Below are 142,369 nucleotides of genomic sequence, written 5' to 3' on the forward strand. Positions count from 1 at the left end.
GAGCAAGAGCTGGGCAACAAACAGCAATTCTTGCAGGTGCAATTTGCCTTGGGGAAGGGGAACTGGTGCAGGGTATGGAATGGAATTGCACCCTTCTAGTCCCAGTCCAAATTGCATCCTCCCAACATACACACCAGCTGCTTAATCTTGTGCACCCACAACATGGGCCTGATCCAAACTGGGCTCTGCATAATTTCCTTTACAAGTAGATCAATATATTGGAAGACTAGAGTTGAACATTCATGCTGGTTTTTATTTGATTTTACTTGGTTTAATATTTGTATCCCACTTTTTCAACAACAAATGTTGAGCTCAAAGCAGCACACAATAGTTACAATAGCATTAAAAATCAACAACTAACACTGTGATCACTGCAATAACAAACAAAGCAGGATATAAATAAAGCAAACAACAGCAACAAAGTAATCAAAACTTTTTAAATCAACAATGCTATAGTAATTCAAAATACCAGAAAGAGTTGCTGCGCACCAGCCCTATGGTAGCTTAGTTGTTTGCACCATGAAGTTATGTGAAGCAATTATAATCTCAAACTTCCCAGTGCATTTTCGCATCACTTCCCTTACTGCAAAAAACCCAAAACAAAACCAAAAACCTTTTAATAATAATAATAATAATAATAATAATAATAATTTATTATTTATACCCCGCCCATGTGGCCGGGCCTCCCCAGCCACTCTGGGCGGCTTCCAACAGAAATATTAAAATACAATAATTTATTAAACCATAAAAGCTTCCCTAAATAGATGTCCCTAAATAGATGTCCTCTAAAAGTTTGGTAGTTGTTTTTCTCTTTGACATCTGGTGGGATTGATTGTACAAGGGTACAAAATCCACTTTCATTGTGCAACCTGAATCTGACCATGCACAACTGAATTCTACTCATAAAGTACTCATAGTCTGGAAGCAGCCAGTCACATGGATCTCCCAGGTAACATGTAAGCACATCCTATGTTCATTCTTTCTTCCCTTTGACTCTCTCATTTCTGCCTTCCCTCTGTTGTCTCCTCCACTGTCAAAATTTCAGTTGTAGAGATTTATACAGAATTGATGACTAGGTGGTACATTCCATATAAACTGCCAAAGATAACAGGTAACCATATAATTCTCTGGGCTGGAAATGTGGTCATGGCATAGTGGGGCTTCCTATTACATGTGGTTATCATGCCAAGCTAACAACAAAGCTTTAGGGTTGCTTCCCCCTCACAAATAAATTGTCTGACTAGATCGGATTTAAAATCAGACTTGCTGGGGTTGGTGATATCAAAACCTTGGGAGAGCCTGTGGCATTTCCAGTTCTAAATAGACTGGGTGAGAAAAGCCTTTGACTGAGACCCTTGACAGCTGCTGCAAGTCAGTGTGGACTGAGCTATTGAGCTTGATAAAGCAGTTTCTTATGCTTCCTGTATTACCGTGTTTCCCCTTTTTTAAGACACCGTCTTATAACTTTTTCCCCTCAAAAAACCACACGGTGGCTTATTTTCAGGGGGTGTCTTTTTTTCTTTCTTTTTTTTAAAGTGCCGGTACAACTGGGTCCCACTGGCTCAGGATGCTCGGCGCTCTCTTCCACGTGCATTATCAGCACCACACTCTAGCCAACTGAGCTATCCAGGTTTTACAACATAATCCTGTAACATAATGCACAACATGATGTACATAACATCCATTAAATGAAACAAGAAAATAAGGTGATTATTTAAATACAATACATAATACACAGCAAGCAATGGCAGCAATTGAAACTGGGATTTTTTTTTAAAAAAAATATTCTTTTGTCATGCTACGTGTGTCCTCTACCATTATTGCTGTCAACCAGGCTGGCAGCAGCTCTCCAGGATTTCAAACTTGGGGGTACCTGGCGGTTAAACCTGGGATCCTTATGCATTCTCTCCCTTTCCCCTCCTACCCATCCTGAGTCAAGGGCTCTCCTTCCTTGGAGGCTTTTAAGCAGAGGCTGGATGGCCACCTGCCATGTATGACCTAGCTGAGATTTTTGCATTGTAGGGGGTTGGACTAGATGACCCCCGAGGGTCCCTTCTAACTCTACAATTCTACCGACTCAACAAAGGGCATAATTATCACCATCACCAAACTGGTCCAAGCAACTAAGGAGAACGTCTTGCATACACCCCTGTCCTTTTGATTGGCAGCTAAGCTTCGCCTGGCCGGCTTCCGAGTTGCAGCACCTGATTCTGCAAAGCTCGCCGCGCCGATGGGAGGACGCCCGCCTGCCTGCCGCGCAAGAAGTTAGGCAGAGCCGCACAAGCTGCACAAACTCTGCAAAGAGGCGGGGGCGGGGGCAGTCCTGCCGAACGGGTTGAGTAACCCCGCCGGCGGGATACGGAGATGGCGTAAGGGAGCTGCCCGCTTCTGAGACGGCCTTTCGAGAGCCTCACTTGGGCGGCAGAGAGGCGCTCCAGGGCCGGCGGCTCTCCTCGGGGACGGGAAGAGCCGCATTTCCTGAGGGGAGCAGCCTGCGGGCTGGGCTCTGGGGAGGGGTGGGAAGGTGCTTGGCCCCTGCTGCCCCCTCAGCTGTGAGGTAAACCTGCAACGAGCCCACACTTTTCTCTCCGCAAGCAACGAGCCCCTCTCTCTTTCCTCCTGACGCTCGTGCCCTTGGTGCTCCGTGCGGCGCTGCTTCGCGCTTTGTCAGCGCTGCAGCCGCCGCCGCTTCCGGACGCTGACCCGACCTGGCAGGCTTCTTCCTCCTGCCGCGGCCGGCATTGCAGGAGCTGGGTTCTGCTAGCTTGTGCCCTCGGTGCTCCGTGCGGCACTGCTGCACGCTTTATCGGCATTGCTGCCGCCGCTTCCGGGCCGCCGCCGCTTCCGGGCACCGACCCGACCCGGCAGGCTTCCTCCTCCTCTTACAGCCAGCGTGCTGGGTCCCGCTAGCTGGTTGGGGCGCTCAGTGGTCTTGCTCCGCACATCGCGGAAGTATGGCTTATTTTCGGGGTATGTCTTACATTTCTCAAATGATTAAAAACCCTGCCATGGCTTACTTTTTGACTACGTATTAAAAAAGGGGAAACACGGTAGAACCGGTGGTGTGGTGTGGTTAGAGCAGGTATGGGGCACTTGCGATCCTCCAGGTGTTTAAGGCTGCTGGATTTCAACTCCCATCAGTCCTAGCCAGCATGGCCATTGGTCAGGGGTGATCGGATCGGAGTTGCAGCTGCATTCAGACAACATCTGGACAGCCATAGGCTCCCTATCCCTGTGCAAGAATGACCACATCTGCACTATGCATTTAATGCAGTATCACACCACTGTAAACACTTGTGATTTCCCCCAAAGAATCCTAGAACTCTACTGTATTTTGTTAAGGGTGCTAAAAATAGATAGGGAGACCTCTTTTCCCCTCACAGAGCTGCAATTCCCAGAGTTCCCTGGGAAGGGGCTTTGACTGATACAGTAAATCACTTTGGTAGAGGGAGGAAGGAAGCACTTTCCATAGTGCAGAGCAGGAGCAAAAATGTGTGCTTTTGGGGTTACTTCCTGTAATATTATATCAGTGTTCCCTAACTTGGGTCTCCAGCTGTTTTGGACTACAATTCCCATCACCCCTGACCACTGGTCCTACTAGCTAAGGATGATGGGAGTTGTAGTCCAAAAACAGCTGGAGCCCCAAGTTTGGGAAACACTGGACTATGTAGAGTCTGGTGCCATGATTAAAATTCCCCAGTTGATACGAGTCAGGAGTTCCCAAACTGTGGTCTGTGGACTGCCAGTGGTCTGCTAGCTTCCATCAGGTGGCTGTGACATGTCTATATTAAATATTCATATTGGTTTTTAATTGTACTTTAACTGCTTTTAAAAATATTATATCTTATTGTATTGCAGTTTGAATTCTATGGAATGCAAATTGTACTACAATGAAATACAAGATAAGAAACAAAAGAAGCAATAAAAGTATTGTTTAAAACCATATACAGTAGTATTTAGCACAGCACACCGCAAGTGCTACTACAGGCAGAAAAGTTGCTGAAGTGGCCAAAGACCCTCAGCAATTTTCAAGCAGTCTGTTAAGAAATAGATGGGAAGCCACTGGTGTAAACGAGCTTATTATTTACTGTTATAACGGTCAGTGCATTTTAAGTTCTTTGGAATTTTCAGACCTCAGACAGAGAGGCTGTGGCAGGAGAGGGTGTGGACCTTAGGAATGAAGGAGACAACCTCCCCCCCCCCTTTAACAGTTCTCTCAACTTGCCAGATTGCTGCTTTGTTCCAAAGCACACGCGGGGTGGCTTTTGTAAAAGAGAAAATGGAGCTTGCTGAACTACTCCAGCAGGAACGTCAAACTCTCCAATAATTCAGTTTCCTGGTCCAGAGTTTTACAGCAACAAGGATTTACTTGCAGCTAAATCTGGAGTAGCCTCCAAATATGTTGCAAACAGCTCCCCACCACTACCACCTTCAGCTATAACCAGCTGTAACAAGCAGAACATCCTCCCCATGCGGTAATGTGGCCATAAAACACACACATGACCCCCCCCCTTTTTTCAGAGGCTGCATTTCAGGAATCCAGGACCAAGGGTCACAAAAAGCTTCCCGAGCATACAGCAAAGAAGTCAAAGAGAAGGTAAGAGGCCACAATTCACTAAGGGAACTTCTCCTCATTGGTATGGATGGAAGCACATGGCACCACAGAATGTTGGGGAAGGGCTGTAGCTCAGCGGTAGAGCATTTGCTATGCATGCAGAAGGTCCCAGGTTCAATCACCAGCATCTGCAGGTAGGGCTGGGAATGTCCTCCACCTGACACCCAACAGCCACTGCCTGGCAGTGCAGATGCAGCAATGGGCTAATCTGGTATAAGACAGCTTCCTATGACAAAGCCAGAAATTGTTCTTCCCTGCTTTGTCCTGTCTCCACCTGTCTGGCTGCTCTGGCCAAGCCTCCACACAACCTGTTTTTCCTTCCTTCTTGCCATATTTCCTGACCCATGCCGCTGAATTTCAGCGGCACTATCTGTGGTTTCAAGCTGCTACATAGACTCGGGCGGTCAGAAAAGGTTGAGCAACCTTGCAGAGCAGCCATCATTTTATCACTCTTTTTTACTCAAACCTTGAATCAGCTTTGGTGGCCCAACCTCAGTTCCGGGTGCTGTAGGAAGGAGCAAGTGCTTTTGTAAAGCCAGGAGTCCCGGACTCTTCCTTGAGAAATGTGGAATAGCAGAACACCTCCTATAAGCAGAGTATTCTCTCTCTTGCTATTCCTGGTCCTAGCCTCTTTCTCTAGCAACACCAACAAAAGGGCTCTCATGGGAGTAACCCTCACTTTCACAGCTTCCAAGTCTGGAGGTGGCATTTTTAGGCAAGGCTGAAATTACCCAATGAACTGGTGATTCGCCTAAACCAAAAAAAGATTAAGAAATGTTTGAGTTAAACGTGGCTCCTGGGTCTGAGAAGGCTGAAATCTACTGACCCCTGAGAAGCCCAAGGCTCCTTTCCCATGTTTTGCATTTCCATCGCAAAAAGCAGGTTGTGGGAAATAGGTTGTGGGAAAGGGACGGCTTACTCACGTGTCGAACGTCACATGGTATGACGGCACACATGTGCATTTGGCATACCTACAAGGGAAGCCTCAGCCGAATTAGTTACGCGGCTACAGAATATTGCACTCGTGACTGTCAACCGCCCCCACCCCACCAAACATTCGTTACCACAGCGGGCAAAGTCGCCTTTAACTATGCTCCCGCAAGAGCTTTACAGACGTGCGCAGCGTTATGACATAAAGTGGGGACACAGAGAATAGAGATAGGTGTACTGTACCTAGTTCCGTGGCTAGGGAACACATTCATTTTTCTTGTCGGTCCTAACTGTGGAAGAAGCCGCGGCTCGAGTATTACTACGTCTCCACTTCAGACGTTCAGTGAGGCTGGACGAACGGGGGTGACGAAGGGGGCATACTGCAAAAAAACTTATCCTCGACGGCACCAAATCACTGACGATTTATACATGCGGGTTGCCCGCACGCTACTGCCTACAAGGAAGCGCTTTCCTTTCCAGGTAAACGACACGTGTGTAATGTGTGAAGCGGCTGTGCCTGGCCTAGAGGGAAGGATTGGGGGCTGATTTGGCTTGCATTTCCCTCCAGGAGACGGCAAGGAGGAGGAGTCCGCCGCCTAAGGGCGTGAGCGTGGCGTTTGTGTGTGTTTTCCTAAACGGCCGCTTCTGACCCCGGTAGAAACCGGACTCCGGAGCGGCTCAGGCACACGCGTTTCTCTCCTTGCGGAAAGGCCGTCTTGGTTGCGAATCTGACCGACGTGTAGTCAGGGAAGAGGGTGGAGGGTATCTGGGTGAGCACGCAGCGAGGGAGGGCGGCAAACCAAAGACCGGGAAGTGACTCCCTTTCTTTTCTTTGCATAATTTTTTTGGCTGTGGCTGTTTTCTCTAAGCACCCGCCGCCGCCAATGCCAATATGCTCCGCGAAGCTGGTAGGGGACGCGCGCTTTGCTTCTGCAAAGTAGGCCAGGCAGGCTCTGCTGCGGCCGCTCCGCTCGCCTTTGCCGCAAGTAAACCCTCCCCCGGCACCACCCGCCCTGCAAGGTGGGGAGGCGGCGGGCCTTGTGAGTGTCGGAGCCGAAGAAACACATAGCGAGGGGCTGGCATTAGCAGATCGAGCGGTCGCAGGGAGGGAAGAAGGGAGGTTCTGCAACTAACTACTCCATCCTCCGGGTCTGGTTGCAAAAAAGCTGCGTGTTTATTTCACTTTTCTTTTTCTCCGCCAGAATCTGCATTCCTCTCTGCGCCCCTCGGATTCATTGTGTAGCACGCGAGAGAAAGCGGAGGCGGGATGTCGTTGCTCAGGGGCTATTCTTTCCACACGTGACGCTAAGAACCGCGTGGCCGTGCTTCTCCCTTGGTTATTTGTTTTTTTGATCAGTGCTTGCCAGGGGCAGGGCGCTGGCGTACATTTAAAAGAAGAAAGCAGGGACATTTAAATGCGCGGTAAAACAATGATCCATATCGCTGGTGTATTCCCGTGCAGCATGTATGATGGTTAGAGGAACAGGATAGGACCTGGGAGACCAGAGATCAACTACTCCACTCAGCCGTGAAGCTCACTAGGTACCATCCGCCTCACAGGGTTGTTGTGAGGGTAAACTGAGGATGGAGAGAACCACCTCCAGCTCCTTGAAGGAAAGGTGGGATATAAATGTAATTACTGTATAAATAAAATAAAATATGTATTGTCAAAAAAAGAGAAGCATGTGGGGGTCCCACACCTATCAGGAATTTTCTGGGGATGCTTAGTGAACTAAATAGTCAGTGTGCACACTGGAGGAGGGGTTCCTAAACTGTGGTCTAAGGACCACCATTGGTCCTCAAGCCGCATTCAGGTGGCCCGTGGCATTTCCACATTAAATGCTCATATTGATTTCTAATTGCATCTTTGTGGCTTTTTTATTTCTTATATTGTACTTTTTCCTTTTTGAATTTGAATTCTATGGAATGCGGATCATAATGCAAAAAAAAAGCAAGCAATAAAAATACAATCGAAAACCATGCAGCATCTTAGCATGGCACATTACAATTGTGACAGCAGGCAGGAAAAAAAATCATCAAGACTTATCAGAGATTTTCAAGTGGTTCATGGAAAGGGAAGACAGGGAACCAATACCGTTGGAGCATTTGGGGAAGACTTCTGATTCACGCATGTATGTGTGCCCATTGCACATTGGTTGCTGTGCCTTCACATGTATAATTTGTGGGATTGTCTGTAGGAGGTGGTGTTGGCTACTGGTTTCGACCTCCAGGTGTGGATGTACTCCAGCTCCCCTTCACCCCTGATTGTTGGCCCTGTTGACTTGGTGTGATGGGTCCAGTAACACCTGAACTGTAGCATAGTAACATTCCTGACAAATGGCCACCTAGCCTTCACCAAGGGGCCCCATTTCCTTCCGAGACAAGCTGTTCCACAGCCTCCTAATGCAGGGATGGGGAAGCTGAGGCCCAGGGGCCAAATGTGTCCGTTCCTGGTCTTTCTGGCCCTTGGGACTCTTCCAAGGCCGCACACCTTCTCCAGTGACACTCATTAGTACACTCCATTTTATTCCTTAGGTCAGGGGTCCCCAAACTAAGGCCCGGGGCCCGGATGCGGCCCAATCGTCTTCTCAATCCGGCCCACGGATGGTCTGGGAATCAGCACGTTTTTACATGAGTAGAATGTGTCCTTTTAATTAAAATGCATCTCTGGGTTATTTGTGAGGCATAGGAATTCGTTCATATATTTTTTTCAAAATATAGTCCGGCCTCCCACAAGGTCTGAGGGACAGTGGACCGGCCCCCTGCTGAAAAAGTTTGCTGACCCCTGCCTTAGGTAGTTTCAAGGGCTGGAATGTGTTTTTGAACCCTGATAATATATGTGCTTAGATGAAGGACTACTGCAGAAAGGCATAATTTTGTATACATGCTCTGCCTGCTTTTTCCTATGGTCCCACCCACCACTGTCATGTCGTCCTTGGAGGTTTGCCCAGAAGGGAATGCAGCTCTCAGTACTATGCTGATGTTGAGCTAAAATGTGCAAGAAGCTAAGCAGGGTCAGGCCTGGTTAGTACTTGGATGGGGACTGCCTGGGAATACTGGGTGCTGTAGGCTTTCTAAGGGAGTCTTTGGTGCGAAGGGTCAGTGCATCTGGCTGTTGGCCAGAAGTTTGTTGGTTTGAGCCAACAAGGCAACTAGGGGCAGGATTTCTGCATTGCAGGGGTTTTGGATTAGATGACCCTTGTGGTCTCTTCCATCACTATGATTCTATGAATCCCTATGAGTTTCCACCCATTGTTTCTAGTCCCATCCTCTGCTGCAATTGAAACCAAATCCTGCTCCATTTCCCACATGACGGTACCTCTTTCAACCATTCCTTATAGGGTTTGGCTTCCAGACTACCTTACCATCCTAGCTGCCTTCCTGTTGACAAATGCTCCCATCCTTAAAATGTGTTGACCAGAAGTGGATGCAATACTCCCACCTGCAGTCTGACGAGCACAGACTTAATTCATGAAGCCTCTGCCTACAAGTGCTTTACCCTCTTCTAAGTTACTTTCCAGTGAATGGAAGAGCAGAGAATCTCATTTCCCGCTCACCCTCTGCCTTTCTCCTGCCCGGAATATCCACTGTTGTAGTGCAATAATGATGGACAGCAGGCCAGTGATGTGCATCAGGTAGAACATCTCTCCTTGCAGGTGACGTAAAAAGTGCCATTTTTTTAATAAACTGTGCTTTTCATGAAAACACAGCAAGATAGTTTACAAATTTACAACACAGCTTACAAGTTATAGGAAAAGCATCAGTAAAACTAGTTAGGAAGAGTAAATTAATGTTTATTAACAGACTGACCTATGCCTATTAAGTGAAATTTGGTTAGCTGCAATCCTAACTGAGTTAGATTTTGCATATCTTTTCATTCATATATATATATATATATATATATATATATATATATATATATATAATGAAAGTTGAAAGACCGATACACAAATATACTATCTTTTTATTTAAGTTTTTGATACAGAAAACTGGTATGGTTAAAGAAAAGGAATAAATTTACAGAGTAGTGCTGTGCAATGGACATTGCAAATATAACCCTGATCTGTATACAGAAAAGTTACTGAAATTAAGCAGGGGACTAGAAATGATTTGGTATAACATTAGACCTTAAAGCAGGGTCCTCTAAACTTTTTAAACAGGGGGCTGGTTCACTGTCCCTCAGACACTGTCGGGGGCCGGACTATAGTTTTTAAAAAATATGAAAAAAATATGTGCACACTGCACATATTTTGTTTGTAGTGCACAGAAAACAGGAAAAAACAATACAATATTTAAAATGAAGACCTATTTCAATCAACATAAACTTAGAAGTATTTCAATGGGAAGTATGGGCCTGCTTTTGGCTAATGAGATGGTTAATATCGCTAATGCTCATCCCTACAACCCAGCCTACACATGGATCTCCCTCACCCCCATGGCCCAGTCTACATGCAGGCCTTCCATGCCCCCATCCCCACAACCCAGCCTATAGATGTGTCTGCCCGAACACACCCATCCCCACAACCCAGCTTATACAAGTCTCCCTAACCCCCTTCCCCACGACCCGGCCCGCACCCATGTCTCCTTAACCCCCATCCACACACACCCAGCTTGCATACCTGTCCTCCAGTCCCAAATCCCCACACACCAGTTTGCCTGCGTGTCTCCCTACTCCTGATCCCCATGGTACAGGCTGCCCGTGTGTCACCCGTCCCCACGACTCCTGACTCACTGCGGGGGCAGCTGCAGGGCTGGCCCTCCCCTCCTCTGGAAGGCGCCATTGACGAAGACACCCATGTTCACATCCATGGCAACCCTGCGGTGAGTTGCGCCCGATAGTCACCGTTGCCTGGCACATCGCGAACTCCACATCCCAGCCCTGCAGGCGCGCCAGAGCCGATGGCATGGCCAGGAGAGAGGCAGGCGCCCTGGGAGGTAGCGGCGAGAGTGCGGTGCACTGCAGCACCAGGAAGGCCCTTGCACTGGGCTCGTGCTCGCCTGCAGCTGCAGCCATCTTCCCAGCGCAGCGGGCGGCTGAGTGAGTCTGAGGCAGGCAGGCAGGCAGGGCCAGCCTCCGACTACGCACCGCCGTCCTCCGGGCCAGGGAGGTGGGGGGGGGAGAGGCCTGAGCTGCCCAGGCAGCGCACTCGCAGGTGGGCGAGGAGGCCATGAGCGGGAGACGGGGCGCAAGGGGTCTCGGGTGCGCAGGGCACCTCTCTCCTCCACAATCCCCTCCCTCCCTAACTGCCTCCTATTCTTCCAAAGAAATGACAACTCATCTTCCTCTGCCGACCCCGGGTGGGCCGGATTCATGACCCTGGTGGGCTAGATCCAGCCCGCGGCCTGTAGTTTGAAGACCCCTACCTTAAATAATGTTGTGCATAGCAGGCTTGAGAAACACCCTGCAGTTAGATTGCATGTTCAGTAAATGGATGCCAGGTGGTCGAGAAATAGTGTTTAGTTAGGACTCATTTAACTTGCCTATTTAGTTTTGTTATAGAGAACTAGATTCCAGATCCTGTTCCAGCGTTGTGCTAGTTCCAATCTGGCCACCTCCACTAGATGTGGAATCGAGTCCTTACACGTGGCATTAAACACCAACCCACCTTCATGCAGGGCACTCGGTTCTTTAAAAATGGAACACCTGCACATCCAAAGTCACATTCCAGTTCTTCACATATGATGCTAAATAAACACAGAGGTTCAGGGCTTCTTCTTCTGTTTTTTAACCAAGGCTCAACTCTGGTTATTTGTCTCCAATAGCAAGTTCTGAGACCTCTCATTCTAGAAACCAGGCAACTTAAGACGGGGGGAGCTGAGGGGAGCTGCTTCACATGTTCCCTCTTATCTACTTGGAACATACCCCTTTGTATTAAATATGGTGCATTTGGTGTGAATTGGATCACATGGGAAGTACATGAAAGGCCCATTTTGGTCCAGCATTCTGTACTCACAGTGGCCAGCCAGATGCCTACGGTAATGGGAAACCAGCCAGAAGGAACTGAGCTCCATAGCAGCCTTCCAAGCTTACAGATCCCAGCACCTGGTGTTCAGAGGCATAATGCCTCTAAACACTGGGAAAGGGCATATTCACACAGAGGTGTGCATTTTCCATTTGGGAAAAGTGGTAGCTCACTGGCAGAGTATATGCTTTGCATGCAGAAGGTCCCAAGTTCAATTGCATTGCAGATCTTGCCCCCTTCCGGTGTTATAGTTCTCTCAATTCAAAATATTTGCATGTGATAGTCGTCAATCCAATTGTGTGGAGGAAAGTGTGAACCTGCAGCCCGCTAGTTCATGTAACATTCATTCTGTGCCTGCTGCAATTATCTGTCCCCAGTGGAGAGGGGCTCATAATCTGTGCTTGACCTGGTCTTGAGCTGAACTGGGGGGGGGGAGAGAAATGCACCCTTATAGTATTTTTAGAAATAGAAGAAGAAATGAGGGAGGGAAATCCTACTACTGAGTGTTTGCAAAATGCACTCCCCTCTCCATTTCATAACCACGGTTCCACCTCCTTCCAAATCAGGAGGTTTGAGAAGAGGTGGGTTTCCAGTTGAGAAACATCGTCATCCGCACAGGCTTGAAATGCAGCAGCACTCTTAGGCTATGTACACATTGCCGTTTACTCTGGCTCCCACCACTGGTTTCTGAAACCAAGTGCACATGATGTTTGCCACAATCCATCTGCATCCTGTAGCTTCTTGAGAAATATTGCTGTTTGATACATTTCAAAAAGCCATTATACATGCATAAATGGCAGTGCATGTGCAGTTGACAGCTTCATTGAATAGGAGCTTGGAGGTTTGGGATAACAAACCAGGTAATATGTGTGTGGGGGCGGGGAGCAGGTAATGGTGTGTACAGCAACATAAAATGCAGCTTGAAACACAGTGTGTGTATGTGTGGGGAAATTACCTTCCTGTATTTTAAGCTGCTAATGTGTACATGTCATTAGATACCAGGCCTGGGATGTGACCCATCATGTTGCTAGGTGCACCCTGCATCATTCCTGGCCATGGGCCATGCTTGCTGGGGGTGGGGTGGGAACTGGGAGTTCAGCAACACTTGGAGAGTCACAACTTCTTCACTCTTCTAAGCTGATCGATCCAGATGTTTGGTTCAAAACCTCGGTCCTTTTTAAACATGATCACCTTCCTTACGCTTTCCAAAATGCCGCAACTACACGCCTGCATAACTCACTGAAATTTAAGTCAGCATCAAAATAAAACATAAACATCTGTCTGAAAGCCTGTGTTGGTTATTAAAAGCTCATGTTCTGCCATAATAAAGGTTTCTAAATTCAACAGCCCTTATAGGAGACAATATGCATGTCATTTGGGGTGTCCTGGAACTTATTGCAGAGAAGCTGAATCTGTCTTGCATCTGTCTTTTAAGAGGAAGATATAAGACAAACCCTTTTGCCTGAAGTAACTTTTGCAGAAAGGCAGTTTGAGGAACTGAGGCAAAGTGGTGGTAAGTAATAAGTTCTACACCTAATAGGCAAAATAAAAACCAACGAATTGCCAGCTCCAGATGGTATCCACCTGAGAGTTCTCTAAGAACTCAAAGGTGAAATTACTGGTCTTCCAAAAAGAATATGCAACTTATCTCTAGTATCATCTTAGATCTGAGGACTAGAAAGTAGCCAATGTACGGTAATACCAATTTTTCAAAAGGGATCCAGGAGGAATTCTGGAAATTATAGGTTAGTTAATGTATTTTGCTAAAGATAAAATAGCACTGTGTACGGAAGAAGAAACCTTGTTGAAGCAGAACAAGCATGGCTTCTGCTAGGGGAAGTCCTGTCTCAACCTATAGAGAGTGTCAACAAGCATACTGATAGAGGTGATGTGATTGATGCAGTGTGTTGGACTTCCAAAAAGCTTTCAGTGAAGTACCTGGAACGGATTAATCCACTTTCCATTACTTTCAATGGGAAAGTTCGCTTCAGGTTAAGTACGGACTTCCAGAACCAATTATACTCATACTTTGGGTTAAGTATGCTTCAGGTTGAGTACTCCGCGGACCTGTCTGGAACAAATTAATCCACTTTCCATTACTTTCAATGGGAAAGTTCGCTTCAGGTTAAGTACGCTTCAGTTTAAGTACTCCATGGACCGTCTGGAACAGATTAATCCACTTTCCATTACTTTCAATGGGAAAGTTCGCTTCAGGTTATGTACAGTACGCTTCAGGTTAAGTACAGACTTCCGGAACCAATTGTGTTTGTAAACCGAGGTACCACTGTATCTCCAAATTGAGCAAATTGAGTTAATAATTGTTGGTTCAAGTTTTTTTTTAAAAAAAAGGTATATAGAAAGCCTAATTCCATGGATACCAAGATCTAAGTCTAAGGTAAGTACTCTTTGATGAGAGAACCCCAGCAGAGATTTAAAATCACAAAAAATGCATCAAAGTAAAGCATGGAGATATGGGCTGTTAGACCTTTAAAATAAGCCCTTCCATGTTCCTTCCAAAGCTTCCCACTTCCCCTAGCATAGACAGACTACTCATTTGGTAAGCTAAAAATGGTTTACTTATACACTCTCCAAAGGTCAGGTTCATGTGCTTTACCACATAGCATTCAGAAAAGGTTGCACAGGCAGTAAAAGTTTAGTTGCAAAGTGGTGAAAGTCCCTAAATCAGGCATCCCCAAACTGCTGCCCTCCAGATGTTTTGGCCTACAACTCCTATGATTCCTAGATAACAGGACCAGTGGTCAGGGAAGTTGGGAATTGTAGTCCAAAACATCTGGAGGGCCAAAGTTTGGGGATGCCTGCCCTAAATTATTGGTATAGGAGCTCAACAGAGGCTTGTAAGGGACATGTGATCTGAGCTGCAGCAGCCAGCTCAGACTTCCTCACACATTGAGCTTCTCTGGTAGAGTCAATGGGAACAATGGTAGTCTACCTAGTTCAGGCATAGGCAAACTCAGCCCTCCAGATGTTTTGGGACTACAACTCCCATCATCCCTGACCCATGGTCCTGTTAGCTAGCGATGATGGGAATTGTAGTCCCAAAACATCTGGAGAGCTGAGTTTGCCTATGCCTGACCTAGTTCCTCCCAAGGTGAGCTAAACCTGACAGGACAGCTTATAATATGGTATTAGCCCCTTCATGCATTAAGTAGAATTTAGCAGGTTTGGTTATATGAGGCTGGTTATCTGACAGAAATGGCTAATGTAGTTCAGGGTAAACAAGTGTAAAGTGCTTCACGTCAGGACAAATAATCTTAATTTCACATATATATGCTCATGGGGTCTTAACTGGTGGTGATTGACCAGGAGGAGCAAGTCTTTTGAGTAGATAGCTCACCGAAAATGTCGACCCAGTTTTCAGCAGCTGTGAAAAAGGCAAATTCAATCCTACAGATCATTTGGGAAAGGAGAATAAAACTGCAGATATAGTATCCTATATAATAATTTGCAAGTTGTCCCTGCGTCCAAGCTGTCCCGTGTGTCCCTGGGTCACTGCGCATGTGCCCCAGCGACACAGGGATTGGACAGCAGAGACTGCACGCGCGCACTCTCTCCCCCCCCTGCCTCCTCCAACCGCCGCTCCTGGCCAGAACGTCAGGGAAGCGAGGGTGGAGGCCGGCGGAGACCTCCTCCTCACAACCCTCCCTGGCCCGTGAGAGGAGCGGCAGGAGGCCACGAAGCAGCGGCGACGAAGTAGGGGTTTGTGTCCCGCGTCCTTCCTGTCGGCGGCTGCGGGAGAGGAAGGAAGGAGGAGAAAGCAGCGCTTTCTCCTCCTTCGTTCCTGTCCTGCCGGCGACAACAAGGACAGGTCCCAGGGTTCGGAGAAGCGCTGCGCAAGCGCTTCTCCGAACCCCAGGATGTCTCCTTGCTGTCGGCGGCTGCGGGAGAGGAACGGAGGAGAAGAAAGCAGCGCTTTCTCCTTCTTCATTCCTGTCCTCCTGCCGCCGACAGTAAGGACAGGTCCCAGGGTTCGGAGAAGCGCTGCGCAAGCGCTTCTCCCAACCCCAGGATGTCTCCTTGCTGTCGGCGGCTGGGAGAGAGGAACGGAGGAGGAGAAAGCAGTGCTTTCTCCTCCTCCGTTCCTGTCCCCCTGCCGCCGACAGTAAGGACAGGTCCCAGGGTTCGGAGAAGCGCTGCGCAAGCGCTTCTCCAAACCCCAGGATGTCTCCTTGCTGTCGGCGGCTGGGAGAGAGGAACGGAGGAGGAGAAAGCAGCGCTTTCTCCTTCTTCATTCCTGTCCTCCTGCCGCCGACAGTAAGGACAGGTCCCAGGGTTCGGAGAAGCGCTGCGCAAGCGCTTCTCCGAACCCCAGGATGTCTCCTTGCTGTCGGCGGCTGGGAGAGAGGAACGGAGGAGGAGAAAGCAGTGCTTTCTCCTCCTCCGTTCCTGTCCCCCTGCCGCCGACAGTAAGGACAGGTCCCAGGGTTCGGAGAAGCGCTGCGCAAGCGCTTCTCCAAACCCCAGGATGTCTCCTTGCTGTCGGCGGCTGGGAGAGAGGAACGGAGGAGGAGAAAGCAGCGCTTTCTCCTCCGTTCCTGTCCCCCTGCCGCCGACAGTAAGGACAGGTCCCAGGGTTCGGAGAAGCGCTGCGCAAGCGCTTCTCCAAACCCCAGGATGTCTCTTTGCTGTCGGCGGCTGGGAGAGAGGAACGGAGGAGGAGAAAGCAGCGCTTTCTCCTCCTCCGTTCCTGTCCCCCTGCCGCCGACAGCAAGGACAGGTCCCAGGGTTCGGAGAAGCGCTGCGCAAGCGCTTCTCTAAACCCCAGGATGTTCTAGCGCCCGTTATTGAACGGGCTGAAATACACTAGTCATTAAATAATTGTCACCTCCTGCAGTCTCCAGAAATCTGTATTCACATGTATACTACCCCCAAGCCTGGGGGTAGTATCCAGCCATCCTAACTAGTAGTGCTCATTGTTACCCTTATCCTTCATGAAAATGTCCAAAGCTGTCCAAGTTGTGGGTTGGGCCACTACTGCATATTGTGGTATTTTAATTATGTGCTCTGTCAAGAAATCCTTCCTTGTTGTCTGTGCTGAATCTCCCAACATTCAGCTTCATTGGGTGGGTCCTAGATTTACGAGAGGGAGGCAAGTTCCTTTCTGTCCACTAACTCAATTCCATGCTGAAATTTATATACCTTTTATCACGTTTCCCCCTTGCCTTTGCTATAAGCTCCTTAATCATTTTCCTTGCACTTTTCCAGCTCTGCGAGATCCTTTACGAAGTGCCGTGACCAGAACTCTCTACAGTATCTCAAGTGCAATCACACCGTAGATTTGTATCAATAAATGGATATTGGTGGCTGTATTGGTGGCCCCTTTCCTAATGATTCCCAGCATGTAGTTTGCTTTTATGTTGCATCTGGTTGTTTTTGTTTGCCATTGTTGGGGCAATGGAGAGTTTAAAACAAAAAAAAAGGAGCAGCAGCAGGTAGGAAGGAAGGGGAAAGTCCTCGTTTGAACAAACATCTCCCAGTGGACTTGATATTGGCAATTCACAGTGGTAACTGCATTCCTAACCAGACATCTTCCCTTCTTCCAAAAATGGGAACTTGAGAGGATGGAAACTATATTTAGCAAGTCTGCCGCATGGCTCCCACAGGAGGCAGTGATGGCCCACCAACTTGGATTAGGCAAATTCATGGAGAAGACTGTTAATGGGTACTAGCCATGATCAGAAACAGAAATGCATCTGAATACCAGTTGCTAGAAGCTGCAGGTGGCGAAAGTGCTATTGTGCTCATGTCCTGCTTGCAAACTTCCCACAGGCATCTGCTTGGACACTATGAGAACAGGATGGTAGGCTAGGTGGGTCACAGGTCTGATCCAGTCGGGCTATTCTTACATTCTCAACATGCATGTTTTTAAATATGCAAATAGCAGCTTCCAGACCATGGGAATTGGAGAGGAGATGGATCCTACCATCCCTTGTGTGGTCCTGCAAAAAAGAAGAAAAAAAGTGTGTATTCCTGAAACTATCTGCACCATGATAAAAGCTTCCATTGGTACAGAGAGCAGCTCACATATCGTGCAACCTATAGCTTCTGGCAGGTGATTTCCATTGGGACCATGGGCATGTGTAGGGTAAATGTTCCTCTCCAAGTCCTAAATGCTACAGGCATTAACTTGGTCATGTGAATCATGTAACTCTGGGCAGCAGACAAGTGTGGACATGCTCTAACATCCTTTTGTGCAGCACCCTTGCTGTGTCCCCAACCTCCCTTGAGTGCAGCAAGAAAGGTCCGTAGGCCTTTTAAAAAAATTCTGTTTTCTTGAACATAGAACATCTCACATTGCGGACTCTGATATACCTTTCCCACTTAACACTGGGCACACTGCACCTTGGGAGTGGGGCTGCCATGCAAAACCCTGCTTTTGCCCCTGGATACAGAGTTTGAGAATTCAGGCAAATACCTGAACACTCCTTATCTCTATAGCAGGCTGTTTATATGTTGCAGCAGGGGAAATGGAAACACGTAGCGTGACAGTGCTGATCTGCAAAATATGCTTTCAGTCTTTAGAGCCAACACAGGAACAATTTGCCATAGAAGTGTCATTTGTAATTATTTGTATTCTGCACTCTCACTCCCATTTCTGCTTACAAGGTGTAGTTGTTTTCTACACACACATGCACACAATAAATGACAGTTTTAATGTGCAAATATTAATAGGAAGCTTTCAGCACAGATTCTTAGATTTACACCTCAGGAAGTCACAACAACAATCCCACACATGATGCAATCAAATGTAGAAGTTTTATTGGAGATAAATACATGTTAATATTTCCCTTGAGCTTGTTGAAGTAGCAGTATATTTATAGTTACAGGTAGGTAGCCGTGTTGGTCTGAGTCGAAGCAAAATAAAAAAATTCCTTCAGTAGCACCTTAAAGACCAACTAAGTTTATATTTTGGTATGAGCTTTCATGTGCATGCACACTTCTGCATGCACACGAAAGCTCATACCAAAATATAAACTTAGTTGGTCTTTAAGGTGCTACTGAAGGAATTTTTTTATTTTAGTATATTTATAGTTTCCCCCCATAGTAGGTTGAGTAGAGTATGTCAATTAATCTTGTAAGAGATGAACAAACCCAACTGCATTATTCTTAAAGTAATTTGCTTATGAAAAAGAGCCAGGATATAAACATATTTTTCAATACAAGCTTGCACTTTTAAACCAAACAACCTTGCCACCAAATTTGTGGCTAATATACCTATGTCTTCACATGGAATAACCTATCCCACCTTCCCTTCTCTCCCTCCAACAAAACACAACTGGCTGAACTTACAGCTAGCTTCTTCAGTTAAGCGGAAGCTAAACACTAGAATAAACTCCAGTTGGCCTCAAAAAGCTAAATGTTGGAAATTTGGTGATGGGTCTGACACTCGCCTCGTGATATACACGCATATGGGCTGTTGAGTTAGCAGGAGAAAATGACATTGAAAATTTGACATTGAGGGAACAACTGGCAAGTTTATTGATTTCTCAAAAAACAAATAAAACTTATTTAAAAAGATAGGGTAGTGACGACGCCATCTGCGCAACGGTCAGACTTACCCTCTCAATTTATTTGCTGATTATATTGCACTGATGATCTCTGATCCAGAATAATCACTGTCAGAGCCCATCAGGGAGATGGAAAGCATATGGTAAAATTCTGGGCTCTCTCTTAACGAGTAGTTGTGTTTTAGTTTGTCCTGTAAATTGTGATACATTCAAAGTGATCACAGGTTTCAAGATCCGTCCACAGCATGAAAAATATCTAGGAATTCTTGGGTAAAACTTTTTTTACCATTACTAAAAAATATTGTTAAAGACAGTAAGTAATAGGCCCAAGTTAAACCTATCATGAATGGTAAGAGCGTCATTGGTAAAAATGATGGTATTACAAAAATTGTTTTCATTTCAGACTATTCCAATTTGTATATTGATGGAAGCTCTTAAAATTATTGGTAAGGTTTGTCCATCAAGGCAAAAGACCTGAGATTGACAGTTTTTTTACCAACGCTTCCAGAAGTATGTAGATGTGGCTCATCTACAAAATGCAATTAGAATGATAATATACAATACAAACCTATGCTCTTCAAAATACTCAGCAAATTAACAATTGGACATGTTCCTGTAAAATGTCAAGATTCCTGCATTGCAGGGGGTTAGACTAGGTCACCCTCGGAGAGCCCTTCAAACTCTACTGTCCCACGATTTTATACAAATAGTTAATTGATTCACTTTCCACTTGGTGGCACAGAAATGGAAGAGACTGGATCATTTACAGAATTCTGTGTGGAAGCAAGATGCACAGACAATTTGCCTTACTGGAAAAACGAACAAGGAGAGTACAAACACTGAACAGCACAGAAGACATGGATGACTTTACTGAAACTTGTCATCCTTTCATCGGGTTTTCAAAATGATAACCCTGATGAATGGCATCCACCTGATTCACTCAATGGACTCTGGCAGAATTTAATAAACTGATTTGTTCCATGGGAATAAACGGAGGGAGGGAGGGATGGGAAACGAAGACATTTGTTGTATGTGTTTCTGTGGTGTATACTGAAAATCAATAAAACTGACTGAAGAAAATAAGAAGACAACAACGCCAGTTAGCCCAAGGAGTCTGGTGTGTATGGCAGAGCCCCTGTAGACTTAGCTCCGCCGAGCCTTCCTCTTGGATGCATGGTGTGGGTGATGATTGTGGGGTGACAACGACAGTGCCAAATCCGGCTTCCTTCCCATGGCTTTTGCATTTTCCGCTTTGCAGAGCAGCTCACTGTCCTCGGCACTGATGGGCCGGATGATGTGGCCAGGCTGGGTGACAATGTGAGGAGCTGTCAGACGCTGAAAAGCACGCTGAGTGTTCCAAGTGGGGCCCATGGGTGCTTGGATGCTGCGTTCAAATTGCTTGCTGTTCTCAAAGGGGAAGGGCAGCTGGTTCACCTGCAGTGTAGTGAAGAAGTAGTTTAATGGCACCCTGAAATTGGAAGGCTAGGAACACACAGCTAAGCAGGCACTTCCTGGGAGTGAGGGGGCACGTGCACAAAGCCTTGGGGAGCTGCTTGCATTTTATTATTTTGTAGTTGCAACCTGCTCTATCAACCTTCAGGCAGATAAAACAATCCTTATAAAAATACCAAAAGAAAATAATTGCTATCAGGTACATAGTACAGGCAGTAACCATTTTCTGCACATCTGGTTGTCGTCTGGCCACCAACATGCGTGCTGCTTTTCGCCCCAGAACGGGGTTATGCGCAACTTCTGACGCGTGCAATAACCCAGAACACAACCCCCATGCAAACAGGGTGTTGCCTGTACATGCCCAATCAAGTAGTGGCACCTCTACTTACAAATAACTCTACTTACGAATTTTTCTACTTACAAATGGAGCTCCGTCTGCCATCTTGGATGCGGTTCAGATAGGATTTTTTCTACTTACGAATTTTTAGATAGGGTTGCTTCGACTTACAAATTTTTTCGACTTACAAATGTGTGTTCGGAATGCATTAAATTTGTAAGTAGAGGTACCACTGTACATAGGAATTTGCCTAATAAAAAGGTTGGACTATTTATCCATCTGTCCCAGAACTGTCTACTTCTCAGCAATCCACACAGACATCTTTACCATCACTTCATCCTTTTAAACTGGCAATGCAGGGGATGGAAGCTGGGACTTTCTGCCTGCAGAGCAAATGCTCTCCTGACTGAGCTATGGTCTTTCCTCAGTTAAATTCAGAGTTTAAGTGGACTCTACCTGCGACCTGGTCACTGGGAGAGGCGCCATTGTGCAAAGGCAGCAATTGTCCACTTTTGCGCATGTGCAAATGGCGATAGCTGCTTCTGCGCATGTGCAAACAGTGGCAAACCTGCTGGTTGCTGCCAGGTTTGCTGCAGACGTTGGGCGAAATGGACGCAAGCGGAGGCGGACGTGAGAAGCGGTTTGATGTAATTATATACAGTACAATGTAATTTCAGGGAGTTGTACTAGACTACCCTTGAGGTCCCTTCCAACTTAATAATAATGATGATGATGATGATGATAATAATAATAATAATAATAATAATAATAATAATAATAATAACAACAACAACAAGTCAATTCTAACATCTTAGAATTCTATGAATCCAAAAACGTTTATACTGCATCTTTTCCCCACATTGTTTCTGCAGGTGAAAGCGTGAACAGCAGCCTCTCAGGCCAGAGCGATAAACTCACCTGATGCACAGCTGCTAAAATATTGCGCTTTTCACTCAGGATAACATTGGGCAGGTGCCTGTCTTTCCTTGGGGGCCCAGCTGCTGGTTTGATAAGGAACCTAGAGGGCAAAAAAGAAAAGGAAGAAGGGAGGTGAAGCAGGTAACAGCTGGCAGTGACAGACCACTAAGCTTCCGCCCTGAACATACCGTCTCTTCTTCATCTTACTCGGCCGTAGTCCTGCGCCTCCCCACTCGCCCCATCCTGGAAGCACCAGATCGATAACTTTCGGTTTGCTGTTCTGCTCTGCCCGACGCTTTTCTTTCATAAAGTCGGCAACGACGTTGTCACTTGCAAAGGCCTCCTGGATCACCTGTCGCTGGTCTTTGCCCATCTCTAGCTGCAAGGGAGAAAAAGATCAGCAGGGAGGTGGACAAGGAGTCTCACAGGATTTCTAGACAATAGGTAACTAACACAGGAAGAGTGACCATGATGCTCAATTGGAAATGCAATTGTTTTACAGAAAGTGCTGTAAGCTTTCTTGAAGGCCCTGCTGGAGCCAAAAGACAGTGTACATTGAACGAAGAGAACAGACAAATGAGTCTCCTCCCCATTTTGCACCCTTAACCAACGAGGAGCAAGATACTGCAGAGTGGCACTCAACTGCATCCAATGAAAGCTCATTCGAAGAGATTGCTGAATTGCTTCTGCTTACAGAGTCTGACTCAGTGCACGGATTTGGAGCAGGAAAGAATTTCTCTGCCCATAGGACTGTCCAGGAACTCTGGTGTTTGGATTTTTAAACATCTTCTTCCCTTTCCCAGCAGCATGTGACTCAGCTCGCTTGCAAGAATTCTCTGGAGCAGTTCGGTCCTCGGAATACATTCCTGTAGTACACAAGCTGTCTGCTTGAGACATGCTGGCATGATTCAAACTAAATGACAAAGCATGCTTTGTCATATTGCAGCCTACCCCAATGTTCCCCCCGCCCCAATACGGATGGACTCCAACCATCACCCCCCCCCAGTAAGCAAAACCAATGCTTACAGATAATGGGAGCCACAGTCAAACACCACCTGGAGGGCTGATGAGGGCTGCATAACAAGAGACTCTTAATCTCAGGGTTGTGGGTTCAAGCCCCATGTTGGGCAAGAGTCCTGTGTTGCAGGGGGTTGGACTAGATTACCCTCATGGTTCCTTCCAACTCTAAATTCCTACGATTCTATTAGTGTCAAGTGTGCTGCTGCTGTCCCTTCCTCTCCCACTTCTTTATGTGAAAGGAGGTTGAAATCACCTGCTTGTAAGCTGTGGGCAGTTCCCTGTTATGTCTGCACTTGTGGAACAGAAATTTGTTTTATCTGCTGCTCATTAAAAAATAAACCAGCATATTGAAGACACATAACCACAGTTCCTCAAGTTCGGACTTAACAGGGAACTGTGATTAATTCAAAAGTGAAATCATAATAATGTCCCTTTGGTTATACAGTGGAACCTCGGTTCCCAAATGCCTCTGCTGTCATACGTTTCAGTTCTTGAACACCGAAAACCTGGAAGTAAATGCTTCCGTTTTTGAACGTTTTTCGGAACCCGAATGTGCAACGCAGCTTCCACGGAGTGGAAGAAGCTCTTGAAACCAATGGGAAGCCGTGCCTCGGTTTTCAAACGTTTTGGAAGCCGAACGGATTTTGTCTTGAGAACCGAGGTACCACAGTAATATTAGTTACTCCTATTTAATGTCTAAGTTTCTCTAGGCATATAATTCATTCTAATGTTAATAGCCTAGTTTTTGGTAATTGCTGTTGATATTTAGGTGCTTTCACCAGGTTATTATTCATTCTTAAATACTCATTAGTATGTATGTGTAAACACACACACACACACACACACACACACACACACACACACACACACAGACACAGTGTGCATTCAAATAAAAACATTTTTTAAAAAGGGATAAAGTAGAAGCTTTCAGCCTCCTCTCATACGTGTGGAGGAGTGCATTAGCCTCAGGTTTCTTCTTCTAACAACAAACCCTAGTTTGCCATTCATTTCTGAACTGGGCCAGCCTGCTCTGAAAAAGCTAATCTGTGATGGCATTGATTGGCTTTCTCATGCAGTGAGACAGTTGGTCCTTTTAGCTCAGTGCTGGCTCTCCAATAACTCTAGGCAAATAGTGCTTCCAGCTCTGCTACCCGAAATCAGTTTTTAGCGAGAAATAAAACAAGGAATGAACCAAAGCTCTTCTACATGTGATGCAAGGGGAACCTGTGGACCTTCTGATGTTATTGGACCACAACTACCCTTAGCATAGTTGGCTATGCTTACTGGAGCTGATGGGTGTTGACTAATGACGCCTGGAGGGCCACAGCCCTGCCCCATCCCTAACAGAAAGCATGCTCTCTACCATTGGTCTCTTCCCTGATGCACTGGGATAAGGCTCCCTGCAGCTGGAAAACAAACATGGCAAGGAGATTAAACCTTCTCCCTGACATACTAGCTTTCTCCCATTGGGGAGCTTTCAAAGATGAATGCTTCCCACACCATTAGCCTGAAGGGGCACAGTGCAAGTAAAGCTTTAGCACTTAGCTCTTCCGGATCCACAGAACCCCTGATTAGCCCCTCCTAATGGTGGTGGTGCTCACCTCATCCTGTACAGCAGAAGGCAAAAACGGACACTGCATGGGACGAACTGGCTGAACCAGCACTGCCTTCAGATCAATCAGAGCCTTGCGCTTGGCTGTCTTCTTGGAGGTCTGGGTCTTGCCACCCTTGGGCTGTAGCGAGGACTCAGCTTCCAGAGGCTGTTGAAGTTCAGCACCGTTGACTTCTGTCATTCCATTTTCCTGTGGGACTTCCTCTGGCTCCATGGCCTCCATATCCTCTAAGGTATGAAGCCTTTCCAGCTTCTCACTCAGGAGCGGCCCCTCCGACACAGGACTTGGAGGGGCTGGTAAAAGCACGTCCGTCAGCATGGGCACTGCTTCCTCATCGTTAAGACCTGCAGCAAGAACACGACACAAATAAACATAGCATCTGAAGGACACTGCTGGATCAGAAATCACTCTAGCCTGCAGGGTGGGAAAACCAAGGCTATCTCTCCGTTGCTGCTCTTTAGCAACTGGTACTCAAGGGTACACTGCCTTGGAATGTGGATGCTCCGTATGGCCATCGTGGTGAATATCAGCAGATCCAAAACTTTCACTAATCAACTTTTTAAAATCCATTCCCCCCAACCCCCGCCAGCCTACCCAGGCATATCATTTTAATACACCCAATTTTATTTCTATTTCTATTTTGAGCTTTAAAATAAATGTTGTCCTGTTTTTGCATTTGTCAGTATTTTTAAAAGAAATATTTCAGTTTGTTCCTTCTAAAACCGTGTGGAGATTTAAGCAGTCAAATAAGTAGGATGCAAACGTTTGTCAACTAGCTAAATAAAATGATTGCTTCTCACAGCAGTCAAAACATACTTTTTTTTCTCCCGAAGAAAACACACGTAGCAAATAAACACAAAAGAATTCTGATTGATAAAAAAATTAGGGATGGGTTTTATTTCAGCAGACAATGCTAAAAGACGTGGTGTAGTGGTGTAGTATTTTACATTAAACCTGCACTTGAATGTTTACATTATGAATGTAACATTTGGTGCAACAAACCAGAAACAGAAGTTGGGGGAAGTCAACAGGGAGGGGGGAAACTAGAAAATGGATGTTAAATGATGATATTGAATAATTGTTATGAGAAAAGAAAATTAATAAAAATTATTTAAAATTATACTTTTGTTGGAGGGGGGGTGTCCCTGAAATTACAGCCTATCATTTTCACTGATGACCCCTTGTATTATACAAGGAATAAAATCACCTTATTTGTTCATTTTCCTAACACCATGTATTGTTTTATGGCCCTGGCCCTGCTAACCTGCAACAAAGCCTTGTAGCGAAGTCTCCTTAGTTGCAGGTGGCCCCTTCTCTTCGTCACTCTCTTCGCTGTCTTCTGGTGCAGCTGGAAGGTCCTCCTTGGGCTCTGCTTGGGGCCATCCCAACATCCAGGGGTTGTCTGGATCCAGCCCAGAAGGCCTCTCATTGACAACACTTGGCACGAGATCCCTCTCTGTGTCAGTGTCGCTGCCACCTTCCTCGCTATCAGATGCTGGGCGTACTTTCTGGGTCAGTTCTTTGTTCCGGGCCAGCTGCTCCTGCATGGCTTGCCTAGCCTAGAATGGCAGGCAGGAAACAGCATTTACTTGCAGACCTTAGGCTTACAAAATCCATTCTTTGCTTCTTCACCAGAACCCCCCAGGTCCATCCAATCCCCAAAGCCAGGTGCAAAAGAGTAGAGCCTTTGAATAGGGTTGCCATTTGTCTGGAATTTCCCGGACATATCTGGAATACTGCAGTTGGAAGCAGTGTCCAGGTGGAAATCGGCAACATGCCTGGGAAAATCTGGACGTATGGTAACTCATGTCAGCAGTGTCGTTTTTGCCTATTTCCCATAAAATAGCTTTAAAAAGTCTCTCTCTCTCACACACACACACACAGCTCAACAACTCTGGCAAAAAAACAACCACCCAAAATCTCAACAACTTTTGTGTCCAGATTTTCACTTTTTGAAATATGACAACTCTACCTTTGAAAGTGGCACCATATGCAAAATTGAGGCTTAGGGGGAGGAGACAGTTTTCTGCTGCAGCCCCAAAGCCAACATGGATACTGGGATGGTTTGCATAGACAAACCTGTTTCCTGTATTATTTCAGATAAGAGCTTGAACGGTCTGGTCCTGGAGGATTCTTTTTGACACAGCTGTTGTTACACAACCAGAAGTCAGAAACCCTTGCTGATCTACTGCAAATTGTCCAACAATCTACCAATAGATTGTAGATTTATCTTTGCCCCTCCCCTGACTTACAGTATCCCGTATTTTCAGCCACAAGGCGACCAGCAAAGCATACACCCCTCTAATAACCACCCAGGAAGCAAGTAAAATATTTAACAACCCAACTTGGAATAATTCACTACTATTTCCTTCCCCTCCCAAGTAAGAATTTCAAACAAGACTCTCCAGAGAAAGTCAATTTCCCAGGAGAAAGGGTATGGATTGCAACTGGCCAGAAAATGATTTGCCATCTGTTTTTGGCTTTGGATGTAAATCCACCCAATGGTGGGAAGGCAAGCGGACAAAAGAAAGGCCTTTTATCACCCACTTGCAAATGTTGTTAAAGGTGCTCTAAAAAGCACTTCTATGGGAATAGCCTGATATTTTCAGCCAACCCGTTTCTGGAAGCTACATTTCAGCTCGATCAAATCTCTCAAGCACCTGCCTTGGTTTAATTACATGTTAAGAGTGGGTTTTGGCTGATAAAGCCTCCTCTCTCCACACATCTCTCACCTCTAGGTTGTACTTTGCCATGAGGACTGTAGATTTGGCCCACTTGCCCTTGTTCTGGTGTTTCAGGCTCATCCTCTCCTGCACAGAGAAATAAGGCAAAATTTGTCACGATGGTAAGAGAGCGCCCTCCACTAGGCAGAGGGGCCTCATCTCGGTACCACAGGAAGAGGGCTGCACCCACCTCAATACGCGCTTTCTCAATTTTAGCTAGCTCTTCTAGAGCTGCCTCAGGGTTACTTTTCTGCAACATCTCGAATTCTTTCAGCACCTTGCGTTTCCTGATCTTCCTAAGCATTCTGTGATACCTTCAGGAAGAGGAAGATAGCAATGTCAGAGGCTTGAATACCCAGGCCAGAGGGAAAGGACACGCAGCTAACCGACATCACTGCCACCTCCTGATTCAAGGGAGGCAATAGAGCTGGTGTGTAGAACCTGTTTGCCCTGGCCATTGGCAATGCTTGTTGAGGCTGATGGGAATTGTAGTTCAGCAACATCTGGAGGGCCAGAGCCTGCAGCAGAGAGTCAGTGAAGTGGTTAGAGAAGGGACAAGAAAACTGTGACTCTAAATGTTGCTGGCCTCCCCTCAACTTCAGCCAGTACAACCAATGGCCAAGGATGATAGGGGTTGGAATCCAGAAACTTATTGAGGGCTACTTGTTTGGAGTACTAGCCTAGGACCAGAAAGGCTCAGTTAAAAATCCCTGCTAGTTGTCTAGCTCAATGGGTCATCCTGATTGAGTCACTGTCTCTGCCTTACACACCTCACAGGATAAAGATAAAATGGGCATGGGGATGTTGAGAGAGAGAGAGAGAGAGAGAGAGAGAGAGAGAGAGAGAGAGAGAGAGGGAGGGAGAGCAATGTACACCATCTTCTTGAGAGATCATTGGAAGAAAAGTATCAAAAATAAACAGAGCCCACACCTGTTGGGGAACAGAGATATCATGCATGGGGCTGCATGTTTTCATTTTGCATGCACAGGGATTTGAATCTGTTTTAGAATTCCTCATTCTAACATACTCTAAATGTTATTTATTATTTATTTATTTTGAAATTACATTTATGTCTTGCCCTTCCCGCCCAAAGGAGCCAAGTGTAGCAAGTTGCAAGATGCCTAGTCCTTTGTGGGCTGCAGGGAACTATGCAGAAACTGAACAAGGCTTGTCCACAAAAGTGAGAAGAGGACTTTTTCCATCCACCCACCCTCATTTCTTTTCGGCAGCCAACTTAAAAGGGTGAAGGTGGGTTGGAGGGCTGTTCACAAATTTTCTCCAACTTAATTCAGCTGATCAGCACTTACAGCAATGCCTGCTTTGGGCAGGGATCAGTTGAACGAAGGAGTTCTTCAAGAACTCTGTAGTGCAGCCAATCCCTGCAAGCCTTGCTGTCGTGACCAATCATCTGATCAGCACTAACAGCAAGCCTTTCTTGGAAGAGGAAAAACTGGGAGCATACTTTGCAGCTTCCCAATTGTTATTCCACAGCCATGGCTTTATTTGCCCCAACACCCAATGTAAAATTTGATATCAGGTATGGAGCAGGTAACTGTGCTTGGGGGGCGGGGACAGTTTTGTGTCTAAACCACTGAGCCTAGGGCTTGCTGATCAGAAGGTCGGCAGTTTGAATCCCTGCGACGGGGTGAGCTCCTGTTGCTCGGTCCCAGCTCCTGTCCACCTAGCAGTTCGAAAGCACATCAAAGTGCAAGTAGATAAATAGGGACCGCTCTGGCGGGAAGGTAAACGGTGTTTCCATGCACTGCTCTGGTTCACTAAAAGCGGCTTAGACATGCTGGCCACATGACCCAGAAGCTGTCTGCAGACAAATGTCAGCTCCCTTGGTCTATAGAGTGAGATGAGCGCGCAACCCCAGAGTCTACCGCGACTGGACCTAATGGTCAAGGTTACCTTTATCAGAACTAATGGGACTGTAGGTTCTCAGCCGCTGCTCTACAACAATTGCTTACCTTTTGCTCTTGATCTTCCGCTGACGACGTGCCTTAGCCTCATAGTAGGACTGCAGGACTCGAGCCTTCTGGCGCTGCATACGTCGCAACTGTGCCTGAAATGCACACAAATGGAGAGGAGGGCTGACTGTAAAAGAGCAAGGCAGTGTGGGATCCAGGAAGGGTGGGGGGAGGAAGAGATGGAGAATGGGACAGAAACCGTTAGATCTAGACTCACCTCCTCCAGACTCATGGCCTGCAGTGAGGACTTCTCCTGTGGTGTCAGGAGTGGGTCCTTCACTGGCTGCTTTCCTCTGTGTAGAATATTAAAGATTTCTTGCTCCAGGGGTGTTCGTGCCTTAGAGCAGGTGGGAAGAGGGAAGGACAGTTACAGAGAGGTAAGTTTCAGCTTACTCTAAAGACCAGTCCAACAAGGTTGCAAAAGGTCACTAACAAAACAGGGGACCCCCAACCCCCACCCCGACCTCACAACACTTTATTTGCCAGTCTGATTTTAGGTGAAGGGATACTACCTCTCCTTTGCAGACTATGCTTGTCATTGCTGCCTCTGGAGACTATCTGGAAACTTGAGGCAACATAGGAACTAACGAAGTTATGAGCATGTTACACAGGTGCTTTCCCATATTCACTGGCTCCAAGTTAGTTCCTAGGCTCGACTGGTTTTGACATTTCAAGTCCTTCATGGCTTAGGGCTGCAGTATTTGAAGGATTGCTCCATCTCACTGTGTACCCACAAGTGCCCTGAGATTATCATTGGAGGGCCTTTTCTGGAAACCTCTGCCAGAAAACTTATGGTGAGAGGACGACCAGGTAAAAGGGCCTTCTCTGCAGTGGCCCCAACTTGTGTAAGACCCTCCGCAAGAGGGGATTGCTTGAACTCTGATGTTGTTTTAGAACCAGGCAAACCCTTTAAAAGGGAAGGGGAAAACCCCCAAAGGGATTCAAACTCTGTTTATTTTACCCCTGAAATGTTTTAGTTTGTGATTAGATGCTGTCGTTACAGTTTTAGCTTTTCTCTATCCCTATGCAGACTGTTGTAATACTACTTTTAAGAACTTATTTCCTATTTTATTGTTTCACTGCTTCTATCGTACCGAGAGAATGTTAGTTACTGGCCGAGCAAAACCCATAGCAGGCAGATAAGACAGATCGATAGATAGAATGTATTATTATTTGTTACATTTATACTGCACCCCTACTGAAGAACAACTCATGAATAATTTCTACAGGACCCTCCTTTTCAAGAGAGGGAGAATACCACCTTTCAGAGACTTTAGTAAGGATAGGTTTTAGTTCCAATACAGACAGGAAGATTTAAGAATGAGTGCTCTCCAAACACGTTGAGAGAAAGGGCTGCCTTGGCTGAAATGGCAAAGCTGTATAAAATAACAGGCTCATGGAGACCAAATAGCATGATAGAGGCAGGAAGAGCAGTTACAGCAACAGAGCTTGAATGGGCACAGAAACAGAGGGAAGTGGTTGGTTGCTAACTTTTCCTTTTCTGTTGCAGTTCCCAGTTTTCAAAGTGCCACATCATCTTAAGTAAAATGTAAACACTTATAAAAATTTCAGAATGGTACTTTTCTTCCAGAAAAAATGCACCTGTGGCTAAATTCTCTAGATTTTTCTTCAGCTGTCTTTTAAAAGTAACTCAGAGGTATGGACAAATATCAGCTGGGACTGGATAACCCATATAAGATAATGTTACCACATAATTGCCACATATTATTTCTAGCAACAACAAAAAAGAGAAAGAAGAAAATTCCAAAGCCTGTATCAATAAATTTGTTATTAGACCTTTGTTGACTTTTTCCCTACTCAGTACCACTACTGGGCAAAACGTATTCTTAAACTTCAGGTTCAAGATATTGATGCAAATTTCTCCATGGCTGCTGCTTATAAAACCTGCTCCCCAATTTATCTTGATTTGTCCACTGACTGCTTCAAGGGTTGTGCCAAATATATGGATAATGTTACTGTTCCCAAATATTGGCTGATCTTCTCTAGGACCAAATTTAATTGCCTTAACTGCCTATTGGGGTTTTCTTACAATGAACAATTCTGCCCTCCATGGGGATGGAGCGATATAAATCCTAATAAGTATTCTTTTTGCAATTTTTAAAGAGATGAGCAAAGCAGATTTATTCCTGTCTCACTAAAATATCCAGGAAGGTCTTTTGAGTGTTATTTAGCTTGCTTATTGGCTGATATGAATAAAACAATAACAGAAACAGTTTATAGATACTCATTTCCCACAACAAACTTTCATGAAAATATTGACAGTTAAGTGTTGTTTGGGCTGTTTTCTTTTCCCTGTTTCATATACACGTATGAACCATATCAAATTTTATGCTAGGAGTCATATGGTTTTGGGGTTTCCTTTGTTTTTGAATGGGTCTGTAACTGCATAGTAACATTGGATTGCCTAACAACTTATATGGTATTAATCTGCACAATAAAACAGGTAAGTGTCTCTCTAATTCTCTTTTTTTCAGAGGAGGAACTGAGAAAGAGAGGGTCACTTATATGCAGCCACTTGGTAAGTTCTGTTCAAATAGGAGATCAGAGCTAAGACGTTGAATAGCTAAGTCAGAGTTCCGTCTACCAGACCACAAGCTACAGAAGCCACAGTAGATTATTGGCACACCCACACACCTCCAGGAGAGAACTGCGCCTGAAACCCTGGAGAGCTGCTGGTAGTCAATGCAGAAAATATTAAGTTAGATGGGACACAGTAGAAGAGCAGCCTCCTACACTCCTAGGGGCATAGCTTGGCTTGAACATGAGGCAAGAGCACTGCGCAACTGCTGGGTCCAACTCAAGCCTAATTCTCACTTCTTGCCGAGGTCAACAAACACCCACCTCCCATCCACTTATCACTTCCTCAATGGCCGGGACAGTCACACTCTCCTGTTGCAATGGGAAGACTAGCTGCTCAGCACGTCTGTTTTGCTGCACCACTGGATGCCATTTAGCCAGGGCTTGAGATGTCTGAGTGTAGGCAGCTTCCCTCACCACCTGCAGGTAGACAGATAAGACAAGCACAACCTTCAGCAGGAAGATCCCAGTGACACACAGGTATTTCTTTAAGGAGATGTGGGAGTTGTCAAGCCAGAACCCACTTCTGGCAGAACATACTATAAAAGTGTGACCCTCTGTTGGCTCCGACTAGTCTGAAACACACACACACGCACACACACACACAGAGTCACACACAAATACACACATATATATATTTATGTATATATATGTGTGTGTATGTATATGTATGTGTGTGTATGGTGGACCAGCTACAGCGAGCTTTCCCAGAGGCATATTTTACAGCACCCACTATAAAGATGCCCATAGTCAAGCCTCAGTATATGTTATTTAGGAAGGCATTATTTCACCCAGGATATGACGCAATCCCATTGTTGGAATCTCAATACTTCATTTAGTGACAGCTGGCAATGTAGCCAGGTACCACTTCCACTCCATCTATTTGATCTGAAACCATTAAAACACCACACCCAAGTTAAATTCACGTCCATGAACCCCTCCTCTTCACAAGGCAGAAAAAAAATACTTTGCTTTATCACACAAGACAAGAACATTGAGTTCTACATTCCACCTTCAACAGCATAGCAACAATGGTGATGGCTTTTTCCTGTTTATGCTCTGTCTAGCATACTGCCTCTGAATTATTCTGTTACAGCCGATAAGCCCTGATGGACCTATTCCTCATTAATTTATAGGACCCTTTATAGGACCCTTTATTTATAGGACCCTTTATTTATTTTTTTTAAAAGGATAAGCACCTGCATTCAGCTTCATGTGCTTGGTGAACAAATTTTGTAAACATTTGAAAGAGGCAGGGTGCATCTGGGGGAAAATGGCAATCCCACCCATCATTGTACCCAATGTGCTGTGACTTTACGTGATTTTGGCTTTATGCTGTGACTGTGGAACGTAACCCTATGTAAGTTGAGAATTACCTGTACCACAGGAAAAGGTACATTTGCCAGTCTATCCTACTTGTAACAACACACACACTTTTCTTCTGTTCCTCTCCTTTTGGTCTCTCCCTCCAGTGTCCTTTCCTTTACATATCTACCTCCAATGCCATCATCTTCCTCTTTGCCAACACCCCAAGCACAGCTGCCACCAAAACAGCCCAATGAACTCACCCGCTCATTCTCCTCCTTGCTCAGTGGGAGCTGGATGGCTTTTCTGTGCTGGGCTTTCTTCAGCTGCTTCTGAATGGAACCCAGAGCTGGTGAGCTGGAAGCTGGTTGCAGCAGTTCAGAGAGGATAACTTTTTCTCTAGCACCTGCAATACACAACACATGGTAACATTGGATGATAGGCCAGATCTGGGTGCATCATCTTGTCTAGTATCATCAATCTGATTAGCAGCAGCTCTTCAGGGTCTCAGACAGGGAGACCTTCCCCATCACCTGATTTGTGACAATTTAACCTGGAGATACCAAACCAGGGACTTTCTTCTGCATGCAAAGCATATGTTCTATAGCAAGTGTGGGGAACCTCTGGCACCTTCAGTTGTTGCTGAACTACAACTCCCATCAGCCCCCCCCCCTGTGAGCATGGTCAATAGCTAGGGATCATGGGAATTGTTGTCCAGTAACATCTGGAAGGCAAACTTGTTCTATAGCCATGCCCCTCTGCTAGAAATTGAGAAATGGTACATGGATCTGGTCACATGCTCCCTCCTAGCCATGCCCCATGGGTAACAGAGGATCCATCTGTGCCAGCGATTGCCACGCTGCGAGAGCTTGAGGGGAAAGCTCTCACCTCCACCACAAAGATCAAATTCCGAGATTTGTCTGCTCGCCTCAGTGCGTTCAACTGCCCTCCGTCTGCAAAAAGAAAGAAAGGACATTGACCTAGTTAGGAATGGAAAATCAAGCTATTTAAATCGCTCATCCTTTGTCTCCATCACCAGGGCCATGAAACAGTCTCCCTTCCTTCTTACCGCTTCGCTCCAGCCAAGGCAGTGAGTGAATCCACAAGCTGGTGGTGTTTCTTTGTTGCTTCTTCATTGTCTGCCTGGGGAACAAAAGGTTACCAATGAATAAGGGCCCAGGACCATCTCACCGAGGGCTGAACAGACTCATCCTTGCAACACGATGAATAATAACTTCAAAGCGTACCAGAGCATACCTAGCCTCTAGCATGACAGTTCTAACCTGTGAGGAGAAGCAGCAGCTGGCTAATCAGACTGACCTGCTCACTGGACTTACTGCCTTATAGCCGGGGCTTTTTTCCCCCAGTTGGAACTTGCCGGAATTGGAATTAAGTTCCTGCACCTCTTAGGTGGGTGCCATTACCATTACGAGGGAGGAGTTCATCGTGAGTTCCAGCACTTCTTTTAATAGAAAAAAGCACTGCTTATAGCTTTGGAGAGTGGCAGTAAGGAAAAACGCAAAAAGAAAAGGACAAGAAGAGACACAGATGTAGGGATCAAAACTCAGGATTAGGAGTAAAATTTTCAAAAGCCATTTAAGCCTTTGCAAGGAGGCATCAATCCAGTTCTGCTGTTTAATCTCACAGAACTTTAATATATTTATTCCTTATTGCATGAGCGTAGTCAGAATTTTTGCCGGGGGGGGGGGGGTGAGTCAGGACTTGGTTGGGGAGCAGGACTTTTCTTAGGGAGGGCAGAACCGACGTGATTGTCCCCCCTTCCCCCTTGGCTACGCCTATGGCATGCTGTCCTGGGCACCTTACACGGGGCAAAGAAATCCTTAAAGCAAACTGCATTAAAGCGGCTCAACAGGAATACCGCAGCACCCCGAAAAGGCAACAAAGGTATCCCCCTGAGCTTACAGAGCGCTTCCCCCACGCGCGGATGGCTCTAAACCACCCCCTCCCACACACATGGGATCACACAAAGTACAGCTTTGGAAATAAATACGGTTGGGCTTCAAAGTTCACCTCCTTCTCCTCATCGTCCTCACTCATGACCAGCTCGTTCCCCAAGGGATGTTCCTCTTCTGCAGCCGCCATGGCGGGAGCTCAGACACCCCAATAATCCCCTTCCCTTTTTCTCCAGTCCAGGAAGGGAGGTTGAGCACGTGGACGGTCAAGCCCCGGCAGGGAGCAAATAGCACCCTGCGAGCCGTAAAGCGCAGCAGCACTTCCGGCTGCGAACCTAAATTTTTGCAGTACTTCCCCCCTCCACCCCCACTGGTGAGGCCATAGGGGCCGCTATTGCGCTGCTCTGGGAGGGCAAGGAGTGACCCGCCCTTATTTAAATATGCCAATTAATTAATTATTTAAAATTCATGCAAATACGTGCAACGACACCCGTACCTTGCAATCTAAAAAGGAAGCGAGCAAAAAAGGTACTGTACTAAGACTTCTTCCCTGAGACTGCTGGCTATTTTAATAAGGGGGCGTGACCAGCTCATGACCACGCCTCATTTGGGATCTGGACAAGACCACAGAAGGCTGGGCTTAGCAAGGGCCAATGATGTGCCCGAAACAGCAGCCACGTGAATGCCCGCCTTTGATCCATTGACGGGTCCTGCCCTTCGGGTCCTGCCCTTCATCCCTGCCCATCAGGCCGTTCCGCCCCCCTCGTGGCTTGTTTTTTTTTTAATGACGTGCGGTTCGGCCAGTGAAAATGCGGAACCAAGGATAGCAGGCCGTTCTTGAGAACGAGATGCCCAATGGAAAGCCTAGTTCCTCTCCTCAGGAGGGGAAACCCCCCCTTTTTTACTATAATCCTGACGTAAACAACCTGCCGCCCCGCTGCTGGTGAGCCGCTTTCTCGGTCTTAGGAAGCGGCCTCTGAGCCAAGCGCACCAGTGCTCGTCCCCCACTCAGGATCCTAATGGGTGAGGTGGGAGGGAGGGAGAAAAGGCCCAGCAACTTAGCCTCACCCTCTTCCCTTCACCACATTGTGAGTGAGCGATCCTCAGCTCAGCCAATCGAGTCATCCCCTCTGAGCTGGGAGGCGGTGCTGAAGCACAGCTCAACCAATAAGCAGCCGATCTGCCAGAGAAAAGGCCTCGGCGGCACGCAGCCCAGCCTCGGCCCCGGTAGCGCTGAGCGGCAGGTGAGGGGGCAGAAATACGCGAGCGAGCCGGTGCGAGGGAAGGGAGGAAGAGCGGGGAAAACGGCAATGGAAAAAAAGACCTAGAGCCGTGGGAGAGGAGAATGAAGCACCCCCATACCCGTTACTGGAACGGGTGAGGTCGGGGCCCCGGGTGTTCCCTCAGGACGGCGCACTGTGCTCTCCGCCCCTCACACAAACGGCTTGTCCTGCTCCCAGTCGCGGCGGTGGGCGTGGTGTCCCCCTCCCCTCTTTCTTTTTGTTAGGCGTGGGGCGTGGTCCGCGAGTGGGCCCCTTTCCCTGTCACCCCGACACGAGCTTCCCTTGCTGTCATTCTGCTCAGTGGAGCTAGTAGCCGTGCACGGCAGGAGCGCGGCTTCTCTCTCCCCATTGCTGCCGCTGAGCGCGGTGTGTGTGTGTTTTTGCGTTCATTGTGCGGTGGTTCTTCTCGCGCGCCGCACGTGGGAGTTGGGGAAGACACGTGTCGGACGATCGTCGGGATCCTTGCGGATGGTGCAAGGTCGCGGAGCGCCCAGCTGGAAACAATGGGCGGCAGCCGCGCGTGGGTCTGGGGAGCCCGTTGCAGGAGCCAGGTTGTAAGAGAAGGTTGTGTGTGTGTGTGTGTCTGTCTGTCTGTCTTATTCTGGTTGTCTCTACTCGGCTTTCCCTCTTCCCTTTATTAATTGTATAAAAACTATTGCTACTATTCAAGTATTAATAACCAGCCATGCTAATGGTGGTTGCTTTTGTTATGCTCGGGTTGGGAGTGGGCATGGGTGGGGTGGGACGAGAATGGAAATCATGTTCAGTTTTGTAATGCATGTTGTTATTGTTTTTTGTACGTTTAATTGTCTGTGCAGAGCGACAGACATTTAACGTGGAGACGGCAGAGAGCCGCTGAAGAAAGATGGACCTTGTAGTAATCGAAACCAAAATAAACAAAGCGGGCGTCTTGGGCGGGGGCTTTTTAATCCCAAAGAAAGAAAGGCAGATTCTCGAGTGTTTTCATGGGTAGGCGCGTCAGTACAATCGATAGCCCCCCTCCCCACCCCGCACATTCCCCTTCCCCGAACAGGCTCCTGCTCTCCCACGTGCTGAAAGACCAAGGAAAAGGAAGAATAGGCAAATGCCACATCGATAAGAGCCTAAGCTTCGCTTCTGTTTAGCTAGGCTGGGTTATTTCTCCCTACTGCTCACTCACTGTAGTGCAATGATTCTCACTCTTCATTAATCAACCCGCCGTGAAAGATTATTAAATATTGTACAAAAAAAACCTTGCTACTTTCCTGTTGCTACTACAAAGGGTGGCAAGATTTCTAATGGGAAGGAATATGTTCTAAATTATTGAGCCTGGGTCCAGAATCCCAGACATTTAGTGGCCTCTAGAACACCATGAAGAAACCTATATTGTATCGACCATATCCTTGTTGGCTAGTTTAGAGAGGCTATGAGAGGATTTGTAAAGCCAAGATGGAAAGCAGGGAATTTTTTTCTTCATGGTTGTCTGTTCCTATTGCTGGGCAACAACAGGGAACCAAGAAATAGATGGGAAGGCGATTTTTAACAGCTGTTGGACAATACTCTGTAGAAACTGAGTAGGTTCAGTCACTGGATTATTCTGGGGCAAAACACCAGGGAGATTTTTTTTTACATGATGAGCCATAAACCCTGGGCTGGGTCCAGGAGCTGCCTGATAGAGAGTTTTGTGGTCTGTGTGATGCAGGGTGTGAAAATGGTTGATGTTCATTTCGTGTGGAAATCCATGTGCCATTATAGATCATACTATAATGTAATGAATGTCAAACATTATTTCTACAAGGTTAAGACTCTGCTCTTTGTGATCCAAACTGGCAAGTCATTGGGGAAAGAGCAAATCTATTGCAATTATTGGGACCTGTCTGGCATCTATCCTGGCTGTGGTATAGGGAAGGATTCTGAGAAACACACCCAGCCATAAGTGTGTGTGAGGTCTCTTTTATTGCAATCGATGATGAACTGTAAAGCATTGAGTATGTGTACGCCTTCCTCATACTAGAGTTATGGCACAAGCCATATTCTGTGCTTCCTGTTGGATAAGACAGGCACTTAATGTCATTTAAAAGAGTGCTGTTCAGTGAGTGACTTAAGCTTGGGAGTAGGATTTGAGTGTACCAGGAAGGAAATGCTCCCAGCAATGATATTTCAGACAATTTTTAAAATCCAGGTGTCATGTGCACAACCACACTAACTAATATCCTTGTCTTCTACCTCTCCAGGGGCTGAGGCTGGATCTCTGAGAATGGTGTGTGAATCCCAGTGGCTAGTGTGGAGATCGACTGTTGCTCAGTTGTCTTGCCTTCTGTGAAGGTGCAGCCATGTCTGTGATGATAGCAAGGAAGAAAGTGATACGGAAATGGGAGAAGCTGCCAGGAAGAAACACATTCTGTTGTGATGGGCGCATCATGATGGCTCGTCAGAAAGGCATCTTCTATCTGACCCTCTTCCTCATTGTGGGAACTTGTGCTCTCTTCTTTGCTTTTGAGTAAGTTCACAGTGGTTGAAACTTTTGCTTGTGTGGGTGTTTTCAAGGCTGTGGTTGGTTGGAATGGCTCTACTTTTTGAGTTGCTTTGACGGTTAGAAGAGCCTATATTTGATGGAAATATTGAGCTGTTGCCTGCTATTGTAAGGGCAGAGTAGATTGGTAATCAGATTTCTTTATCAGTCTTGAGAAGTACTTGTGAAACTATGCTGCTATTTTTAAAATCCTTTTATGTTTCATAAACTGACCCAGCCAACTCAAACTTGTGTGAATTTATTGGAAGTCATTTTGTCTTTGTCCCATGCAAGGGGGTGAAGAAGGGTGAGGCCCTTTAGTCAGGGGTCAGCAAACTTTTTCAGCAGGGGGCCGGTCCACTGTCCCTCAGACCTTGTGGGGGGCCAGACTATATTTTGAAAAAAAATATTAACGAATTCCGATGCCCCACAAATAACCCAGAGATGCATTTTAAATAAAAGGACACATTCTACTCATATAAAAACATGCTGATTCCCAGACCGTACGTGGGCCGGATTTAGAAGGCAGTTGGGCCGCATTCGGCCCCTGGGCCTTAGTTTGGGAACCCTGCTTTAGATTCACAAGGCCTTGTTAGCCTGTATAAAGTACTGTACCATCTCTGAAAGGTTTTTTTTTTGGTTGATGACGAAGATATGAATACTGTTTCTTAGTGGTTTGTCGCTGCCATTGTGGATTTGATACGTGTGAGATGCTTGTGAAAAGATGATCTGATTATGATGGCTTGTAAACTAGGAAGTGGCATTGCAGAAGATGTTACTTCAGTTTGTTTCTGCCAAATATGCTTACAGTGTCATTTGTGAAAACCGTTAGCTTGCTAGCTGAACAGCTCATCACTAGAGCTTATGAATCATTTGGTAACACAGAGGGTCTGAAGTTTATCTACTCAGATTGTTGAATGTCCAGGTTAATAAACTTGTGGCTAGTCACTTACCTAGGACAAATGAGTGTGCTTTTCTGGAAGGAGCTTTCTAGATCAGCTATTGAAACCATACTGCATTATAGTATGCATCAAGAGAGACATTTCTGAGTGTAGAGTAAGTAAGTAAACTTTGGAGCCAATTTTTGTAGAAAAAGTTAAATATAAGAAATAATCTTGCTAAGAACCCCATAGTTACACCTTGATTACATTGTTGAGAGCTGAAATTAGGATCATCTCCGGAAATATGTGCTGGTTTTTTTAACTCTTAAGATGTGATTGTTTTGAATTCATGTGTCTTTGCAAGAAACGATATCAAGAAGAAGTTATTGAGACTGGGAATTTTTTTGTGATATAGCACAATGTTTGTGAAGACTTCTAAACTTTGAAATTAACATTTTATGTAGCCAAGCATGAAGTCTGCCTACTACTGTAATTATATCAGTGCAGGATGCTAGATTTAACTCTGCTCTCATCAAGAATCAGCTTAGATTCTTGCACTAGCAAACTTGAATTCTGATTTGGAACCTAAACATGATCATATTTGTTTTATTTGTCTCTTCTAAAATCATCATTATGATCTGATCCTATGTACATTTACTTGGAAATAATCCCCAGTAATTAATGAAAGATGATACATTATACACAAAGAGGTTAATCTAGAATCACACAATCACTTAAGGGTTATGATCCTTTGATTTCTTAATCAATATATATGTCCAAGAAGTCATATCAAGATCCTGAAATCATGGATGCTGCCAGAGGTTCAGCCTTCTTTCTTAGAGATGTTGCTACCTTACGTTTGTAATGAGCCCCTTAAGACGCTCTGCATGTGACATTTTGGCAGATAATAGACTGATTGATCCAGTTTCTACCCAGCAGCTGTTGCACAAAACTAGATTGTGTGTTGCCAGTCACATCATTGCCAGCTCACCTTGCTAAGCACTCAAGCATTTGCTGATGAGATGGAGGGGTAGGTAGGACTAAGCTTGCATTTCTAATCCATCTTGGAAGATTCAGGCCAGATAAAAGAAAGTACTTATTCACACAGCGCAAAGTTAAAAACTCCCACTCACTGGAGTCATTAATGGCCAGTAACCTGGATGGCTTTAAAAGAGAGTTAGATAGATTCACTGAGGATAAGGCTATCAATAGCAACTAGCTATGATAGCTATGTTCTGCCTCCACTGTCTGAGGAAGTATTCCTCTAAATACCAGTTGTGAATCACAAGTGGGCAGAATGCTGTACTAGATGGGCCATTGGCCTAATCCAGAAGGGTCTTCTTATGTTCAAATTCCATGTATGTTGAGTTTCCAGGTTTATCTGCCTGAATGTTTACTTTGACTTAACTTCTGAACATGATACAAGCAAGTTGGCAGATCTACCCCTAGGAGCCAGCTACCTGTGGGAAGCATATGAACTGATGCTTCAGAACTAGCATAATAGAGTTTATTATTATATTTTAAATCCTTCCTTTTCTCCAATAAACTTAAGATATACATGGTTCTCTTCCAGCACCACTTTTATTTTCAGTGCCACTGTTAAGTAGGTTAGGCTAAGACAGGGGTGAGGCCATCCAGATGCTGGAATTCTGTCAGTGCCAACAAGCATGGCCATTGGTTTAGGATGATGGGAATTGTAATGGTGTTGTAATGCAATAACATCTGGAGGTTCCCTGTTGCTGCAGTAAGAGATGGTAACTGGCTCAAGGTGACCTAGTGACCTTCATTGCCAAATGGGAATTCAAACCAGGGTCTTCCTTGATGTACTACTGTACTTGATGTACTACTGTAGCTTCTATACCTCACTGACTGGTGAGAAGCTTCCCTCTGATCCTGGGTTGGGAGTGACGATCATCACTACTGCCATAGTAGTGCCCAGCAAATTATTGCCAAATTAGCAACAGATTCCGATAAAACAGTGAACACCCAAGACTCCTTTGACTGTTGTGTGATTTGGCATCTTCTTGTTGAGTGACACATGCTCCTTGATGGATCCTTGTTTGGGTGAGGTAGATCCCTAATTGAGAACACTGAACATTTGTCAAGCCATTTGTCACGGTGGCCGGAGTAGGCTACTTCAGAGTAACGACTCTACACAGCTCTGCATTTTATCTTTTATTGGTGCTGAGTATTTACAGTGCTGATGGCAGTACTATTTACAAAGACACATCTGTTCAGCTTGAATCAGAACCTCCAAGTGGCTTTTGGCGCGTCTTGCGCCAGCATAACAACTTGGGGAGACCCATCCTCTTCCCCCGACGCTTTCTGCGCAGTTCCGGAGTTGGGGGGACTGGTCTGCCCCCCTTCCTTCCCCCTTCCTGTCCCACCTGGGACGATGGCTCTTCTACCCTGCCAGAGCCTTGGACACCACTTCCTGTTTCCCCACTTGAGCTGGAGCTTTCCCTCTTTTCAGCCTCGCTCGGGGCTGGGCTGGAACTCAGGAGGGGAGGGGCTTCGCGATATCCCTTGCCCCTCACACCATTTAAGTGTTTTTGACAATAATTGACTATGGATAGGAAGAAGTTTTGGAGTAACCAGGTCCTGGCACTTTGCGCAGCTCCGTCTCACTATATTAATTTTATTATTTATACCCCATCCATCTGGCGGGGTTCCCCCAGCCATTCTGTTTTCCTGATGCACATTTGAAAGCAGATTGTGCAGGGATCTGTAATGTTGGGGAGTGCTTTTAAAGGGAAAAGAGTGTGAATCTTGATACCACACCATTTTTCTTGTGTTTCTCTAAGGTCCTGGGCACCACCTCCTTACGCAAATACAATAACAGAAATGAGAACAGGACATGGTGAAGGGTAAAATCAAGGACAGCTATGTACATTCAATGTGTACATACCCTGGAACTTATTGCTGATTCGGTTGTATTGGTCTAACCTTAGGGGTCAGGTTAATTGGTTTATTGTTATTTGTTCCCCTTCTTGTGGTCAAAGTAAAACAAAAAAATTAAAAAAACCTTTTCACTTTTGAAATGGAGTTGTGGAGAAAGTCTGGAATGTTCAGTGTTTGAACCTGTCTTCTAAAGGAGGTCAAATCAGTGTCACAGATTCCTGAAAATCTTAATGTACTATTCATTTGACTGTTACTTGAGTCACTCTTTGGGAAGAAGAGTGCCTATTTGCTGCTGTTTTAACTATAGCAATGTTGTGTTGCCTGCTGAAACTGAATTAGGGGCTTGTTCAGGCTATGGAAGAAATTTCAGGACACTTCTATCCATTTATTCTTGGATTAGAAACATAAGTTATACTGTGTTAGACCATTGATCTGTTTAGCAGCTTCAAAGTATGGGTCAGAGTTCTTTGTAAGAAACTTGTAAAAAGTCCTGCATAGTGTTTTAAAGTCCTGGCATTACTTGGCATTGTGTCATCAGGTGATTGACAGAATGGTGGCCCTACCCATTTGTCAGATTGGGCCTATAGGAGGTAGGTGTGGTGATGATCTGACCCACCAGACCAGGCATCCCCAAACTCGGCCCTCCAGCTGTTTTGGGACTACAACTCCCATCATCCCTAGCTAACAGGACCAGTGGTCAGGGATGATGGGAACTGTAGTCCCAAAACAGCTGGAGGGCTGAGTTTGGGGATGCCTGCACCAGACAGATCCAGCTCAGTATTGTCTACACTGGCTTGACAGCTGCTCTCTAGGGTTTTTGATGGGTATCTCCCAGCCCTGTCTACAGACACCTGGACTGAATCTGCGACCTTCTACCTGCAGAGCAGGTGCTAGCCTAGAGCTACAATCCTTTGGTGAAAGTCAGCTTCTCAATGACTCTTTTTGGGGATGCATGTGTGCTCTCTAGTTACAAGAACTATCTAATGTAAGTTTTATTATATTCTGTTGACATGACTTCTGTTTGCTCTGTTATTGTTGTTATGTGGCAACTTGGCTTTTGTCCCAGCAAGGTGTAGTCGTGTTTTGTATATGCACCATCTGCTTTTCTGTTTTTATTTGTAGAGTGCCTCCCAAAATGTGACTCTTCCAAACCTGATGCAGTGAATTAAATATTTGAAAATGTGTCTTTTCCTTGGGAAATACTTGCACGAGCGAAAGAGAAAGGGAAATAAACGGTCATTCAGTTTAATCTTAGTGTAGCCATGCTCACTTGAGCTTGGGTAAACAGACCCCCATGTTCCTATGCTCTGGCCACTTCGCTTCACATCTGCCATTGATTACCTGCTGACACTGCTACACCTCTTAGCATTAGCACCTAAACCTGGGACTAGCAGCTTAAATCCCCCTGGTTGTGTATTGGTTCTGTAGCTTTCAAAGAGCTACTGGCATTTTAAAGCAAAGGGGCGTGAGAGACTGTGCTGAGAGAGTGTGTCACTGGCACAACCAGCATATTTGGGATTTCTGCATGGGAAAGAAGTGCAGACCCACTCCTGACTGCAAATGACCCAGCAGTTGTATATAACAGATAGGGAGAAGAAGCTGCATAGACAAGTGGAACAGGAGATGAATGATCATCCCCAACATTCTTCTTCTTCACAAGGCTGTGTTAGTGGGGTGTGTGACTTGCTCTTTGCTGCCCAGTAGGCATTCATTTAAAGTTGGTGTGCCACGTAGTCTGTTTTCAGTAATGTGTTTTGCTATTTTGCTAATGCGATGCGACCGTGTCAAGACACATTTGCTTCCTGGTACAATTTGATCACGACTATTTAAGCCTTGCTATTATGATAGTGGCAAAGGAGGCATGCAAAGGAGAGCCTCTTACATCCCCTTCTTTGCCCAACCCTGCACAACAACTGTGCAGTGTTATCAGTTGGGTCCTGCTCTCCGATAGTTGCTGCCACCCTCCTTTTTTGTCACCCACAGCCCCAGAAGCAAAGGGGAAAACTGAGGATGCACAAGAAGTTAATTTCTAAAAGGGTTCTGAGCCAGTGTACTGTACTCTGCATTCCATGGTTCAACTTGCACGCAACTTGCTGGGAAAATCAGGGCTAGCTTCTAATTGCCTTCTCCTACTCTGATAACGGACCCAGGTGGCGCTGTGGTTAAACTTCTAATACTTCTAATATATTTAAGAGTAGGCTGCAAGGATGGTCAGTTTCCCAGTGGCTTTGAAATCCCAATCTTCAACCCCGCCCCCCCAAAGAGGGACTCAGCTGCAAGGCAGGCAGCTTTTTAAAGGCTCTTTCCCTCTCTTTTGAGGGAATGACCTTTAACTCTTTCTAACCAATAGGGAGCCAGAGCTAGTTGGGCAGGTAACTCAAGTCTCCCAGGTAGGCATCTTAATACCTTTTTGCATTTGAAGAGCATATGAGGAAGTTAAATGACACCTTGATTTAGGAATGGTGTAGCCAGGAGATTCTTCTTTCACAAGTGGGACTTCCTTGTTGCTTTTGCTAGTGCTGCCTCACTGGCTGGTGTTTGGTTTTGTGGAGGAAAGCCCGGCAAGCTAAACATTATTTAATAGGGAAGAACCCTTATATGATATCCTGAGAGGAGAGGAGGAATTTCCAAGGAAACTAGTGGGTTGGCAAGAGATTCACGGGATGTGTATGTCTTCTTGATGAGTCATGATTCTGTCCAATTTGTTTCTAAAGTTATTCTACCTAGAGATCTCTGGTGAAATAGATCTGGATATATTAAGTGACTTGTGCACATGTAGAAAAACAGGTCTTATAGGAACAAGAAGTGACAAAGAACAGGCTTTTTTTACTTGACACCAAGAACAGAGATTCTCTTTTAGGGTGATGCACAATGAGCCTGCAGGTTTGGCTAGATCAGTTTCATAATTGATGGTATGCAAAATTCCTGTCAAAGTACCAAGCTTCTGTGTCATAGTTTGCCTACAAATAAGTTTTTTTGAAGTCTTTTGCTCGTTTTTCCATGAATGATTAAAGTGCCCTTTGAATTTGAACATATTCCCTGCCTGCCACCAAACTTCTAGTGCTTCCAAATCAAAATTTCCATACCCTTGGCTAAAAATTTGATCTCAGATATTGGAGGCATGTTTTCACTGAAAGGGTTGTGGTTGGCAATCCCGCTTGCTAGTAATGTGAAGGTTGCTTGGAGTGCAAAAGAGTGCATTGAAAAGTATTTCACTGTGGATGCTGATGAGCTTTCAGCATTGATTGATTGCGGGGTGGGAAAGTCACCACTTGGCTGGATTTGGGTGGTGGTTGCTGCTGCTCTTGCTGTGACTTCATCTGTTCCTTCTATTTTTGTGTTTAACTGTATTTGTTGGTTGGAATTTGTATTATTGTAAGCTGCCCAGGTGCCAGTTGGAAATATTTTAAGTATGGTCCATATACTGAAAATTTCAGTATATGGATGGAGAGGCATGGGCTGTTTTTGTTACTTGGTAGCCACTATCAAATGGGGCTTCTGTTTGGCTTATGGGCATGTTGGACATTCAGCTAAAGATTCCTCTTTCTGGGGTTCTTCCCATATTCTCTCTAATGAGGGCGTGGAAGGCAATTCTGTCTGTCAGTTCCAGTTGATTTGTTTTAATGGTGACACAAGTTTAGCTGGCTGATGCATGTGACCTTGTTCATATGGTGGTGTTTTTGTTTTGAAAGTTTAATTTTAGTTCGCTAAAGAGAGCATATCAGATGAGTAATGAAACAAGCCTTCTGTATGTTTGGAATGCCAAAAATATGTGTGAAGCAACATTAGAATGCTGGGAGAATGTAGCTGCTGGAGTGGATTTCTGGTGGCTGGTGCAAGTTACTGATTTCTAAAGTACTAGACTGGGGCCAAATGGCATTCTTCTTTCTTAAAGTATGTTTAAAACCGACCCACCTTTATTTTGGAGAAAGCAGCTGTGAGACCCCATTCCAGGTTGGTTGCCCATACCAGTATACTCCTGAAAGGTAGGAGTTTTTGAACAGAAAACTGCTGCTGGTTCCTGATCTGGATTGGGGCGCCACAACTTTTTCTTCCAAAAAGAAGTGCTCATATTTAAACACATACTTTTTATGAAGTGTAAATAATGTAACATGTATTTAGACCTCAGATAAGCTGGTTTGAAAACAGTAAAGACTTGTCCCTGATAATAGTAAGATCATCTATTTTCTTCCAAATAAATACTCTAAAATGGTGCAAGAGGCACTGGAACATTTACAGTGGTTTTCCATTTCCGAAGGCTGTTAATTAGCCACTTTGACCTTTCAAGTTGACTCCTATCTCAATTATATTTCCCTCCCTCCCTTCTAACAATTGTTAAAACGGGTACTGTTGTAAACACCTCATTCATAAAAGCAGAATTATTTGTGCAAAAGAAGTATGTGCACACTTCCATGATTAATTATTCTGACTTCCAAATACAGAATTGAGGGGTCTTGTCATATCAGTGAACTGTTAAACCAGAGGTAGAAACTTGGAAATGGTGTCACAGCATTTCTTGTTAGATATTAATTCAATAGGAGTGTGTGTGTAAAAAGAGAAAACAAGGCAGGGGGGAAGAAGAGAAGGCTTCAGCAGTGCCAGAGAGTCAGCTGTTCTTCATAGGTTGTGCTCCATGCAGAGGTTGTTCCCTGCTGGCTCCAGCTCCGCAGAGCTACTGTCAGCATCCCACTTCCTGCTTTTGCTGCAGGAAAGGGGTTGTCTCCCCCTCTCCTTTCTTTCTCTTGTTCTTGCTAGATTTTCCTACCACAGTTTACCAGCCACAGTTGTCTTAGTGGTATTGCCCTTTCGGGCAGGAACATAGTTTAGATAGGCATAGGATAGACATGGTGATGCTCTGCAGATCCCCGCTTCCTGTCCTTTTTTTTAATCGTAAAAGGCCAGGATGGTGATGCAGAGGTGCATGTTGTAGCAACCATTCTGAAAGTAAACTGGTGGTCCCAGTCCAATCAGCACTTGGGTGGGATACTGTACATCTTTTGCAGCCAGAACATCCCAGGCTCAGTCCTACCAGGTAGACCTGGGAAAGACTTCCTGTCTGAAACCCTGGAGAGCTACTGCCTGTTAGTGTGTAGACAATACTGAATTAGACTGTTGATCTGACTGTATAAGACAGCTTCCAACATCCAGGAACCATCTCCACATCACCTTCAGGTCTGACTGGAAGAAGGTGGGATATAAAATGGAAATAAAATCCCAGGTGGTGGTTGGAAATGGGTGTCATGTCATTAGCTGATAGAAAATGGTACAGTGTGCCTATTCTCATACAGGAATTTTCTCCTCCCCCTTCTACCCCATTTGCATCTCTAAAAGTAATTGCTGTTTGAGTTCCCTGTATTTTGCTACCCACAAGGCTCAGATGCTAGAATGGAAAGTCCACCCTGTATTATGGATGCAAATATATTTTACTTGAGGGCTGTTCAAAAGCATTGTGCAAACAAGTGTTTTTTGCCAGGGTCTTGCCTTTTAAAAGACTGCCCTTTGATTTCAGTGCTTCCTGGGGCAGATAAATGCTTTCAAACATTAACTTTCAATCATAGCTATATGAGAAGGCCCCAAAGTGTGCTGTGTAGACTTTGTTCGATTATCAGACTTCACTACGGTAGCATTTGCTCAGCTTTTTCCTAGTTCTTCTCGTCAACAAACAACGGGACTGAAGACTATTTTTTTTAAAAAAATGGCAGAATTAAAATCTTGTTTTGAAAAGAGGGGTTCTCAAAATAAAAACACAGAAACCTGCAGCAAATATCAATTTCTACCCTCCATCTCAGGCCCAGCTCCTGCCAACCTAGCAGTTCGAAAGCACGTCAAAGTGCAAGTAGATAAATAGATACCGCTACAGTGGGAAGGTAAACGGCATTTCCGTGTGCTGCTCTGGTTCGCCAGAAGCGGCTTTGTCATGCTGGCCACATGACCTGGAAGCTGTACGCTGGCTCCCATGGCCAATAATGTGAGATAAGCGCCGCAACCCCAGAGTCTGTCATGACTGGACCCAATGGTCAGGGGTTCCTTTACCTTTACCTGCCAGCCAGGGGACTTGGGAAATCCATGGTGTTTGCTTTATTCCTGATTCTATTGGTACAAGGTCTTTTTTTCATGCCTCACTGCCTCTGAGCATCAAGGAGACATGAAGTCAAAGGGCAACATTTTAAAGCAATTATATTAGGGTTTTTTGGGGGGAGGCACTGTAATTTGGCACACAACAGGCTTTGTGTCTAATTTCAGTTGCTATGGGCTTTTCTCTCATTGCAGGTGTCGCTATCTTGCTGTCCATCTGTCCCCAACTATCCCTGTTTTTGGAGCTGTTCTCTTCCTATTTGCAATGGCTACACTCCTGCGTACAAGCTTCAGTGACCCAGGAGTGATTCCTCGAGCCTTGCCTGATGAGGCAGCTTTCATTGAAATGGAGATTGGTGAGTGGGTGGCATTTTCCTCAAGCTTTCCAAACATAGTTCCAGCCTGTTGGGTGGTGCCTTCTTCAAACCATCCAAGCACAGTTTAACCATTTGAGTCTGCAGGTATGGAAAGCATTCCCCCACTGCTCCTGGATGATGAAGGGTCTGAAAGGGTAGGGTCCTGTCTAGAGATATGGGTGCACAACACTTACCTTATGCTGCATACCAGGGTGCTGGACCCATGGGCTTAATCAGGCCTGCCAAGCTCTCCAAAGTGGCTTTTCAGCCCCCCTGTAAATGCACCTTTCCCTCCCTTTGTGCACTGCCTTTGCTATGACATCAGAGTGCTCTGGAAACAGGAAGTGCTCCTTCCTGTTTCCTGAGCACCTCTAAGCCATTAGCAAGAGCACAAGGGGAAGAATAAACACTGGCAATAGCAGGAAGAAGTGCCTTTGCTTCCTCCCAGCCCATCCCTGTGATGGGGAATAAAATTATGAAGAAAACCACTGTCTCCAAAGAGACAGTGAAATGTACTGTAATAGTGATTATGGTGATTATGCCGTGTGAGAGAGTGTAGAATGGTAGTGCCCACTTTCACTTTTACCCTGGCATACAGCTCTCAGACGTTTGACTGCAACTGATAGCCACCCCTGCCTTATTCAAACTGGTTTTCATTTGCAGAGGCAACCAATGGGACCGTGCCTCCAGGCCAGCGGCCACCCCCACGTATTAAAAACTTTCAGATCAATAACCAGATAGTGAAGCTGAAGTACTGCTACACATGCAAGATCTTCCGTCCACCTCGTGCCTCGCACTGCAGCATCTGTGACAACTGTGTGGGTGAGTAGTGGGACTATGTGGTTGAAAAAGAAGCTTAATAAAGGAGTTCTCCTGATAATCTGTGACAGAGGTCACAAGAAAACGGTTGTATATTTACTACAAATAAAGAAGCTCCCTGCTGTAAATGGCTCATTTCTGTGTCTGTTAGTCACAGAAGGAACACTGAATTTCCACCTTTATGATATGTAAAATTTGACCAGGCATGGTCTCCACACCTTTAGCCATAAAGGCTAGGAACTTGATTTGTTACATAAAAGCATTCTCAGTTTTTTTTATATTTTCAGTTTTTGTTCTTGGTGCCTAAACAATCATCCAGCAGTCTGGGTGTGCTGTGATCTGGAACCTACCCAATAGCAAGGTTAGGTTACCTCTTCCTGAGATTAGTGCATCAGCAGTTGTGTTTAAGAGTTGTCACAGATTCAGAGGGAGGAGGCATTGCCCTACACCAATCCCCTCCCCCCGCCAAAAAAAACACACCATGTGGTAAAACTGCTTGTTCTATACCTGTGAAAGGTTTGAAAAGAAGTGTATTTTTTCTGGGATGTGGCCACTTTGGATATAATAACAAAAGCCTCCTTACAAAAGGGCAGTTTTTACCATGTGAGTTCTAAAGGGAAAAGTTGCTCGTTGGCAGTTCTCCCACCCCAAAAATGGGTGTGTGAATCTGTCCTTTAGCAACTTAGTACAGGAAATTGCAATGTATCTTTGCCATGTTAGTGGAATTCAAATACATATATATTTATATATGTATGTACTGACTTACTGCTGAGAGTTATACGGCTAGGGTGGAGAGGTACAGCTTTGGCTCTGCTGATGTGCTTGTCTGGCTCTTGCAGAGCGGTTTGATCATCATTGCCCCTGGGTGGGCAACTGCGTGGGAAAGAGGAACTATCGTTACTTCTACCTCTTCATCCTCTCCTTGTCTCTTCTCACAATCTACATCTTCTCCTTCAACATTGTCTACGTTGCCCTGAGTGAGTCTATGTTTTTGGCGGGGGGGTGGAGGAGAAGAGGGGCTGTGTTGCTGGTGATTGAAAGAGCACTTGGGAAGTGGGTGGTTATATTGGGAAACAGTCCCTGCTCTTCCTGGTTTGTTTGGCATCTGTAGACTTAACTAACTTTTCTACTTTCACATAGAATCCCTGAAGATTGGCTTTTTGAATACTCTGAAAGAAACCCCAGGGACATATCCTTTTTGCTTCTGCTTAAGCTGTCTCTAACCTGCCTGTTGCAGGAGGAGAATGAGAGAGACCATCTCCATCTTTATTCCAATGGAGGGGCATCAGGGTGGGGTTATCTGCAATGTGGGGGGAAGCTAAGTCACCTGTAGTGCAGTTCTTGTTCCCTAACTCAGCTGCTCACAGTCCTGGAGGTTTTGATCTGCTTCTTCACACTTTGGTCTGTGGTGGGTTTAACTGGCTTCCACACTTTTCTGGTAGCGCTGAACCAGACAACTAACGAAGATGTGAGTATCAATACAAAGATACAAGCCTTCCAGCAAGCAGCCTTCCAGCTTCATATGTGACTCTTCACACTCTTTGTAGGAATGCTGCTAAATGAAAACATGGGTTGGGAATCCTGATGGGCAGGAGTGGTTAAATACCATCAGAACATGGTCCAAAACATCTCTTGGATGGATTTGAACTAATCGGATTCCTTCAAATAACATTGCAGAACCTTTCTTTTATTTTGTTTTTAAATCTCTAGTTCTTTCTGAAATGTTTTAGAGGTGGGCGGGAAGGTGCAGCTCTGGCTTCTCTACTTTGGGAGCCTCTCTTTCAGTCATAGCCTCCAGAGCCTACCAAACAGGAAGAAACTTTCTCAAGTGCAGATTAATAGGCAAGATAAAAGTTTTGCTGGACAACAGTTTGTCGAGTCTTTCAGTGACGTACCAGATTCTGGGACATGGACATAGCCAGGATTTATGTTAGCGGGGGTGGAGGGGAGGCTTGGGGGGGCAGAACTGAGTTATCTGTGATGTGATTGGTCAGTTAAGTATTTTTATTTATTTATATGATGGGGGCAGCTGCACCACCCTCACCCCCGGCTGTGCCCATGTTCTGGGAGCAAATCTGCTCTGTAAATGAGGAAGGCTTCTATTGTGACCAAAGTAATTAAGAAAGTAGCAGGGACCATCCTCTTAGAGAAGCGTAAGGGGAGAGGGAGAATCAGGATAACAAGACAGGTGCTTTTTGGGTCTGGGTGTGTGTCTGTTATCATGTAGATGAGTGCTAATTTCGCTGTTTGGTCTTCCTTCCACCTCTTGCTGTTCTTTCAGATCAAAGGTTCCTGGACAGGGAAGAACCGTGTGCAGAATCCCTATAGCCATGGCAACATTATGAAGAACTGCTGTGAGGTCTTGTGTGGCCCTCTGCCTCCCAGGTAATGGTCTGATTTGGGCTTGGATATTACATTATGCCTTTGAGAATAGTGCTGGACATAGTAGGGTATGGGGTGCTTGGACTAAAGGCCCTCATGTGCATCTAAGTGACGAGAGACTAATGGCATTTTCTGCAGCTTCTGGGAATTGGGTGGGATAATCTTCCTCCTTGACTACCAGCTCCATATTTTAATTCCTCCTGTTTCCATCTCCCAGTCTTGCTTCAGGTTGAGGTCACAAGGAGAGATGGAGAGATCCATCTGCTTCCAGTCCATTTAATTTAATTTATTTTAAATATATTCTTGGCCCACCTTTAATCACAAGTGATCCCAGAGTGGGGTAAAGGTAAAGGGACCCCTGACCATTAGGTCCAGTCGTGACCGACTCTGGGGTTGCGCGCTCATCTCGCATTATTGGCCGAGGGAGCCGGCATATAGCTTCCAGGTCATGTGGCCAGCATGACAAAGCCGCTTCTGGCAAACCAGAGCAGCACATGGAAACGCCGTTTACCTTCCCGCTGTAGCGGTTCCTATTTATCTACTTGCATTTTGACGTGCTTTCGAACTGCTAGGTTGGCAGGAGCTGGGACCAAGCAACGGGAGCTCACCCCGTCACAGGGATTCGAACCGCCGACCTTCTGATCAGCAAGCCCTAGGCTCAGTGGTTTAACCACAGCGCCACCTGGGTCCCTTCCCAGAGTGGGGTACAATAACTCAATTTACAAGTAATATCCATCAGTGCAGTAATATAAAATAAGAGCAGATAAAACAAATAACTAAAACAACCAGTTAGAATGGCAGAAACATTTCTTTCTACTAATCTGTAGAACTGATAGCAACTATGCTCCTATTTGAGGCATATGGCTGAGGATACTTTTACAGACACATGCACAAAAGCTGATCACGTTATAGTTTATTACATCTGGCATAGGGAACTTGTGTTCGTTCAGGCATTGTGGGATTACTGCCCTCCTCATTCTGTGTCCCTCGGGTGTGGTGGCTAAGTCTGATGGAAGCTGGAGTTTTAACAACAGGGCCACAGGCTCATGTCAGTTCTGCATGTGTTGATTTATACATCTGTTCCATTCACTTTCCATATGAATGTCATTAAAAAAACCCATAATTGCATAGTACTTAAATACATGTTTTTGAAATACATTCTAACAACTTATTTTATTTCTAAGTACACATTATTTTATTGTGGGTTTTGGTACTTTGTGGTGGCTGTTTAGTTCAAGCACCATAAAATTCAAAGGAGTGCAAAATTGGACAGCTAATCATGTTCTGATATGTATATTAGTCTAGGGGGTGCGGTGTGTGTGTGAAGTATTACATTCCAGAGAAATGGATAAGGCAGCTTACATTGCTATTGCTTCATTGGGCTAGTTCCTTCCTACTCTTCCTAGTGGAACAAGGAAAGCATGTCTCAAGCTTTCTATGTTTGTTTATCTAATCAAATGGTTCAATTTGAACTGCATATCATTAAAGCCAGTGGTAGGTTGAGCTAGAATTAATGACAGGCAGAGCCACACCGTCAGTGGTTATCATAGAATCAGAGTTGGAAGAATGACTCCAAGGATCACCTAGTTCAACCCACTTGCAATGCAGGAATCTCAGCTAAAGTATCCAACAGATAGCCCAGCCAACCTCTGCTTAAAAACCTCAAAGAAAGGAGAGTCCACAACCTTCTGAGGGAGACAGTTCCATTGTCAAATAGCTCTTATCGTTATTCTTCCTGATGTTTAGTCAGAATCTCCTTCCTTGTAACTTGAAGCCATTGGTTCAAGTGCTACCCTCCAGAGGAGGAAAATACAAGCTTTTGATCCACCTTCTATGTGACAGACAGCCCTTTAGATCCTTGAAGATGGCTCTCATATCTCATCTTTTCCAGGCTGAACATACACAGCTCCTTCAACTGTTCCTCAATAGGCTTGGTTTCCAGACCCTTGGTCATTTTGGTTGCCCTCGTCTGCACACATTCTAGCTTGTCAATATCTTAAACTGTTGGCGCCCAGAACAGGGCACAGTATTCCAGGTGTGGTCTGACCAAGGCAGAATAGCAAGGTACTATTACTTCCCTTGTCCTGGACATTATACTTCTGTTGATGCAGCCTAGAATAACATTCACTTTTTTGCTGCTGCATCACACTGTTGACTCATGTTAAGCTTGTGGTCCACTAAGACTCCTAAGATCTTTTTCACATGTACTGCTAGTAAGCTAGGTGTCCCCCATCTTATATTTGTGCAGCTGGTTCTTCCTAGTAGGTGAGGGCTTGCTGAGAGCAACTGAGATTGGTGCAACAGTGACCCAATATTATTATTACTATTACTGTTATTATTATTAATTTATATCTCACCCTTTTCCCTGAAAGGGACTCAAGGCATATTACACAAAGAAATAAGAACAGCTACAAACATAGGGGCGGGATAATTAAAAAAACAAGCATAGACCTATTCATCCTAATGATCCAGGTTCCACTTATTAAAACACAATAAAATGTTTTAAAAAGATCAAAAATGTATACTACTATTCTTGATTCACCTCACTGCATCCTTTCCTTGTAGTGTGCTGGATAGGCGAGGCATCTTGCAGCAGGAGAGTGCTGCCCTTGAAAGCAGTGCTGGACCAGAGCCCAACACTCAAGAAGATGGGACCACAGAAAAACCAGGTGCCCAGGAAACCAGTGGTGACAGTGCCATCCCAGAGGAGAGTGTGGTAAGTGTGGTAGATGCCAGCTTGCTTTGAATGTACTCAGTAAGCAGCTCTGCAATCTCCTGATGGCCATGAGCAGGCAGTTTGGTTGGGGTTTTCTCGGTGTGTGTGTGTGTGTGTGTGTGTGTGTGTGTGTGATTTCTGCTATGCAGCCCTAAAAGAAACCTCCAGGAATTGCCAGTTTTCCTTCTGAAATAGATTTTTTTTTAATACTCTGCTGTGACTCACCCTTCATTCTCTTCTCCCTCTTTTTTCCTTTCTCCTCTCCAGCTCCCTGTGCCAACAGGCAAGGTGCCACAGGAAACAGCGCAGCCCCCTTCTGCAGCAGAACCATCTGTTCCATCCCTGGATCACGAGCAGACAACGCACTAGCCTTCAAAGTGGACATGAACACTGTTTTTGTTTGGCACACTCCTTGTGAAGAGGACCAGGGCAGGGAACAGCTTGGCAGGACAGTGGCCTTGCCGTTCCCTTTAGCTGTTTGTTCACCAGTGGTTGTAACCTGTGTCTACAGACTGATGAGTGCCAGCACTCCCCTTTCTAATGGATGCTGAGCACCCACTATGCTGCTGAGGGACCCTTCCCCCCTCAAAAGGAAATTGCTGCTGCCTAGGGCAGGCCCACTTCCTTTGTCTTTGGTCTCTTAACACTACTAAGTGAGTGCCTCTCTAGCCTGACATCGTTGAAGCGTGACGCCAGCTGGGAAAAAGATGGAGCTGATGGCACCTTTCTGTACTGTTTGTCTACCTGTGGCTGCAGTATTTTATGTTGGCTGAACTCATCAGTCAGCAGAGCCAAGTTGATAATGGGAACATAGACGACCAGGTTTCTACGTAGCGCTCCTTCCCAAATGTTCCCTGCCAGACTGTGCCATATGGTACCTCTGAACCCCAAGTGGTCCTAAATCATCAAACAACCAGCCAGGGGAGCTCTAGCTTGTCCTTGCCCCCCCAACTCCCTCTATTTGTCTAGATATTGAAACTCTGGTACGTTTTTCTCTTTCCTCTTTTCTCCCAGTTAGTATGTCTTCCTGGTCCCTCCTCCCTACCATTCCAGTCTTCTGAGGTAGCATTGGTAAAAGCTGACCTCTCCATTCTGCTAAGCATCTCAGTCAGGGCTACTGAAGGGGCAGGGCGGACCACAAGGTGGTAAAGTGACTTGGGAGCAAAAGAGCCAGTGGCATTGGAAAGGATACTACTCTACAGGCATAGGAGGTGTGCCCCTGTTCCATTACTTCCTTGTGGCCCATAAATCACCTGGTGCTCTTCAGCTCGGTTGACCCAGTGTTGAGTGATGCTCTTTGTATTATCTTGCTAAATGGTAATTGCTCTGTCCAGACCTTCTTGTGCCTCCCAATCCCTCCTTGTTTATAAGTGGAGGGGAGTTGCCAAAAAAAGGGCTCTGAATGAGTGGTAGTATGTTTGGGGCGGGCAGGGGGAGTAGCCTTCAGTGCCATTTCAAGCAAGACTCATACAGCTTAACTGCACACCATCAGGATTCTTCACCATAGGATGATTTTGTGATTGCTGGTCAGACTGTTGGTAGGGACATGCTCCTTTTTTAATACTCCCTCTCCGCATAAGAAGCCAATTACATGGGCGAGAAAACTAGCTGGAACCCTCACTCCCTGAAAAACTAGCCTTCCTGCATCATGCAATTCTAAGTTCAGCTGTCACTGAGTAGACCCTATCCAAAGTGCAATGTACAGCATCTCTGAGGTGGGAGCAGAGCATTGCTTAGCCTATCCCTAAGATTTAGCTAGCTGTTCAAGTCAGGGCAGCGGAGAAGCTTATCTTCCTCTCACCTTCTCTCCCTGATGGTCTGCAGCTGTGAGAGGTTATATCTCAGTGTATTCCCACTTGGCTTAGGACAGTCACACCACCAGTTCTTCCCACTGTGTTTCTAAGTAGTGAAGCACTCTGGCCAAGTTTGTGCTCTCTTCATCTGCAGGGGTAGAATCAGTGTGTTTAGCAAGTGCCCTGCAATGACTGGGAGAAAGGTGGTTCCTCTTCTAGCATGGTGGTGTGGTCCATGTAGCTTCCTTATTTCCCCCACTGGGCATGGTGGGAGCCAGGAATAGGCAAATGCACCTCCAACAATCTTTGCTTGATGCCTTGCCAGTGCTGCCCTACTTCCTTGAGGCAAAGGTAGAGGCTACTCCTGTATTTCCCCAATTACTGACCAAATCTCAAGTGTTGCAACCATCTTGTTTGGGTTATATTTTCTAATGTACTGTGTCAAATTGCTCCAGGGAGCAGGATGGTCCTGGCTGCCTTGAAGCTTTGGTGTGCTCCTCTGATCTCAATGAAGGTATTGGAATTCATTTGGTGTGTTGTGTTGCCTTGGCACCAGTTTGTCTCCACTGCTAATCTCCATTATTGGTGTTAGGCTTGTAGATAGCCTGGTTCCCCTGCCTCTGTTTATGGTGCAGCATTTACTTTAAACTGAATCATCCGTAGTAAAACAAGAGGCAGCCTGCCTTGTGAAGTGGTAATTTGCCAGGACACCACCCTTTTGATTCAAACAGAGAAGCCACAGTGAACCAGCTGCCAGTCATAATAATGGAAGCCTGCTTGGAGAACTGCCTTCAAGTTTTCATAAGACATGGCTTCTGCGTAGGGCAATTGGATGAGGGGCCGATGGAAACAAACAGAATGAACTGGCTGTTGTGTGAGAGGGGTCAATATGCCTCACTCCACAGTAGAGTGGAGGGTTTCTTTTTTCTGCTGCTTGGGTAGAGGGTGGTGGTTTTAAACCCACTTTTCCAAAAAGGTACTGTACCAGACTTGTGCTTTGGGTGTGTGTGTGTAAATGTGCTTTATTGGGATCCTGTACAAAGAGGCTAAATCTGACCCCAAGAAACCCTGGTTCAATTTGCCAAACACAGCCCAACATCCCCAGCCAGTAAAGTGCAGACCTCCTAGTCCAAATGGTGCTGCTTCTCAGAGGCAGCTCAGCTAGCCTGGGAATTACACCTACCTGATGTTGAGCAGATACACAGGAAGCTTCCTTACATTTAGCCAGACCAATGGCCCATCGAGCTTTAGTCCACACTGCCAGCAGCATCCCAAGAGTTTCAGACGGGAAGCATCTTGTGGCCCTACCTAGCTATGCCATGAATCAAACCTGGGACTGTCCTTGTGTAAAACATGCATTCTGCCACTGAGTTATGGCCCTTCCCTGCTTTCTCTCTCTCGTTGCAGTACCACACGTCATTTTAAACAAGATAATTATGGGTATATTCAAAGCGAAAAAAGTAGTAAATTGTCCATCTTCATTTCCTCCCCACATTAGAGCAAGCCACTCTGCTTTTTAGGTTGTCGTTCCTCCTGGGGAGCCTTTTTCCATTCCATAACACAAAGAAGGGGAAAGCAGTGGCTACATTCAGAGCATTAATCTCTGCATCTGCTGCTCTTCTTCAGGGATACAGACCACAATTATTTAGTTCTACCTTCAGTCATGACCCCTATTGTGTCGGTTCTGTATTTTGAGTAAGGGGGGGGGTGTCCTTTGAGCCTATGGGGAGAACAGTAACCATCCTCAGCCCAGCAGCATGTTCAGTAGTTCTCAGTACCTTTGGTGGCGGGTACAGCTTGAGCCAACTGCATGCAAGAAGGCTAAACAACAAGCCTTTCTAAATGCAAAAACCTGTTCTTAAAATCTCTAGCCTGGGGAAAGGCAGAGTTTCTGGGACCTGACAGATTTATTGATTTATCCAGCCAATACTCCGGGAGTAGTAAGGCTGCGGCAGTGCTCTTGCTCTTTTTCTGAAGAGGGAGCTTTTGGTTTTGCAGCTGTATCTTCTGTCTTGGAGGCAGGCACATTTTGGGTGACTGCTTACATTTGCCAACCCAACCCCCAGAATGAAGAAGGAAAAACCTCCTCTCAGCATGAGCCAGCCAGAGAGAGATTTTGCAGGTCTTCCCCCAGCTTAGAGTCTTCTCGCCCGCTGTCCAGTGTCTCTGTCCCTTCAAAGCAGCCAGAATCACGGGGAATGTCTCCCTTTGGCTCTCCAGGGCCCCCTAGAGCCCCCAAGCTTCCTCCTTCATCTTCAGCCTCACTGCTTGCTGGGGAGAGAGAAAGCAACTATTGTTACCGGAAAGCCCACCTGTAGGAAAATAGGAAGCTGTTGGACATGAGGCCAGATTATTTGGCCAATGTTGTCTATCCTTGAATGCAGTAGTCTCCCATGATTTCAAGTAGAATGGGGTATCTTCTATTGTCTGCTACCTAATCCTTTTAACTGGAGGTGGTAAGCTTTGAATCTAGGACATTTTGCAGGCAAAGCAGAAGGTCTGCTGAAGAGTCTGAATGGGAGGGGAAGAAACAAGCTTTTTAATAAAAGCACTTACTGTCATAATCAAGCAGGAGGTCCGCTGCTGTTAGCAGCTTGGCACGGTGTTGTGGGTCAGTTATATTCAGTTCATTCAAGTGGGTCTCTTGCAGCTCTTTGAAGTCCTCCAAGGTCTGGTAGCCATTCAGTAGCAATGTAGAGGCATACTCCTGATGAATAGAAAAGAGCGGTAGACTTACCTGATATTGGCCACAGCTACATTCTGATCAGTGCTGGGCTGTGGTTGCTTCCATTTAAATTTCCCAAAATGCCCCAGAAGTCCTGAGCATTGTGGGAAATTTATTGGTGGCTACCAATCGGGACGTGGGTGGCGCTGTGGCCTAAACCACCAGAGCCTAGGACTTGCTGATCAGAAGGTCGGCTGTTCAAATCCCCATGATGGGGTGAGCTCCTGTTGTTCAGTCCCTGCTGCTGCCAACTTAGCAGTTCAAAATCATGTCAAAGTGCAAGTAGATAAATAGGTACCGCTCTGGCGGGAAGGTAAATGGCGTTTCCGCGTGCTGCTCTGGTTCACCAGAAGCAGCTTAGTCATGCTGGCCACATGACCTGGAAGCTGTACGCCGGCTCTCTTGGCCAATAAAGCGAGATGAGTGCCACAACCCCAGAGTCGGTCACGACTGGACCTAATGGTCAGGGGTCCCTTTACCAGACCCAATCACCCAGTGCTAAGGAAGCAAATTGTTTCTTCAAGTGGAGTCCAAATCAGGGATCTAGCCCCAAACCCCTAACAACTGCCCTAGGGTCCTACATGCTGATAAAAGGTTTCGCTGAAGAAGTAAGTCTCATTGTAAACCCCTGGAGAAACAAGAGCAGAGGCAATAACAGCTCTGACAGAGACCTCTGTGCAACAACATAAATAAGTGTTTAATATAGAGAGAGGGAGGATTTGAAAAGTGAGGACTAGCAGCTTGGGGGGGGGGAATACTCTACATCTGTCCAATAGATTCAATGAGAACAGATCTTCAGCAATGGAGCTCAAATGCTAGTTATTGTGGAATTTTTGCCAATAAGTTTAGATCCTTCATTGCTGCACTTTTGCCCTAGCTGCAAGAGCTTTTATGCAATGACCAAGACAGCTCTATTTGGGTGAACTCAGTCTGCTAAAATTCAGGCTGGCCTATCGTTCCTTTACGGGGAATGAATTATGGCTATACAGTACGTACATATGTGGACTATATGCTAGCCTGGGCTAGTTAATCACATTTGTTCCTAGCCTCTCTGTACAGCAAAATGCCAGCAATGAGCTAGAGCTACATGTACCCTCCAAACATTCCTCAAAAGCAACACCAAGTCAAACCATTAGCCCATCCAATGTCCGTCTAACTATCATCTGCTAATTAGCACTAAGGCCCACAGGTGTCGTTTCTGAGCCATATTTGGAGATTCCAGAGACGGACCCCTAGATCATCTCCATGCAAAATGTGTGCCTAGTCCCTGAACCACAAACCCAACCTTCTAGTAGCCTTGCTGTTTTGCTCTGCTGGTAGGGCAACACCCTCACCTGAAGATTCATGCGTTCCAGCAGTTCATGCAAGGTCTTGGGTTTGGGCCTCTTGCTCCTGCTTCGCGAACTGCTCTTTGCAACTGGCGCAGGGTCTTCTGGGATGATGTCCACATAGATGAACTTGAAGGAGCCCACTTTGTTGTTCAAAAGACCAGTCCAGGTGCCTGCAGGTGCCTTTGCAATGATGTGGATGACATCTCCTTTCTATGCCAAATGCAAAATCATTACATCTTTTAGTTGATATTACAGCCCTTTTGCTCTGTCTGTGGGCACCACACAGCATGACTATTCTGTCCTACAGGAACACAGGTGCTGGTATCAGCCTGGTATCTCTCTACTTCCTCACGCCGCACCCCCCACCCCGAACTGAGGACGTGGGGTTTCTGTGACCTTCAGGTATGGTTCAGTCAAGCTACTGCCTTCCAACAGAGGAGCCATCAGCCTAGATCTGTCTTGATAGTTACCCTCTGAAAACTAGTCCCACTTAGGATGGCTCAGGGAGATCATTCTTTATGCCTATTTTACAGGGTTAGGGAACCTGTAGTCCTCCACATCAGTGTTTCCCAAACTCTAGCTGTTTTTGGACTACAGCTCCCATCATCTAGCTAGCTAGCAAGCAAGAACAGTGGTCAGGGATGATGGGAACTGTAGTCCAAAAACAGCTGGAGACACAAGTTTGGGAAACACAGCTCTAGATGCAGGTGTTGGGACTCCCAACTCCCATCAGTCCCAATCAGGGATGATGGGAGTTGCAGTCTAGCAATACCTGGAAGGCCGCAGGCTAGAGCTGTTAAGCAGCCTGTGATTTCAAGCTGTATGGCTGGGGCCAGAGGTGCGGAACCTTCAGCCTGGGAGCTAAATGTGGCCCTCCAGGCCTCTCCATTTGACCCTCAGGGTACTCCTCAGGCCACACCTCTCACATTTATCTGTTCTGTGCCCTCCTTGAGTGCATCTGACTGGCTGAAAGTAGAGATTGGTGTGTGTAAAAACACACCCACCCTCTTTTCATGTTGTTGTGGGGTTGCCAGCTGTACACAAGTAACGGTCACACATCTATTGCTGCACCCACTTTTTGCGTCTGGCCTTGCTCACCCCCTGGTGTGCTGACCTTGGAAAGTAGCCTAAGGGAATGAGGCCCTTTGGCTTGGGAAAAAGAGAGGCTTCTCGCCTGCTGTTATACTAAGTGGAGGGAAGACAGCCGGAACCAACACTTGAGAAATGACAGAGAGTTTTTAAATTGAATTTATCCCTCTCAGTTGTTAAAGTGCTCCAGTTTGGGGAGTTTGTGGTCCTGCAGGTGTTGCTGGACTATATTACCCATCTCTGACCACTGGCCATGCTGGCTGCAGTGTTGGGACTTGGGAGTCCTACAACAGCTGGAGAGCCAACTCTTGCTACATAATCCTAACCCTACAATGGGTCACCATTTTTCAGGTTCATGCCACATTGGCTTGATGAATAACTTGGCATGAAATATTTCCTTTGTAGGTTGATGACAAAAGAGATCTCTCTGCTAGAACAGGTCTGCCTTTGCAGACTTGCATGGGAAGAGAAATGCCAAGTGTTGCATTGTTACCCACCTGAAGTTTTAGAGAGTCTTTATCATACGGGCTGGGGAGGAAGTCTGTGTGAACTTTGGCTTTTCCACAAAAAGGGCCAACGTACGGTATGGGGCTGGCCTCATCTCCCTTCTTGCTGCTGCTGCAGCTGCTTCCCATCAGTCTGGGACTGGACAATTCAGCCCCTGCAGGAGGAGAGGTTCAGATCAGAAGGAAGAAATGGTAGTGGGTGGATTTTGCTGGGGCTTAAAGTTTGGACACTGCACCCCTGGTAGGTTCAGTGAAATGGAGATGGAGTGATTGATGGATGTAAACTGTCTCCTCCCCTTTCAGCAGGGAGTTAGCTACTCAGGGTTTAGGACAGTGATGGCGAACCTATGACACGTGTGTCAGATGTGACACGCAGAGCCCTCACTGCTGGCATGCGCCCCATCGGCCCATTCACGCTGTTGTTGTTGTCCCCCCCCCCAATTTGTTCTCCCGCTCCTCCTCAGCTCCTCCTCACGCTACAGCTTGTCTCCGCTGTTAAAACCCGGATCCTTTTTTGTTGTTGTTGTTGCTGCTGGTAGCCAGAGATTGGTCTTTTTACCCTTTCTGTGCTGTTTTTTCTGACTATGATTGGGTGTAACAGCGTTCGTTTTTTAACCTGTTCTGTGCTGGGGTTTTTTGCGCTTTGGCAGACTATGTCGGTGCTGCGTGTTAGTTCCAGCGAATGTATTATTCGTCATTTATTTCTGTTCTCTTTCCCCCCAAAAAAGTGCAGCAGCTTTGGGGCACCCCCCAAAAGCAAAGCAACTTTTGCACCCCCCAAAAAACCTCCAAAACTTTGGTCAGCAGCTCCCCGCAAAAAGCTCAACAACTCTGGGCACTTTGTGATAAATAAGGGGTTTTTGGTTTGGTTTGGTTAAATAATTAGTTTTTGGTTTATTAAATACAGTTATATATTACAATTATACATTTTTGTTATTCAAACTATAAATATCGCAAAATTATGGGGTTTTTTTCTCGAAGTGACACACCACCCAAGTTATGCTTGGTTTTTTGGCGAATTTTGACACACCAAGCTCAAAAGGTTGCCCAAAACTGGTTTAGGAGATCTCGCCAAGCCACATCATTCAGTGTGTGGCACTGCAGTGTGTGCTGATATAAAGCTACCCTCCAGCTTGTGGTCTTTCTCCTGTTTCCTCCATCCAGAAAAAGAAATCCCTGCAAACAGAAAGCTAGTGTGCCAAGGAAAAAAGCGATATTCAAACCCTTCTCCATGATGCCTCGTTTCCTGTATGGAGGAAGCTTGGTGTTGGTGTTGCGGGGTTTTATTTGTACAGACAGGCATCCTCTTATGAGAACTTCTGTCTGCAGTCCAAAGTGTTTATATAGCCCAGCCTCAGTGCTAAGCCTTCATGCTGGACTCACCATTTGGTGATTGAGAGCTGCTTGTCTCCTCACTTGATTCTGGAAAGACTGGGCCTTCGTCTTCAGTGGGGCTGCTGATGGGAGATGCCGTGGCCTCGTCTTCAACCTCCCCCTGCATTAGGGCAATAAGGCACAATGAACACCCCTTTGCTCTTGAAGAAGAGACCGAAGGGCGGATTGACTTTGCTCGGGTCTAGTGTCTAGACCCTGTTCTCTTGCAGCATCCTGCTCGGTTCTGTTCTTCCCCCAACTACCAAAAGTATTTCCCAGCTGGGCAACCCTTTAACTGAACTTAGAACATGTGCTTTGCATGCCCAGTGGTCCATCACTGAACTATTAGGGCCCATATATTTTGGAATGAATGGTTGTATGTTCCTTCTCTCCCCACTCCCAAACCTTTAGAGGGTATCATCAATTATGTCACTCCCTTCAAAATATGGTATGTTAATCCTACATAAGTGTTCAGATGCCATGCTGCTGAGTCAGACCTGGATTTCTCCCTACATAAGTGTTCAGATGCCATGCTGCTGAGTCAGACCTGGATTTCTCCCTTAAAGTCCTAAACATCATGGTTAGCTATGGGTGCTTAACATGTCATTAGCAATTGTGTGTCTGTTCTTACACACCCACACAGGGAAGGGCCAGAGCTCAGTGGCAGAGCATCTGCTTTGCATGTGTCCCAATATGAATCCTTCTAGAGGATCTTCTTCTTCTAGAGTTGGGAGAGAACCCCGTCTGAAACTCCAGAAAGCATTAACAAGTAAGAGACAGTACCAAGCTAGATGGACCTTAGGTCTGATTTTGTATAAGTCAGCTTCCTATCTGCAGCATTCTGGCCATTTCTTCCCCCTGCCCTGTGCTCTTGATAAAAGTTTCCCAAAAGTGGGTCTCCAACTGTTTTGGGACTACAACTCCTATCGGCCCTAACTATGAGGGCTAGTGGTCAGAGATGATGGGAATTGTAGTCCAAGAACAGCTGGAGATCCAAGTTTGGGAAACCCTGCTCTAGATGAATATCCTCTTGCCCAAGCTGCTATTAAGCTCAGAAGGAAAGTTCCTGCTGGTGCTTTCCTGATGGGTTACAAGCTCATGGATCTCTGCACCTGTTATTAATTTTTAATTTTTTAAAAAAACAAACAGTGATTAATGATGCATTTAAATGTCACGTCTTGTTTGGTGCTTAGGCTTCAGTCTTATCAAGCTCGGCAAGTATTCAAAGAGATTATTATTAATAAAGTATTTATAAGCCACTTAGCATCCAAAAAAATCGCATAGCAGTGTAGAAAAGGATAAAAGGCACACGGTGCCAACCACTGAAATAAAACCTGTTCAAGCATCACAGTGGCCAAGTAAGAGACAATAAAATGTACAGCCAGCGAGCTACTCCATAAAGGATTGGGTGAAACAAAAAGTCTTTAGCAGGTGCTGAAAGCATAAGGTTGTTGGCCCCTTGACCTAAGGTGTGCTAGGTGTCAAAGCATCCCAGACCTTGGTGGTTTTGTTTCGCCCAAGACACCAGACCCAGGCCTTGCTGCATGAATTGACATCATCAGGCAGTTGTACAAGAGGCCCGTTGGTGATCCCTAGAGCCTCTTTGCTGGCGTTGCTCTTCGCTTCTGTTGCTGCCTATTCACTTTCCCCTTGCAAGCATGAGGGCCGAGAAAAGAACAAGAAAAGAGCAAGCCTCTCCCTTTAGGCAATGACGCAGATTAGGTCCAGTGGGAAAGGAAAGTCGGCTGGTCACACACTGCCTCGTTTCTCACCTGCTCTGCGAGAGCTTTGGCAGCAGCTTTGCCAGTCTTCCTGTTCATGGTACGGGAGATGGCAGCTCTCCATCTCTTACCCAGCTTTGAGGTGCTGCTTCGGCCTGATTCATCTGAGATGGACGCAGAGTTTGTCTGATTGCCTTCGGGGACCTGTACAGAAGAGGTAAAATATTGGGAGCAGCTGGCTGAGCTATTGCAAGGCTGTCTACACACCCCTTTCCCCAGTGAATACGAGGGAGGAAAGTGCACCTAAATATATGTGTAGTTGCTGAACTGTAGCTATTGAGATGGCGCAGAGATTGGCAGCACAGTGTTTTAGACAGACAGTGCAGGAACCACGGAAGTGGGGAAATAAGGATCAGGTGACATCCCTTGAAAGGGGCAGGAGCTCTAACATTGTCAGTACAAAACAGAAATGGAAAACCCATTTGAATGTTATTTGGGATGCAGCTCCTGCCATCCTTGACCAATGGCCATGTTGGCTGAGGTTGATGAGATTCCCAACTGCTCTTGGATGTCACAGGTAGGAGCAGTTAACATGAGCTGCGATAAGAGAGGCAAACATGATTCAGGGCTGCAGCAGTGGAAGCCCAAGGCAGGCAAGAGCAGGACTGACTGTAGGCAGTGGGTGGGAATAGGTTTCGTCCCAAGGCACTTGAGACCACTCCTTGCCTTGCTGAAACTGTTCAGCACCTGGTCAGAGCCATATAGATGTTGCCTGGTAGCATCATATATTTAAAACATACTTATATTGCTTTAACAATCATGGCTTCCCTCAAAGAATTGTAATTTTTAGCTACAATTCCCAGCATGCTAAACAAACTGCAGTGCATAGATAGAATTCTTTGGAGAAAAGAATGTGACCGTTCCATGATGGATAAAAGGTGGGGTATTAGGGTAAGAAAATAAACCGATTAAAATGTGAATAAGCCTGGGCAGAGCCAGATGCTCTGTGATGAAGGCCACATGGTTAGAGTATTAGAGCCTAGGGTTTGAATCCCCATTCAGCACTGAAGCTCACCTTGGGACAGTCACCATATCTCAGGGTTGTTGTGAGGATAAAACTGGGAGACTCCTTGGAAGAAAAGGTGTCCTACAAATGTTATAGGTAAATAAATGGGAGTACTCACTTCCTCCTCTAGGTTGAATTCCTTCTCACTTGGTAGAGGGGAGCTGGGTTTGGATTTAGGAAAGTCCTTGAAGCTGCTGGATCGCTGCAGGGACAGCTGATGAGGGGGAGCAAGAAGGTGCAGCAAGTGAATATACGAAAAGGCAGGGAGCACACATCGGGAAACGGGTGGAGGGGCATGTGAAGGCTCAGCCTCCTAGTCCTCATGTTCTGCAACCCAATCCAAGCTGGTGTAACTGGAGAAAATTTCAGATTCTTCCTGTTAACCCAGCCTCTCATTTCCTCATTCCTCTCTTGCTTCCACTGTTCAGTATTTTTAGATTTGAAAGCTCTGCGGGGCAGAGATCTGGCCTCTTATGAAGTGCCATGCATGCGCATGGATGGTGGCACCCACGTCAGATTACTTGGGACTGATGGGAGTTAGAGTCCAAAATAGCTGGAGCAGGTACTAACTTGGAGATGGCTATACCTTAAACAACAACAACTTCTCCTACATCAAGCTCTGTTATTAATATGTTGGCTGCGGGTGAGGGGGGTAAATGGGGAACTGTGGGAAGGCGTGGCTCGGGAAGGAAGCAGGCCTTTCTAAGGAAGCATGAACTGTTGTTACGAGGGAAGTAGAAAGCTTGCACGTCTACGCCCCTCGCCAGCTCACGATCTGACTGTATATTTTGGTAAGAGGAAAGAGCAAGTCGCTCCTGTCCTGCTCTCTCTCTAATTAGTGTAATGTTGTTAGCATCACTTGGAGTCCCCACCCCCCACCCCATCTCGCAATATACATGCATTTCATTAATACCTTGCTCTGGGTCTGGAGCGCGGGGCGCTGCCCGCCATCAGAGACGGGAAACAGGGGTGCACGGAAGAATCACTGGTCTTAAGCCAACCTAGCTGTTCCCGCTTTCACATCTGGCGTGCTTCTTTTTTTTCTCTTTGGTAAGGTCGCTACAAAAATCGCCACTTAGCGAATGAAGTGTGTGGGTTGGCACCAACAACGAGCAAGCTCTCTCGAGCCTAAGTGCTAGAGCGGCAAAGGTGTGGCTTAGCTTACGAACAGAGAAGCTTCCGAAGTCAGAGGACGGGTGTTGCCACTTTTGTGTGCGTGTGTATGTCCGCACGCGGTGGCGCATTTGAGGTCTGGAAATGCAAATGCTTGCAAACCAGAGTTCACGCCTCGGTGCATAAGCAAAGCAGGAGGAAGGTGGATGTGGGGAGCTGGGAGCTGCTGGCAAGCCTACACCAGAAGCCCACGACTCCGCCCCGATGCAAAAGCTGCTCATCATTGCAGTGCCCCCGCCCCCGGCCCTGAACAGGACTATCAGCCGGTCACACCAAAAACACACAGTCAATTCTTTTGCGGCAGCCCTCCGGTCACACGTAGGAAGGTTCGCTTCAGCTCTTGTTGGAGTTGCAGCTTGCAGCGCTGTGCAAAACTCGGAACTAATTTGCTCAGAGGGGCCCTCTGTTATTAATATTTCGTTGCGGGGCGGCCACAACGAAACCGTGCAATGACAGCTCTACTCGCGGTCTGTGCGGTAGTTGAGTTTCATCTTGAGATCTCACGGACTGCAGACCATTTCATCAAATGCATCCGAGAACAGATGCATCTGATGAGGTAGGTTGTTGCCTAGCAAAGCTCTGCCCCCCTGTAAGAAGCCAGCAAGAAGATATTCTAGAGGGGGTGCTGTTCTGTGGGAATTTGAACCATTGCTTGGTTTTGGAGGAGAGAAATGAGGAAGTGAAAAGGGGGGGTGACAGGAGAAGATGGAGAGGTGAGAGAGAGGAACAGAACAGCATCCCCCCAAAGAATGAGAGAGGAAGAAACTGGGGCAGTAACATTCAATCCACTAATGAGTGAGATAAAAGGGAAATAATATGCCCTGAAATCAATCAGGCTGCTGTTTGGAAAATATATAAAAACTGCAGATGACAAACACCATCTTCATTGTTTTAGGTCCAGGAGGAAAGCAGCTTTGAAGATGATACACAACATATGTGCATAGGCTAAAAATTGGGAGAAAGTCATAGCGCAGCCATACATTTGCATACAGAGGGTCCCAGGTCCAATCCCTGGCATCTTCAAGTACAACCGGGAAAGAGTCCTGCTTAAAACCCTGGAGAGCTGCTATCTAGCCAGTGTAAATACTAAACTAGATGGACCCAATAGTCAGCATGAATGCAGCTTCTTGTTCCTAAAGCAGACTTATTGCTTCATAAACATTTGCTTTTAATGTGTGCAAATTTAATTGACAGGCTAATGACCAATAGTCATATTATAAATTCCTTAACATTTATTTAATAGGCCTAAGAAAGAGCACCCTCTGTCTGCAGAGGACAAAGTGGGCACTGAACTCTGATCTTTCATGTTTCTATGGCTTGATCATTTCACTCCTCTTTTCTCCTGTGTTTCTGGGTTACAGATGAAGTCTTCCCTCCCCTTTGTCCTAGCATAAGTGCTGCACTATAATTTATCAGCTGCTCTTTTCCGTGGTGTGGAAAATGTCCCTGATGGATTTCTGCCCATCATACCATTTAAACTAGAACAAGCTCAGAGTCAGAAAACAAGCACACAAACACATCCACATATACAGTACACAGACACTGCATAACTGTTGAAGGAAACTGACCCCCCCCCCAGCAGAGATTGAAGGCTTGGATGACCACAGTTTACCCACCCCTGCCCATGAAGCAAGCTTGAGGACTCGTATCTAAAAAGTTCTAGACAGTTTGGTGCTCTGGATAGCTGCAGGGCTGTCAACTGTCCTGGAGAGCCCTTCTAGGATTGTGGCACTCAATTTTGCTGGTGTGACAACCTCACCCCAAGGAAACATTGCTGCCCAAAGAGACCACTTGAGTGGATTGTGCAGTTGCTGTGAACCGAGCTGGGACCAGCTTTGCCTAACATAGCACAACCACAAAGCGACCTAAGACAGCTTCTAGAGCAGCAGGTGCCAAGCACCATGGGGGAAAGGGGAACATAAAAGCTACCATATTTCCAGAACCTTGCTATAGATATCTCAGTATTGTCTATGCTGGCTGGCAGCGGCCTTGCAGGGTCTCAGCTAAGAAGCATTTACCAGCCTTACCTGGAGTTGCCAGGGATTGAACCCAAGACCTTCTGCATGAAAAGCAGATGTTCTACCACTGAACTACAGCAACCCCTGCACCAAAGTGTAGCCCCTAAGGAAATCCACAACCCCTAGCCTCTGGCTGGCAAACTACGGTATGCCGCCCCCCAATAGTCTCCTAAAAACAATAGGTACAAAGGACTAGCATCGAACTAAGCAATTCAGGTCCTGGTGCTCTCCACAGCCTCATCCCATAAGTCAAGCGCTGCTGTTGTGCCCCTACTAGCAATCTGTTGGGCAAGAAGAGGTTCTGGGAAGAGGTGAGGACCTGGTGCCTGCCTCCCCAACCACTCACCTTCCTCTTTTGCACTGGGTCCTTCTCGCTGGCATTGGATGGCTTCCGGCGCAACATGGTGCTCTCTCTCCAGAGTACATTAAGTGACAGGCAGAGCAAGAGAGTAAGCCGGAGAGAGACAGAAGGCGAGTACGAGAAGCGACAGAGGCCAGGAAGTAGGCAGGAAATCACTGCATCACATGGGCTCCTTTCCCAGCAACTGGGCCTCAAGCAGCAGAAGTCGGGGCCCCAGCCCCATGCTTGCACATTTGCACAGGAAGGAAGTGGCGACTTACATGCACAGGCAGACTTCTCCACCCAAGACCAAGTGAGAGGTTGATGCCTCTCTTCTGGAAACAAGAGACTCACATGGGTGCCTCTCCCCCTGAAAACACAATAGTGTGACCCTTGCTGTGGTGGTGGTGGTGTGGGTCTTTGGAGCACAGGGATTGTTTGGAGAGCCAAAGGAAATGATTATCTACTAACACTTCCATATTTATTTCCATTTTAGCCCACCTTTCCTCTAAGGCAGAGGTGGGGAACCTTTGGTTCTCCAGATATTGCTGAATCACAACTCCCATCAGCTGCACCACACATGCCCAATGGTCAGGGGTGATGGAAATTGCAGGCCGGCAACATCTGGAGATCCAGTGGTCACCTGCTGTAAGGAATTTAGCAGGTGCTCCTCCCCATTTCATCTGCACAATAGCTGTGAGAGGTAGGATAGGCTCAGAGAGAGTGTCTAGCAGCTGAAAGTCACCCAGTCAGCTTCATGGCTGAGTGAACTCCAGCCTCCAAAGTCACATTACATCATGGGCTTTGTAGTCTTTTGAACAGCTTAAACAGGCTGCCACAATCTAAGTGTGACGTGCTGAAGCCAAGTGAGCATGGTTTCGCACTCCCAGGATACTACATTTTGACACAAACTCCATTCTGAGCAGACCCCCTTCCAGACAATTTTTTTAATGTGCCTTCATGATGATTTTTGCCCATTATGCTATTAGGGTGGTCATGTGCAACAGCAATGGGTTTAGGGGACTGTAGGTTGTTCTGTCCCCGTCCCCCCCAACGGGTGCTGAGCTAAGAGGTCACATCATCATACCTATATTTAAATGGGTACCTACTGAGAAGATCCAGAAAAAGGCAACTGTACCAAAATGAATTATTGTGAAAATAAGAAATCTTGGGTGGGGAGTGGGGGTGAGCCAAATTTTGTCCTCACTCAGGGCACCATATTACCAAAGTCCCCCCCCCCCTGTGTGCAATCTCACTTTCGATACTGTTTTTCACCTGAAAAAGTTTTTAGGTGATCAAACTGCTTCATTTCTAGTCAGTACATATCCCGTAACTTAAAACCCGTAATTTTTAATGCCACAAATGGAGTTTCATGGGCTACTTCTGTTGCACTATTGCTCCTCTGGACAGCAATAAGGTGGTAGCATTGAAGATGCATCACAGAGTAAACTAAAAGCAGAATAAATACAGCATTAGTGCATGATTATTGTGCCAAGAACATGTTACAGAATACACCCAGACTAAAACAATAGTCTGGCAGCAATATTGGCCGGCATAGTAGGACATGCTGAATTTTTCAACTTTCAAATTCAGCAAATGAGAGGTGCTAAAAGGTTGTAACATCACTTGGGAATTCAAAAGATGCTTTGGTTATATTATAGTAATTTAGTTTTGCTTGGTAAGTGAATTGTAAAATTGTAAAAAATGATTGCCAAATACTTGCATTTGTTTGTTTGCATTACCTGACATTTTCAGAAGGTAAAATTAAAATTACTGTATTTGATTTTCTGAAAGCAGTTTATGCTTCTTCATCACATGTAGATTTACCAAGCTAAACGTCTAGTCACAAATAAAAGCAGATTTGAATTCCTCACACCCAAAAAACGTAGTTTTAAAACTCCTCACTGAAGAAATTCACAAAATTAAGTTTAACCCCCTGAAATGTCATGCTCTATCTGCACAGTAATATACACAACCCTGCCGTATGCGCTTTGTGCATGTGTTTTGTGTGTGCCCGTGTTATGCACTCCGTGTCGCAGCTGCTACTGCGACCATCTTATTTTTCCTCACAATGAATCTCTCCCACAGAAGATGAGTATGACCTTGGTGATTTGAAGCAGCAAGCTCAAGCAATAAAAATGAAATCCAACAAAGTGGATGAATAATAGTCGCAGGCTGAAAGCAAAAGAGGGATGTCTTTTAAAAGGGGCGGGGGCGGGGGAGAGGAAATAAAAGAGAGGGAGAAATTCATTACAGTCCAGCCCTGCCAAGGAGGTTGTAGGTGCACACAACATACAAAACGTTATGGGTCTGTGTGACATTTGCAATCCGGCTTCATGCAATGTCAAGAATGAAGGATGCACGCTGCTCACATCAACAGATACTGGAATTATTAGTGCTTTATTTTAAAAAGAGTAAAGAGTTTCTTGTCTTTGCAAGTTATAACAGTGTACCACGCCTCCAGGAAATACACGTGTAGTTGACATTTTGGCTTTTCCCACACTGTACATTTATTATGGAATTTTGTGTTTTGTTCATTTGCTTTTTATGGGACACCTACATGACGCCATGATAAAAATATGCTCCTCTCATGTTTTGGTCCATTCGCCCTCCTCCCACCTCAGAAAATCGGACTTTTAAAGCATAATGGAATTGCTGTGCATTTCCCCCAAGTGCAGATGGTCTACTGCACAGCTATTTTGTCTGGTTATGCCCTGTATGGGTTGCTCTAAACATTTCCTTCTCTATGGTCCATCTTTCCTCTCTAGGAATACACTTTAACCCGTTCCTTATCCAAATAGCATTGTTTTCAGATCTGTTTCTCTGTCCCCACCCCCACCCCCAAATTGCAGCAGGGCAGAGATCATGATCGTAAGTGCAGTAAGAGGGAAGAAAATATATGACATTCGATCTGTTTGCAAGGTGGTTTTATACAACAATGAGTGTTTGTCCCGCATTCATCTTGATTTGCTTGCAGGTGTTTATGCATCTAGCTAATCATTCTTTCAAGCCACACTTTCAAGGCATTTCTCTATTGCTTTTCAAACTGCAAAAAGTCTTTTTTAAAAGTGGATTTATTGAGCAAAGGCAAATGAACTCTTAGACCCACTTTAATTGCACAAAACTGAAGTTACAATATGCACTTGAAATTGGGCTTATCCACATCTACCTTTCCTCTGTTCTTCCCAGGAACAGTCCGTGCTTTAAAGCTTCATGTCAAAGCACCTGTTTTTGTTTTTGCTTAGGAGCTTTCTCTGCAAAACCCCCCATTCTTTTAAACCTCAATTGGAGAAAATGGCAATCCACAGAAAATCCAAATTGATGTTTTCCCCAGTCTGGTGCCCTCCAGATGTTGTTGGACAACAACTCCCAATTAGTCCCAACAAGCATGGCCAGTGGACAAGGGATTGTGGGAACTGTAGTCCAAAATCTGGAGGGAACCAGGCTGAGACAGCCATAGATGCTCCATGTTAGTTGGTGAAACGTGAAGAAGACAATCCCTTAGCAGATAGGCTGCTGACTCAAGGGAATCAAGTACATTATTTCCTCCTTTCGGGTTTTTCTTTTTCTTTGGGGCTATATATACTGCTGTATATATTGCTGATGTCAAATAGGGATGTATCTTTTTCTGTGTGCCGTATTTACATACAGATGTATTTCCCCCCCTTAACTAGGGGGGAAATGACACTGACACATAATGCAGTAAGAATGAAAAAGGGCATCAAATGAACTTTCAGACATGGACACCCCAGGTCCTTCTTTTTACGGCCTAACAGCAGAACCCTTTAATGGATATAGGTATAGATGAGCACAGATTCTCCAAATTCTCAGAGTGGACTGGATCTCTGTAGATCAAGGGCTTTCTGCATATATTTTGTCCTGTAAGGAGGCTTGATGGGGAGGAGGCTTTGGAAGCAACAGCATCCGGCAGCCATAGATGGCTGCTAACTGTAGGCTAAGTTTGGAGGAGAGGCAGGCTTAAGTGCAGTGATGTGGACCAGTGAGGCAGTATAATGCCCCAAACTCAGCCCTACACCCTAGGCAGAAGCGTAGAGGTCAAGGTGCCTACAGCCAGGGTACTTAGGGATGTTGTCAGCAGGTTGGTGTCAGAAAGGGGCTCTGTGTTCTGCTCCAGCCACAGGTATTCCTCATCCAGGTTGCGTCTCTGTAGCTCACGGCCGATGTGCTCACGGATGGACTCATAATACCTGTTGATGTATTCGATCTGTGGGGGGCGGGCGGAGTGGGAGACAGAGACAGAGAAACAGAGAGATGGAACACTGTGTTTGGTGTGGCAGGTTCCTCCCCTCTGCACCCCCCTGCTCTCTTTACCCACCAGGCTTTTGCTAGAGATGCTTGAGGATTTTAATCGGTCTGCCATTTTAAGCAAACAAATCTAATTCATACACCCTGGGCCCTTCTTTGGTCTGTTTCAAATTGTTTCACTGGGTTTTAAATATTCTATGAGTGCATGTTTGCAACCCGCCCCAGACCTTACGCTGAAGGGCTGGTGAGAAATCCTATTAAATTAAATAAATACCAGTTCACAGATCGAGCACAGTTCTCCTCTAGCTTTTGCGCTTCTCCAAATTTTGCAGTTCTTGGCTCAATATACCAAAATGCACACAAAAGTGCATGTTTTAGATGCACACCAAATGCACGTTTTTTGATCATTCATGTACCCCTGTCAGGGCAAAAATGCATATTTTAGGATAAAGTGCATGCAAATATGATGTTAATTTTTGTATGTGTTTTCTTAAAAAGTGCAGATGGGTGTAAAAATGGGCTGGAATGAATGAACAATGCCAGAAACAGATTGATCTGCCCACCCTTAGCTTGCACCCACCTGATCCGAGGACAGGAGGTTCACATCAATGAGGTTCCGTTCATAGGGCACTAGGGACACCACCTCAAAGGTCAGGTAGGGCTCTTCAGAAATTTGGTACTATGGCAGACAAAGAAAGAAGGCGGCTCACATTTTTTGAGCAGTTGCATCAATTTTGTGAGGTTGAGTTTTGCATGCACATTCTCTCTTCTGTAGAACCAAAGGGCAACTCAGACATATGAACAAGCCAAAAACCACTCAGGGGTTCCTCACATACTACTACAGTCCTAATGAAAATTACACACTGCATTTACTTTTCTTTTCTTTTAAAAAAACAAAAACCCATGCTCATGGTTTGTCATGACACCTTTTTAGATTCACATCTAGTCTGGCCCTTAGTGAAGTCTGTTCACATATATAATTGCCAGTCGTCAAGTTATAGCATGGGGAAGTCAAATGTTGTCCATACACGACTGAGTTGGCCCCAGGGAAATCCAAGGCATGATGGGGTTGTCCCCCACCATCCTATGGGTGACAATGACCACCTACCCTTGCCCTGGATATTGTGTTATAGCAGGTATGAAGAACCTGTGGTTGCCCAGACGTCTGACCCTGCCATCATGATCAACTGTCAGGGATGATGGGAGTTGTATTTTTTGCAGCCAAAAAGGCTCCCCTACTGGTAATAGTTCCCCCTTGTCCTCTTTCTATGCAATTGGTCCTGGATTAGGGTCTGCAGTCATTTCACACAAAGGATAATTATAAATGCTTCCCCCCCCCCTTGAACATGCAGAAAGGTCCTCCTTAGAATGGGAAATGGGAATGAAAGTGACTTTGAGAAGGACTCCAAATACCTTAAGGCCTGACCTGTATGTTGCAGAATCTCTACCTCTTAAGGTTACAGCTCACAGTTTGTACAGAAAATGTGCTGCAGGTTGTCCCGTAGCCACCCATTAGTGACCCATCAAAGGCAGAGAAAGAGCATCACCTTGGTCTTTGCTTCCACCACAACCGCAATGTCCTCCAGGCGGATCCCAAACTCACCATCCTGGTAATAACCTGGCTCTGGAGAGAATGGGGCAAAGGAGAGGGGAGGCAGAGAAAGAGTTCAGAGTGCTTCTGTGCCTCCCCCTCCCCACCAATCTGGTAAATCTTCTTACTTCATTGCCCAAACCAGTCAGGCTGTTTATTTAAATGAGACCCTTTTTAGCAATGCAAATTCCTGGGTGCAAATCCAGAGGGCGGTCTCACGAAATGGGCTCTGAATGACAAACACGTTGCAATAAATCTTATTAGACTGAAACTGTGAACTGCTTTTACTACAGACGCACTAAGACTTTTGGTAAACATGCACATTATTGTGATTTCATGTATTTTAAAGAACTGCAAAAATCTCATTTCTGCTCGCTGTGACAGGCCAACACAAGTACCCCTCTAGAATATGGTGTAGTGAATGAAACATCTAGCAGTTCCCAGATACAAACTCCAGAAAGAAAAAGAACCCCTGCCTGCGATTCAGAAGGGGGAGGGAGAAGCAAGGCTTGGTGGCATCAGAACCAACAAAGATCATGTGGCACTTACCTATGGAGGTGAACATGCCTTTTTCCAAGGGCACATTGTTGGCCTGAAAGCCCACAGGCCCTAAAGGTGAAAGGATCAGTTATTGCTATCAGAAAACCAGCCCAAGAGATTTTGCCACCCCTACTGAACCATGACCTCTTCCCCTCTTATGCAACGAAAACCATTTCACCAAAGCTACACAACCCCTGCAAACAGACATAATATCATGAGAAATATCGGTTTTCGTTTTTTCATGTTAAAACTCCCCCAAGTTTCTGGTCCTGAAGATTACAGAGATCAGCTTGAAAGTATCCTGATAGGATTGAGCTTAGTTAAATGTCCATAGTATATCTGCAAGGAAGGAGGACGGGGAGGAAATTGGAACAAACTCTGGTGACACCCCCCCCCCCCGCTTGGCAAAGCTTCAGTAACCTGTGCAAATCACTGCCCTTTGCTACAGCAGACCCAATCTATAAGCAAATGTGTAGGGCATGCTGTCATATAGAGATTCCAGAATTCAGCCCCTAGTAGCGTAGAAGGTGGATCGCCATTTTTAAAATGTTTGTTTCATTGTTTGTCACTATTGAAGGGCAATATAAGCGCAATTCAACCTAACCCTGGTGCGACTTACACTCATGAACAGACAAAAAGTTGCCAATGCCATGACCAGTGCCATGGCCGTAGTTGAGTCCAGCTTCCCATAAGGCTCGGCGAGCAAGGGCCTCCACAACTCTCCCTAAAACAGAAAAGTCAAGTTTTGTTGAGGAACAGCAGGAGAGAACCCTTAGTTTTCCTGCACACCCTTTCCCACACCTGCAAATCTCAGCAACAGGTAATAAAATGCATACTTCCTTTGACAGTGGAGGTGGAACATAACCAGAATGCCTAGTGGCCACTGATATCCTCCAAGAATTTGTCTTATTCTTTTTTACAGCCACCCAAGTTGGCAGCCATCACTATATCTAGTGCATAGCTGTCAAGTTCTCCCTTTTTAAAAGGGAAATTCCCTTATGCTGAATAGGCTTCCTCGCGAGAAAAGGGAAAACTTGACAGCTATGATCTAGTGTGACATGGCCTGAGAGGTGACGCGTGAGGCTGTAGGTCTGGAGAACTACTGGGTGGGTCAGGGTCTAAGTAAAACTGAGACACAGGAGGAAAGCGGTGTGGGAGCGGGAACAGAACAACTTGCAGAGAGACTCTCACCTATGCCCAAAGCATGTTCACAGGGCCAGCTCTATCTTTAGGCAGAGTGAGGAAGCTGCCTCAGGCGGCAGGTAAGAGTGGTGCTGATGGCAGTGGCAGTGAGCTGCTGGAAGACAGAGCTGTATGTATCACACTTAGTCTGCCTTAACCACCCTTAGTAAACTAGACTGCTGCTGTCAGTTATGGTGGAAAACACCACTGGCCTGGCATCCTGCGCCATTGAGACTACCCCTAGTGAGACTGCCCCTGTGAGCGCCGCAACCCCAGAGTCGGACACAACTGGACCTGATGGTCAGGGGCCCCTTTACCTTTACCTTACCTGAAGTTCTGGGTGGAAAGACGAGCCTGGACAGGTCAATGTTTCCCATCAGCACACGGGTATAAGCTTCCTAAAAAAGTGGAAGAGAAGAAGAAATAAAGAGATGAAAGGAAGCATGTCTGAAATGAAGGGGGGGGGAGATGAGCCAGATTCATGGAAAATTTATTTGCCATAAGAACACACAAAACCTGCCCTATACTGTTAAACCACTGGTCTATTTAGTACTAGGGGCAGCAGGGAGAGGTGAGGGACCCAACCCTGACCTAGCACTCAGGGATGAAGGAAGGAAAGCATATTTTCAAGACCTCTTTCACCTACCCACCTGGAGTCCTTTCACCCAGAATTCAATAATCCCTTATTTGTTGTTCTTCAACCAAAGGTATTACTTTCCTTTCCTTTGGACCACATCAGTGAGGCAAGGGTGTGTGTGTGTGTGTGTGTGTGTGTGTGTGTGTGTGTGCACGTGCGTGCGTGCGTGAGTGCGGGTCTTGTTGTTTGGGCAGCCTAGGACCTCCCTAGGTTTGTGCCCCAGGCAGGAGGTCACTTTGGTGCTACTAATGTACCAGTTTGACTTCACCCTCAGAGGCACACTCCATTGTCTCTCAAGACAGATAGATGCCCACAATTTACTGTTGTGAAAGACAATAATATGTTTTATTAAGCACCCCGTTTCCTTGTCTGGTCTGGGAAGCCCCTTGCAGAGCACAGCAGATGAGTTTCCATTCAGAGTCATGAACTGAAACCAACATGCAAATCCTGCAACAAAATGTTGCAGTGTTGAGTGCTGCTGCCCGGCTGCTGCCTTGCCCTGCAGTCCATTCCAGCACCACCCTCCACATTCTGTGGCCATTCCATTGAGCATACTTATTTCTTATTTAGCTGTTTTTGTCCCCTCCCCTTCCCAGAATCCTCCCCTGAAAAGTGTTGTTGGCTGTGTTTTTTTGTTTTTTGGTACTTTTGCAAACCTCAGGGTTCCCCAAGCCTGCTGATGGTTCCTTCTTATGGATGGGTGGTGCCATTCTGTCTGCATGGGCAGCTATGGCATGGACCACTTGAACACCAGAAACAGAGGGAACGGTACTACACTTTGCATTGTGTGGGCTGCAAACATACCATATATTCAAAGTACATTTAAATCACACGACTTCCCCCAGAAGAAGAAGAGAAGAAGAAGAGTTTGGGTTTGATATCCCGCTTTATCACTACCCGAAGGAGTCTCAAAGCGGCTAACATTCTCCTTTCCCTTCCTGTTGATCTGTTTGACATCCTAGACCTATACCCTTTAAAAATGTGGCTCTTTTCATAGCGGCTGGGTGGTGGGTGGGGTGTTATTGGGTTGTTGTTTTTATTCTGATTATATATGTTGTGATCTTTTCTGTGAACCGCCCTGAGACCTCCGGGTATAGGGTGGTATATAAATTCAAATAATAATAATAATAATAATAATAATAATAATAATAATAATAATATGGCACTTGGGAACCACCTGCTTTACCATACCCATCCTGAAGCGAGCAAGAGAAAAGAAGGGAAAAGTAACTTAGACAAGGGGGTGGGGGTGGAAATACAGCAGAAGGAAAACAAGACTTTGTCCCCGAGTCCCCAGGTGTGCAATCCAGGTGTACATGTAGGAAGAAGAAACAGTACCTTCTGAAAATCTGTGGGCTCCCCCCAGTGGACAGTCCGGGTTATGTCTGTTGTTCCATCGCTGCAGAGGGGAGAGAAGCAAAGCCAAGGGAGCTTTGTCAGACAACGGGTGTCCTCAGGTCAGGATTTTGCAGCGGAAGTCCAGAGCCTCACTTGGCAGAAGGAGCCGGAGGGCTTCCCAAAATGTAGCAAGGCTGGCTTACCACATTTTGAAGCAAAGTCACGCAATACAATTGCCATGTAAAGAGGGACTCCTTAAGGAGTCCAGAGTGTATAAAACTACCTAGTTTTAGGTAATCAGGAGCTGTTTGGTGGATGGGGCTCCCCTCACTTAGCCCCAAAGTTGTGCCAAATATATTTAGGGGAGCATGTGGAGAACCTTTGAGAGCAGCAGTTTCCCCCTTGCAACGTGGAACCTATTGCTCCCAGAGACTTGTCTAACTCTTAACACTGATTTAGGAAGTGAGGGTTTCGTTTTTTAGCAATGCCTTTGTTCTTCCTTCTGGTTACCTGTTTTTATTCTGAGTAGCTGTATTTTAAAATATCATTTATTGCACCTGAACCTGGATCCTCCACATGACCTGTTCCTTGAGCAGGGACCCTAATTTGCTTGCAAATGAATCTTAACAACAAAAATAATGACAATTTGGGAGCACCTCTGCTCTTCCTCCTAGGCATAGTTTGATATTTCATCTGCATCTTGTGATGGGTAGTAAATATTCTGACTGTTTATATGTTGTAACCTGTTTACAACATTTTACAGACTTTATAGAGAAAGCGGCCAATAATTTGTAACAACAACAAGTTTTATGACAAATTCATTACCCGCCCTTCACCAACAGGTCCCAGTGTGGGTTACAACGATTTAAAAACAGTTTAAACAAATCATAGGTGAGTCCTAAAACACGCACACTCCTTGTCAAAACCAAGGTAAAGAGGTATGTCTTCAGCATATGACAAAAACTACATAATGTAGGCACCATATGCACCTCCGTGGAGAGGAAGTTCCACAATTTAGAGGCTGCCACAGGGACTTCCCTCCATTGCAGGGGGTTGGACTAGATGACCACAGGGTCCCTCCCAACTTTACAAGTACGTGGCATCCCCAGGTTCCATGCCCAGTGCGACCAAACCAGTTGCACTCCCCTAAATCTGCCCCTGATACAGTCTGTAGGGAAGGACGCTGTATTTCAGAGATCAATAGATCAACCCAAACCCTAGAGTACAAGGAGGTGTCACTTGGGCATACTCAGAGTGCTATCCTTGATAGGAGGAAGCTCCATAAATCCAGAAGCAGCTTGCTAGGAGGGGAGAAGTCTCTTTGCTACCTTCTCAGCAGACACCTCACTGGTGTTTACCAGGAGAGGGAGGAGGAGGGGTGAGGCAGTGGGGAAGTTGGTGATGTGTAAGCACATCAACAGGAGTGCTACATTGGCTCTGCCAGTGTGTTTGCACTCTGCTGACCTTCCTGCACCTTTCCTCACTCCCTCCTATGGTACAGTGACCTGCCTGCCAGCAACCTAGTACTGTACAGAGGCCCTGCCCCACAAGATGAGCTGCTTCTCCATAAAACCCTCTGCCAGATGCAGGCACCCGAGCCTGGCCAAAGAGAGAGAGGGCACCCCATACTCACAAATATTGGCCCCCTGAGTCCAGCAGGTACATTTCATTCACAGTCAGCTTTCGGGAGGTAGCATTGGATGGGCTGAAAGAGGAAAAGAAAGGCACAGAGAGGGACATCAGAATTAGCATGTTAGGTCAGGCAACTGTGCTTCCAACTGTGCTTTCAGTGTTCAGTTGCCAGCAGACGCAGGGAAATTCGAAAACAGGATAAGGCGGCAACATTCAACCAAAAAGAGTAAAGGAATCTTACTATTATTTGGAAGCACATAGTTTCCCCCAAAGGATCATGGGAACTGTACTTGACCCCTCACAGAGCTAGAATCCCTGTACCCTTAACAAACAGTTCCCAGAATTCTCTGGGGGAAAGTCATGTGCTTTAGAGGCATGGGGTGTACGCAGCCTCTGTTTAGGTGATGGTTTTTTATTCCTCCCCTGCCCTCCACTGTAAAGTCCCATGGCAGATGACAACAATATAGAAACAAAAGATCACAACAATTTACAATCAGAAAAACAGAGCAATAATGTAAGAAGCAATAGTGGCCCAAGGGGTGGGAATGTGCTGCAAAGCCGTCCTCCCAGCACCGGGGCTGATGCTGTTTATCTGAATGTGCCTTGTGTGGAGTGAGGCTGTGCCAACCTCACTCTCACTGGTGCCAACCTGCCACTCTCACTGGTGCATCCCATCCAAGGCACCACCATGGCATGGGTCACTCAAGTCCTACCCAGTAAGTGGATGCTGGTTTTGGGAGGACTGCTCCACATCACCACTGATGTGCCAGTAAAATTTCAGGCACATTCAGGCACATTCCCAAAGAATCTTGGGAATTGTCGTTTACCCAGAGGCAAACCTAGGCTCACTTGTGCCCTTCACAAGGAACTGTATTGGTGTCTCCAAAGCCAGGAGAAACCATGGAGCAGAAACTTAATGTTTGCTTTTCTTCACCTTTTGCACTACAACAGCGATTTTCTCTGTTCCCCATCCCCCCTATCAGTCTGTCTGTCTGCCTACCTGCCTCCTTCTGCTCCATGCTTTCCCTTCTGCCGCCTCCTTCTTCCCTTCCTTTTTCCTCCTCCTGCAACTCTTCCCCGCTCTCTCTGTCTTTCTTCTCTCCAAGCCCCTGCTCACACTTCTAAAAGCTCTGCCAGCCAACTGGAGAGGGCTCAACAGGGCTGCTACAACAGTAAAGTAAAGGTAAAAGTATCCCTGACCGTTAGGTCCAGTCGTGCTCCTGCCCACCTAGCTACAACAGTACACACCAGCAACTGGATTCCTCCGCAGAGATGGCCAGAGGAGCCTGTATGCCTGACCGAACAGTGGAGGAGCGGCCCTGGGGAGTGTGCAGGCTCCTAGCCACTCCAAGCCAGAGGTGCAATTCTTGCGCCTTCCTAGGCCTGTGCCCTTGTGGGCTAACCTGGCCAGCCCCTGAGTTTACCCCTCACAGAGTTACAACTCCCAGCACCCTGAAGAAACTAGAGTTCCCAGATACTTTAAATGCACTGGGTGTCTCTGGAAAGCCCACAGGCAGAGCAAGAGAGCAATAGCTCTCTCCCAGGATAGCTCCCCAGAGAGGCAGCCTGCTTCTGATTCTGGAGGCAGCATACAAACAGAGCAGCAACTGCTGTATTGGCAGCCGAACCATCTCCTTTTAAAGCCATTGGAATTGGTGATCATTATTGCCTCTTGTGGGAGTGAGTTCCCTGGTGGCACCTCCATGTCCTAAGGCTCCCAGGTGGGTGGGTGGGGGGGTATAATTGCCTTTGTGCTTTTTCTGTGAGTTTCCTGGAAGCATCTGAGGGGGGGGGGGGCTAGCCAGTGTGAGAAAACAGGATGCTGAATTCACCAGCAAGGCTCTCCCTCCCTATGCTTTGCAGAGGCAGGTGTGACATGCACGCTCAGGAACCCATGTGCACAAACCACAACCTATATTTGGGCATGCCATTTTTAGATCCTGCCCACCCCGGTTTGTGCAGATTCTTGGCAGCTCTGTGGTTTCCCTCTACACGCTCTCGGCTTTTAGGACGGGCTCCTTCATGTGAGCATTGCAGGCCAAGGCTATGTGCACACTAGTAGCTTAAAATGCAAATAAGTCTCTCACTCACTCACAAAACATTGTGCTTGCATGTTGCTGTTCAAACCAGTGAGGGGGTGGGGGGATGTCTTCAGCTGATGCACATTAACTGTTTGATTAGCCCGCCCCCTGGCCCAGCATTGCTATTCGTGAATCTGCAATCTGTACATGTGCAACATGTGCTTCGAATGTACACGCCTCAGCTTAACTGTGAAGTGAATTTGGCTTAGGTTTTTCAAATCGGGTAGAAGCTGCATCAAACAGCAGTATATCTCAAGAAACAACAGCACGGATAGGGATCGTGGCTCAATATCATGTGTGCATCGCTTCAAACACCAGCAGTGGGATTGCCCTGGAGCCAAAGTAAGTGGTAATGTGTGCCAAGCCTAAGTTCTTACTGGCTCTCACACCAGTTTTAACAAACCCAATTTTTCAACTGTTCTCGTAGAGAATGCAAGGAGGCAGTAAGGCAGAAGTAGGGAACCTCAGGCCCAGAGGCCAAATCTGCCCCTCCAGACCTCTCTGTTTGGCCCTTGGACCTGCCACCTCCCTAGCCACACCTCCTCTCCCCTGGCCACGCTTCTCACCATCCCCATTTTGTGCTCCTCCTTGGGCACTTGTGTCTGGCTGAAAGAGGGGGAGAGAAGAGGCCACACAGTCACATGGCTTCCCTCAAAGAATCCTGGGAGCTGCCATAACAAATGGGTGCTGGGAACTGTAGCCCTGTTGGGGGAAATTACAGTTCCCAAGGTTTCGAGGGGAGCAAGCTGTGACTGCTCAAGTGGAATAGATGTGCTTTAAATGTTATCTGCGGATAGGATTATGTTTCCGTCCTGATTTCTGTGTTGCTGGAATGTAGCTTACTGTAATGCTCCATCTGCACTATAATTTAAAGTAACATCATCCCCCTTTAAACACGTGCTGGGAGTTGTTAAGATTCCTCTAATCCCCTCACACAGCTACAATTCCCAGAGTTCCCTGGGAAGAGGGATCGATTGTTAAAATACTCTGGGAACTGTCGCTCTGGGAAAGGGCAACATCTCTCAGCAATCTTAACAAATTACAGTTCCCATGATTCTTTGGGGGAAGCCCTTACTGTACTGTTTTAAGTGGGGGGGGGGTGATACTGCTTTAAATGTATAATGCAGATGTAGCCTCCAAATGTGTACAATGGTCAAAACTGCATACAAACAAACAAACAAACAAACAAAAACCACCACATGTTTATTAGGAGAAATTTGCACTAAAATGCTGGTGAATTTTCACAAATCACAGATCGCTGCAGAAATGTGGAGAACTGAATTTAAGAGTGGGAAAATGAGGAACTGCCCTCCATTTCTATCCACCCCTAATTATAGGCCCTAGTTAAGGAGATGGAAATGGTGAGTGATACGAGAAGCAACCGGTAGAGTCCTCCACTCCTTTGGTTCTGAGAGAGGGAGCCGTCCCCATGTTTTGGGATGTGGAACTGAGAATTTCAAAGGTTACCTGTATTGTATTGGTAAATGTGAATCGGGTAGGCCTGCAAACCAAAACAAATTTCTCCTCAATCCCTACCTGTAATGGGCCAGAGCTGCATTCAGACCAGTGGCGGAGATGGTCTCAAAGCTGGGTCCCTGGCAGTAAGCTTCTTCGCTGTGGAAGGAAAGAGAAAACTCTGGTTGGCACCCTTTTCATCCTCTGCAGCATCATCACCAAGGATTGATTTTCATACTGTTCACATGCCACAATAGCTTCTAAGCCATTTGCAAGCATAAAATCTACTATAAATTCCACACATAATTAAAACAAAAGAATAAAACAACCCTACCAAAATAGTAAAACCACTCAGATTTAATATCATTATTATTTATTGTTTATTTAATTTCTATACCGCCCTATACCCAAAGCATAACAATGAGACAGTTTTTTTATATATATAAAAAACCCTATTAAAATAGATAGGTCAAGAAGTTCAAGTTCAGGGAAATGAAAGCTTGTCTAAGGAGGCTTGCCTTCAATAGCTGGGGGAATGCCAATATAGATGGGGCTTCTCATATTTCAGCAGACATTCCACACAACACTGGTACCACCAGTGAAAAGGCCTTCCTCCATGTTCTCACAATGTGATAATCCTCAGATCATGGCAAAACTAGCCTAAATGAAGCATTGTCCTTTTCAGACTGACCTACGCAACTGGTCCACATAACGGGCGCCAGAGATTTCATTCACAGAACCGGTGGGAACGTTCTTTTCCAGCCAGACCAAGTACCGAATCACTGCAATGGCATCTCGTACCTGTGGTTGTAATCGTTGTTTAAAATACCGGTAATAAATAGCCATGTTGCAAATTTATGAGCATGACCAAACCACCCTTCTCTCTCTCTCTCTCTCTCTCTCTCTCTCTCTCTCTCTCTCTCTCTCTCTCTCTCTCTCTCTCTCTCATGGAACACATGATTGCAATAAATGTTCAAATATCATTTTATCATCATGTCTGTTCTGGAATGCACACATCATTCCCATTTTGACTGTCTACACCCTGCATCAAGTTTTCATTTGCAGAAGGCATCATAGCTGACTGGAGCCATACTATATGGCAGCAACATGGGCTCATGGTATAATCTCTTCCAGCATCATGCCTAGCCCTGACCTGGTACTGGACATGGAGTCCTCAGAGGACAAAACAGACACCCCATGGGTTGAGGATCTTGGGGAGCAGGCAGGGCCCCCAGAGTTCAATGCTGAAGATCCTCTTGTGGGTCCTCCCCCAAGTTGATACTTGATGAAGAACCCCCGAAACTGTCAAAGATGAGGAGCCACCTTCTCCCCCACCAGTCCTGATGAGTACCAGCCCCAAAGGCTTCAGGATACACTGTCCAGACCAGTCATGGGTAAAGGGTCCACTTGTGTGGTTTAGGAGAACTGCCTTGAACTTTCTCCCCAATCTAAACTCAAAAGATCATTGCACCACAACGTTCCACTGCTTTTGCACTCGCGGTGCGCTTACATACATGGGCAGCTCGCAGCATCTCTTGCTCCTTGGAGTTCTTGACTGCTTTGGTGATCATGACAGGAGAGTAATCCGTTGCCAAGAGTTTTTCCTGTAAGACAGGAAGGAGGCAGCCATGTCAACAGGCCATTCTCAGGGGGGATGCACCTGTTGGCTTACCCTGAAACAGACCAGCTGGAGGCAGGCCTTTGACATCACTCGCAGAGCATTTTGCGCAGTTCCCCTTTGCTTATGCTGCATTCTATATGTGGCAGTTCCCACAGCATATCTTAGAGTGCCTCCATGCATGCACGCACAATCATCTCCTGATGTCTGCTGTGTGCCACAACGAGCTCCATTTGAGGCAGGGCTCTGGTCCTGGAGCCTGGTTTCAATCCCAGAGCTCAACATTAAAAACACTTGTGAAGTAACAAGCATAAGACATGAAGAAGAGTCCCTCTGGATCAGATGAAAGGTTTATCTAGGTTTAGGGAATTAGCAAATCTTCCCATTTCAGGCTGCACTTACATGGCATTTTATTTCATTTTCACAACTTTTCCCCTAACTGTTAAGTTTACAAGACATTGTGGTGGAATACAGTGCAGAAAAAAGAGGTTTCAGTTACACCACCCAGGAAAAAAACCACACCTCTGCACAGGTAACTTTCTGTGCAAATGCCTATGCCCTAACCAGAGTGAAAGAAGAGGTGTGCCTAATAATAGCTCGTGTGACCTAAAAAGCAAGGCTCGGCAGCTCAGTTGTCATGCACTGCCACCCACTGCAAACATTGTCAGGTGGCACAGAAACTTTGGAGGATTTAAGACAGCAAGCAGCATGCAAAAACCATGCAGGGAGCTTCCTGGGCAGGAAGTTACTAGCTATGTTGGTTACGCTCTCAGACACAGCATGCTTTTGAATACCAGCTGCTGGAAACTGCAGGATGAGAGTGCTCAGGTCTTGCCTGCCGGTTTCCCACAGGCATCTGGTCAGCCACTGAAAACAGAATGCTGGGCTAGCCTGATCCAGCAAGCTCTAATGTTCTTAATTGCACAGTGAATGGAGGCGATGCATTATTCGATGCCATGTGAAAACATAACAAAACTTTTGCTTTTAGCAAACAAAAAGGGGTTCCCGTTTGGATGTCCCCGGGGTTGACAGTACTAAGCTAGGTGAATCAATTGTCTGACTTGGTACAAAGCAGATTCCTATCCTAAGTTTCCAAACCATGAGTGGTGATGATGGCTCACTCTCTATGTTCTTCCTTTTCACCTGAGAAGGGCCATAGATGAGTGGCAGAGCATCTGCTCTGCACAGAGAATGTCCCAGGTTCAATCCCTGACATCTCCACGTGGGACTGGGAGTGCCCCCCATTTGAAACCTTGGAGAGCAGCTGCCAGTCAGTGTAAGGTAAGGTAAAAGGTAAAGGACCCCTAGATGGTTAAGTCCAGTCAAAGGCGACTATGGGGTTGCGGTGCTCATCTCGCTTTCAGGCCGAGGGAGCCGGTGTTTGTCCTCAGACAGCTTTCTGGAACATGTAGCCAGCATGACTAAACTGCTTCTGGCACAGTGATGGAAACCAGAGCGCAGTGATGGAAACCAGAGCGCACGGAAATGCTGTTTACCTTCCCGCAGCAGCGGTACCTATTCATCTCCTTGCACTGGTGTGTTTCTGAACTGCTAGGTTGGCAGGAGCTGGGACAGAGCAACGGGAGCTCACTCCGTCGCAGGGATTTGAACCGCCAACCTTCTGATCGGCAAGCCCAAGAGGCTCAGTGGTTTAGACTACAGCGCCACCCACATCCCTGACCAGTCAATGTAGTAGACCATACTGAGCTAGATGGACCAATGGTCTGACTCAATGGAAGGCAGATACCTATGCTTCTCCCCCAGTTTTTCCAGTGCAGCCTCCTCTCTGGTTCAAAAGGTTCCCCTATACAAGAGTCCCTCCATCTTTCTTACCAGGGGGATTTCTCGGTAGAGTCCTAGGTTGGTGTATTCAGTCCCAATCCAGATTCGAACGCCATCCTGCTGGGCATACTTTCTCAGACTTGTGCTTGCTTGATCATAGTCTTCCACCTGCACACACAGGGGCCCTGGGCACTGAGAGACCAGCGACTGGGATGCCTCTTTGCTCAGACGACTCTGGTTCACAAACAGACTAAGGAGGGGTGGGGACAAACCAAGTGAGGTCGGAAGAACAAACAACTGTTAATTTGTTGATTCACTTTGGGCCCCTCTGGCACTATATATTTTAAGTGCTAGTGAACAGTAAAAATCACTTTAAACGGTCATGGCCTCCCCTGCCCCAAAGAATCCCAGGAAGTATAGTTTGCTAAGGGCTCTGGGAGCTGTTAGGACGCCTCTATTCCCCTCAAAGAGCTCCAGTTTTCAAGAGTGGTTTAAAAACGGCCCATCCCTCTTCTCAGGGAATTTTGTAAACATCGTTTGGCACATAGGTGAGAATTTCGAAGGAGGGTTGTGTTTCTGGAACGATATGAAGACTGAAAGTGAGAATTTGGGCCCAGCGTTGCCTGTAAATACAAACTGCATAGAATTTCTCCCTCATCCCTAATGCTTAGTCAGGACAAAATGCTGAGTTTCTGTTTTGGGGGAGGGAAGGTAAAACAGGAAATGGAAGATAAGAAATGGAGTGTTCTGGAAGAGGGCATGGCTGGCTGGCATGCACCCTGAGGAGAGCATCTCACACTGCAGCAATTTTATTCTGGATCCCACTTGTTTGAACCAGACCCTTGTCTTAGACGGTGAGTAAGCTGCTCAGTTACCTGATATCTGTCTTGGTGAGAAGTGTGTAAGCATAGAAGACAGGTGTGTAAGGGATGTCATCTCCCCGAAGATTGAAGAGCCCTGTGGAAAGGCAGGAGTTTCTTACAAATTCCATTTTCCCCCTTCTTCTTTTTGCCTGGGAGGCTTTTAAATGGTTGAAGGAAGCAGGGTAGGGTTATGGGGAGAGTGGCTTGCAGAACGGAGACAGGATTAGAGCCACAGGGGAAAGCAGAGGAGAAGGCCCTGAAGTGAACGTGGGTTGTCCTGAAATCCCTAGAATCTTGCACAGCTCAGAGATTGGGGTGGTGTGCAACTGTATATAATTCAGATGACTTATTATTATTATTATTATTATTATTATTATTATTAAGCATTCATTCTGAATTGTTTGCAGGGAGGTCAGACCATGGTGGATATTTATTGTGCATTCATTCTGATTTGTATGTGGGGAGGTTAGATGACATTGTGCCAAAGCAAATGTTATCAACACGTTCTCCAGTGAATCACTTTCCTTATAACAAAAGTCTGATCTTTTGGGGGAGAAAGAGTTTGACGTGCAAGATCTCCCAATCCACTATACAATCTTAATTGGCAGGGATGTGATTGGTCCATCTAGCTCAGTGTTGTATAAAGTGAATGACAGCACCTCTGGGGTTTCACAAAGGGAACTTCCCAGCCCTACCTAAAGAAGCACAGGACTGAACATGCGACCTTCTGCTTTCAAAGCATCTGAAGCCTTCCTAACAATGCCACTCTCTGGAGCCAGCCCTGGTAGGAGTAGCTCAGGAACAGAAAGTGAAGACAACAAAGGGAATGTGTACTGACATAGCTGAGGAGGCTGCAGAAACAGGCAATGTGGGAATATAGAAAGCAAGCTGTGCATTAACTTGATTACAACGGAGCACTCACAGGCAGTTTCCTCGAGACCAGACAGCAGGACTGCTGTGGGCTTCCTGCCATGATTCTCCATCTGAGTCCGGATAACAGAAATCTTCTCTTGCCAACTGCTCCCTGAAGGAAGAGGAGGTGAGATGCAATGGGAGGTTGGTTGGCACCTGCCTGTCCCTTCGCTAACCTTTTGGCTCCATGAGGGCCACATGCAAGAAGACCATGTGCAGTTAAGAACCAGTTTCGATGGTCCAGAAATGAAGGTACAGTGGTACCTCTACTTACGAATTTAATGTGTTCCGAACGCACATTTGTAAGTCGAAAAAATTTGTAAGTCGAATCCCATAGGAATGCATTGGGGGGAAAATTTGTAAGTAGAAGCAACCCTATCTAAAAATTCGTAAGTAGAAAAATCCTATCTAAACCGCATCCAAGATGGCGGACGGAGCTCCATTCGTAAGTAGAAACATTCGTAAGTAGAGTTATTCGTAAGTAGAGGTACCACTGTATTAGAGGCAACTGTAAAAACCTGGACAGCATTGGGCTATCAGTACACAGGGCACATTATGGAGTTACATAAGCAATGGGAGGAGAGATAAACCAAACAGATGAAAATAGAAAATATATACAGGTACAGAATAACTTATCTGCCTGATGCCATGTCAAACCAGGGAATATTAGGACACTGAAGCATGCCAACTTGAATGTCTTTTCTTGCTTCCCCTGCACTTCATTAATCTTAGAGAAAACAGGCCAATCCTGCCAAGTAATTCTAGTGTAATATACTATATACATAGGAAGCCATCTTATCACTGGCCAACTAGCTCAGTGCTGTATGGCTAACAGCAGCTCTCCAGGGTTTCAGACAGGAGTCAGGGATATTCCCCGCTGTACCTGGAGATGCTGGGCATTGAACCTGGGTCTTTGTTCTGGACAGGAGCTCTGCCACTGAGGTGTGGCACTTCCCCAAGAAGGCAGGCACCAGTCTTCATGCATGGCTCAAGAACATACCAACAAAGTTGTCATGGAGTTGGTAGATGGTGTTGGTGGGAGGAGGAGGTCTCTGTGCCCCCCATGCTTGGTCCACCAGGTTGTCCTCTAGGGGAACGAGGATAATATCGGAACCCTCCAGGACCTGGTTGTAGCTCTCCCAGTTATCTGCGGAAAGAGGATGTCAGGCAGGTAGATGCAAAAAAATCACCAGTGATTGTAAATGATTGTAAATATCACTTCCAGAAGAAATTAGTTCCAGTTCACATTGAACAGCAGCCAAGAATGATTACAGAAAAGGAACTAATTTTGTTCCCAAAGGGAACTGATTTCATTCCAGTTCAGTCCACAGTTAAATTCAGTTTATTCATGTCGTCCTAGGTGGTTTCTCCCCAGCCTTCAATATCTTACAAGTCGTTCTGCTAAATTAGAAAATACACTTAATAGAACATCGAAACACACTATGTAATATGAGGTAATACGAGTGATTGTTTTGTTCCTTCTCCCCAACAATTACAATATTTGAACTTACCGTAAATAGCAGCATTACAGAGGTAAAACTGTGGAATGCAGTGACCACAATCAAACACAGAGTTAAGTGCGGTGGAGCCCCAAGTATAAAATTATTGAATGAAAATGAAAATTGAATTGAATTAATACAACCTCCCAAAGTTCCACTGCAGAAGGAACTGAGGGTTTGTCTCACTTCTGTTTCCCCCACCGCTTTCCCCTGGGAAAACCCACGGTTTAGAGTTGCATTGCAGCAAATGGCAATCAGGTTTCCTGCAGATTGCCATTTGTTCCGATTAATCGCTAAAGAGCATGTTTTCTGGGGGAAGCGGACTGGGCTGGGGAGCAAAGGCAAAACTGCTCAGACCCATCATGCTTTCTTAGCACTGGACAGGTGGAAGTGGGGATGAGCCCTTAATTCACATTCAGTTCACCTGGAAATTATAGCAACTGCTTCCATGCGTTATTCAGAGATTTTTTTTTTTTAGTTGATTAAACTGAATTAGTTCAATCCAGGGACTGAAAATGACTCCATAGTAAGAGCTGGTCCTCGACCGTAATAATAAATGAATCTGAATCTGAATCTGACTCCATAGCTGCCCACAGGTACAGAGCAGTTTTCCTTGGCCAGGGTCTGTGGGAGGGGGGAAGAGCAAGTCACCTGTAGTAGAGCAGTTCCTCTTAGACTCTGGGTGGATTTAGGCCTCTTCGTCTCTCTTTAGAAGGTGAAATGGCCCACTAAGTGTGAATTTACACAGTAGATTTACACACAAAGAATCCTGGGGAAAACCATGTGCTTTAAATGCATAGTGCAGATGTGACAAGCAGTGCTCCTTACCAATAGAAAAGAGGAAGGCATCCAATCCAATCCTCTCCCCAGCTGAAACTTCTTGAAGAATCCACTGCCCAATAGAGTTGATCCAGACTGCAAGAGAAAGGAGAGTGAACACTTTGGTGAGTGTTCCACCAATTGCACGGACCACCTCAGGAGAAGAAGAAGCTAGCTGCAATTCCATTGCCAACATTGGCCACTGAGTCAACTAATGCCATAGCTCAGTGGCAGAGCCAGTAGCACCCAATGCTGACAATAGCTGTTTCACAAGAAATTCACATGGTGGAAGCTGCCTGGGACTTGGGCTGAGGTCTCCTAGAGGACACCTGCTCTAGTCTTCTTCTTTTTTTGACACCTGCTCTAGTCTAGAAGGGCTTGTCCACTGGCATGTGGCACTAGAGATGAACAAACCTGTCAATTTCAGTTTCTCATTTTTCCAATCTTAAGTTCACTTCCCTGCATTTCCACATCTGGGTGTGATTTTTTTAAAAAAATGTATTCATGAAAACTCACCAGCCTTTTAGTGCAAATATACTCATTTTCACATTTTTTAATATACATTTTCGCAAAGCAACTTCCCCTAGTACAATGCATTTTTGTATGTTACCGTATTTTCACTGATATATGCATTTCTATGCATACTTTGCCCTAGTAGATGCATTTTTCTTCACATTATTTGGCTGGAGGACTCCACTGCAACACAGAAGTGCTGATTTTGAAAGATGGCTATGTCTGCTTATTGTTTCGGGGAAAGCTAATTAAGAAGGTTCACATTTAATTGTGAGCTGAATTGAATTTCTCCCCTTCTCTATGCAGCCCTGGTGGCCAGAGGGGGAACTGTACCCCAATACATTTTTATGGTGGGCACTAACGTGACTTCTGCAGCTCCCAGTTGCAATCCATTTGGCGCTCAGCTTGGGTCCAGTAGCGACTGTCAGTGAAGAGGGCAGCCTTCTGCAAAGTGACCACACCGGTCCCTACAACAAGCAAGCAGAACAATTTCATGTGTGTGTATCAGGATTAATTCCTAAAATCAGAGTTGCTATGACCTGAGCTTGCTTGGGAAACACATTCCTTAAGTGTTCAGCCCTATTTCCTAAGCACTTGCTGGAACTGGCTACTACTTGGTGAAGGAAGTGCACTCTGTACATGCCTAGAAGCTTCTTTACTAGGTCTTGGTATCCCAGAGCTAAACAAGTCCTAAATAAAAGGTAAAGGGTAAAGGACCTCTGGATGGTTAAGTCCAATCAAAGGTGACTATGAGGTTGCAGCGCTCATCTCACTTTCAGGCCAAGGGAGCTGGCGATTGTCCACAGACAGCTTTCCGGGTCATGTGGCCAGCATGACTAAACTGCTTCTGGTGCAACGAAACACCATGATGGAAACTAGAGCGCACGGAAACGCTGTTTACCTTCCCGTCACAGCGGTACCTATTTATTTACTTGCACTGGCGTGCTTTTGAACTGCTAGGTTGGCAGGAGCTGGGACACAGCAATGGGAGCTCACCCTGTCACAGGAATTCAAACTGCCGACCTGATCTGCAAGTCCAAGAGGCTCAGTGGTTTAGACCACAGCGCCACCCACGTCCTAAATAGGTCATATCCAAACTGTACATTTAAAGCACATGTCTTTTCTCAAATAATCCTGGAAACTGTAGTTTATTACGGGTGCTGGGAACTGTAGCTCTGTGATGATAAACTACAGTTCCCAGGGTTCATTGCAGGGGGGGGAGCCATGTGCTTTAAATGTCCTTTTTAAGCATGGTGTATAATGGATGTGGCAATGTGTTTTCACAACCAATGTTGCGAGTGCTCTTTCATGTGAAGTGAATCATTTATAAAGGTAAAGGTAAAGGGGCCCCTGACCATCAGGTCCAGTCGTTTCCGACTCTGGGGTTGCGGCGCTCATCTCACTCTATAGGCTGAGGGAGTCAGCGTTTGTCTGCAGACAGCTTCTGGGTCATGTGGCCAACATGACAAAGCTGCTTCTGGCAAACCAGAGCAGCGCATGGAAACACCGTTTACCTTCCCGCCGGAGCGGTCCCTATTTATCTACTTGCACTTTGATGTGCTTTCGAACTGCTAGGTGGGCAGGAGCTGGGACCGAGCAACAGGAGCTCACTCCGTTGCAGGGATTCAAACCGCTGACCTTCTGAACAGCAAGCCCTAGACTCTGTGGTTTAACCCACAGCGCCACCTGGCTCCCATGCATCATTTATAAATGATGTCAATGAAAAGACACAGAGAACATGAGAGCCAAGTTTAGACTACATGTGAATCTTTGCCAATGCAAGCTTCACACTCACATTACAGGTGTGAGAAATCAGATTTCTGCCCTTTGTGTCCCGTAAACCCCCCCCCCCGCGAGCTTTAATTTTTTTATTTTAAAAAAGCAAATACAGTGCCTTGAATACAACACATCCCAACATCTTTAAAACATTAAATGCAGGTACTTTTCTTATTTAAAAATTCAGAAAATACTTTTACAGTATTCTCTGCCTTCCTTCCTTCACATGTTCATAATGAGTCAATTGACAGTGAAATCCTAGACAGCGATCAAGCCAAGTGCTGATGGGAATTGTAGTTCAGCACCATCCAGAGGATCAGGGGTTCCCCACATATGGCTTAAAGGTTAGCTCTGTTAATGCTAAAGTCAACTAGCCATGAGGGGAACAGCCAGGCAGGGTGGAATGATCTTTGCTGAGCTAGCACGTGCCCTGATTGGCTGTGCAGTTCTGAGGGAATTCTTTTCTCTGTACGTTTGGTTATGTGGATGTTGTGAAGTAAGAAAGATAAAATCTCTTTGCTCTTTTCTTCCCAATTTATATACCGTTTTGTTCAGCTTTTCTGAGTAACGTGTTATCAGCATTTCATTTCACTCTGGACTCCTGTGTTATATAAGCAACTTTGCAAACAATAAAATAAAAATTATTCACACAAACAAAAAACAAACCAATAATGTGCTGTTGATATTTCCTTGCACATTCCATTAACTTGGCATTCAAATTAGGTCTGGTTCTAACTCCCAGGGAACAGAAGTCTGCATTAGGCCTAGGCTGGGGATTGGAAATATGGGACCTAAATATTGCTGAACTACAGAGCTCCCATCCCCCCTGATAATTGACCATGCTGGCTGGGGCTGATGGGAGCTGGAGGCCAACAACTTGCAAAGGGTGACATGTTCCCCATTTATTGTCCAGGATCTGTGTATCTTAGGGTACTGGCCAATGTAGACCAGGAAAAGTGGGATGGTATGTCCGAAAGAGTATTCACCTGATGATCCTGTAAAGCCTGTCATCCAGGATAGCCTCTTGTCGCGTTCACCAATGTACTCACTCTGGGAAACAGAAAAGCCCTCTGAGTGCAGGGAACTGTCTTCATAGAATGATAGATTTGTAGAGTTGGAAGGGACCCCTTTCTAATAACATACCAGTATATTAAAAAGGTAAAGGTAAAGGGCCCCCTGACCATCAGGTCCAGTCGTGTCCGACTCTGGGGTTGCGGCGCTCATCTCTCTCTATAGGCCGAGGGAGCCGGCATTTGTCCGCAGACAGCTTCCGGGTCATGTGGTCAGCATGAGCATTTGTCCGCAAACAGCATTCCGGGTCATGACAAAGCTGCTTCTGGCGAACCAGAGCAGCGCACGGAAACGCTGTTTACCTTCCCGCCAGAGCGGTCCCTATTTATCTACTTGCGGGAGCTCGCCCCGTTGCAGGGATTCGAACCGCCGACCTTCTGATCAGCAAGACCTAGACTCTGTGGTTTAACCCACAGCGCCACCTGGGTCCCTACCAGTATATTATCTCCTCTTAAAAACCCCCAAAACAAAACAGAAAACTTATGCGGCTAGGAAATCAAAATTATGTGTCCAAAAAGACAGAATTCTGCAGTCTGCATACATTATACAAAGTGTGCAGATATATACAAATTAAAAGGCAAAAGGTAAAGGGCCCCTGGATGGTTAAGTCCAGTCAAAGGCAACTATCGGGTTGCAGCGCTCATCTTGCTTTCAGTCCAAGGGAGCCGGCGTTTGTCCAGACAGCTTTCTGGGTCATGTGGCTAGCAAGACTAAACCACTTCTGGTGCAATGGAACATCGTGACGGAAACACCGTTTTCCTTCCCGCCATAGTGGTACCTATTTATCTACTTGCACTGGTGTGCTTTCAAACTGCTAGGTTGAAGCTGGGACAGAGCAATGGGAACTCATCCCATCGTGGGGATTCAAACCACTGACCTTCTGATCGGCAAGCCCAAGAGGCTCAGTGATTTAGACCACAGCGCCACCCGCACCTTTTTACTATATGCAAATAGATTGTTTTGCAGAACCTATCCTGTTTCTGCTAGTCATGGGAATCTGAAGTCACATATAAGGCAAGGTATCTTATGAGGCCTTGACACACAGAACTATCTTTGTAGCTTCAGGTCTGGAAACGTAGTGTTTCTTTTTGGACAGAACCCAGTCCCTTCCCACCCCTGAAAAAGCTGGAGCTGCTAGCTACACCCTTTGCCTTACCATGTGTGCATCCGTGGCAGGGATGATGTAGGCAGAGAGGTTGCGAGATTGCATGTGCTGCCGCAGGGTGCTCAGGCGCTCACTTGTATTGGTGACTGTAGGAGGCAAGTGCTGTAAGCACAAATAGATGATCAGTACAAGGGCAGAGGAGGGCGAAATGGGGTCAGCACAGCCATTCACACTCTTTCACGGGCCCTTTCTCAATGCTGCCTCACGGTCTCAGAGCAGCACTGACACATGGACCTCAGAAGTTGCCAGACTAGATGCTTCGTAGGGCTGGACTACACCTTCGTAGGGATCTGTCAGTTTCCGTTCTCTCATTTTTACATGTTTCTGCAGCAATTTGCTATTTATTTATTTTTAAATCCTCATGATTTATCAGCATTTTAGCGCAAATTTCTCTGAATATACACATCTTTGTATGTGATTCTACCCAATATGCACACTTTTGTATTCAGTTTTGGACTAAAATTCACATTTTTGTGATGCCCTTTTTGCATGTTATTTTCATTAGTATTTTTATGCATGTTTTAACCTAATTCATACTTTTTTTAAAGGATGGTTGGAGAACTGCACCACAAAATTCAGATAAGTGCAAATTTCAGAGCACAGCTGTATTTTGGTGGGTGTATTGTTTCAGTTAAGTGTGAATTTGATAAAGTTGCCTATAAATGTGAACTGAATAGAATTTATCTGCCATCCCTAGATGCTAGACATTTTGGGAAGGGGGTTCTCATTCTCTCTCTCTCTCTCTCTCTCTCTCTCTCTCTCTCTCTCTCTCATATGCACACACACAAACACAAATAATAGATTCCTCCATTTTGAGCAATATTAAGGATCTCACCGGAGGGGTGATTGTACAGTTTCTGATATCTTCTGATTCAGAACTTCTTTTCCCAGGGTAACCTGTGATGAGGCCTAAAAAAGAATGAAACACTCCATCCATATTCAAGTTAGAATGCCTGGGTTGTGTATGGGGAGCTGGGGAGATGATGTATGGCCAAATGCTTGTTCACCTGTCCTGTTGCAGTTGTTTGCTAAAATGCTAAAGTCCTACTCAGAGTTAGACCCATTGAAATTATTGGACCTAAGGCAGTCATGCCTATTATCTCAATTGGGTCTAGTCTGAGTAGGGCCATCATTGGAAGCCAGGGGTTAGATTTATAATTCACTGAGCGCTTGCACGGAATATTGATTTCACATCTCCTCTTGTATCACAGAAAGAAAAGATAGCCTTAAATACCTGGGGAAGGTGAGCAGGGAAGCCAGGCATCTGCAGGTATCGTACTTCAGGGAATAGGAAAGTCTCTAAAAGTAAATATGCTTGTGGTAGGGGGGGAACCCTCCACGTATGTATAGTCTTCTTGGAGCATAGAAAGCTGCCTTATATAGAGTCACACCATTGTCCTATCTAGCTCAATATTGTTCACACTGACTTGCAGCAGCTCTCCAGGGTTTCAGGCAGGGGACGTTCCCAGTCCTATCTGGAGATCGAACCTGGGATCTTTCTGTTTGTGAGGCAGATGCTCCACCACTTCAGCTTTCCCCTCTAGTCTTTTAAGAACTAACCAGTGCTTCTGGTTCTATATCTTTAAACTGGACTCGACGGCCCTTCAAAGAGAGGGCTGTCTTCTGGCAATCCTTCAAACAGAGGACTGTATTGCAAATTAAGACACATTACAACCTTTAGACAAGACCTCTGGTGGCTAACTCAGTGGTGGCTTATTCACACATGCAAATCACCAGTCCTGCAGTGATCAACCTGCAAGTGTGAATGAGCCGACCTTTGCAAAGATTTACCAACAAGATACATAAATATTTAAATATGGAATGTAGGAAACTGCTGTTCTGTGGAGTCTGTATTTCTTGCACTAGCTGGCAGCAGCTCTCCAAAGTTTGAGGCAGGGAGCACTCCCTGCCCTACCTAGAGAAGCTGGGAACTGAACCTGGGAGCTTCTGCATGCTAAGCAAATGCTCTATCACCACTGAGCTATGGCTCTTCCCCCTATTCACTGAGTGTAGGAGTCCCAGTGATCATTTGCCTTTGCTTCTTTATTGATTTCAGGTGCATTGCACTGATTCTAGTTGCCTAGGCAAACTGATCAAGTTTCCTGAACTTTTTCAAGTTTCCTGTGCCTGTTGAGAAGAGGCTGTGCAGAGCTGAGCCTGTTGGATTAACACTACCATTGGTTTCCAGTCAAGAGAGATGACACTGTGTGGTCCATTCCATTAGCAAGGATGGCAAAAGAGTAATCAGCTCTAGCAATTGGCACCAGATGTGCCACGTTTTCCCTGCTGGCAACAGGCAGAGGTTTACATCATCGGAGGAGCATGCAGTGCTATACAGTACTTTGGGTCTGTGTTGCAGCCTTAGAAATGCAGCTAGTTATGCCCAGGGCTGAAAGCACATTTAGACAGAGTTAATGGAACACAGACAGGGAAAATTTTGGAGGTGGGTCTGCTTTTATTTTTACAGCCTTGCTCCTGTTGGGTTTTCTTTTCAAATTAACAGTCACCTGATGACAGGAAGAAATCAAACAAGGACAGAGCTATATCTGTCAATTTCATCTTCACTCCAGGAAAAGTTCCCTTTCCCTAATATGGTCTGCATGCTGAGACACTGTTAAAGGATACATAAATAAGTAGGTACCGTAAACAAAGAAAAATGGTTTGTGGTCCTAGGAGTCTTTTTAGGCTCCTGGGCAGTGTTGGCTGGTGCCCATTGAGATTGGTGGGGCAGACAGGAGAGAAGTAAGTGGAGACAGAGCCAATGGCAGGCAGAATAAACTAATGGTTGTTGTTGTTTAGTCGTTTAGTCGTGTCCGACTCTTTGTGACCCCATGGACCAGAGCATGCCAGGCACTCCTGTCTTCAACTGCCTCCCGCAGTTTGGTCAAACTCATGTTCATAGCTTCGAGAACACTGTCCAACCATCTCGTCCTCTGTCATCCCCTTCTCCTTGTGCCCTCTATCTTTCCCAGCATCAGGCTCTTTTCCAGAGAGTCTTCTCTTCTCATGAGGTAGCCAAAGTATTGGAGCCTCAGCTTCAGGATCTGTCCTTCCAGTGAGCGCTCAGGAGAGGGAACTGGCAAACCACTCCAGTATTTTGCCAAGAAAACTCAATGGACAAAGACAACTAATGGTAGTTTGACTATATCTTCCTCTGCTGCTTTTAAAATTGCAAAAGCCATGGGAACGGGCAGTGTGTGTGTGTGTGTTTTCTAGAAGAAGAGGTGCAGGTGGGAAGGTGGGAAAAGGTCTGGGAATGGGGTAGGGGAGATAATTTGATTTGTACTGTTGTGAGTTTGGAGAGTTAGCCTGCATGATGCCTGCTTCCAGTGCTTGCATTGACAGGTGCAATTAATGACAATTCAGTGTCTGTTCTCTGTCGCTGCCCCAAAGGGAGCACCAGCTGATAACAGGGTGGAAGCCCAATGACACACAGGGCAGTCTTGAGCAGGTCAGGTGCCCTGGTGCTGAGGCACGGATATTGCTCCAGCGCCCCCGCCCTTGCAGCGCGCAGCACGGCTTCCACACGGCTTTGCAGCGCAGCGCCCCGCCTACCAACCCGGCGCCCTGGCACCCCACGCCACCGGGACTAAACCTAGAGCCGGCCCTGATGACACAAATCATGGAACCTGACAAGCATACACTGGATGGTTCTTGGCTATGTTCGGCACAATGTAGGATTTGCTGAGCTCCCTCTGGCTTATAATTTTACCTGCCATAAATTGACTGGAGAATGTCATTGAGCAGTTTACCAGAGTCTGAGTTGACGAGGCACCAGAGTTAGCCAGGACTTGAAGCAGGATGTTTCTGGTTCCCTTTGTGAAGAGTAGGGATGGGTGAATTTCTCATTTTTTGTCTCTCTCAGTTTCTATTCCCCCCCAAAAAATCTTAAATTCAGTTCTCCATATTTCTACACCAGTTTGCATTTTTTTTAAATAAAGGAAACAAAGCCCTCATGAAAATTCACCAGCATTTTAGTACTGATTTGTCCTAATAGACATTTGTTTGTGTGCAGTTTTGCCTAATATATACATTTGGGTAAAGCACACTCTCCTGATATAATGCATATTGGTGTTTTGTTTTTGCAGTTTGGAAAATGACAGAGAAATGCATTGAAAAGTGTGGTTGAAAAAAATGATAAATGAGAAGATATGTAAGCTCCCCGCAAACAAATCAAAATGAATGCTCGATCCAGATGGGGGAGAAAAATTATATTCAGTTCACATTAAAAGCTAAATTTGCATTTCCTGAAACAATCTGAGAACCGATACACAGACATCCTTCGAAATTCCCACTTACTAATGCAGTTCTCCAACCAGAGTGTTTACAAAAAAAAAAAAAAACATGTATTAGGAGAAAGTGTGTGTAGAAATGAATACATTAGTGAAAATAACACACAAGAGTGCATAGCATTAGAAGAATTTGCTTGCAAAAATATGTACATCGGTCATAGCTACCGGTACATATGAAAATGTGCTTATAAGAAGAAAATTTGCACTGAAATGCTGAATAATTTCCATGAGTACTTTCCCCCCCTAAGTAGCAAACTTCTGCAGAAATGTGGTGAACTAAATTTTAGAATGATAAAATGGGAACTGAAATTATAAGATTCACCAATCCCTAATGCTCAATGAATACTTTAATCTAACCTCTGTGAAAGCTTTGTGAAAGCAAATCAGGATGAATGTTCAATAAACCAAAGCTTTCCTCATGGCTAGCAGGTGCTGAAACGGTTGAATCTGCAGGCCCTGAGCAATCTGAGGGAAGTGAAATGGCAATGGTAAGCTGGATGCGCAGGAGAAAAGCAACAAAAATTTTGTCAACAATGTGTGCCAAATCAGCCCAGAAGATCCATTCAGTTCTGCTGTACTCACCATGAACATGTGGTCATATGAATTGGCCTGGTGTTTAGGGATGGTTCTGAAGACAAGCCCTCCCTCCCTCTTTGCACGGCCCCTGTTTCACCAACCTACATACCATGAAGGAGAAAAATCCAGACTGCCACGATGCGGGTGCAGCAGGCCATGTTCTTTTCAGAATGGAGACTCTTCAGCAAGGTAAGGTTTTTGAAGAAATATTAAAACACCGGACAGCGCTAGAAGACCTGTGTCTGCCAATACAAATGTGTGTGTCTTGTGGCAAAGTGGCCCAAGAGAGCCCAGATAACTTTCTAGATTACATGGGTCTCTGTGCTCCAGAGATCAGGTTCTGTTCACCAGATAAAACAAACAGATAATGAGGCACATGATGGGGATACAAAGTTCAACTTCCAGGCAGCAGAGAAATCCTGTTATCTCTTGGAAAACCTTCTAGTGATTTTTTTGCAGTTAAGCAAGAAAGCTAGTTTAAATTATTCGCCGAACGCTTCAGAGGTCTGAGGGCAAAACCGCACATTATCCTCACAATGCTATTTACAGCATGTAGATGTACAATGTGCTCAGTTTCCATACTTAGGCAAAACTGCCCAAACTATATCAAAACACCTTCTTTTGGGCCAGAAGCTCCTCTTCTCCTTCACCTTCCTCTTCAGGCAAGTAACACTTTTGTTACTTGCATATACTCTTAAAGTACTCCTGTTTTTCCTCCCTGTTAAGCTACTTAACTAAGGCAGAGTCATAAATGAATCTACTATTACAGTAGATAAGAACTATTGACTTCTATGGAGAAACCATCACAGAAACGGTATAAGCAAGGAGCAAATATTGCTTTGTGTTAGTTCAGGTTTCCTTTCCTTTTTAGTGTAGGGAATGTGTGAAATTGCAAAATCTGCTCAAGATAAAGCGAGTTTTGGAAATTTCAGGCTGAGCTATGCCTCCAGGTATGGTTCAATGACATTTGGGATCTGGCTGTCACTTAGGACGGTAGCAAAAGTTGTTACCATCCTTTGTTGAAACCTGATTTTCTTTCTTTTCATATGTAAGGGAAGATGATAACAATTCTCTACTCAAATTTGGCTGTGGAGAGGCTATATTAACGTATTAAGAATATGTTTGAAATGACACTACAAACTCAATGATTTTTTTAATTTTGATTTTGGTGGAGATTGTATTATATTACTAGACTTGTACCCAGTTATTTTTTGGAAAACAAAAAATTTATTGCAAGAGAAAAAGAAAGAAAAACACCCTCTCCCTCAAGGTTGTTCTTTCCCCCTCAATGGAATTTTTATTTATGAGCTTAGGAGCATCGGAAGAGAGAACTGAACTTTGCAGGCAAGAAGTGGCACTGTCAGGGTGGGGCTTTGGGGCAAAAGTCCAGGGTCCCACGTAGCAGAATGAACAAAAGCTGCCCCCCTCCCACATTGCAGCTCAGCTGTTAATTCTGAAGTACGTGGAGTTAATGTACTCCCACCCCAAACGCCCATACCTCAATAACTCCAGAATCTAAAATTACCTAAACGCTGAAGGCAGGAGAAGGGTTAAACCATTGGGGAAGTCCGTGTTTATCTCAAACTGCAAGTCCTGCCCCAAACCAGAGTACGCAGACCGGTGAAGGTTTTGTCCTATCAGAGGCAATGTACTCTAGCTGAACTGCTCTGCGGTTTCATCTAACACAGATTGCTTAAAACCAAAGTGCAGCAACTTGAAAGGAGCTGAAGATAATAAACAGAGGAAATCGTCCTTTGATGCTGCTGACGTTTAATAGAGGAAGTTGGTGGTGGTCAACTTTGCAGTTCTCTTGAAAACAGTCAGCCTGAAACCTGGTGGTAAAGGAAGAAATAAATTACAAGGTAGTTTTGTTTTTGTGTGTGTTTTAAGCACGCATCAAACACTAGGAAATGTCATTCCAGATAGTGCTGTAATGCAGAAGAGTTTGTTCATGGGCTCAAGAGCAGAAGGTTTCGTAGACATTCGTTTAACTAAGGGTACATTGATGTGAATAAATTGTGTCCAAATGTACGATTTGTAAACCACTTTGAGGTTTTATTACAAATAAGAGGTATATGAATCTCGTTAAATAAATAGATTTTCCACTCAACGAGATATGTTGAGTATACAGGTGAAACTCAAAAAATAAGAATATCGTCGAAAAGTGCATTTATTTCAGTAATGCAACTTAAAAGGTGAAACCAATATATGAGATAGATGTATGACATGCAAAGCAAGATATGTCAAGCATTTATTTGTTGTAATTGTAATTATTTGTTATTAGGGCGGGTCAATTATAAATAGAAAGTAATTAATGAAATGTAATAGTGATGTTTATTTTTCTTTATTTTTATATTATTGTAACTATTTGTTTTATTACTTTGGAATTTCCAAAAGAAAGCATTTGTAAAAAAAATAAAATAAGTTGCATTACTGAAATAAATGCACCTTTTGATAATATTCTAATTTTCCAAGTTTCACCTGTATACCAGACTCCTTTTATGCTGCATGCTGTGGTGGTGGTGATGATGATGATTATTGTCATCATCATTAATTTGTTATATATTTAATTATTAGGTATTTATTTCAGAAATTTCTTGCCTGCCCTTAACTATAAGGTCCCAGGGTAGGTTACAAGCACATAATATTAAAATCCAAAAAAAGCAGCAGCAGCAATTTAAAGCAAACCAATGGTCTCATCCACACCCGACTTTTAAAGCACTGTTATACCACATTAACAGCTGTGGCTTCCCCCATAGCATCCTGGGAACTGTAGTTTGCTAAGGGTGCTGAGAGTTGATAGGAGACACCTATTCCCTTCACAGAGCTGGGAAGAGGGATCTGTTGTTAAACCGCATTGGGAATGTGTTCTCCACACCTGCTGTAGACTACCAAGGTGATCTTGGGAGTTCCTTTATCCTTTTGGATGGGGTTTGGGGCTGTACCTTCCCCAACTTGTGAGGGCTGGGCATTTTAAAGGTGATTCTGCAATCCAAAGAGCTGGGCCTTAATTTGCCCAAATAAAACATTTCAGGAAAGATCCCCCCAAACTAGCTAACTCCAAGCACAGGCAATAATGCAAGGGTTGCTACCTACATCTCTGTGGGTAAAGAAGTGGAAGAGCTGTGTTCAGGCATCCCCGGGGATGCTGTCACCATGGGAACAGCATCAACAGCCTGGCATTGGCTCTTACGACTGGTACATTTTGCTCTGTTGCTGCCCCCCCTTTCACTGCTTGTACAGTAGCCGAGAGGGCCAGAGAAACACCTCTGCTTCCCTCGCAGCCGTTTCCAGATTGAATTTCAACAGTAGAGGATTTCGTTTGCTATCCATGCCCTTGCTCTGACTCTGCTGTTCAAGAAGGCAGCTGGCAGAGAGTGCCACAATCCGCCTGGGTTATGTAAGTCTAATAAATGCTCTTCAAATTACAGTAGAGACGGCTGTGCCTGCAAGGCATGACTATGAACAGGAGTCTCTCTAGGAAGCAGGAGAGTCAGCTGCTTTCCTTTCCATGGGCTATGCCAAGGCACTTGCCCTCAGCGGGCAGCTGGTGCATCATTTATTTCCTTCTAGGCATGGCAATCCTCACCCGGGGGTGCTGGCAAAAGGCACACCTTCACCCTCCCTCCCTCCCTCCCTCCCTCCCTGATCATTGCGGGAAGCCTCTCATGATTTTGCTAACGTGCAGAAATGCACGCACAGATTCCTGGAAAAGCTTCCATTAGCCACTCCCTGATTTTAGCGAGAGTTTTGCTGCCTAAGATAATCTTCCGTCGGCTTCTCCCTTGACCGCTAGTGCTGTGCGAAAGGAGGGCACAGTCAAAACCTGCAGGCTGTTCCAGGGGTGTTGTTAGCCCTATGCCAACAACTGCTGCCAACTGCAAGAAGGGTATTTGATTGCCTTTCAGTTTCAACTCCTTAGTGACCCTAAAGAGACACTGTTTTTTTCTGGTGAACTGTGAGCAGCATTTGTCAGAAGTAAGAACCCTGCTGTTGAATCTATCCACAAACACTTGTCCAGAGATGTAATGACAGACCACAGACATTTTGGATTCACATTTCCTTGCTTTCCCTGAGCTTCTGAATATTGTTGCCCAAGGTTTGTGTTTCCTTTTGGAATGAAGCACATATGATATATGAGGCTTTATGAGGCTGTGATGGAGGGGTGCAGAGCATCAGCACCCCCAAAGGGTCTTGTTTCCCCCATAGCCACAGCCTTGGATTCAAGCAGAAATAAAACATGGCTCTCAATTGCTGATTTGACTCTTATCTCCAGCTTGCTGCTTTTCTTTTAGGTCACATCACTGCCTACTTTAAACTCCAGTTTTGACTTTCTAACCACCTCTGAGTTGAGGGAGGAGTATCTCTGAGTTGCCTTCTCATTTTCCCTTTGCTCTCTTAATGGCCCATGACCCAGGAGATCACCTCAATACTGGAAGGTAGCCTGGTGTGTATTTTAATACTTGCTGAATCCAGGGGTTAGATGGATTTTGCCTGTTTCCTCTGATCTTCTAATGTGCTGCAGCTACTGCCACCCCGTCACAAAGTCCTGTCCTAGGGAACCACCTAGAACCGTCTTGTGGAATAGTGAGGGCTCTGCTGGGGTTTCTAATGAACTGTTGGTATTGTTGCTGTCCTTGGCTATGACTCTCTCCCGCCTACCGCTGAGCCTTCTTGTATCCTCAAGAACGTTCACCCAGTCAAAGGCAAATTCCAAGGGAAACCGATCCCTTACACTGCAGCTTTCCCAGGAAGCCTCTTCCTTGGCTGCCAAACAGAGAAGCCGGCCAGCTCAACATTTTTAACTCCTTCCCATTGCTTGCTCAGCTGGTGTCAAAGTCTCCTGAAAGCATATGCAAATCTTAACATGCAAAGTGTTTAGGAAATCACGTACAGGAGGGAGGGAGCAGAACAGGCTTGGGATAGCCAACGCCTTGTTTCTGAAGAAAGTTCCTTGCCACACTTGGACTTGGAGGACTGTACTTGAAACAGCAGCTCACCTGAGCAGGTGAAGTTCCAGCACCAGCATATACATGGCTGCCTGGAGAAAAACTCATTAATGTTTGCTCTGATTCAGTGGTAATCAGCGAAGTTTGATAGGGGAAAGCAGAGATGGGAAGACATTCATTTAAGTTCTCTTTTAATTCAAAAATTACCAAATTTGCACTTTGTGAAACAATATGCAAAACGAAGAACAGCCATCCTTTGAAATTTGCATTACTTGAATTTTGCAATGCAATTCTCCTGCCCAGTAATGTGTACAAAAACGAACGTATTTGTGCATAATATTGCATATATTTATGAAAATAACATAGAAATGCATGGTATTAGGGGGACTCGCTTTGCAAAAATGTCTATATTAGGCCAAGCTGCTTAGAAAAACATGTTTATTGGATGAAATTTGCACTAAAATGCTGATGAACCTTCTTTAGGTTGTTGGGTTTTTTTGCAGAAATATGGAGAACTAAATTTATTTTGAAAAACAGGAAATCAAGAGAATTGGAATTGGTAGATCCATCCATCCAGACCCCATACTGATAAAAGTTGTGTCCACAGATGATGCATCTGTTGATTTGGCAGAATCTTGTTGCCAGTGGGGCCTGCTTTACATAGGTCCATAGCAGGGCTCTCTCGTTCAGGAAGGCTGACGGCATGTGGAGCTGCAGAGCTGCTCCTCAAGGTCTCCAAAGGGCATTCTCCAGCTCTTCCCTTGGGGCTGACATTGGGCCACCTGCTTTCAAGCTGAGGAGCTGGACTTGACAGAGAGAGACAAGTCCAGCTGCAGTTTCTACAGCTTGACGTCCTTCTACAGGAATGGCCATTGGCATCCCGCACATGCCTGCAGCAGCAAAACCAAACCTTTGGATCATTTCCCTCATATTGGAAATATGCAGCCCTAATTGCTTTTTGCTGAGCAAAAAAAGGCAAGCCCTGCCCATGGCCAGGGAGGAAAAACTAGTGACTGTAACTGTTATTGTGTCTCAAGCTGTTTAGTGTTTTGTTTTCCTAGAATCCAAAAAAAGATGTGGGAAGGGAATGACTTATCCTTAGCCAAACATCTGTACATTCTCAAAATCCAGTCATTTGTTCAGCAATCTGTTGAAACTGAAAGGCGTCTGATGACCAAAACTTAACGGACTTGCAAAGATTGCTTGAAATGTGGTGGTGCTTTTATGTTGCTGCTTTGAGATGGGCCAGGGGTAAGGCTAAGTGGTGGGGCCAGTGATGGCCTGAGGGGGGGGGCAGTGTCAGGCATTGCTTAAATCCAGTCCCCACCAATTCCACCTAAAATAGTACAATCATACCTCGGGTTACAGACGCTTCAGATTGCTTCAGAGTCCTGCAATAAAGGGAACAAATCATTTAAAATAACAAAATGTCCCGTATAATAAAAAATGACTACCCGGAAGCATCTTGGACGAACCACTAGGTGGCACTCCAGTCGCATTGTATATTGGCCAGGTGCTGCCACTCTCAGGCAGGTGTTGAGGCCCTTTTGTGAAAAGCAAAAGGGAGATTTGCAGGATGGTGGTGAAACATGTTGTTCTGCTGTGAGGCAGCAGAGGGCGCTAATGTTCCCTGGCTGAATAGATACTTTTGCAAGGAAGAAGGCTGTTCAAGGAAGTAAGGTTATGAAGTGGTCCTGCCTTGAGTTAAACCAGTGTTTCTCAACCTTTTTTGGGCCACGGCACACTTGTTCCGTGAAAAAAATCACGAGGCACACCACCATTAAAAAAGTTAAAAAATTTAACTCTGTGCCGCCCTATATTATAATTATGACTGTAAGAAACACTTGCCAAATATTGCTTTCCGGCGGGTGAGTGTTGATTATTGGCGGCCGCCAGGCTCGTTTGCACTGAGCTTTGGGAAAGAGGAGGAGAAATATTGCTTTCCGGCGGGTCAGCGCTGTGTATTGGCGGCCACCAGGCTCGTTTGCACTGAGCTTTGGGAAAGAGGAGGAGAAATATTGCTTTCCGGCGGGGCAGCGCTGGTGATTGGCGGCCGCCAGGCACGTGACAATGCAAATCGCCCTTCTCATTGCCGCACGTCGCCGCACACCAGCCAGCGTCTCGCGGCACACTAGTGTGCCGCGGAACAGTGGTTGAGAAACGCTGAGTTAAACCTCTGGTGCGTCTAGCCTGGTGCTTCCTACTGTGTCTGTTGGTATCTGGTTAGTAACTTCAGGTGGGGTTTCCCCTCATCCCTGGTACCTGTGAGTCTGGTGGTGCCAAGGACTGAACCAGGGACTGCTGTCATCCAAGGAATATGCTCCCTACTCTTGAGAAATGGCCCCCTTCTGATTCCCGTTGCCACCCTAGGGATATCTGTCTGTTTCTGTTTCTCTATCTTCTAGCTTTCATCTACCTACCTCGCAGATGGGGAAACATTTTCAGCCTGAGGGCCACATTCCCTTAAGTGTAAGCTTCTGGGGACCACATTCCAGAGGTGGTCAGAGTCAAACGCAAAATGGGTGGGGCAACAGATGAGACTCTACCGGGGGGGGGGTTACATTTCCACTGTACAGAATTCAGGGGGTTCTGCACAAGCACACAAAGACGCACACCTCTTTCCCATATTGGGGATGAAAGAGGATTTAACTGAGAAAGGTCTCTTTAAAACTCAGGCTTGGTCCTTACTGTATTTCCAACAGCAGGGCTAGAACATATTGCTATGTTAGGGTTCCTTTGCATTTAATTGATGTCAAGACTCTGCTTTTATAGCTGGGGCTGGACCCTGGAACTAGGGTTGCCAGACCTCCATTTCTGACCTAAGGCCTCCAGGTCTGCGCCTGGTCCCCTCCAGGTGACGGGACTGGATGTGCAGGTGAGTGAAAATGCCTTTAATTAAATGGAAGCAGAAGCAGAAGCAGAAAACGACTGTAGCTTGCAGGCTTCAGTCCAGCAGGAGCTGGCTGCAAACAGGGCCAACCCAATACATTTTGGCTCCTGTGTTGAACCATAAAATGTGTGCCTCCCTCCACCAGGGAAGAAGGGGTGAGTGAAGAGCTACACCAGGAACAAAGGGGGACCAAAGATCTACAATGAGACCAAGGGTGGGAGAAGAAGAGCAGCGCCCCCAGTCACCAAGAGGCGGCATTGGGGGGGGGCAACTGCCAATGAGGCGACAGAGCCAGCCTTCAAGGAGTGCGCCACAGCTGCTGTTTTACCACAGCAGCAGCAGACAGTAGTCTACCTTGGAGGCCAGGTCTACTGCCACTGTGGACCCTGCTGCATGGGGCAGTCACCTCACCTTACCTCATGGGTGGGCTATCCCTGCCTACAAATTACTCTTCCCTCCACTGTTTGTCTCTCCCAAATAACCATGGCTCAGCGCCATGATATTACCAGGGGCAGCCCCTAGATCTCAGGTTTGGTGTTAGTGCAGCTGAGCAGGAAGGTCCTAATATAAGTCAAGGATCCATCCCAGAACCCCTGAGTTTACTAGCAAGGCTTGAACCTGTGACACATGAAGTAATGATCTGCTCCTGACCTGGAACAGAGTTATTTATTATTTATTACATTTTCATGCCACACTTCCTGCATTTGATGGAGACTTGTGGGGCTGTATTGAGTGGAGGATAGCTCCATTATGGGGTTGTGAGAAGTAGGGCCCCACTTTTATAGGGATTTTGGAGGGAATGCGAAAATAATGCTGGAGACATGCTGAAATGCTGGGGTGTCCTTTGAAAGGAGGGAGCCCCCCGTTTAACATGTGTTAGCTATCAAATGGGTGTCATATAACAGCGTTATTTTTCAGGAAGTGGTTTTTAATGTGTTTAAAATCTCAGTTCAATCAAGGGGTGCTTTGACATTTATATTAATTATCATAGGCAAATAAGCAATGATTGGTTTCTTCCTATACCACCATCCTGGAGAAATAGCAGCACCCAAGATTTTCAGGTATGGAAAACTTCCAACTAACTACTTTAGGAGCCATCTTGATTCCTTTTGGGGGCCTGGTGATGGAAAGTGGCTTGGCAGTTCATGTCGCTATGGCAACCCAAGTTTCAGGTTGATGGGAACGAAAGTTGCCGTGGCAACAAGGAGGCGAGGGTTTTCTTTCCACTGCTGTTAGTAATTAAAAATAGCATCCTAACTGGCCACTTCTCTAGCCTGCCATTCATACGGTGACCTGCCTGCCATTTGAGGATCTTAATTCTTTTAATGGCAATCTGGATAACTCAGCCTAGCATCATCTTCCCCCACAGCACTATTCAAATTTACTGGGCAGGGGGGAAAGGTCTCATATTTTGCTACTCATTTTATGCCAGAGATAGGGATAATATTATCAGTTAACATTTAATTCTGCACAGGTATCCAAACATTAGGAGAGAGGGGGACTGGATGGCTTGGATTCTTTGTCTTTTTAGTTTATTCCTTGGAGAATGGCCATAGTTCTGTGATAAACCATCTGCTTTTCATGTTTTGCATCTCCAAGAAGTAGACTCTTGCCCAAAACCCTGGAGAAACTGCTGCCGGTCAGTGTAGAGCAGTGGCTTCCAAGCCCCCCCCCCGACCACTTGAAAATTGCTTAGGGTCTTGATGGACCACTTAAATGATTCTTTTGCCTGTAGTAGCAATTGGTCTGCTAGATGCTGTATGGCTTTAACTGTATTTTTATTGCTTCTTTTATTACATATATTGTAATTTATTTTATTGTATTGCAATTTGAATTTCATAGAATGCATTATGAAACATAATATAAAGTAATAAAATACACTATAAGAAAGAAAAGAAGCATTAAATTCAATTAAAAAGCAATATGAATATTTAATGTGCTGCACCCACTATTCATAACCGCTGCTCCTGCTGATCTTTGAAGAAACATTCCAGGCCACCTGAATGAAGCTGGTGTAGCAAATATTAAACTAAAAGGCCCATAATGTACACTGTGTTCACGTTATACTATGGGGAGGGAATCTTGTGTGTTTGTACTTGTTCCATATAAGATAAAATCCCACAAAACAACACAAAATTTTTCAGGGTCCTCCAAGCCTTTGGCAGCATGGTGGCAGCATGGTAATTTATGAGTTACTTTTTCAACTCAGGCTAAACTCCACATATTTTTATAACAAAACCAATAGTAGCTAATCCTGCAAGGCTTTTCACTCTCAGGCAAGTAAGCCACCTATATCCACATCAGGACTTCCTTTCAACACCCCATAGATTTTGAATCAAGTTGCAGTAAAGTTGGGATGGGGTGCTTGAGTATTTTTGTCATTTCTTGACAAACCATTGTCTGGAATTTGAATACCTACAGGCTTTCTGAATAACTTTAATCCATTTGGATCTTCAAACAGGTTTCTGAATAGAGAGCTTCCATCTGAAACAAAAAAAAATATCACATCCACATTTGTGCTTGGCGTTTTGTCCCAGGGATACTGAGTATTTATAGAGTGGAAAGCCTTATAATTACTTTGTATATAAAATAAGTGGGGAAGCGTTGGGCTGGGTACTAAACATGGCCATCCAGACTTCTCTCTATGGCCCTTCAAACTCTTCCCAAGCCACACCACCTCATGGTATAATGCCTTTTGGATTTTGCCCATCTAGATAGAGAAAAGGAGCAGAAAGCCTATTGTATAAAAGGCAAAAATTTGCCTTCGTTGTTCTGGTTGCTTCTTCCTCTGGAAGGCTTCCCAGAAGGGAATGTGGCCCTCAGGTTGAAAAAGCTCCCCCACTCTGACATACCCTCCAACATTTCTCCAATGAAAATAGAGATGTCCCATTCCATAATAATAATTTTACAATTTATATCCCTACACATCTTACTGGGTTTCCACAGCCAGTCTGGGCAGCTTCCAGCACATATAAAAACATAATAAAACATTAAACATTAAAAAAAAAACACCTCCCTATACAGGATTGCCTTCAGACGGCTCAGGGGTCAGAAAACTCCATACCCTCCAACATTTCTCCAATGAAAATAAGGATGTCCTAAGGAAAAGCGGGACATTCAGAATCAGAAACCGGGACAGCTTCTCTAAATCAGGGACGTCTCTGGAAAATAAGGACTCTTGGAGGGTCTGCTCTGATACATATAATAATATAAACAAATAGTAGCAGCCAAAGATATGCCAATGTATCAAGCCAGGTGAAACTAAACTAAAAAGTGATGAGACAGCTGGAGACTGATTTTCCCAATGCTGTCATAGAGTAACACCACATAAGAGATGGAACTAAAATAGGGCTGCCAACTTTGAACTGAAGCTGTTCTGTTAACAGCAATTCTATCTGGATCAACGAGCAAGTAGCCATTACTTGTTGACTTCTGCATAGCAAACCTCAGGAAAATGGGCAGTTTTCAGTTTTGTTTTTTGTTTTTGTTTTAATTTGTTCTGACCTGTTGGAAACCCTAAACTTGAACCCCGACTTACTTAGCATTTCAGTGCATCGAAACTCCTCAAAATACCTTGCACCAAACACTCCCTTCCTGGAGGAAATGAACAAACAAATGATCTATTTCCAACATATTCAACCAAGTACAAATTATAAATGATAAAAAATGTCTGTTTGTATGTGTGCAGTTTTGCATGATTTGAATAACATGGCAGCATTTGGAAAGCAACATTCTAATACCTTCATTGGAGAGATCTATCTCTTTTCACAAAAAATGTCTCTGGGGTCAGCAGCGAATGCTGTTCATTGATCCTTACCTGCATGGATTGTGAGCTGTGAACATGTTCTACTTAAGCTGAGCATAAACAGATGGCCACGGGAGAGGGGTGACACCAACATAAATTGACTGAGCTAGTAGCACAAGTGCCTGTTTTGCTTTAAGTTCCTATTAGGGGACTGTTACCAGATTTTCTAGTTCAAACCCTGGGAGGATTGCAAAAAAAGGGTTTCCCTGGGCAGCCTCATGATGACGCTTGGATTTTGATGCAGCGGTGCAAGGATAGGAAGAAGGCATTTCAGCAAGAGGAAGGTTGTGTGTGTGCTTCCTTGGCTGCTCAGCTTAGCCTGTAAAGTATCACCATTTACAGCCAGGTCAGAGGTCATGGCCTGCTAGGTCACAGGGCAGGGCCAGCACCTCTCACCCTTTGTCAGTGATTCTGAGCCTGCATTCCTATAAACTTCCCCAGGCTGCTGGTTAATGTCCTTATATCCCAGCGCTAGAGATTGCCACTAATCGGTTTCTTGGAGGGGAAAGGGGTTAAGCTTTGAAGAGGCAGATCATCAACTTTTCTGTCTTCCCAATATGCCTGTTGATACCTGGAAACCCTGCTGAAGAAGGGAGCATAAAGCTCCTAGGATTTCCCCACCCCACCCCCACCCCTTGATCCAGAAAGCCCTTATCCTTTTCACAGGACTAAAATAAAGCCAGGAACACATCCCTTTACATCACTTGGTTTCTCCTTAGTGGGTTACTCAGCAAGCAGATGCTGACCAGTAACCGAAAGTGTGAACTGGTTCCACGCTGAAATGCACTGTGGGCTTAAGATGACATGGAAGCTTTCTTTGCTATTTGATCTGTAAAGACTCACACTCACTGGAAACTGCAGTGATCACACGGATGAAAAATGCATGGGTGAATCAGCCCCAGATCCAGTATAGTGTGTGGCACAGGGATGGGGGACATGTGGCTCTCCAGGTGAACAACTCCCATCATCCCTAGTTAGTGTGGCTAATACCCAGGAATCATGGGAGTCGTACTCCACCAACACTTGGAAGGTCACTGATTTCCCACCTTTCGTGTAATGGCTGTCATGTTGGACTACATTTGGGAGACCCTGGTTCAAGTCTCTATTTTGTCATGATTGAAGCTCTGGGTCAGTTGTTATTGTTGTGATGATAAAAAATAAAACGGGTGGAACTCTGACCTCTGTGGAGCAAAGGTAGAATAAAAGTGCAACGTGAAATAATAATAGATCAGGGATTAGGTAGTTTATATTTATGCTCATTCCAGGCACTTGTTGAATGGCATGCTAAAAGCAAAGTATGACACTGTCTTTTGTGGACTGAGGCCCTGTGCCATGGCATAACAGGTAGAAACCAGCAGGTGAAATTTTCCATTGCTGCATCATCATGCCTGGAAAAAAACTTCTCTTGCCAACATCTGTCTGTTATGCAGCTGTTAGGGGCATTATTGCAAGTGGAACCTTAAGGATTGCTACTGATAAGTTGGAATAGAGTGTTTCTGTTTCCGATGGAATTCTCAAATCAGTGCCCAACTCTCCTTCTGCGAAATAATGTAATTATCCATCTTTTTTGCTCAGTGGTAGAGCACACACTCCCCAGGTTCAATCCTGCCCATCACCAATTAAAAGGATATCAGAATTTAAGGGTGGGAGAGAAATGTGGTTCGGTTTACATTTTTCCACGAACCTTCATACTTCCTGAAACAATCAAAACCATGTTTTTAAGATGTGCCCATCTCCAAATCTTGTAGTTTTCCCAGCAAATAATATGTACAGAAATGGGTATATTAGGGGAATGCAAACATGAAAACCTTATATTGGGGGAAAATAACACACAAGAAAGCATTATGTTGGAGAAAATTGCATGCAGGTAATGCGCATAATGCGCATATTATTAAAAAAAACACAATTGCACTAAAATGCTGACAAGTTTTCACGAGGACTTCAAAAATGGTAACTGCAGACTGATACGAAATTGTGGTGAACTGAATGTAGGATTGGCAAAATTAGAAACTGAGAGAAAACCAACATTTACAGATCCACCCATCCCTATCTAATAACAGAAGTGCAGGGAAAGATATCCACGTGTGATCCTGGAGGATCCCTATCAGTCAGAGCAGAGGAAAGTGTGATACATGTACTGTATAAGTGCCTTGACCCAATATAAGGCAGATTTATATAATACAGGAGGATTGTGTTTTCTGTAGGGGTTACATTCCAGAGGAGTAGCATGGAAAAGCAAAATCATGAAAAGCCAGAACAATCCCCTGGAACCATCACCCTGTGTGTGCCACCTTACCTTCTCGAGCCAGCACAAGATTTCACAGGACCATTCAAGATCTCATGAGATCTCAATAAGGCACCCAGAGCCTGCGTGCGACCTTCCCAGAGCTCAGTAAGCAAAGTGGAGGACTTAGAAATGTTTTATGTGGTGGGAAAACCTGGTGTGGAAAGAACTTTTAAAGCTCTCTAACCTGCATATAGGCTCTGGGAGACTCTCGTGTGGGCTCTGGATGCCATCCTGAGATCTTGCAGGACCTTTTGAGATTTCAAGAACCCGATATTTGTTGTTTAGTCGTGTCCGACTCTTTGTGACCCCATGGACCATAGCACGCCAGGCACTCCTGTCTTCCACTGCCTTGTGCAAAAACAACACAGGTTTGCCGTGTTTTAAAAATGTAACAAAATAATTATGGCATAAGTGTTTTTTTTTGCCGGTGTGTGTGTGTGTGTGTGTGTGCTAGTCTACTTCTTCAGATGCATGAAATGTTTCCCTGAGTTATAGATACAGTATGTACCAGATTTTAGTCTGTGAAATATCATGCCTCTGAGAGTTTGCAGCCCACAGAAGCTTATGTCATAATGAACATGTTAATCTTTAAGATGCCATGAGACTCTTGGTTATTTTGCTGAAAAAGACCACTGGAAACAGTTAATTAAAGTGTAATTAGTGGATGCTGCTCCATTAAGACAACTGGGACACTGCCAGGGTATGTTGTTGTTGTTTAGTCGTTTAGTCGTGTCTGACTCTTCGTGACCCCATGGACCAGAGCACGCCAGGCACTCCTGTCTTCCACTGCCTCCCGCAGTTTGGTCAGACTCATGTTGGTAGCTTCAAGAACACTGTCCAACCATCTCGTCCTCTGTCGTCCCCTTCTCCTTGTGCCCTCAATCTTTCCCAACATCAGGGTCTTCTCTAAGGATTCTTCTTTTCTCATGAGGTGGCCAAAGTATTGGAGCCTCAGCTTCATGATCTGTCCTTCCAGTGAGCACTCAGGGCTGATTTCCTTAAGAATGGATACGTTTGATCTTCTTGCAGTCCATGGGACTCTCAAGAGTCTCCTCCAGCACCAGGGTATAAATAACTTATTATTATTATTATTATTATTATTATTATTATTATTATTACTAATACTACCACCACCACCAACTCCAGGCTGTCCTTAGCCAGCCTCCACTTGTCTGGCTTCTTGCTGAAAGCCAATTGGGTGGGGGCTCTGCTTGTCATTGGATCTGGCTTCATCTCCTGTTGTTCTCCCTGCCTTCTGCCCTTCCAGTCCCAATGGGTAGCATCCACCGCTGTCCATCATGTTGATATTTAATTGACACTTGACACCAAGCTGCGGAATTCCGTCCCCACAGAAGTGTGTCTTACACTGTCATGGTGTAGCTTTCCCTATGTTCTGGAGATCATAGAATCATAGAGTTGGAAGAGACCACAAGGGCCATCCAGTCCAACCCCCTGCCAAGCAGGAAACACCATCAAAGCATTCTTGACATATGCCTGTCAAGCCTCTGCTTAAAGACCTCCAAAGAAGGAGACTCCACCACACTCCTTGGTAGCAAATTCCACTGCCGAACAGCTCTTACTGTCAGGAAGTTCTTCCTAATGTTTAGGTGGAATCTTCTTTCTTGTAGTTTGCATCCATTGCTCCGTGTCCGCTTCTCTGGAGCAGCAGAAAACAACCTTTCACCCTCCTCTATATGACATCCTTTTATATATTTGAACGTGGCTATCATATCACCCCTTAAGCTTCTCTTCTCCAGGCTAAACATACCCAGCTCCCTAAGCCGTTCCTCATAAGGCATCGTTTCCAGGCCTTTGACCATTTTGGTTGCCTTCTTCTGGACACATTCCAGCTTGTCAGTATCCTTCTTGAACTGTGGTGCCCAGAACTGGACACAGTATTCCAGGTGAGGTCTGACCAGAGCAGAATACAGTGGCACTATTACTTCCCTTGATCTAGATGCTATACTCCTATTGATGCAGCCCAGAATTGCATTGGCTTTTTTAGCTGCTGCATCACACTGTTGACTCATGTCAAGTTTGTGGTCTACCAAGACTCCTAGATCCTTTTCACATGTACTGCTCTCAAGCCAGGTGTCTCCCATCATGTATTTGTGCCTTTCATTTTTCTTTTGCCCAAGTGTAGTACTTTACATTTCTCCTTGTTAAAATTCATCTTGTTTGCTTTGGCCCAGTTGTCTAATCTGTTAAGGTCATTTTGAAGTGTGACCCTGTCCTCTGGGGTATTAGCCACCCCTCCCAATTTGGTGTCATCTGCAAACTTGCTCAGGATGCCTTCAAGCCCATCATCCAAGTCATTGATGAAGATGTTGAATAAGACTGGGCCCAAGACAGAACCATGTGGCACCCCACTAGTCACTACTCTCCAGGATGAGGAGGAGCCATTGATGAGCACCCTTTGGGTTCGGTCAGTCAGCCAGTTACAAATCCACTGAATGGTAGTATTGTCTAGCCTGCATTTTACCAGCTTCTTTACAAGAATATCATGGGGCACCTTGTCAAAGGCCTTGTTGAAATCAAGATAGGCTATATCCACAGCGTTCCCTTCATCTACCAGGCTTGTAATTCTGTCAAAAAATGAGATCAGATTAGTCTGACATGACTTATTTTTCAGAAACCCATGCTGACTTTTAGTGATCACAGCGTTTCTTTCTAGGTGCTCACAGATACACTTCTTTACCTTGGCCTCTGACTCCTGAGTTATATAATTCTTAGGATCCATCCAATTTCATCTGGCTGTACAGTCAATTGTTTTAATTGATTTTAATGTTGCATTTTTTATGTTGTTTCAGCCCGCCCTTGGACCTTATGGCGAAGGAGTTGTAATAACGGATAATAACAATCGTATTCAGCTAAGCTTTACTCAAGAGTAGACCCACTGAAATGAATGGGCCTAAATTAGGGTCTATTCAGAGTAGAACCTAAGTTAGGGTCCACTCTGAGTAAAATGTGGGTGGATACCACCAAAAGTCTCTGGGTATCTAGAGACAGAGCCAGCCCACACATGAGGTGGGGTGAAGCAGCCCCCAAGAGGCATCGCCCCTGTTCCACTGCCTAGCTTTGCCACTGGTCTCCCTGGCCTCCAGGGGCAGGAGGAGACTAAGGGCAAATCTATGTGGAACACCTTCCCTCATGCTAAGCCAGTGAGAAGGGAGGCCTTCTGCCATCCAGCTTTGTCACCGGAGTGGTGGTGGAGATGTCCCTCAACCCACTCTGAAGGGGGGATGTCCCCCATCCCACCTCTTGAAAGGAGGAGCTGATACAAAGCCCCTCTGCTGGGTGGGAACAGGAGTTCTGGAAGTCCCCTGTCTAGAGCCACAATGTTTTCTTAAGTGCCTCTTGAATCTTGGAGCAAATGTGCTGAGAGAGCCTTTCTGCTGATCCCCCTTACTATTAGTGGGTGAATGTTGCTGTCTTGTCCTGCTTATGAATTTTCCTGGGGCTGCCGGCAACTGAACGCTGGAACCAGAAGTACCAATTGCCTGACCCAACATGTCAAGTCTGATAATAATGATTTTTACACAGATAAAGGAGCTTGTGTGCTGAGCACATTTTCTGAAGACCTTAATGGGGCTTTGATGGTATCCATCCCTTTGGGGATGAGGGGCATTTGCCAGCATGAGCTGCAAGTAAGGGTGTTTTGGTTCTCTCAGTTTACCATTTTCCCTATCTTAAATTCAGTTGTCTGATGCAAGTTGATTGATTAATTCATTATCTTTAAAAAGCCTCATTAGTATTGTTATAGATTTAGGGTAAACCCTAGAAATCAATAAATTCTAGGATTGTGATTATTTGGGGTGGGAAGGAGAAATACAAGCTGCAGAGGAATTCCTGGGCTGGCTTATGCTAACCAACATGGCTGAGCTATGGCTATCAATAGAACAATAGAGGGCCATCAGCAGGACAAGGTCTGGGATCCATCTTTGGCAGAGGCAGGCTGGAGGCTGCCTGCGTTGCTGCCTCTTGAGATGCCTATGCTGTAAGATCTGGACTCCCTCCATGCAGATTCAGGTGAATAAACCCTATTTCTTAAAGCACGACAGTCTCCGCCATGACTTCCATTCTCCAAAGGGACACAGACCCAGTGTACGTACCTAGGAGTCCATGGGCATTTGCCACCACTCAGCAGACACCCAGGTTTTGTAACACTATTTTTCAGTATTTTAGTAGTACAAATTTCTCCTAATGAACACATTTCTGTGTGTGGTTTTTGACCAACAAAAAGATTTTTGCAAACAAGTTTTCCACATTATGATGCGTTCTTGTATGCTGCTTTCAAATACATATGCATCTTAATGCACACTTTCCCTGCATATATGAATTTTTCTATGCCTTCTTTAGTAGAAGAACTGCATCGCAAAATTAAGAGAAGGGTGAAAATTTCTAACAAGTGGCTGCATTGTTTTGGAAATCAGGTAGGTTCGCCTTTAAATGGAAGCCGAAGTAAATTCCTGCTCCATCCCTAGTTGCAAGGTGTGGAGAAGATGGCCCTGCCCAGCCCCTGCTTCGGAGGGCAGTTCCCTCAGCCCCATCATCCCTTCCACCCCCAAACAAAACATTCTTTTGCAAACAGGAAATAGAATTTCCTTGGAAAAGGCACGTTCATTTGAGCTGCCAAGCTCATCTGCGCTGCCGTCCTCCGTTTGGAGTTTCCTCGAAAGACTGTGGCAGGATGCTTTCCAGGTTGGCCCGGGAGTGTGCGCAAGGGAGACATCCTCCCTTTGTTGGCTATTGTTAGCCTTCCGTCACCTGCAGAAGCCATCGGTGGCGTGACTCAGGCCCTTGCTATGTCTCTAGGAAACAGGATGCATGGCAGTGAGGTGGCCTGGGGTGGGGGCCAAGGAACGCAGGAATGCGGATACTGGCGTGGGGGTTCTGGTGGAAGGAAGAGTTCCCCAGAATGTTGGAAAATTATATGATTGTGGATTATGACGGGGGGAAAGAAAGGTGTTTCAGAAGAATCTGGAGTGAGCAGCTGCCAGGGACTGTAGTGACGGCTTGGCATTCTGGGGAACCAGATGGTATCCTCTCAGGCTTCCTTACCATGTAACAGAGGAACTGGGAACCACAAACACAGGGGCCAAATCAGGCCTCTCAAACTGGTCAATGGGGCCCTTTCCAGGCCTCTCTCTATGCCAGGCCACACTTGTCCACATTGAAATGTGTCCTTAGAATTGTGAAAATGCCTGGATGGAGGATGAAGTGAGCTGTTCATATACAATCCTCTGGCTTTTGTATGGTTGAAACGTAGCCTTGTAGAAAGATGTCTGTTGCCCTGCCCACTTTCCTCTCTCCTGCTACCCTGAAGAGAGAAGGGAGAAGGGAGAAGGGAGAAGGGAGAATTGTTTCACATGTTAGCTCTCTGAAGGAGAAATAGCCACATATTTCACCTTAACACTCCCATACTAAGCATATTTTATCTGAAGTGAGTCCTGGTGATTTTTATGGAGTTAACTTGTCATGTAAACATGCCTAAGATTGCAGCCTTGTTTTAATATGAGAATATTATTGGATTCCATTTATGAACCGCTTCCCATAGAATGAGAGAGCCTTGTTGGATGAGATCAATGACCCTGTAGTCTAGCATTGTTTTCTCACAGTGGCCAGATGCCTTTGGGAAACCCACAAGGAGTGCAACTCACTCTCCCTACTTAATGTACTCAACTGAATCTCTTCCATTATGGCAGATACTTCCCCACCTTTTGGGGCCTTCATGTTGCCCTTGGTCATATCTAAAACCTCCTCTGAAGCTCCAGACAAAGCTCTTCCTGGAGCTCTAACCTTGCAAAATTTGCTTTTTGGTCCCCATATTCCTTGGATCATCACTTTGCTGAGGCTGTATAATGATTTCGGTTTAGATGTCAGTAGGATCCATTCCATTTAGATTTTGTCCTGGAGCGATTGGAGCAGGGCTGCCAAGTTGAATAAAATATTGGGGGGGGAGGGCAGGTAAGCTCTGCCCCACATAAGCAATCACAATTTGAATGGCAATGTCCATTGACTTGGGGGGGGGGCAGCCCCCTCAAATATTTTATGGAGGGAGCCAAAGGGAGGTGACCAAAGTCTCCATTGCTGAGTTCATCACATACTTTTACCAGATCACTCTCCCATGTGCGATAGAGATAATAGAATCACAGAATTGTAGAGTTGATTCTCTTGTCATGAGTCCGACACCACTATGTGTCCATACATTGACATAGCATTTGAACAGGGGCGTATGCATTTAAAACCTACCATCCATAGGCTCCGATTGCATGGCTGAGTCCTGGATTTTGTCAAGGCTGTTCCTTGCACCAGGACGCGGGTGGCGCTGTGGGTTAAACCACTGAGCCTAGGGCTTGCTGATCAGAAGGTTGGCGGTTCAAATCCACGCGGTACATATGCACTACCCAAATGTTATGCACACGCACAAACATCTGGCAGTGTTGGAAGTGGGACTGTCAGGTGAGTAAGGGCAGAAGGGAGAGAAATCAAAGTGGTATATTGTCTGAGCATATCAAATTATGCATCTAGGTTAGCTCTATAGTATAGATATACCTATGGGTTGATTCATAGTGTGGAAGGCAGGGATGGTATTACTTGCTAGAGATGTTGTTTTCATCCAATCTGTTTCTTTTCATGTAAACTCAACCTTTATTTTGCACGTACTGGGTAATTCCGGACTGTCACTATTTTTGAATGCAATTTAATCACATAACGGCAGATTTAGGTTGCACAATTAAAGTGGATTTGTGCAGCAAGTGTGCTCTTGTGCAACAGACTCCCTTCCCCCACCCCTCAAAAGCAGACTTTTCATGACAAGGAAAGTGATAGAGAAATGTCCTAGGAAAACAATGGTTTGATGCATTGTGGCTTAACCTCCCCACAAATAAGAACGAGTGCTCAATAAATAGCCAACTTTGTCTAAACACAAAACTTATGCAAACAAATCAGGATAAACGCTTAATAAACAATTCATCTGGAAGTGAGCACTGGTAGTTTAGTCCCACATTAGTTTCCCTTTCAAAGCATTTTCCTTCTGGGCTCTTTGCACCACCATAAGCCATGATAGATCCTTTTTCATACTTTGTCCTCAGGCTATGAAGAAAAGGAATAGCGTTTGCCCTTATTCTCTTGTACATAGAGTGCTACTATTAAAAAGGTTTCTCTGCCCAACAGCTCATCTCTGTTGCCTCAGTAACTATGAACTCTCCAATTAGATTTCCCCTCCAAAACTATATGAAAGATGCTATACTTGTTAGAGAATTAAGAGATAAGCCTCCCCACCCCCTCAGCCCTGCCACTTTCCCTACCTATGTTTAAGCAGCAGTGGTGAAGCAGAGATAAGCCCCTAAGCTTAAAAAACACATTTTAATAATACTATCAACACATAGCTTTGGCATATTTTGTGGGGGAAATACCAGATTTGGGGGTTCACAGTTAATGGAGGAGAGACATAGTGCCATGCTCTGCATTCCTAAACTAACAGTGCAACTCTGTGCATTTTTTTCTCAGCTGTAAATTCCACTGTGTTCAAAAGGGGCTTATCCCCTTGTAAGTGTGCATAGGGTTGCATCCTGTGCAGGCAGGGCAGGTGTGGGCCTTCGTGCTTGTGCAAGTGTCGCACTTCCCTATGGTTATATCTATCTATCTATCTATCTATCTATCTATCTATCTATCTATCTATCTATCTAGTGTGTGTGTGTGTGTGTGTGTGGCACACAAGTGTGATGTTCTCTTCCCACCCCGTTAAAAAAATAACAGTTAAGCAGCAGAATGAGAAAAAGACAAACAATAACACACTTATCAGAGAATCACCAGGATTTCTCATCCCAGCAAGGAAAATTCACTAACAGAAGTGGGAAAGGACTTGTGATACAGCATTCCCACCCACCCCCACCCCCACCGCTGCCCCATCAGCAAAGCCAGATGGTCAGCTGGCACCCTGGCAGGAGCTTCTGCAAAACCCTTTTAGCTGAGGGACAACAATCAACTCAAATCCTAGAGATCCACAGAGCAATTTTGGGAAAGGCTTGGCTGGTTTGGTGGTCTCCAGTATCCTAGATTTCCTAGCGCTTGTGGGGTGGCAGTGATAACAGTGGGTTTGACCACTGTAATTGAAGGCTACTGAAGACTGGCTCCTTATGTGATTATCGTTGCGGCACAGAATGCTTTTAAGTGGCTATGGTGTGTGTTGGGGGGTCCCAGTCATCTGACACTGCCCCAGGAGCTTGAGACTGGTGCACAAATGGAGTCTGTGAAGTGAATGAAGGGAATGGATGGGTGGCATAGACATTGCGGGCAGAAGATAGAGATTTTCTGCAGAGACATTCTGCATCCTCTGAATCTGGATGGCCTCAGGGGGGCAGAGAATATCTATCTATCTATCTATCTATCTATCTATCTATCTATCTATCTATCTATCTATCTATCTATCTATCTATCTATCTATATCATCTATCTATCTATCTATCTATCTATCTATCTATCTATCTATCTATCTATCTATCTATCTATCTATCTTCCTACCTACCTACCTACCTACCTACCTACCTACCTACCTACCTACCTACCTATGGTATCTATCTACAGGTGAAACTCGGAAAATTAGAATATCGTTGAAAAGTGCATTTATTTCAGTAACGCAACTCAAAAGGTGAAACCAATATATGAGATAGATGCATGACATGCAAAGCAAGATATGTCAAGCCTTGATTTGTTGTCATTGTAATTGTTTGTCGTTAGGCAGGTCAATTATAAATCAAATGTAATTAATGAAATGTAATAGCAATGTTTATTTTTGTTTGTTTTTGTATTATTGTAACAAATAGTTTTATTACTGTGGAATTTCCAAAAGAAAGCATTTGTAAAAATTAAACTGAAAATAAAAAATAAGAAGTTGCATTACTGAAATCAATGCACTTTTCAACGATATTCTAATTTTCCGAGTTTCACCTGTATCTGTCTAATCTATCTATCTATCATCTATCTATCATCTATCACTATCATCTATCTATCTATCATCTATCATCTATCATCTTTATCTATCATATCTATCTATCTACCGGTATCTATCATCTATCTATCTATCTATCTATCTATCTATCTATCTATCTATCTATCTATCTATCTATCTATCATCTATCTATGATAGTGTACAGACAACCTTGGGAATCTCTCCCCAGTTCAGTTATCACAGAGTCATAGGTAAGGAGCTTCCTGCCCACCAGTTGGAATAAACTTCTTTGTGAAGTGGTGAGCTCTTCTTCACTGAGGGTATTTAAACAGGGGGGCTAGGAGGTTGTCTGTCAAGGATGCTCTCGTTGCATCCTGTATCACATATTCGGCATTGAAGCAAGAGGTTGGATCAAATGATATCCAAAGTACCTCCCAGTTCTAGGATAACTGAAAAGGATGGGGTGGCCAAGGCTGTCTATACACAATGCTTTATAATATTGAATTTCTGCCCCATGACCATCAGAATTTGACACTGATCAAACCAGATGCTGCAGCTGTGCAGATTTAAAATATCCAGCAAAGCTCTGCGTACTTTAAAATTAACTTAATGTATTCCACAATACTTACCTTTTTGCAATAAATTGTTATAATTATGTAAATCAAGGAGAGGGGCAATGAACTGTGCAAGACATTGAAACCCCCATGCCACCAACCACTGAAAATCTTCAGCTACTCTTTTGGTTTTTGATATTTTAGCAGGCACAGTCTGGTTTGCATACATTTTGGATTACAAGCACGTCAAACCTGGAAGTGCGTGTCCTGGTTTGCAAACTTTTTTTGGATTACAACCCATTTTTTGGATTACAAACACTTTTTTTGGAGGCCCCATTGGCGAAAGCGTGCCTTGGGTTACAACCTGTTTTGCTTCACAAATGGACCTCTGGAACGGATTATGGTTGTAAACCAAGGTGCCACTGTAGTTCTTCTTAGCCGTAAGTGCTAGAGACTTGGTCCCTTTTTAAAAAAAAGAAAGAAAGAAATATTTTCTGGGAGCTGAATTCATGTCCTGTTCCTCATTTTGTGTTTCTTGTGCTTCTATAAGAACCCTGCCACACGGACGGTCTTTGAAAATGTCTCTGTGGCACAGATAGCTGACATCTTGGTTCCTGCTCCCTTGCATACAATACAGAACAAGAAAAAAAAAGGACACTCTTTTTCCTGTATGACCTGCTCATCTGTTTCTGGTGACTAAGCTGTCTCTTTACTGTTGACATGCTTTGATTGAGTGCTTATTCAGGGCTTATCCCTACTTACCTTTCCTCTGTAGCCCACACTTTAAGGTTTCATGTCTGAGTGTCCTCCCCCCCTTTTGCTTCAGAGCTTTCCTTGCAAAAAAAAAAACACACCCCTCTTTTTCAAGCCGAATCAGAGCAAATGGCAATTCAAAGAAAACCTAAACTGATATTTGCCTTGATTTAACACTAAAGAGTGGGGGAAGCTCTGAGCGGGAGGGGAGCAGGGGGCAGGGAACAACACCCGCTTGGACACAGAGCTTTTAAGTGCAGGCCTGTGCCTAGAAAGAGCACAGAAAAATATAAGTGTAGATAAAGCTGTCACAAAACTGTGGTTGCACTGGTGACAGCTGCCCCTCATCACAGATAGATGATTCCATCATTCACTTGGCACACAGAGAAAGTGGCATTTTGTCAGTACCGTGGTGCCTCGCTAGACGAATTTAATTCGTCCCACGGGTCAATTCGTATAATGAAAAATTCGTCTAGTGAATCCCATAGGAATGCATTGAATTTATTTATTTATTTATTTATTGCCCATAGGAACGCATTAATTGAATTTCAATGCATTCCTATGGGAAACCGTGATTCGCTAGATGAACTTTTCGGAAAACGAATTCCTCTTGCGAGGCAACCTCCGCTAGAAAAATATCTTCGTTAAGTGAAAAATTTCGTCTTACAGGGCATTCGTCTAGCGAAGCACCACTGTATTATATCCTTGTAGAAATGTGAGCTGATGAGTGATGTTTCAGGGTCAGTCTGATTTTTATGCATTCTGGTTTGGTCCTTTAAAGCCTCAGCATGGAGATACACACATATCCAACAGCAAGCATGAGGCTCCCTGATCCAGATCTGGACCTTGGTGGGGGGCAAAGGGGTAAAGGGGTAAATCTCCCCTCCACTGCCAGGGTCCCAATCCAGATTGTGCTGTTGTACTTGTTTTTTGTTTAAAAAGCACAACCACACAGTTACTGCATATTAAATTTGGCCTTTAGCAACATGGTTGAGAATGGTCACCCTAAATCATGGAGCTGACAAAACAGCCTTTTCCAGCCTGGTGCCTGCCAGGTATTTTGACTACAACTCAATAATAATAATAATAATAATAATAATAATAATAATAATTGATTTATACCCCACCCATCTGGCTGGGTTTCCCCAGCCACTCTGGGCGGCTCCCAACAGAATACTAAGAACACGATAAAAGATCAAACATTAAAAACTTCCCTAAACAGGGCTGCCTTCAGATGTCTTCTAAATGTCAGATAGCTGTTTATTTCCTTCACATCTGATGGGAGGGCATTCCACAGGGCGGGTGACACTACTGAGAAGGCCTTCTGCTTGGTTCCTTGTAACCTCACTTCTTGCAGTGAGGGAACTGCCAGAAGGCCCTCGGAGCTGGACCTCAGTGTCCGGGCTGGACGATGCTCCTTCAGGTATGTACTGGGCCAAGGCTGTTAGGGCTTGAAAGACATACCTGCCAAGTTCCTGCCTGGAAAATAAGGGACCAGACTGGAAGTAACAGACTGGAAGTAGCGCTGCTGCCATTTTGGAACTCAGCAGAGCATGCTCAGAAGTGACTTTTGATGCTGCTCTGTCCAGGTCCAAAATGGCCACCGCACCAGAAGTCGCGCTGCAGCCATTTTGGAACTGGGCAGAGCAGCATCAAAAGTCGCTTCTGAGCATGCTCCGCCTAGTTCCAAAATGGCTGCAGTGCCAGAATAAACCGGGGAAAAACAAAAGAAAAAGTTTTTTCGGCTGGGAACAGCTGGAAAAACGGGGGTTTCCTGGGGAATACGGGAGACTTGGCAGCTATGCTTTAAAGATCAGCATCAACACTTTGAATTGTGCTCAGAAACGTACTGGGAGGCAATGTAGGTCTTTCAGGACCAGTGTTATATGGTCTTGGCGGCCACCCCCAGTAACAATCTAGCTGCCACATTCTGGATTCGTTGTAGTTTCCAGGTCACCTTCAAAGGTAGCCCCGCGTAGAGCACATTGCAGTAGTCCAAGCTGTGTTAGCTGGGGCTGATGGAAGTTGTAGCCAAAAACCTCCAGAGCCACCAGGTTAGTGAAGGCTGGATTTGAATATTTCTCTTACCGCTCCCTCTCCCCACTTTATTTTGACATATTGGCACCAAGTACTTTGCCTTCCAGGATAGCACAAGCACATCACCCTTCTGAAAAACAGACATCATTGATGTAGAGAAGACTTACTAGGCATGGACCATAAGTCCAGGTGTGACTACTTCCCAATCAGGGGTCTAGGGGCTCTTTACCAGCATCTGCTACCTGTTCCTTCTTTAACTAGAGATGCCAGGGATTGAATTTGGCATTTTCTGCATGCAAATCATGTGCTCTGCCACTGAGCCTTGGCTCCTTCCTTGTAGCAAGCTCTGTGAAACCAACCCCAATAGAGGCCTATAGGGAGCTGGACGGGGTTTCCATTTTATTAAATAATCAAAAATTACCCCAGCCAGTTGCCACACCACTTCTGAATGAAGTGCTCTCTAGGACATGAACCCCAACTGAGGGGAAAGGACTTAGCTAGTGCTTTGGTCACTCCCCTGGGATAGGTTGTTTGACCATGACTGTGTCTACGGAGCACATGGCAAAATGCAACAGACTTCGTGATACTACCGTGTTTCTCCTTTTTTAAGACGTAGGCATAATATAAGACATAGCAGGATTTCTAAGCAATTGTGCGATATAAGCCATAACCCGAAAATAAGACATAGTGATAGACCCTTCCCCCCTCCCGCCAGCAAACTCCCCCCCCTAAAAATCTCTCCCCATTTTGCTGTCGCTCCAAAGACACGTATTTCTTTTAAAAGCTTGTAAAAATGCACCGAAGAGCCATAGCTGCTGGTTGCTGCAGACTCGTGATTTCCCCTCCCGTTCGATTTTTTTTTTTTTAGCTAGGCTGTGTGAGTGAAGAGGAGAAAAGTGGCATTTGCGGTGGGGAGGAGATGAAACAGGAGGAAGAAAAGAGGGGCGATTGAAGACGCTGCCTTCCCCTTTAGGGAGAGACTCTGTGTGCGCGTCTCTCTCTCTCTCTCTCTCTCTCCCCTGCGTGTCTCTCTCTCTCTCTCTCTCACACACACACACACACACACACACACACACACACACACACACACACACAGAGCCCACCTCTCGCTTCCCCCCACCTTCCCCCCTTTTAAAAACCTTTTAAAAAGTGAGGATTCTTTTTCTTTCTATTGCTTGTCTGTAGAGCTGCCCCTTTAAGGATTTTTACTGGTACCGGGATCGCTGCCGGTGGCTTCTCGCTGTTTAGGAGCTGCTAAAAGTTAACATTTTGTGGGTAAGAGAAGCAGTTAGGACCAGCAGATTATCTCACCCCGCTTTCCTGCTGGCTCAATTGCTACAATTGCTACCATTTACCATTTTAATTGCTGCTCAACTGCCTTGTTTTCTACAGTATCTCTTATCAGCCGGTAGCCTCTTTGCTATCAGTGCTACAAAGTGCTACATTGTTGGAACTTTCGCTCTTAAGTCTTGGGCTGGCTGGTAGAGATCCTTATTTGCTATACGTACTGCATCACACAGATAGATTCCATTATACTGTACTGGTTTAAATTTAAGAAGCTCCAGTGTAGCAGATTGCTATTAAGTGAGTCCCCACCTGGGAGGAGAGAGAGAGAGAGAGCAGCCCTTCGGAGGAGCTCCCTCCCTCCCTCCCTCACGAACATCCCAGGGCCGGGGAGAGAGGGCTGGGCCAGGGACGCACACACTTCCCTTCCCTCAGACTCCCTCTCACGGAGTTTGGTGGTGGCTGTTGCCCGTCCTTTTCTTTCAGTCAAGAATCCTGCCCCGCAGGGAGCCAGGGAGCAAGAGGGGCACTGCTCCTGACGTAATAAAAACAAGACATTCCCTGAAAATAAGCCACCCAGTGTTTTTTTGAGGGAAAAAAGTTATAAGACGGTGTCTTAAAATGTGAGAAACACGGTAGCTGCTAAGTGTGTCCCTTGCTGGTTGACTTAGGCATTTTGTATTGTAATCTGCTCCATATTTTGTTGTTTTAACATGCTGTTTGCTACTTTGGGAGCCTTCAGGTCAAAAAGTGGTGTATAAACAAACAAAACACGCATATGTCGTTGCCTGAATAAGCTCCCACTTCAAGCTTTATCTTCCATTAGAATCAAAGTGGAATAGTGAGCAAGTGTTGGCACTTCTCAAAGGGGCCCTGTTCCCCTAGAACAAAGAAAAAAATAATTGCTGGAGAAACTTAGCCATGGGTACATTTAGGGGAAGGCTCAGTGGTGGAGCTTGTGCTATGCCTGGAGAAAGTCCCAGGTTTATTTCCAAGCATCTCCAAGTTGGACTGGGAGAGACTCCCACTGTCTGAAATCCTGGAGAGCCAGTGCCAATCATTGTGGACACTACTGAGCTGGATGGAGCAATGGTCTGACTCAATATAAGGCAGCTTCCTTTGGTCAGGAGTAGTGATGTTTTTAAAGATATCAGAGACATTCTTGATGATTAAGACACAGAGTGAGTGGTTCATGAGCCACCGAAATTGCAATGGGCAGAAGAGGCTTTGTGGCAGATGCGTTTGGGGAAATGCCTCCCCCCCATCCCTACCCCCCCCTTTCCATCCAGGTCAATACTGACATTCCAAGAGAATGAGCTGTCTTGAGACCAACTCTGTCACGGCATCCTTCCTCTTAAGAGCACTTCCTTGGCTGGTTCCTGTTTATCCCCCAGACTCCAGGCCATTTGCAGAGACACCTTGAAGCACTTCAATGTATCTCCCCCTCCCTCCCTTTAATCTCTCCACCCCCTGCCCTACATCTTTTGTTGTGTTGGCTCTGCTTGCGATGCAGATGTTTTCTGTCGCAGGAGGAACTTGGCAACCCATGCCAGTTAAGGCTGCAAAAATGCTTCCACTGCTCTAACGTTTTTCCTCTTTATGTTTCTGTCAGGTGTCTTGAGCACAAAAACAACACCCTTGTAAACTTTAAACATCAGCAAAAAATAAAATCCAAGATAGATGTCAATAAGGGCTTACAATCAAGACACAAGTGACTCAAGCCTTGGAGATAGCTGTTGGGGAATGGCTCAGTGGTTGAGCATCTCCTTTGCATGCAAAAGTTCCCAGCTTCAATCCACAGCATTCTCTAGGTAGGGCTGGGAGAAAACTGTACCCAGAAGAGCCACTGCCAGTTAGTGTAGATAATGCTGAGCAAGACTGGTCTTTGGTCTGACCTGGTATAAGGCAGTTTCCTATGTTCCTGTGTCCTGAACTACAGGGAATTCAGAGGGAAAAGGGATCTCCAGATAGAGGTTTCATATAAACCAAGGGTAGGAAATCTGTGCTCCTAAAGATGTTTCTGGATTATAACTCACACTATCTCAGACTGCCTGGGGCTGATGGGACTTGGAGTCCACCAACATTCCCATTCCTCTTGCAGAGTTGTTCAGATATCACAAATGGGTCATTGGATTTTCTTGGCATCAGATCCTACTGGAAGGGTATTGCGTGGCATCGGACAATAAACCTAGAGTGGACCCGGAGTTAATGCACATGACAACCTAGGCACATTGATTTCAGTGGCTCTACTCTGAGTAGGACTCTGTTGAATACAACTCATTGTGTGAATGTCGGGGGGGGGATGCATTCATGAGGAACACCCATCCCATAAGGAACATTTGCCTGGAAAAGCCCAAAGATTGCCAGCCCATAAGGAAATCCTACCTTGAGTTTGGAACAGGATAGAACACCTGTCAATCTGACATTTTGACATTATAATTAGGACTGCAAAAATTAATAAATAAATGTTAGATTAACTGACTTTAAAATACCTTTAGTTGACTAAATTGGTTCTCGATTAATTGGACAAGGGAAAAAAATGAGGGACAGGGGCACCCAACATATTATTACTCCATTTAAAAAACAAGGAGTTATAAAGTTCATACCACAAACCCCGTAATAAAAGAGGCATTCTCTGTTCTTCTGTACCCAGGAGAGAAATACTCTTCTAAGGTGATGCTTGCTGCAACACGTTTATGCATTATCTAAGAACAAAGGAAGTATCTTTTCTGCTTCGGCATTATGGTTTCTACCAACATGCATATGTGCACAAATCTAACTGACAGATTGGCCCAAACTCGTAAGGCTGAAAATGTTTCGTTGGTTGGGTTGGAGCTCTTTAAAAGATTGTGACTGTTGGCTAACAAAGCTGGAGGTGGTTCTGGCATAGAATGTTTGCTGTGGTGTAGCATTAAGAGATGGAGCGGCGAACCAGTAAGTCCCTGATAGGCACCTCTCCTTTGCCATAAACTCACCTGGTGGCCTAAGGCCTCTCTCAGCCTCATTCTGCAAATGTGGAGGCAATAATAGCGAATTAACCTTATAATAGAGGTAAGAAACATATGGCACTCCTGATGCTATTGGACTCCAGTTCACATCGTCCCATGCTAGCTGGGGCTGATGGGAGCTGGAGTCCAGGAAAATCTGGAAGGTTTTACCTATCCCTACTTTACAACAAGGTTGCAGTAAGGTTTACATCTTAGAAATGCCTTAAACACTTGAAAGCACTGTACACATTTCAAATATTACTCTTCTCACGCATTACCCTAAAAGCTTATTTTAAGCCTCTTGTGTTCTCCACGCATCCATCTATTCGTGCAGGATAGGAAGTGTCCCCATTTTAAACCGTATGTTCATTCTAGCTCATGTAAGCATTACACATCCAGGAAATGTAATCGCTATATAAATATTTAACATCATCATTATTCAATTTATATCCCGCCCTTCCTCCCAAAGGAATGAGCTTTTCAAGTGGGCCAAGCATTTTACAGATATCCTCTTGCTGCGATCTTTAAAACAATCATGTAATGCAGATCAGAAATCACTATCCCCATATCCGAGCTACTAAGGCGGCAATCCTAACCTCATTTATATGAGAGGAAGAGCCATTGGAGTTAGTAAAACTTGCTTCTGAGTAGACTTGAGTAGGGCTATTGGGTGGCTTTTTTGCAAGGGTGAGTATTTAATAGTGGAGGAGATCATGGAAGCTTTCAAAAATGCTGAAAGGTCCACCACACTTCCATTACGCTGCAATTGTTTACTACGCAATAGTCTTGTCTTCCACCGGTTTAAAAGTCAGGACAGCATGTTTCCTTTTGATTATACAGCACTAGAAAAATAATAATCTTACAATAGGTTATCAACAGTTCAAATGAGAGCTCAGCAGCTGCAGTGTGTGAGCTGGCCAGCTATATGCTACTGCTTTAATGTTGCTTATGATCGTGCATTTACTTATACATTCAGTAGAGGCAAGGTGATCTCCCAGAGCCAGATCTTCTAGAAACTGAGAAGGTGGTGAACTCCAAAAATTTACAGTTTCAGAAACCTCCAGCTGTATGCAGTTGTGGCTGGTGGCCATTGGAGTTGGTAGGATGGAAAGCAAGGAAACCAACCATTATTTTATGTATTTATTTACAGTATTTATACATCACTTTTGAGGCAGAACTCAGAAAGTGGTTCACGTAAGGTCTTTACAACAATAAGCATCATTTATTTATTTTTTAAAAAAGAAAGTTGTAAAAGAATGGAAAAGACAGCACTTATTCTTCTTCTCTCCCCCCCCCGCCCCCCTCAAAGTAAGATGGTCCCTCAAATGTTGCTGTAGTGGCAATTTCAGGGGGAGAGAGGCTGCTACAGAATCTGGATGGCTATAGTTTATCAAGCTTCTTTCTTTTCCACTCCCCTGTAAGCAGTGTCTTAAAAAAGGAAAACGGGCAGGAGATCTGAGGACTAGTGCAAAAGAGCCCCTTGCTCCATCTCCTCACAAATCCCCTTGTTGGTAAGATGATTAGTTTGATGCAATCCTTGGTGGAAGCAAAAACAAATGTCTTTTGGCTGCTGGCTACCTATAGATGAAGGTGGTAGCAGTACGTACAGTTCTTGCTAGGGATGGGTGAATCTCCATTTCCCAGGGCTAAGCTGTGACAAACTATGAGCTGTAATCAAGGTTTGTTCTTGGGTTACCTGTGCTTTGTTTGTGGGAGATAAGTGCCTTCCTCCTCTGTTAAACCTTGCTGCAGGCACTTACCGTATAATGCTGAACAGCTTGGTTGCCTGCTGTTCCTCACAGTGGAGTTGGCGTGGCCACCTGTCGGCGGCCATGCAAACTGCAGCATGACAGTGGCCTTACATAGATATGGATAGAGATAGATAGATAGATGATAGATAGATAGATAGATGATAGATAGATAGATAGATAGATAGATAGATAGATAGATAGATAGATAGATTAGGAGAAGTTCACACTAAATTGCTGGTGAGTTTTTTTATTGAGGACTGCTTTTTTAATAAAAAAAATTGCAAACTGATGTGTAAGTGTAGAGAACTGAGTTTAAGACTAGGACAATCAGAAATGGGGAGAAAGTTGAGATTAACATATAGGGCTGCCGTACCCTTATGCCTTCTTTTTCCAGGACACGTCCCCTTTTTCATGGGTATGTAAAACGAGAGTCGTCACAGTAAAATGTAGAAGTCAGTAAACATGTCCTCTTTTTTGCTCTTCAAAATGTCAACCCTAACATAATCACCCATACTCCTCCCTCTTAAGTGATGCGAGGTTGAGGCCTGACCTTCCTCTGTATGAGAGAGTGAGAGTGGGTGGGTGGGTGGGTGGGTGCACACTTGGCTTTCCCTCAGTTTGACCCAGCAACACCCTGCGAAGGCCTGGTGGTCTCTCTGCTAGCAGTCTCCTCTGCCAGCTATTCCACCTCCGCCCAGATCCCCTTTGACCACAACTGTTTGGATGGAAGCTTGACAGCGAGTAGCAAATTTCAGAAGAGAGATCATTTGAGGCCCCCTTACTCTCTTCAGTCTAAGCTTGAAGGCGACGATTCGACATGCTTTTGTTTCCGTCTGCCCTCAAATTCTGAGAGCATTTAGATAAAGAATCTTTCGACAAAGGCTAGATTTCGGGGAGTGGGGGTAGGAAGGGGGAGCGGCTTGGCTGGGGCTAGTAGAACTGTTACTCCACCAGCAACCTTATGATTTGCTCATTTTTCTGGGGTGTGCACTGCCATGTGTACTATACTGTGATTTTCTTGAAGATCTGTGTCAGAACACCAAGGAACAGGTATATGTATGGCACCGTTTATCACTGCTGGGCTGTACATTCATATAAACAAAACATGAAGACTCTCTTTGGGTAACCAGGGGTGGAATGGAGTGGCAGAGAGAGAGAGAGAGAGAGAGAGAGAGAGAGAGAGAGAGAGAGAGAGAGAGAGAGAGAGAGAGAGAGAGAAGGAGGAGGAGGAGGAGGAGGAGGAGGAGGAGGAGGAGGAGGAGGAGGAGGAGGAGGAGGAGGAGGAATGGCAGAATCCTAGAACCACAGAATTGCAGAGTTGGAAGGGTACCATGAGAATCATCTCGTCCAACCCCCCTGCAATGTAGGAATATTTTGCCCACCATGGGGTTGAAGCCACAACTCTGAATTTAAGAGTCTAATGCTGAGAGACTGAGCTGAGAGAGGTGTGTTGCAGAGAGAGAGAGAAGGGGTGGCATAGAGAGAGAAATTGGGGTGGTGCAGAAAGAAGTGGCAGGAGAGAGGGAGCAAAGTCGTGCTGCACTCAGTTTTGGGTCTGTCCCTAGGCCATCACTGGTTTTGGACCGAGAAAAAAGAAGGGTGGGGGAGGGCACAAAGAAGTGCCTCACTCACCTTCGGCTCTGACCCTGGCTACCAGTGGCTTCAGCCCTGTCCATCACTGGTTTTGGCCTCCCACGCAGCTGGCATTCAGGTCTTGGCAGATTACTCCCAAGGGAATCCAGCCCTTGACAGAAAGAAACACTCCCTGCCCTCTATTAACGTAAGAGAAACTTCACGAGTGGTAAACCAACTACGGAAAGGTCATTCTAAACCACGCTGCAAAAATATGTGGTTGCATTGCACGTATTACATGTTTGATGGTGGTGATGAAAGAGAATATAGGGGTTTGCGAGTGTGGGGGGTGGGGGAAGGATAGCAAACCGTTTATTTATTTATTTATTTATTTAAAACTATTTCAAAATGCCTTTTACTTCAGTGGCTGCACACTTTGACTGCACTGAATCTGGGAGGATTTCTCAGAAAAGGCCTAATTGTCATGTAGTTAACAGCTGCCAAGACACAAATTGCAAAAGCCTGGAGAAGCAGAAATGCTCCAGAGATTCAAGAATAGGATGAACACATAAGATCTCCTCCCAGCTAAAGGGGATGGGCCAGCCCATGCTGCAAGGATGATTTTGGGGGAGAAGAAGCTCCCATTATCTTTTCTTTCACTGTGGTGTGTGTAGCAGCTTAAAGCAAACTCCTTTAAAGTGACAATTGTTTTGCATTTCCTCATAGCTTTTCTCCAAACTGAGTTATTTTGCTCTTTCTCTCCCCTATTTAGTTTTCTTCTTTTAGTGCAGCTGATTGGCCACAGTGGAAGCAGGATGCTAAACTAGGAGGACCTTTGATCTTCTTTTGTCCCCTGCACGCTCAGCTTGCCAACATTCCTGTTTTGAGCCCTTAGCTGTCCACTGTTGGAGGCAGAGTTCTGGGCTAGATGAACGTTTGGACTTAAGACAATAAGGGAATTCAGATGTAGCTGGACTACAACTCTCCTCATCCCTGACCATTGGGGATGCTGTGGGAGGGGGGGAGCTGATGGGATTTGGGAGTCCAACAGCATCTCCCCTTCTGATGTGCCCACCACTTGGTTCAATGCAATCTTTTAAGTGGAGTGATTGGTGCATACCAAAGAGTGACAAGAATAGTGATGACTGATGAAGGGATGCTAAACACTCCTGGGAGACATTTGGGGAAATGAATAGTGAAGAAGGGAAATAAGGAAGCATGCCATGATTATGCTTACTCAAAGAGTAATTGTGGCCCAAAGGGGTAAATGGACTCAAATCATAGGCTTGAAAGGCACCTCATCTAGTCCAATCCTTTCCTCAATGTAGGATCTGCAATACAGGATGCAACTGCAACATCCCTGACAGACAACTGCCCAGCCTCTGCATAAGTATCTCCAGCAAGAGTCACCAGCTCCTGAGGCAGCCTGTTCCACAGCTCCTTTAGCTAGGAAGTTCCCTCTAATCTTTAGCTCAAAATCCAACTTCCCTGCCATTTCCACCCATTAGTTCCTCTGGAGCAAAAGAGAAGAAGTTGCCACCTTTCCTATAGACTCAGGGGGGCATTTTATCCCAAGCCCCTTGATGGTGTAAACTGAAAAGTATTTGATCCAGCAACAAACTGGTGCAGACATTATATCCATGGCCATTTATTACCTGGGATGTTGGCTCATTCACACATATGCTGGGTGGTGGCGGCAGAGGTTTCACCGCCCAAATAATTTCATTTATTTTATTGGTATAGGTTCAGCTGCTGAAGGCTTTTGAATGAGGGCTGAGCAGCGTGAAGCCATCTTGTCCTTTGCCTTGGGCAGCAAAATGCCTGGGGAATGCACCAGGAGTAGGGACCTCTATGCCCTAATATTGATGAACTGCAGTTCCCATCAGCCCTGGGCAAACATGGCCAATGGCCAAGGATGAGTGGAATGGTGCTTCAGTAACATATGGAGGGCCAGAGGCTCCCCATGCCTGGGAAAGACCAACGATGGGCAACCTTTTATAGTCCGAGGGCCAAATTCCTATCAGGACAACCCTTTGAGGGCCAAGTGGATGCACTTTAAGTTTAAGGGGGGGAACTTACCCATAGACAGTCCTGGGGGTAGGCCAATGCAGTACCAGTTATGTGTATGGAGGAGGGGATGTGATCATCTCTTGGGGGTGCCCTGAACGGCTCTGTCAGGGGCGGGGTAAATCCCGCAGATGGGCGGGGGAGGTGGAAGCCCCTCTTCCTAGCGGGGGCGTCCTGCGCTCACCGCAGGAGGCAAAGCTGCTGAGTGGGGCGTGGGGTGGGGCGAGGGGGAGGGTGGCTGCACGAGGAGGAGAGCGCGGAGGTGGCGGCAGGCGGCGGGGGGGGGGCGTGTGGAGGCAGCCACATGACCGGGCGGGCTGCGAGCCAAGGCGGACGGTCTGGGTCTCCCCCGACGCCCGCCTACAAATGCAGGCGGGCCGCGGCGGGAGCGGGCGCGATCGCTGCTGTTGCTGCTGCTGCTCGCTGCGTGACTGTTGCAGCCGGCTGGCGTGGCTCGGCCCTCGGAGTCGCGATGGGCGTGCGGCGTTGGCTGCTGGCGCTGCTCCTTCTCTGGCTGGCTCTCAGCCCCGGCACCGGAGGTGGGTGGCTGTTTCGCTTCGCTTGACCCGCGAGGGCGGGCGGGATCGGGGCTCAGAGCGCCGCACTTGTTGCCGGGCACGCACGCTAAGCGGCGGGGTGGGAAGGAGGGATCAGCGTCCACCGGGTCGCCTCTTCTCCCTCGCGAAGGAAGCGCTCCTGACCAAACTGCTGCCCGACCTCTCGCCCTCTGCTCGCCGTCGGGTTGCCCGCTCGGGCAGGAGGGGACGTGCCAGGCGGCGCGCCGCCCTCCCGCCCCCTTCTCCGGTTACGAGAGAGCCAGAAAGAGACGGCCTGGCACGGACACCGAGATGGCGGGCGGGCGGGCAGGCAGGCAGGCAGGCAGCAGCGCCGGTCCTCCTCTGCTCTCTGCTGCGCCCCTGGCAGGCAGCGCCTGTTGCAGCAAGATCGGGAAAGCCTGCGCTTCCCCCCCCCCAGCTCCCCCCGCGCGGCAGGCATGCTTCTCTGCACGCGAGCACATCGCAAACCAGCGTGGGACTGCCTACAGGGTCTGGTGGAAGTGGGGGTTTCACCCTCTCCCTGCCACCCTGCAGCTGTCCAGAACCCGCTTGCTTTGGGGGCGGGGTGGGTCCCCCTCCCAAAACGAGTCCCTTGCAGGTTGCAGGGATTGTGCCTGTTAGCCTCCGCAGATGTTCAACAGATGAAGGCGGCTCACCTTCTGCCAGCAGATTTCTATCTGTTGAATGCCTGCCTGTTAGCAGCCACTTGAATCGGCGTAGGTTCAGCTGCTGAAGGCTATGCACCCTCTTCTGGGGGATACTTTTCTCTGCTGAATGTCTGCCTGTTTAGCAGCGGCTCCACTACCAGACGCCCCAAAGGGGAACGCTTTGCACTCCCTGCTGGGGAAGGCTTCACCTGTTGAATTCCTGGCTGTCCTCCTAATGAAGAGCCACATGTGGGCAATGGGGCAAAAAGCAGGGAAAATAGGACAACTCTTAACCTGGGGAATGTTTTTCAGTTTGAGGGAAAAGGGGCTGCAGAGGCTTTCAAGGTGAGGAGACCTTGATGGTGCACCTCGGTACCTGTAGCAGCAGGGAGTAAAGAGGGCAGCTTTGTGCTGTCCTTAGGGGACTTAAAGAGCAACAGCTGACTGGAGCACCACCTGACCCTCCACTCCTTGTCAGAAGATGCCAAAGGACTGTAGCCAATGTGAGATCTCAGCACGTCCCCCTCTTGGCACAGCCAGGACCAGCTTGCCCAGGGTGGTGCATTCGAGTACCACTTCGTGGCCAGGTTGGGATGGAAGGAAGGAGGCTGGCACCAGCCTGCTCCTTCCGGCTGTTTAAGCTGGAGCCGCTTGCCAGGTGCTGAGAATGTCCCTCTGTGTGTACTCAGATTCTTTTGTGGTTAATGGCTACTGCCAAGGTTAATTTGAGGCAGGGTTTAGTCCTGGGACCCGTTTCCAGTGCTGGCATTCCACCTTGGAGAAGGAGTGCCTCTGAGCACGGGCAGAGAGCACTGTGCTATAAATCAGCCCCTCTACTATAAATCTATAGCCAGCTTCCCCATATCTGGAAACTGATGGGAAGGAAAATGTGTGGCTTCTAACTAGGTTTGAGCCACTGTGCTTGTTTCTTCTCTACCCTCCCCGTTGGCATTTCCTCTCATGGTCTTTCTGTTGTTGTCTTTTCCTCCATTTTGTGCCCCATGGTGGCAAGGTAGGTCGTGGGCATTTTGTAAGGCACCAGGGACTGGGGTACTGTCCCAAAGGGATGTAGAGCCAGAAGATGGGGGTTTGGAAGACAGCCAGAGGGGTGGGGTAGCGAAATAGGTTGATCTCACAAGCATTTGACCATCTTAGAGAATACAAGGTTGCTTTGCATCTTCTTCTCCACTGAGCCTGACATTCAAGCATTTGGCATCTTAGCCCTCTGAATATGTATGTGTGTCAGATTTCAGATGTGCCTCATAAATACATGCTTAGCATGTAAGGTGATGGCGAACATCATTATTATTTTTTTACAGTACATTGATCCAGTTTGGACAATGGTACCCGTGAACAAGCTTTGTGACAGGTACATCACCCGTTCCTTCTCAGCACAAGTCAGTTACAGCATAAGTCTACCAATAATCCTAGTTTCCTATTTTGTCTGAACTTGGAAACTATGGTTACCAGGTTGGGAAACAAGCCAGGATCGTAAACAAACTTCAAAGCATGTTTTGTGATCCTAGCTTGTTCCAAACAGGTGGTCCTTTCAGGAAACCTGCTTATTGAACATTCATCCTGATTTGTTTGCACATAGTTTGCGGGGAGGTTAGATGACACCGAATGTATCTTGAACATTCATTCTGATTTGTCTGCAGGGAAGTTAGATGGTGTTGCATCGGGCAGTTATTGTCCCAACACTTTCCAAAGCACTTCCCCTTACTTTCTTTATTGTAAAGGAAAACTGTTCTTTTGTAGGAAGTGGTTGTATTGCACAAGAGCACCACATGCAACTTTAAATGTGCAAAATAACAACCCCTGTAATTGGGCTGTTGAAGATGCTTCAATATTGTTACAATGTTAACCATGCAAGGAGGGCTGGTATTATTATCCTTATACTGCAGATATGAGACATGGAGATGGTGGCTTTCACAAGGACACCTAGGGAGTGAATGGCAGAGTTGAGATTTGAGCTTGGGTCTGACTTGTTCACTGAGATCCTGCTCCATTGAAAACTGCAGGATTGCCTTCCAAGTACAAATGCTTAGAATTAGCGACTTATGCCTTCCTTTCACTTTATGATCTGCATGGAATGCATTTCTGCGGTGTGTGAAGAAGTGGCTCTGAGTAGCAGCATTTGAATGGGAAGCACCCAAGCAACAGCTGTTCGTGAACAGCTGCCCAGGATGGGCTGCAGGAAAGAGCGAAGCATGTTGGGAGGGAAGTATGTGGGATGGAGAATAAACAGAGGATAAATGAGGGTGGAAGGTGAAATTGTTATTGTGCCGCTTGAAAAAGAAAAATGGATCTCTTAATTAGTGGCGGGGAGGACAGACCTGCTCTGGGCATTCCCTGCAGCACGCCTCCCCAAAATCTTAACAGTTCAGCTGTTCAGATAAGTTGCCTCGCTTGTGCAAACATCAGTCTTTCAAGTGCTTCCCCTTCAGGTATGGCATAGGCACACAAAACACACCTCAAGGGGTCCCTTTGAGGTGTGTTTTGTGTGCCTATGCCATACCTTTAATAAAAGTTGCACTGTTGTAGCATTTGAATGTGAGTCCTGATGAGAGCAGCAGAAAGCAAAGGTCTTCCATGATCTGACCATCAAGAGCACAGGGAGATGTAAGGGCTCCTGTTAAAGCATTTGCAAATAAACAGGACTTGTTGCAGGGGTTGGGTACCTGTGGCCATTACAGATATTGTTAGACTGCAGCTCCAATCCTCTCTCAACCCTAACTATGTTGGCTGGGGGCTGATGGAAGTTGAAGTCCAGCAACACCTGGAGGGCCATAGGTTCCCTACCTGACCTTAACAGATAGAGGTGAATGTTTTTACCCTATTGGGAACACAGAAGATGCTTTGTGTCTGTCTAGCTCAGTATTGTCTACACTAACTGGCTGTGGCTCTCAGTGTTTTCAGAGAGATTTCTCAGTCATGTCTGGAGATTGCCAGGGATGGAACTTAAAACCTTCTGCCCGCAGAGCATGTGCACTACCACAGAGCTATGGCCCTTTCTTTAGAAGGTGAAGCTGCTTCCTCCAAGGACAGATGTATGTGAAAGACATTTCCTGCATTACTTACTGCATGCTAATGGTGAAAAGGTTCATTCCCCTCAATTAAATCCACAAATGGGCAAGTACGGTACTTTGGGGAGAGCTTTTGCAGTCCCACGGAGTGCAGACACTTGTGGGAGGGAAATAAAGTTCTTGGGGAGGAGTGTCTCCACAGGAGGCTGGGACTTTGAATCTAGGCAGATGATGCTGTTGTGGTGTGGTAGGGTAGCATACACTTGCCTAATCCACAACAGAACAATTGTGCATGTGTGTGTGTTTTCCCAGAACTGCTCAGCAGGGCCCTGTTATTTGAATTATAGCAGAAGGACATGTTAAAGGTATTGCAGAATAGAAGGGTAAATCTGTGTTAGACTAATGCCCTTCAACCACTTTTGTGACACATTGTCAACAAAATAATGACAAACTTAGTTGGTCTCTAAGGTGCTACTGGAAGAAATTTTTTTTCCGACAACGCCAGACCAACACGGCTACCTACCTGTAACTAGAATTGTCAATAAAGTTAAAGAGCTGAAAAGATGACGTTTGAAGACAGGTATACAGTGAAGATTACTAATGCAGGTGAAAATAGAACTAGAACCAGAGCATGGTTAATTAAACTGGAGCACCTGGATGTTGCATTGTGCATATGATATTGGATACCTGTTTTCCTGTCTTTACACAGAGGTGCCAAT

General features: G+C 45.7%; 4 protein-coding genes and 1 non-coding gene across 8 annotated transcripts; 1 reads left to right on the forward strand and 4 right to left on the reverse strand.

The window, feature by feature from the left end:
* Positions 1-18,263: 18,263 nt before the first annotated feature.
* Positions 18,264-35,206, reverse strand: UTP14A (UTP14A small subunit processome component). The gene is made up of 14 exons (XM_060270190.2): positions 35,002-35,206; positions 34,040-34,113; positions 33,859-33,923; positions 33,234-33,376; positions 31,930-32,085; positions 29,285-29,404; positions 29,068-29,162; positions 27,288-27,411; positions 27,107-27,184; positions 25,639-25,933; positions 24,363-24,718; positions 21,930-22,120; positions 21,742-21,841; positions 18,264-20,468 (listed from the first exon to the last, which is right to left on the reverse strand). The coding sequence occupies exons 1-14, from the start codon at positions 35,071-35,073 to the stop codon at positions 20,178-20,180; spliced, it is 2,160 nt and encodes a 719-aa protein (XP_060126173.2). The 5' UTR covers positions 35,074-35,206; the 3' UTR covers positions 18,264-20,177.
* Positions 35,207-35,993: 787 nt separating this feature from the next.
* Positions 35,994-57,107, forward strand: ZDHHC9 (zDHHC palmitoyltransferase 9). Of its 3 annotated transcripts, none has more exons than XM_088664553.1 (10): positions 35,994-36,127; positions 38,380-38,645; positions 48,710-48,870; positions 49,534-49,692; positions 50,529-50,666; positions 50,830-50,876; positions 51,053-51,157; positions 51,971-52,074; positions 54,637-54,787; positions 55,055-57,107. In XM_088664553.1, the coding sequence occupies exons 2-10, from the start codon at positions 38,479-38,481 to the stop codon at positions 55,154-55,156; spliced, it is 1,134 nt and encodes a 377-aa protein (XP_088520679.1). In that variant the 5' UTR covers positions 35,994-36,127; positions 38,380-38,478; the 3' UTR covers positions 55,157-57,107. The 3 variants fall into 3 exon arrangements, with proteins under 3 accessions (XP_088520679.1, XP_088520680.1, XP_088520681.1); XM_088664554.1 differs by having other exon boundaries at positions 36,105-36,260; XM_088664555.1 differs by lacking the exon at positions 35,994-36,127 and adding an exon at positions 36,579-36,717.
* Positions 57,108-57,576: 469 nt separating this feature from the next.
* Positions 57,577-71,707, reverse strand: SASH3 (SAM and SH3 domain containing 3). The gene is made up of 8 exons (XM_035113289.3): positions 69,930-71,707; positions 66,511-66,606; positions 65,378-65,530; positions 63,615-63,726; positions 62,223-62,386; positions 60,640-60,846; positions 59,137-59,287; positions 57,577-58,851 (listed from the first exon to the last, which is right to left on the reverse strand). The coding sequence occupies exons 1-8, from the start codon at positions 69,984-69,986 to the stop codon at positions 58,670-58,672; spliced, it is 1,122 nt and encodes a 373-aa protein (XP_034969180.3). The 5' UTR covers positions 69,987-71,707; the 3' UTR covers positions 57,577-58,669.
* TRNAE-UUC (transfer RNA glutamic acid (anticodon UUC)) lies at positions 69,594-69,668 on the reverse strand. The gene has a single exon. It is a non-coding gene; the product is annotated as a tRNA-Glu (tRNA).
* Positions 71,708-72,304: 597 nt separating the features above from the next.
* On the reverse strand, positions 72,305-101,873 carry XPNPEP2 (X-prolyl aminopeptidase 2). 2 transcript variants are annotated; one of them, XM_035113290.3, is made up of 21 exons: positions 101,641-101,873; positions 97,499-97,572; positions 96,655-96,765; positions 95,414-95,477; positions 93,014-93,118; positions 92,148-92,234; positions 90,821-90,967; positions 89,831-89,932; positions 88,921-89,002; positions 88,097-88,295; positions 86,160-86,249; positions 85,337-85,446; positions 84,727-84,804; positions 81,111-81,182; positions 79,478-79,538; positions 77,831-77,900; positions 76,940-77,044; positions 76,330-76,389; positions 75,737-75,813; positions 74,770-74,868; positions 72,305-74,148 (listed from the first exon to the last, which is right to left on the reverse strand). In XM_035113290.3, exons 1-21 carry the CDS (start codon positions 101,687-101,689, stop codon positions 73,954-73,956), a joined length of 2,037 nt encoding a protein of 678 aa, XP_034969181.2. In that variant the 5' UTR covers positions 101,690-101,873; the 3' UTR covers positions 72,305-73,953. The 2 variants fall into 2 exon arrangements, with proteins under 2 accessions (XP_034969181.2, XP_088520678.1); XM_088664552.1 differs by lacking the exons at positions 95,414-95,477; positions 97,499-97,572; positions 101,641-101,873 and having other exon boundaries at positions 96,655-96,771.
* Between the last annotated feature and the right edge of the window lie 40,496 nt (positions 101,874-142,369).

Source organism: Zootoca vivipara, chromosome Z2 (genome assembly GCF_965207765.1).
Source record: "Zootoca vivipara chromosome Z2, rZooViv2.hap1.1, whole genome shotgun sequence".
NCBI classification, from domain to species: domain Eukaryota; kingdom Metazoa; phylum Chordata; class Lepidosauria; order Squamata; family Lacertidae; genus Zootoca; species Zootoca vivipara.

Bases quoted from the DNA above. Each gene is read 5' to 3' on its own strand.
- UTP14A (XM_060270190.2), bottom strand. From the start codon at position 35,073: ATGGCGGCTGCAGAAGAGGAACATCCCTTGGGGAACGAGCTGGTCATG. The intron at 27,412-29,067 runs GTAAGCAATTGT...CTCTTCCTGAAG, and splicing joins CGGAAGATCAAGAGCAAAAG to GTATCACAGAATGCTTAGGA. The intron at 25,934-27,106 runs GTGAGAGATGTG...CTGCCATTCTAG, and splicing joins TGGCAAAGTACAACCTAGAG to GCTAGGCAAGCCATGCAGGA.
- ZDHHC9 (XM_088664553.1), top strand. From the start codon at position 38,479: ATGTCTGTGATGATAGCAAGGAAGAAAGTGATACGGAAATGGGAGAAG. The intron at 50,667-50,829 runs GTGAGTCTATGT...ACTTTCACATAG, and splicing joins CATTGTCTACGTTGCCCTGA to AATCCCTGAAGATTGGCTTT. The intron at 52,075-54,636 runs GTAATGGTCTGA...CTTTCCTTGTAG, and splicing joins TGTGGCCCTCTGCCTCCCAG to TGTGCTGGATAGGCGAGGCA.
- SASH3 (XM_035113289.3), bottom strand. From the start codon at position 69,986: ATGTTGCGCCGGAAGCCATCCAATGCCAGCGAGAAGGACCCAGTGCAA. The intron at 66,607-69,929 runs GTGAGTGGTTGG...CCCCCTCATCAG, and splicing joins ACCCAGTGCAAAAGAGGAAG to CTGTCCCTGCAGCGATCCAG. The intron at 59,288-60,639 runs GTGAGGGTGTTG...TCTATTCATCAG, and splicing joins TGGAACGCATGAATCTTCAG to GAGTATGCCTCTACATTGCT.
- XPNPEP2 (XM_035113290.3), bottom strand. From the start codon at position 101,689: ATGGCCTGCTGCACCCGCATCGTGGCAGTCTGGATTTTTCTCCTTCAT. The intron at 95,478-96,654 runs GTAAGGCAAAGG...TCTGTTTCCCAG, and splicing joins CTGCCACGGATGCACACATG to AGTGAGTACATTGGTGAACG. The intron at 79,539-81,110 runs GTGAGTATGGGG...TCCCCTCTGCAG, and splicing joins GACTCAGGGGGCCAATATTT to CGATGGAACAACAGACATAA.